This window comes from Agelaius phoeniceus, chromosome 1, assembly GCF_051311805.1.
Source record: "Agelaius phoeniceus isolate bAgePho1 chromosome 1, bAgePho1.hap1, whole genome shotgun sequence".
NCBI classification, from domain to species: Eukaryota; Metazoa; Chordata; class Aves; order Passeriformes; family Icteridae; genus Agelaius; species Agelaius phoeniceus.
Genome location: NC_135265.1, coordinates 45,127,187 through 45,270,536, shown reverse-complemented (window position 1 = coordinate 45,270,536; position 143,350 = coordinate 45,127,187). Strand labels below are relative to the sequence as shown.

The 143,350-nt window shown below is 43.7% G+C and overlaps 4 protein-coding genes and 2 non-coding genes across 11 annotated transcripts; 2 read left to right on the top strand and 4 right to left on the bottom strand.

The window, feature by feature from the left end:
• The first annotated feature begins 69,726 nt into the window (after window positions 1–69,726).
• On the top strand, window positions 69,727–100,668 carry TMC2 (transmembrane channel like 2). Its single transcript, XM_054645025.2, has 20 exons — window positions 69,727–69,772; window positions 70,086–70,133; window positions 72,087–72,438; window positions 73,174–73,326; window positions 75,548–75,638; window positions 76,562–76,643; window positions 76,933–77,039; window positions 78,851–78,949; window positions 82,198–82,340; window positions 83,802–83,949; window positions 84,385–84,573; window positions 86,053–86,232; window positions 87,016–87,168; window positions 88,536–88,664; window positions 90,832–90,899; window positions 91,353–91,592; window positions 93,167–93,292; window positions 97,676–97,754; window positions 98,882–99,002; window positions 100,111–100,668. The coding sequence occupies exons 1-20, from the start codon at window positions 69,727–69,729 to the stop codon at window positions 100,362–100,364; spliced, it is 2,808 nt and encodes a 935-aa protein (XP_054501000.2). The 3' UTR covers window positions 100,365–100,668.
• Window positions 100,669–113,509: 12,841 nt separating this feature from the next.
• RPSA (ribosomal protein SA) lies at window positions 113,510–118,201 on the bottom strand. The gene is made up of 7 exons (XM_054636204.2): window positions 118,086–118,201; window positions 117,677–117,844; window positions 116,620–116,738; window positions 115,123–115,368; window positions 114,151–114,279; window positions 113,743–113,911; window positions 113,510–113,649 (listed from the first exon to the last, which is right to left on the bottom strand). The coding sequence occupies exons 1-7, from the start codon at window positions 118,153–118,155 to the stop codon at window positions 113,555–113,557; spliced, it is 996 nt and encodes a 331-aa protein (XP_054492179.2). The 5' UTR covers window positions 118,156–118,201; the 3' UTR covers window positions 113,510–113,554.
• On the bottom strand, window positions 114,803–114,961 carry LOC129131520 (small nucleolar RNA SNORA62/SNORA6 family). The gene has a single exon (XR_008535672.1). It is a non-coding gene; the product is annotated as a small nucleolar RNA SNORA62/SNORA6 family (small nucleolar RNA).
• LOC129131611 (small nucleolar RNA SNORA62/SNORA6 family) lies at window positions 115,864–116,021 on the bottom strand. Its single transcript, XR_008535706.2, has one exon. It is a non-coding gene; the product is annotated as a small nucleolar RNA SNORA62/SNORA6 family (small nucleolar RNA).
• A 4,286-nt stretch (window positions 118,202–122,487) lies between the features above and the next one.
• Window positions 122,488–132,004, bottom strand: SLC25A38 (solute carrier family 25 member 38). Of its 4 annotated transcripts, none has more exons than XM_054636280.2 (7): window positions 131,855–132,004; window positions 129,774–129,895; window positions 129,082–129,166; window positions 128,397–128,576; window positions 127,889–128,057; window positions 127,093–127,259; window positions 122,488–126,217 (listed from the first exon to the last, which is right to left on the bottom strand). In XM_054636280.2, the coding sequence occupies exons 1-7, from the start codon at window positions 131,927–131,929 to the stop codon at window positions 126,095–126,097; spliced, it is 921 nt and encodes a 306-aa protein (XP_054492255.2). In that variant the 5' UTR covers window positions 131,930–132,004; the 3' UTR covers window positions 122,488–126,094. The 4 variants fall into 4 exon arrangements, with proteins under 4 accessions (XP_054492255.2, XP_077034100.1, XP_054492263.2 ...); XM_077177985.1 differs by lacking the exon at window positions 131,855–132,004 and adding an exon at window positions 130,899–131,296; XM_054636288.2 differs by lacking the exon at window positions 131,855–132,004 and adding an exon at window positions 130,396–130,853.
• LOC129122369 (C-C chemokine receptor type 8-like) lies at window positions 130,966–138,973 on the top strand. Of its 3 annotated transcripts, none has more exons than XM_054636164.2 (5): window positions 130,966–132,365; window positions 132,624–133,291; window positions 135,479–135,626; window positions 135,712–135,780; window positions 136,670–138,973. In XM_054636164.2, the coding sequence occupies exons 4-5, from the start codon at window positions 135,727–135,729 to the stop codon at window positions 137,747–137,749; spliced, it is 1,134 nt and encodes a 377-aa protein (XP_054492139.2). In that variant the 5' UTR covers window positions 130,966–132,365; window positions 132,624–133,291; window positions 135,479–135,626; window positions 135,712–135,726; the 3' UTR covers window positions 137,750–138,973. The 3 variants fall into 3 exon arrangements, with proteins under 3 accessions (XP_054492139.2, XP_054492120.2, XP_054492148.2); XM_054636145.2 differs by having other exon boundaries at window positions 132,494–133,291; XM_054636173.2 differs by lacking the exon at window positions 132,624–133,291.
• Window positions 138,974–143,350: the final 4,377 nt, after the last annotated feature.

Below are 143,350 nucleotides of genomic sequence, written 5' to 3'. Positions count from 1 at the left end.
TCAGTGAGATTCTCACCCGTCGTTTCGTCCTTTAATTGTATGGAATCAAAATAATTCCATTCAATGCTCACAAAAGCTTCTCCACTGATGACAAGAGAAAATGATGAAGTAGTCTCTTCTGTAAGCTGTGCTTGCTCATGCTAATTCAGCAATCCTCTGTGAGGATGTTCCTCATGGTGTAAGGAAAGGGAGAGCAGGTATTCCAAACAATGGCCTGTCTGCTTCATCTGCCAACAAATCAGGAATAATTGTTGGCCTTGTTTGTTAGCACAGATTTCTTGTGCATCTACCTCTGCCACTGAACTGCTCACATGCCAGCACATCAGAGGAGCAGAGCCAAAGAGCCCTGAAGACAGCCCAGCACAGTTCTGTTAACATCACTGGGGCATGGTTGCTCACAGGTAAACAGGCCCAACTGAAAACTCATCAAGGGGCTGTTCCCACTCTGTCACCACAATCTGGTGAGGAGAATTTCCATTTTAATGTTAATGTTTAATGTTTGACAGACAAGTCACCAGTAGCCCATCATCAGAAAAATATAGAGATTTCCCTCTTGTCTTCTTAAAAACTTTCCACCCTGCATTGACTGCTGAAGAATTGTTACCAAGATGTCATTCTTCCAAGACACCTCACTGAAACACCAAGATGAGCAATTCTGGAACTTTCAAACTAGTTTTCTGCCTGTTCATTTTAGTTCAGTTTTGTTTAATGACTTCTAACAAGTGACAAAAAAGAAAATAACAACAACAACAACAATAGTAAAAAATCCCACTTAAATATAATTTTGTCCCTCAATTCTAATTACATTCCTCGGTGAGGGAGACAGGGTGCATAGCCTCAGTTTTGCTCTCTGGGTGAACTGAAGGAGCACAGGGACTTGCACAATTTGTTCTCAGACTAGTTTTCCCCAAAGTGAAACAGTTTGAAATATACATATTCACATATTGAAATATACATACAGTTCCTGGCTTTAGGCAGGCTACAGTGAGTGGACATTACAGCTCCTGTAGGAGAAGAGTTTTTCAGTTTCCTCAAAGCACGGTTGTGTCAGAGGGAGTGCACTGGTGCCAGTGTAAGAAAAACCCACATAAAAGAAAACAAAAGAAGTAGTTCTTCTATATGCTGGCTTTTTAAATATATTCTTTGCCTATATATCAGCAGACCATGGATTAAATCTTTAATATAGACTTGGTATGGCAATGGTTAATGGCAATGGGTTTTTGGCAATCACTTGAGATGCAAAACTCTTGGCTAAACTTGATGTTTCTAAAAAACCTTTTCTAGAGTATTTTGCTCTGCAGAGAATCTAGTGTCTCCTTGCACCTCTCCTCACATTTGCTAGTTTTAGATATTCTTTGAACAAAGCACAAGCTGAAAATATACATTCAATAAGAGGATTATTAATTTTATGCCCAGTTTCAGGACATAGATAAGTCATTAATGGCACAGGGAATAAATAAAGTTACAGTGGCAGTAGTACAACCAACATGGAAGTGTTTCAATGACTGATTCATATAGTATAGATGTCTTAAAATACATGCAACTCTCTTTGTAGCAACTCATTTGTTAAGACTTCAGCAATGTAAAAACATGCTTTTGTGCAGACTGTCGTAAAAAATACTGGTGAATTGTAGAATTCAGGGAACTGCTTTTAATGCAATCAGAAGCTGATGAGATAGGGTTACACTGGGGCGCAAAAAAAGCTGCCAGATGAAGTTTATGACACAGGCCAAAACAACATTAAACTCTGGTTTTAGATCTAGTGCTAGCAGGCATTTCTGGATTTAGAACAAAATTCCAGTTGCAGCTGGGGGATAAAGGTGAGGTGAGGATTACTAACATTACTTCTATCCCTGTAATCTCCATCCTATGAATGTGTAGGTGCTTACTAGAGAGAGCTCTTAACCCAGGCAGTGCTGTATTATGGACATTTGCCCCTTCTACTCCAAACCTCACACCAGCTATTATTTTAATCTGCCATTTTCACATTAAAGTTAGAAAGACAGCTGCTAACATACCGAGTCCAATTATACATAACTCCTCTCCCATCCTCCTGGCACTGATTCCAGCATGAAACCCTGGACTTGACCAAGCCAAACTTTAGGGAGAAAGACTTTACAGGCACCAGTAGCAACTCTAGTTCCCCTCTGCCCCTGGTCCAATGACTAATCTCAAACTTTCCTGTTACTAGCCCTTAAAACCAGTTTACAAACCTAGATTTGATGCCAACACTGTTTTTAAAGGTCCTGTCTTCAGAGGAGCTAAGGATTAGTTTGAGGTCAGGAGGCACTCCTGGGCTAAATCTCAGGATTGGAATCACCAAAGCTGTGTCAGTGGTGAGCTGGTCTGAAGGAAAGTGAGGATTAAGCCTGTGGCTCGATAAAGAATTGGGCCATAAGGTTTAAGTGTTTTCATGCAGTGCTGCTGGACAGGCACTTTGGGAGGCAGCATCAGCATTTTCCTGCATCTCCTTGGCATGCTGCCCCTGCTGTGCCCAGCAGAATCTGACCAGTGCTCACCCTGAACATGCTTCACCTGCCCTCTGCCTTTCACTAATGCCCACACTCCTGAGCTACAGCAAGTGCACAGGGGTGCTTTCCCCCTCTGAGTCTCTAAGCCAGGGACATCAGCTAATAAATATTCATTTCAGGGAACAATGAGAAAGCCTCTGACTCACCGGTGGGCTGACAAACCTTGGGAAGGTTTTCTCTCAAGAAATGAAATTCCTAGTTTAGTTTCTTGCCATCAATAATTGCCCATGAGTCACTGATCCAGCTCTGTGTTGTGGTCACTCAAGTGTATTATGCCTGTTTGAGCCACTGCAGTTTTCTTTTGATAAGTATCAAATGGCTTTTATATCATCTAGCAATTCACTGCATATCACTGAAAACAGCTCTGGAACCCAGTGTCAGTAAGTGCCTGCAATCATGCCCGGTTTTTTTCCTCTCCTGTTTTTTTTATTTAAAATCTGAGCTATTTTTGAGCTGAACAGAGTGCTGAATGCTATAATGTCTTCCTTCCTGTGAATACACCACTTGTCTGATTACTAAATATTGCCATAAATTGTGCCCCCTACAATAATTTTACATAACCTGCAGTGTGGAAGAGGGACTGTGATTGCAATTGAAAGATTACAACCAAAGAAGTTCACTTACAAGATGTTTTATATAGGGGTGGAACATTGTCATCCTTATCTTAGTTTCATTACTCACTTTTCAGAGATGAAATGTACATACTAGGCCCAAGTCTGTGCAGATGGCTATGTCTTGTACCTCATGCTATGGCTGAAATTAGGCAAGGCAGAAAGCAAAATAAACTCAATCTGATCAGACCTCAGCTAAAATTTGATCTAAGGTTGAGAAAAACTTAGGGTAGCTCATCTGAACATCTCTTACGCTTCCTAGCTTTGATCTCAGATGATAATGAAATATACCTTTCCCTCTTGCTGCCTCCTAAGGGTGGGATTAATATTACACAGGGTGGGATCAAACAATGTGCTTTGTAAACATATGTTGCAATACAAAATCCTTGATGCAAAAATATCTCTAATATCTGGGTCAGGCACCTACCTTTTCTTTGAGGAAACCCATCTAGCAAGTAGTTCTTTCTCCTCCTCTCTGCTCCTCCTACACTCCTGCAACCCCCATCAGGGCTGCTCTGATTTAGAGAAGTGTAATTTTAGTGTTACTGTGGTTTTGGAATTGTGAAGAAAAGGAATTACAAGCTGACTGTGGGGTCCCTTGTAATCTGGGGAGACAAAACTGTAAATCCAACTGGTTTGCCTCTGTTGGCTTACAGTTGTATCTGCTTTCTTTAACACACAATACCTGTTTATGATAGATTGCAAATACCTACAATACAGGATTTATGTGATAGGCACAAGCTCCTGACACACAGCTGTCAGCTCAAAGTTATCCACTTTAAACATGGTTCAGAAGTCACGATTAAGAAAAAATAATCACTTCAAGCCTTCAAATAGAGAAAAGGTCAACTTCAGTGGATAAATGATTCCTAGAAACATTTCATCCATTATCACTGTGGGAATGCTGTCTTAGACTTTTTAGAGGTACTTGTAAACTTTGCCATGGTGTGATGTGAAAATACTTTATGTGTCTCTCTAATTACTGAACATCTGAGACAGCAGAAAAGACCAACCAAGAAAACAAAATCCCAGGTGCTTGGAAAGTCAAACACTGAAGAGCAATAAAGAAAGTAATTATTATGAGATAATTTGGTTACATCCCGATAAATGGGAATTGCTTTGCCTTATTCTAGGAAGACATAAGCCCATCCTTTGCAAGGACTTACACCAGTCTATGGAGAAAACAGGGTATGCGAATTCAGCACTTGGTTTAAAGGAACTGGAAAATATCATCATAAACCTGATTCTCACAACTGTGTATTTCAAGGGGAATCTGAACATTTCCACCCCTTCCACAAAGTCCTGTGCCCATAACAAGATTTAGGAGCTGTGCTGCCTTGTTACAGGATGAGAAGCAGCCAAGAGAATTATGTCAAACAAATTCGTGCCCATATAAATTACAAAGTAAAGCCCAGAGCAGTATCTATTTCATAATAGTGTGATGATCCTGTCTGCCAGAGACCAACGTCATCAGTAATGCTTATCTCTCAAAGCAGTTATATGTATCAATTTATATTTCAGGCGCTATCTTGCAATTAAATTTCTGGGCTTAAAAAGCCTGTTTCCCACTCCCTCCCCCTTTTCAATTCTAGGTCCTCCAAGATTAACAAAACATCCTCTGTGGCAGCAAATTAATCACATTACAAAACTAAACTGTTCATTAGAGATGCAGCACACCAAAACCGCTATTAAAAACTCAATACTGCTATTTTTTGTCTTTAATTTTGTGGTGCTGTTTGCAGCATATTCTCCTCTAAGTATACACACTGCCAAAACAAATACAGGGATAAGCCCTGAACCCTGATGGGTGTTGATGTGCCATGAGCTTGCAGTGAGCTACAACACCAGAGCCCTTGTCTAGGAGCTTTTTGATGTCTACAATGTGCAAATTCCCACACACATCAACTCCCATGGGATTTGCCAAGACAGCCCCAAAGCATTGCCTTAGCCCACATTCACTGATGCTTTGCTGCAGAGCAGAGATGCAGCTGCACTCCCATCTTTAGCAGTGACCTTGCCAGTGCCCTCTCCCTTTCCTGGTCTTTCCTTTCCCCCCTGAAAAAGCTTTAGTCTTTTTTCCTTCTTGATCCTTCACCTCTTTGGAAAGAACTCACTGATCTAGTGAGCAGGATCTCCTTCTCAGGATGTCCTCTGTTCCCTGCTCCAGGGTTTTGTAAGCTGTCTGACTACAGGCTCCTGCATGGGTCATCTGTCTTTCCTACCCTATCAGCCTGGGGGAATGTCCTCTGGATATTCATAACCCCAGCTCCTCATGAGATTTCCTTTTTTATTTAAAAATTCTGCTTTTGTTTGGTTGCTTGTTTTGTTGTTAGGAATACATGGAATTTTAAGCTCCTTCTTCAAAGCTAATGCTGTAGAGCAAGGGACAGCTGTGCATTTTGGATAAAAGCAAGTTGTTTCATCAAAAGCTGAGCTCCTTTGCCCTAGTGTGCAGGCTGAGGTATATACCACAGTGCCTTGCTCTTAGACATCTCATTTCATATTTTGCAAAGAAATAAAACAAGAAAGCAAAACTTGAAGAAAGCAGCCCTTAAAGAAAACATGGATGTGAGCTCTCTCAAGGACTGGCTAGATCCACTGGGAGTCTACAGTAAAATGCAGCAGCCCCATCAACAAATTTCCTCATGCCCTGCAGTTTCCCTGAGTCAGCTATTGCATTGAGCACTGGAAGAAGCCTTCAGGCTTAGGCACCTCTAACTTGCAGGTAAATTATGCATGATGTTAAACATGCAAAATGAGTCCTGCCCTCCAAGCCTTCTACTGAAGAAAGAACCCCTTTAAAGAGCTTAAGCAAGAAGGTCTTCACCTGAGGAGAGCAGAACTTTGAACTCTCTAAAAGACACCTGGGTGTAGGCTGTGGTCTGACTTGATGAGGACAAGGAAACTATAGCATTGCTGCAGGACTCTCCACCACATCCTGCTCTCACCCTGAGGCACAGAAAGCAGATCAAAGGCACAGCAGGAGATACAGCCCTGGAGAGTAATCTCTCTCCTTAGAAGCTGTGAGAAGTCACCAGAACTCAGGCAAACTCACCTCTCCTCTGGCAAACATCTGCCATGTCATTTAAAAACACCCTCTTGCCTTCTACCACTCTTCACCTCAATGTGCAAAGGGGAAGACAATGAAATTTCCTTTTCTATAACACACAGATCCCTATCTCTTGCTTACAAAATAATTGTGTTAATCTTGCAGCTTTCTTGCCAAAGCAGTACAGAATAGCAAATTAGTCTAAGCTTTTAGATGTGAAATACAGTGTCCAGCACTCAACTGCTCTGATTAAATATGCATCAACAGTACTCACGCATTGCTAGTAACCTCAACTGCTAAACAAAACTCTTCCTTACATTGCTGTCATCTCTATTTTGTTTGTTGTAATTATATATGACATTTGAAGTTGTGTAATATCATAGCTCTGTGAACTATAGTCACCCACTTGGCTTGCTTGCAATATTCCCTATTAAAATCTATCCCAAATCACAGGGGCATTTCTTGTTACGTCTGTACAAATAGCAGCATATCTGATTTACTTTGCTCTCTTGGAGACATCAGCTTTTTCAGCTTTACCAAACAGGTCCTGAACAAGGACTCCAGGACTCATCAAAGAGATTTCCCTGCATTAGCAGCAGGACTGAAACAAGCTTTCTCTGAAAACCAGAAGCACAGGTCTGCAGCCCTGTGCTCCTCCAGATTTTGCCTCTGCTCCCCTCTGCCCATGTATGTCCTGACAGACTGCCGGGGACCCAGCATGAGACTTTGTCAAGCAATTTGCTTCTCCCCTGCAGGTGTGCTGCAGGACCTGCTGAGATGCTGGAATGGTGTTTAACTCCCCACTGGGAGATCCAGGGTCCTGCTCCATTGCCTGTGCAAGCAGCTGGAGCTGGAAAGCAGAGCAGAAGAGGGAGGATGATGGAAAGGGAGAAGTGCAGATGACAAAACACTAAGGTGAAAGCTAAACTGATTCTGCATGAGAGCTTGCAAATGCCTTTCTGATGGGAGAAACTTTCCAAAGGGAAAAGAGTGCTCCTTATGCTGGAGCTGGCGTGTGAGAAGGTGCCAAGGAGCTTCCTGCAATCCTGTGGCTCCATCCCTGGATGGAAAACCCAAAGAATGCATCATGAGTATGGTAGTGGGATGGCTGGAGGCACCTCTACTTGTCTATCCACCTGCAGCTTTCCCATCCTCTGTATTTCATTCTTTCATCAGCAAACAGCTGTTTCCTCTGCTGATACTCATGATACTGTGGCTATTACTTTTTTGAAGTGTTTATCAAAGAGATCATCAAAGCAACAGTTTTTTCTTACTTTCCCTACTTACTTGTGTGTTTCTGCAGTAAAGAAATCAGAGGTTAATTAGTTGACTATTACCTTCATTCCTGGTGCACATGCATATACCTTACAAATTTATGTAAATTCTTTATTCAGATACTGGTGTCACACAGAAACAAGATCTTGACCCAAAATATCCTGCTGTTGGTGCTGGCAGAGCAATGATGTAGAGAAGGTAGCAGCCCCTTTTGTTATTCAAATTTTTGTTGTATAATACTCTATAGTTCTACAAAATGTATAGGTGGTTATTGAACCAACCCTGTCATTGTGTGTGTGCCTAGAAGTTTAGGACTTTGCTTATTTGTTTTGATAGCTTCAAACTTTGCAGATTCATTTTCATCCTTCCTTGGGGAGCCACATTTTACACCTGACTAAAGGTGTGATGTAGCAGTGGAATAATTTTTTAGCAATGCAATAACTTCTTTCTTGGCCATGCTCTTCCTTCCTTCTCCCCACCACACAGCCCTGTCTCCCATTCCTTGTTGACACAAGGAACTTCAGAGTTTGTGCCCACACAAAGAACTTCATGCTCTTGCTCTAGATCAGGGGAAACAGGCTCAGGCACCTCAGCTTGAAATCTGAACCCATTTGGTGATCATGGCAGTGTTGGCAAATATTTTGGTTTCTCTAGAGCTTAGCTCTTCAACCATTGCAGGTACTCCTTGAACCATGCCCTCTGACCTCCCACACACCCAACATTCCCACTTCCTTGTGATTTTGAGGAGCCCAGCTACATTGGTGGAACAAGGAACACACCTCTCCCTCTCCTCTGTAGCCCTGACAAGGTGGCATAGGGTCAAGGCATAACCTTATCTCTTAATTCTTCTTTAAATAAAATTCAGTTCAAAGCTTTAAACCCCAAATGTGGCCAAGGGGAAATATCTCTATTTTTGTCCTTATAAAATTCAAAGAATATTTTTTTAAAATTGCTGGTCAAACATTTTCTTGTCTGGCTTCTGGCTTTGGGCACTTGATTCAGGGCCATTTTAAAGGGCCTGATTTTCAGAATGAGCTTAGTACCAGCTTTCCTCTGAAAACCCTACTCTAACAGGTGTCTCTCAGGAGGGAAGGCATACAAACAGCCAACCTGACCCCTGCACTTAGATTCCCTGTCTTGGTACCTGCGCTGTCTCCAGCCAAGATGCTCAGAGACACAAACAACTTTGAGCCAAGAAAAGTCCTCAGTGATAGAATGTGATACTGCAGAAAACACTGGATTCAGAGCCCTGAAGATTAGAAGCCATTACTTAGTGACAGCAGGCTTTGCAGCAGAAGCATTAAGAAAGTGCCTCACAAAATAGGTATATCATAAACACATTTCCTTCATTTCAAAATCAATCTCTAAGGGGATGAGGAGATCTTCAGACACAGCTCCACTGATCAGTTGTGCTCCAGTGCTTTGTTCCTGATCCCTTAGCCGATATGTAGTTTTCAGACATGAAAAATTCCTGGTCAGCAGGCATTTTTCCATTAACAGTATGATTTATTTCATACTTGGATCATATTTGCTTGCTTGAAAACTTTCTTCTATGCATCTCCCAGTCAGAATACCAATCAAGTGGAAATTGCTTGAGATGACACCACCAAATCACAAAATAAGCTGAGCTGGAAGAGACCCACAAGGATGATCAAGTCCAGCTCCCAGCCCTGAACAGAATAGCCCAAGAATCACACCTTGTGCCTGAGAGCATTGTCCAAAAGCTTCCTGAACTCTGTCAGGTTTGGTGCTGTGACCACTTCCCTGGGGACCCTGTTCAGTGCCCAAACACCCTCTGGGCGAAAAAGCTTTTTCTAACACCCAACCTAAACCTCCCCTGACATAACTTCAGGCCATTCCTTTGTGTCCTGTCACTGGCCACCACAGATAAGAAACAAGTGTCTGCCCCGTCTCTCCCCCTCTCAAGGAAGTTGTAACTGCAATGAGGTCTGTCCTCAGTGCCCCCTTTTCCAGCTAAACAGACCAAGTGACATCAGCTGCTCCTCACATAGCTTCCCCTCACAGCACTTCACCATCTTCATAGCCCTCCTTTGGACTCTCTCCAATACCTTAATGTCTTTCTTATATTGTGGCTCCCAAAACTGCCCCCAGCACTTGAGGTGAGGCTGCCCCAGTGCAGAGCAGAGCAGAGCAGAGCAGAGCAGAGCAGAGCAGAGCAGGACAATCCCCTCCCTTGCCTGGATGGTGATGCTGTCCCCAGGACACACTTGGCCCTCCTAGCTGCCAGGGCACTGCTGACTCATGTTCAACTTGTCATTGACCAGGTCAGCAAATTCCCATTTGTGGTTGCACACTCTTTGCTGGCTTCTAGTCTGTGTTGGAACCAAGCCTTTGACTATGGTGAACAGGACATTTTATCATTGTTATCTGGAGTTTGCTCTTTCTGTGCCCCAATGGAATTGCACCTGAGCTTTCAATATCTTTTAAAGTTCAGCTGAGCTTAAAGTGGTTAAAATCAACATTAAGGCTTTAGGGAAATTACTGAAAGCCTTGCTGTGGCTGCAAGTAATATTAAAAGCTGTTATCCTTGTTTAAACTCAGATGATGAACATTACTCAGCCCTTTCCCTGAGGCCAGTTCAGAGTTTTGCATCTTGTCAGTGCTGAGTGACATACTGCTTATCTGGTCTTCTTTGTTTGCGAACAGGCTGTTTGGGTTGACGTTGAAAAGAATAGATCTGCATGAATAACTGTGCAGAAAAACAAGAGCCTGTGCTCTCTTCAAGCTCAGTGACAGCCAGAAATACCAGCCAAACTAGTGCCAAAATACAGACTGTGTGGCTGTATCAGTATAGCACCAAGCTCTAGTGGTCTGTTCATGAGGGTTTGGCTTCCACAGCCTGTGATTAAGCAACTGGATATTGCAAGTTTTGAACCTAGCAAGTCCTTGGGCATTCTCTCCTGCACCGTCTTCGTAACCAAACTGATGTGGTGTCAACTGGATAACTGGAACATAAAGTGGCTGGAAATGTGGCTGGTCAAAGGGTTTTGACCAGCAGAACAGAATCCAGCTAGCAGCCCACTGGTACTTGAGCCAATGTTGTTTAGCCCTTTTGCTAACACCAGAAAAGGAGAATGGAGTGAGAACTCAGCAAGTTCACAAGACCAGCCTGAGGGAGCAATGGGCATGCTGCAGGATCAAGCTGCTATTCAGAGAGCTGGGCTGGGCAGGCAGGAGTGAGGGTGTTTGGGAGCTTCATTAACTCAGCAAAGGCAAATGCAAAGTCCTGTGGCTGGGATGTGATAAACCCTGAAGCAGCACAGCCAAGGGGGGGCTGGCTGGCAAGCAGAGATCAGTCTGGATCTGGCCTCTTATCCCACATGGCTCAAACTTCACAGCTGGAGCTGCAGCCAGGTCCCATCACAGTCATCAGGGCACCAGCACTGCAAGCTGATGTCTGCAGCACAGCTCATGAAGACATAAAGCACCGTGCAAGAAACTGGGCAAAACTGATGAGGCAAGTGCTGCTCCAGATAAGCCAAGTGGTGCAAAGAGGCATCTGGCTTCCTGCACTCCTTCATGAGAGGAACAAAGATACATGGGAGAGGAGGAATGGAGGTGCTATGACACTGGAGTCCATGCCCCTTGCTCAGCCTGTGGCAGCTTCCCTGGATCAAGAGGCAGTTCCCTTCCTTGCTGGGGTAAGCCCACTACCCTGGAAACAGCCAAGGAGCCCCTCCTGGGGGATCAGCCTGCTCCAGCAGCAGGAAGAGGTTTCTGTGCCTTTGACTCTGTGGAGTTTCATGTCTTCTATTATTTGTCACCCAGCCTGAGGGCCCTGTGTCCTGCATCCTGTTACTGCACAGGGAAAGGTGCAAGCCTTCTGCTGAAATTCTGAGATGACCAAAGTTCAGCCTCACAGGGTGTGAGCTCAACAGGTAGCCCACTACCAGAGCCTTTCATTGGAGGATATGCAAGGGGAAGAACAGACATGGATGTGTTAGCTCATGGCACATCCTGTTCTCTCAGGGTAAAAAACTGAGTGCTGACAGCACACTCAAGTCCACCACTAATCTAACATCCCATTTCTCATCCAAAAGATTTTGAGGTCACTGAAAGTGTTCAGTCTTTACATTTCATGATTATATGATTTTCTTTCCTCTACTCTTTTAACCCAAGGATAAAACACTTACTGATAACCTCAGAATAGCTCTGGCTTTGTGGCTCCTCTCAAACGAGGCAAGTCCAGCAATGGTAAATATCTCTGTGTTGTTTTCTGCTATAAATTGAAAATGCTTTTGTGATATTTCAGAGAACTCCTATTTTAAAACCTCTTCCTCTAGCTGTATAGCAATTTGTTTGGCTTATTACCTAGGACAACACTTGCCTTACAAAATATACTACTTCAAAGCAGGGTTAAAATGTACCCAAATTACATTGCTCTGTTATTACAAACACTAACGTGTATTGAGAGAAAATTACATTACTCTGTTATTACTAACACTAAGGTATATTGAGAGCTTTACTTACATAAGCAGTTGGATAAGGCTTAACTACACTTTTGTGCAGAATTCAAATTCTGGTATGGAAAAATACTCTATTTTGCATTCAGAAGGACTGAGCATTTGGCTGTAGATGAAATGTAGTTTTGTTTTGTAAGCAGCAGTTAGTAATTATCAGACTTGCCTATGGCTGTTTCATGGGAGGTGGGAATATGAATATATTCATATTTACTGGTGCTTTATAAGGAATTATAGGTCACGTTAACACATCTAAATTATGTTTCTTTTTGAATTAATTGCTATAATTGCAGACAATCTTATAAAAAACCTGTAGTTAAATTGTCCAACATAGAAACTTACGAAAACCTTCTCTTCTAAAAGAACATTTTACAACAGACCTATTTTAGTTTTCTCTTGTCACGCATCTGCTTTGCCTTCCATCCTCCTCCTCCACTTGTGCCTTCCCTCCCTCTGCTCCACTTTACCTTTCAGAGCAGCAGCAGCAGCAGCATCTGCAGCACTACCCACAGCTGAGCTTCTCCATCACCGGCTCTAGGGGAGCTGCTGGCAGCTCACCTTTAAATCCCGAGCATGCGGCAGCTGCGTTCGTGCTGCCGTTTTCCAGCAGGAAGCTTATGGAAAGGTTCAGGAGAGATAAAACGCGAATGAAATGCCACGGTAAAAATAACTCCCGCAGGCACAAACCATCCTTGGCATACCAGGAGCACTGAGAACAGCTGTGCCCAGGGATCTTTACCTACAGAAGTGAGGAGGTGCCTGTTATTATAATTGATAATTATAAAAAAATTATAAATCTCTGCCTGTTATTTATAATTGGTGCCTGTGCTCCTTAAGGAGTCTCGTGACCAGCAAAGCCTCCCTGTCCCAAGCAGAAAGCCCATCCCTGCCCCATGGAGCTTGCTGTGGTGTGGCTTTGAGAGGGGACATGTCCCCAGGGCAGGCCAGGGGATGAATGTGGGGAAGGGGAGGCAGTGCCACCTCACAGAGTGACCACCCGCATCCCATCCCCAGCCTGGGGTTATCCAGATCTGCGCAAGGGTCAGAGCGATGTCTGCTGGAGGAGTTTTTGAAAATCTAGCTTTATGGTCATTGTTAGTGTTTTTCTTTTTTCTTCTCTGCTAGAAAGAACAGCATAGGAAAAAACAGAAAATAATTTGATTAAAAATTTGGCAAACGAGTGATAGTGGATTATGCTCAGGCAAGAGGAAGCAGGATGATACAGCTTCCAAGTGTAGAGGGATGGGAAAGGTCCTCGTTATCCCAAATCTGGGCCTACAGATGGGGAGAGCATCCCCCCTATCTGCAGCCAGCACCTGTGGTGGGGACACAGGACATGTCTCTGCTTTGGGAGGAGACATTTCTGCCTGCACAAATGGTGGGACACTTCCTCTCTTGGGAGACTGCCTGCCTGTTCCCAAAAGAGATGCATTTCTTTCCTCTGGCCAAGTAAATAAGGACTGCAAGATTCACACATAATTGCTGCAGTTCTGGATGCCCAGTGAAAGCTTTAGGGACTTCATTTGAGCATTATCATACATCCTGTTATCACACTAAATCTCAACAACCCCAAAGAAGTCAATATTTATTACAGTTAATATTTATTACATCTGCATCTTTGCTAAGGAAATGCAGATGAGGTTTTCTCTGCAGATCTAGCTACTAGCTAGAGATTCACTGAGATCTCTATGTGAGAATATACAGAAGTTATATCCAGAGAGGTTTTTATTTTAATTTTTTTTTCTGCCTGTATTTCATTCTTTCTGCTGATTTTCAACTGTTCCCCTCGGGTCAGGACCTCAGTTAAAGCACAGAGGTAGAGTGCCCTATAATTCCTTTCGCCAGCTCCAAAGTGAAGAAAGCTTCAGAAAGTCAAAATGAAAAACAAGAAAGAGAAAAGTGAAGGCAGGGGGAAGGAGCCTCCAAACCTACTTATATTCTTTTTATTTCATATTTAATGGCAGAAAGGGAAAGAAAAGGGGCACACAGGAGCTCCTCTTTTGATTAAAAAATTATAGATAAAATAATAAATTGCTAATTTATAAGCATTTCCAAAGGGAAATTGTTGACCACTGCCTCAGAAACATGCCTGCACTCTTGTGCCTTGCTGGTGTGCTGCCTCCAGCTGCAAGTGACTGGGTCTGCTGGGGACCGCTGGAGTCCCCTGCTCTGTGAAGTGGCAGTGCCACAAAACTGCTTCTGTTCTTCCAAAGAATAAACTCAGAAACCCTGGAAGAGCAAGCCTATGGGATATGGGCCAGGTGTATGGCAATTCCACAGGCACACGAGCAGGAATTTTTGCACTAAAGGGGGGCACTAAATCTGCAGCTTTTCCTTGGCAGTTGGGCAGGGGTTGGGGGCTGAGCTGGTGAAATACAAGGTGTTTGGTGCTTTCATGCTGACTGTGCCACCCAGGCTCTGCATTCTCATGTTCCTCCCACTCCAGAGACCTCCACAATGCCCTTACTCACCTGGGCCCCTCTGCAGCATCATGAGACCAGCAGTGCAGCCTTGGGGAGGGGAACAAACAGGGGCCTTGTTAAAAGAAGAGCAACCTGACAGCAGAACAGCCTTGCCTTATTCAAGGAAACCCCAAATGATGATCATCTCCCAGCTACCCTGAGCTCAAGCTTGAGGGGAAGGTGTCTGGCTGGAGGTGGTCTTAGTAAATCTGTGCTCATATTTACATTCAGAGGTTCCTGATGGTAAAAGGCAAGGAAACCACATCTTGTCTTCCAGCACAGAAGGGCTGGAAAGTGTCTTTAAAGCCAAAAGTAAACATGGAGTAGAGAACTGCTGCTGCAGATGAGAACAATGAGAACAAGTGTCTGCAGACAATCAATAAATTCCCTGATATTAAATAAAGGAGAAAAAGGGAGGAAATAGCTCTAGGCAGATCCAATACAGGGAAAATTGGGTGTTTCTCACTGCAGAGCAGACCACAGCTCGCTAAATAAGCACACATGACTCTGTTTGGAGAGCTGGCAGCAACTCTGAACATATGGCTTTTGCCATTGGGCAGGCAATTGATTTTATGAACATGAATCTCTCCTGGCCAAGAGGATGACTTTTGGCAATCAAAAGGCATAACAAGTAGACCCAAAAATGAAGCAAAAGTTATAAATGGAAAATAGTTATGTAGAAAAAACATTTCTGGAACAATGTGGGAGGCTGAATCCCTCACAAGTACCAAAGCCACCACTCAGCTATACAGGATCACTGCAATATCAGTAAATTACACAGGACAATTATTCCCTTGCAGGGCATCACAGACCCAGCACAAGTGGGAAGGGGCCCCTATGGGTCTCCAGTCCAACCCTGCTCCAGTGTTTGACTGCTCTTCTACCCCAGGGAAAAGGGGGTTCCTTAAAGCTAATCAAAGTCTTCCTTTTTCCTGCTTGTGCCTGCTGAAGAATATTAGGTCTAAAGGTCCAGATTCTCTAAGATGCCAGCTGTTCACTCAATGAGGTGGCTGTACCATGCCCATTTTTAATTTCTGGTGTGATCACTTGAGAGGACAGAATGGGAAATAAAATAATTTAGATACACAGAGTAAGAAGGAGTAGAAAATAAAAGGAAATCAAATATAGGGTAACAAAAGACAATATAGGCTAACAAAAGACAAATAATCAATCTCCTGAGGACAATTGCTGTTCTTTAAAGCCTCAGTGCAGGACAGGATAAAAAAGACTGGTTTTGGAACATAAGACAAAGGTCTGGAGGTTACAAAAGAAACTAAATTAATAAAATGGTAAGCTTTGATTCAGAGTATGACTATCTTAAGGAACCTGCAATAATGTCACTGAGAAAAGTTATTCAGGAATGCTAACTAGCCTGGAGAGCCTGGTCTTCCTCACAGCCCCCTTAAGCCAGACAATGAGCCATTAAAGATATTTTACACATTGAAATAAATCACCTCTCTGCATTATTCCATAACTGTCTTCACATCACCGGGGAAACATAATGTGGTAGAGAAAAACAAGCTAAAAACTTTTAAATGTATCAGCTCAAAAAATGGACTGCTATCATAAATATTAAAGGAAAACCTGCAGTTGAGTGAACATCATTCATCATTTCTCATGACAATCACTTTTCCTTAACCAGAGTAGGTATTTCATAGTAATAAAAATAACTTCTTGTTCTAAACAATTGTGTTCTTAAAAATCTATCGCCAAAGTCAGAATAAGCATGCTGCTCTTCCATTCACAAGTTCAACTATGCAATAAAAAAAGGATTAATAAAAGATAAATGCTTTTACAGTGAACCTTCACAGGGTCCCAGCTGCTGCTGTTGTTGCTACCACTGCAAGAAGTTAATTTGAATCTCTTCTGGTGCTATAGCCCAAAAACTACACCTTGTTTATCAACATGCACAACAGCAGCTCAGCTGCTTCAGATGAGGGTAGGATTAGAAAAAAGGCACAGTTAAGTGATAAAAAAAGGTTTCCAGACAAAATCATTACCAGATTTTGACAAGAGTGCTGCAACTAATGTCTGGGCATTTGTTAAATGATAAAGATTTACCAACTGTAGAAAGAAGAAGGTTTTCAGGTTTTATTTCATTTCTTTCAGAAGAATATACTGCTACATACTGGTAGAGATAAAAGTGTGCCACCAGCTCGTGATCAACATCTGTCTGATATGGCCCTCTGGATTTGCTGGGTAGAGGAAGAGCACAGACTGGAATCTGTGACTGCCAAGGAAGAGATCATCCCATTTGTGTACCAACACTGCTTTCTTCCCTTGCTTATCCCTAAAACCAACTCTGAATATTAAACAGGGTCTGTTTCATAGGGTATCTGTGAGACCAGAGCCCAGGCTCTGATTGCTGTCCCCATGACTCAATGGCATAATATGCAGCCAGCTCCCTACCAGAACCTGGTGGTTTATTTCCTGCAAACAGGCATCAAATGATCAGAAACAGAAACCTGAGAGAAGGACCCACACATTCATCCTTGGAGGAAAACTTCTGAAAAGTGGCAGTCTTTACCCTAGCAAAAGAGCATCTGACTGGTGATGTGGAATAACTACTATAAATATGTATTGACATGTCAGGAAGAATATGGGAATCAATGACATCAAATATTCAGAGAATATTTGAGGAAAGAAATTAATAGTGAGCTCTATTATGAAATAGGAGAAAATAATGAAATAGGAGAAAAAGCCCCAATTCCAAATTGAAAATAGGAGATAGTTAAGAAATCAGTCAATCAATAGCAAACTAAGAAAAACCCATATAATACCTGCTTTTATCCCATATACCCCTCATCCCAAATGCTTCTTCCTATGTTGACCCTCATTAAAATTATTTATATGCAAGCAATAACTCTGAAAGGTGGAATATAGTGGTTATCCTGTAATGAGACAATGCTCCCAAGCTCATTTCCTAGCTAGATGGGCACATTAGGATGTAACTTGTTCCTTTATAGTAATGATGTCCAAAAGGTTTTAGTTCAGCTTCATTGGAAAGTCCCTGTGAATTAGAATCTGGCTGCAAGTAATCCTTAGAAATTCAGGACTGCCTGCAGGTAATTATTTCTGATTCTTATTTAAGGATGGTTTCCACATGCATTTTCATACAGTTTGGGGATACTTGGTTAAAGACCACACAAAAAATAGAATTCTGCAATTTTGGTAATCTGTGTGTGAGAAAATAACAATCTGCCCTTCTGCAGCATCCAAAGGGACTGTACATTTTATGCATGTAGTGAAACTGCAGCACTGGAAACATTTTGCTATTTCTTAGGGACCCCCTCTGTAGGTATCTCCAACTCTGCACGTATCTGACTGGGAAATCCACGAGGTGTTTCACACCTTGTAGCTACCAAATGACCCAGTTTCTGATCTACCATCAAAGATCCAGTCCTTCATGCCACCCCTAGTTTGTTTTTTTCCCCTTTAAGCTGTATGCCCCTTATACTACCACAGCCACTTCAGATACAACTGTAATTATCTTTGCTGCTCATCAGTTTTTCAATATGTCACCTTCAGCATAGGCAGGTCATGAATGCTCATGAATTTTACTGAATTTTACTCATTATTCAGCCAAGTCTGTCTGTATCTCCCTAAAATAAAATGCATGATGGCCTCTTGTCATCTGCTGCAGCACAAACTACTTTTAAGAGACAATCTCCCCCTTTTAATAGGAAGAAATCACAACTTAATCATTAGCAAGGCTAATAATAACAATTACTGACCTGTGACCCGAAATGTGCCGTTTCTCAGAGAAAGGAAAGAAAGAATTGCTGTTTCTCAGCAATTAAATACTGATGTGACCAAATATCAGAGGTAAACTAGAAGGATATGTAAATTGAAGCAAGTGAGGGAGTCTTTTGAAAGAGCACCAGTTTAGCACCAGGGGAAAAGACAACAAAACAAAAATTCTGTACATTATGATGAATTTTGTGAATAGGTTTCATAGCTCCACCTAGTCACACTAATTCCATTTAATATACAGAATCATAGAGCAGAATCATAGAATAGTTTGGGTTGGAATGGATCTTAAAGAGCATCTAGTTCCAACCTCTGTGCCATGAGCAGGAACACCACCCATTAAACCAGGTTGCTCAAAGCCCCATCCAGCCTGGCCTTGATCACTGCCAGGGATGGGGAATCCAACTTCTCTGGGCAACATATTCAAGTGCTTCATCAGCCTCAGAGTAAAGCACTTTCTTCTGCATATCTAATTTAAATTTCCCCTCTTTCAGTTTGAAGCCATTACCCTGTGTCCACCCACTGGATTTCCTGACAAAGAGTTCCTCTCGAGCTTCCTTGTAGGCCTACCCTTCAGCAGGTATTATCCTGCACTTATTAACATATAAATGCACAGGTTTTAAAAAGTAGTAGAAAGACATTTGAGGAGAAAAAATATATTTGAAGCCAAGACTGCCTTGCTTTTAAGATGTTTTGATGACAGCACATGGCACTGTGCAATTCTTTGCTCTCTGGACAGCATCAGACTCTGCTTCTGGGTTTTGATGTTCCCACCCTTTCCAAGAGCAAAGCCATCTCAAGGCAGGTATCTAAGCAGCATTCAGTGCAACATTTGAGGAGAACACTGTGGTTTTTTTCATGAAAATATCTCATCTTCGCTCTTTAATTTCAATTGAAGTCAATTTTCCCATCCTGTGGCACAGCCTAAATCCAAGTGCCTGCAAGTAAAGCCCCAGTCACTGAAACCTAGCAGCCAGTCCCTCTCCTCCAAAAACTCACCTTCCTCTCCAACCCAATCAGACTAAAACAAATGGAAAAAGGAGACAGCTATGATCCCAGGCTCCATAAATGATTCAGGATCCTGAGAGTTTTGTCAAGAGCAGTCAGCTCACTGTGCTGGCACAGCCAGGGATGCTCTTGGTCATAGCTGTTCCTTTGGTAACAGTCAGCTATTGTTGCTTAAAAACACCATCACTCCTGGTCTTACTGCTGTGCCATGTAGCACTGCATTACCATCCAAAAGGGACAAACAGAAATTTTAAAAATATCATTCTCATGAACAACAGAATAGCCCCACATTGGTCTCTCCCACCAGCAGGCTTTATTGACCAGATAACTTGTTACCACCACACCAAGTGCTGAGGGACCCTGCCAGGTTCTGCTCTGTGGGCACTGAGCCTGTAGCCCCTGTACAAAGCCTTGCATGACCTCCTCCAGCTCCCCTGTCCAAACAGAAGATTTGAGAGGCACCAGGTGGGCATGGACACCACACAAGGCAAGAGGGGGCATGAGCTGTCACAGGCTGCTCCTCTGGGTGCAGGTCCTGTTGCAGGTCTCGTCCTGGCAGGTCTAAAAACAGTAACCAAGTACATCCCATGGGCTACTCACCTCTGGGAATCTGCCCCACGTCCTCATCTTCAGCTTGCATGGAGTCAACATCCAAGTATGTGAGTCAGAAACTGCCTCTCTCTACTGCTGCCCCATCCTCTCCAGAGCTCCCCTATCACTGCTTTTTCCTATTAACCTCTCCTTTATGTTAATCAGACAGCACTGGGTGCTTACCTAGCCAGCCACTGTCTCAGGATTCATTCAGATTTTAGATATCCCATGCAGCATCTCTGGCTGATTGCTGGATGGCTGACTTGCCAGATACACAAAGTCTGGGGGCTGGGGAAAATAAGCATACAACACAGCTCCGGTGTGAGAAACCACTGCCTCTGAAAGGCAGTCCTGCTTGATTTCATCCCTTTGTTACCTCTAGATCTAAGGAGAAAGTTGGCAGACATTTTAGATTCTAATCTCTAGCATTAAAAAAGTAATAAAAAAATAATAGTAGCACAATAAGCATTCTCAGGCAGAAGAAAGGGAATAGCAACATTTCCTAAACTGTGTTAGGTAAGAGTGAAGCGAGTAGATTTTATGATCTTCAAATGCCACTGCAGTGGGCTGAGTATTAATGATAAAATGGCTTCATGCATCTTATGGCAAAATTGAAGCTAGAAACATGTATAAACAAAATTATTCCCAGTTTCCTAATAAAAGACAAACCTGTTTTATATAAATAAGTTAAATGGTGACAATCTAAATGGATTTCAGAAAGTTCCCTGTCTTCCTTTGAACTATTAAATAAATGCAGCTTTGTCCCTTTAGAGCTCTAATGAAAATCCCGTCAAAATCCAATTTACAGAATGCTGAGACATAGTGCAAGTTAGGAGTGTAAAATTAATTTGCCTTAAAGAGTTATCAAGACTGGATTTGTCAGTCATATTTGGACGTGGAAGTCAGTTGTGTTTTAGCAAGAAGATGCTCCCTTTCTCACAGCACTTCAGGGTAGCAGTACTAATTTCTTTGGTACTCTCCCCATGTGCCCCTGGATGAGCTGAAGACACACTCACACATCTCTGCAGGAAGGCTGTGGGACACCCACCCTGCACTGAACCTCCCCCTGACTGCCACTGGCTCTGGCACTTGCTGCTGGGACTGCTGGGATGGACATTTCTTCCAGCTCTCCTCAGCTCCTAGCCTGGAGAAGGAAGCACCCAAGCAGGATTTATAGTGTGTGTAACACCAGCAATGGTGTGTGGGATCCCAAGACAGGGTACAGGTGGAGTCAAGCCCACAAGTCAAGCCCACCTGACTCCCCTCCTCTCCCCTGCTAACAAAATTATGGGCTGTGGAATTCTTCCCCCTCCTGCTTTCCACCTGGGATCCAAGATACCAGTTTCCCTAGTCACACCCAAATTACAAGATTAAATCAAACTCAAGATTTTGCCAAAAAAAGTGAAATAAAATTCTGCAAGTAATGTATTGGTCTAAGTAAAAAAATAAAATCAAGAATTAAAAATTACCCATTGTTTGTGTCAACTTCAGCAGTGGGTTTAAAATAAGAATTGTTAGGTGAACTACAGCCAAAAAATGGAGGGGAAAGGGTCACTACCAGCTTGCTGTACCTTTAAGACTAAAGGCCTAAAGTGGATGAGAAGAGCTGGCTCAGTTTCCTGTCACCCTTGAAGGGGTAAGATAGGACAGCCAGAGCTCCCTGTATTCTGGGAATGTGCTCTAAACACCGTGCTGTACAACACTCCCAAGTGAGCTGGCCTTCTCTCCTGGTAGTCCTACTTGAAATTTTACAGAAGAGGAATGGGGCAACAGAAGTTGACTATCAGTGAAGGACACCCAGGATTCAAATCAGTCCTTAAACTTGGTCTCCATTTCCACCATCATGGTTTGCCTGATGATGACAAACTAGAAATGAAAACTGAAATGTTGTCTGAGCCTCAAAGCCTCATTCAAATAAAAAAACCATATGTTACTAATATTATTACTTATTTAGTTCCAATACATCTGGAGTCAAGACAGACCCACCTAAAATGGGTTTGAGCTGAGAGCAAAAGGGTGCATTCAATGGAACACACCTGAAGATGAACACAATTCTGTAGTCATTACCCTTCAACAGATATGGGTTCAAACCTTTTCTGCTTCCTCAGCTTTCCCTGAGATTTCATATAATTCATTTATGGTTTGCACAGACTCTCCTTCTGTTGAACCCTCCATTTCCTACACCTCTGCTACTCTTGTCACTCTAGACTGCAAATTGTTTTCTTAAAACTGGAGAGACCTCTCATGGCATCGCAGGGATGTTTTCAAGATAAACAGCACCAAGAACTACCACTGTTGGGCTTTATAGGAAAGCCTGGAGAAGAAAAAAAGAAGTATTAAATGCATCTTTGATGAACATAAGCCCTTGCCCCCAGGAACAGCACTGGGTTTTCCAGAGGATGCTGGGAGCACAGTAGAAAGTCCCAGCTGGCTGGGAGATGCATTGCTCATTTATGGGCTTCCCTCAGTTTTCCTCCAATGCTTGCCTTTCCCCTTTATGCCAATCTTTGGACCACAGGATGGGAGCTGCAGAAAAGCTCCTTTTCCTCTGTCCCTGACCATGCTTTAATATTGTCTGTGCAGTTCTTCTTCAGACAGCAATGTTATTCCTTCTCTTGTTCATAACAAGGTTAAAACAGAAACTAATAGTGGCTTGAGGAGGTGCATAAATGCTTGGAAGATTGTGTGGCTTTGCTGGCACTGGGAGTGGACACCAAAATATGCATGTGCATAAGCTGAGATGCCAGCAGCTCCAAACAGGAAAGCTGAAGTGACCATTTGTTTCTGGTGTGACAGCTTTTTTCTGCCAAGGAAGACTCACACCGAACTGATGCTTCACAGAGGAAATTCATCGACTGTAAGCATTTCACAATATTCCTTGGACACCCTATTTTTGGCAACTTTTAAATACCTCTTCCCATAGCTTCTGGATAAGAATCTAAATACATTTTTCAATCCATTGGGAGGGAGAAGGGGCCTAATTATTTTTCAGTTTTATTAAGAAATAGAATTACAACGAGCAGCATGAAACCTAAACTTATTAGCTGTGGTAGAAAATAGGATTTAATACAGAAGTAAAAATAGCCCAGCTCTACTTACACTAGTGCAAAAAGCAGTAAGAGATGCAAACTCCTAAAACAGGCAGAGTCCTTTTTAATTTTGCTTTATTTAGGCCTGTCTTCTAAACATCTGTGCACTGATGTGAGATGAATATCTAAAACAGTAATAACTGCAGATAGGTATTACATAAAATGATTCATACCTATCATTACGTAGTGCTTTTTGCCCCAAAAGGATTGCACAGAATTTACAACCTGTGGCTGAGATATAGTACATTAAAATGAAGTGCTCCATCCATCACTGATAGGAACAGGTAAGAAAGATGATAGGAGTCTAATGTCAGAAAAAATATCAGAATTAAAGACAAGAAGATATTAAATCCTGTTTTGAGTATTTGAATGTCATCAAAAGGAAGATTTCCTATATTCTGTTCTCAAATGGTAAATAAACAACTGAGAGAAAGAGTGATGTAAATGATCAGGAGATGAATTAAAATTTTAACCAGAGAATTTAAACTTTTAAAAATTAAGTAGCATCATGCTGAGAGCTGTAGCACATTGTATCTGTGATGCTTAAAATCTAACAACTTCTGAGCATTTTCCATTTTCCTTATGGAAGGTGCTACTCAAGTGTGGGCACATGGGAGGAGGCCAAAAATTCCCTTCAATTTCCAAAATTCTTACAAAGACAACAAATGTTTTCCAAGCTGGAAATATTTAGAAGCTGAAATTGAGGGGCTATCACATAATACAGTTATGTCCTATGAGCTGAATATATGGGTTCTAGCAAAAATGGGGCCAAGGATCCACAAAAGGGAAATATGAAAACTGGTGAGCTTTTAACTTATTTTCCTGACATGAAAGCATTCTTCTGGATCTCTTGTTACCTGCATGACACAGCTTTTTATATCATGGAGATCACCAACAGTGTACACATTGTGAGTACATTGAATGTGTACTGAGCCTTCAGCATGGAGTAGAGGCCCTGGTTTCTATCCACTCTAACTTATTTACATTAAATTGCCTCTAAATCAACTTTTACTTGGCTTAAGCTTTATTAGCAGAGGCTGTTCCAGGCAAGCTGAATTCAGCTGCTCTTTTCAAACTAGGTGGGATTTTATAGAGTGCAAAGGTGGTGGGTTTGGCTAGTCCCAACCTCAGCCTCTCCAAATCAAGATTGAAGTAACAAACATACATGCAGACCTGTCCCAGTCCCACACTGGAATCATGTAATGTTTCACCTACAGGAAACTCTTCTTACAGAATGCTAACCAGACACAGCCCAGGTCTTAACTCCAGCACACTTTTAACTGAAAAAGAGTTGTTTGAGGGACAACACCTAAAAAGGTAATCTCAGACTGCTTTCCCTGTGCTTTTAGGCACAGACCAGACCATTTTCCCAGGATGTCTCCTGGGTCTGATCTGACATAGGTTCCTGCATCTAGTTTGAGCTCAGCAATGGTAAATGACAGCATGGCCATGAATAATCTGATAGAGAGGCAGTGGTTGTGAATTCTGCACCAGCTGACACTGGCCTGAGAGAAGAGAATACCATCCACATCCCAGTCTCTTCAGTCTTCCCTTCTCCTTCCATAGCATAAATGCTGGCATAATAATTATCTTTGGTTCTTCTGCCAAGCTCATACACATAGGCACATCCTATAAAATCACTGCCTGCCAGCCAAGCTGCCATAATGCACCTGTGAATGTTTCCAGCCATTATAAGGAGTGTAACACATGATAATACATGGACTTTCATTTTTCCATGAGGGTAAGAGAGGCCCTGAGGCTGGTGCCTGCAGCACAGCTCTAACTCCTCCTGTAAGGCTGTGGGGCCACTTGGGACCTTCAGGACATGTCTGTGAGCTGGGTGTGGGCAGAGTCCAGTTGAATCAAAACTCTTCTGGTTTAGCTCAGCCAACAACACAGGGCATGCAGCAGGTCTGGTGCCTGAGACCTGGTTTGTGTGTAACAATTCATTTTGATGCAAGTGGAAACTGATATGATTTTAAATTGATGATCTGATCCTGTACACACACACTTTCATAAATCTCTTTGAATGTAGAGCATGATTTTGACTGGCAGTTTAGTGCACTCCATCCTGAGGACCTGTAGAATTAATCACACATTTTAAACTAACTACACAGATAGCAGTCATAGGAATCCCAAATTTCTTTGAGATATGGGAACAGATTGCTAAGAAATAGAGGTTTCAGACATGACTGACATGCCAGTCAATCACCTTCCTGACCAGAAGAGGAAAAATATCAGTTCTCATTGAAGTTTGCTTCCTTTATCATTACAGACACTTTCAGATTTGGGATCATGAATGTATCTACAATACAGAAGATCTGCCTCTAGCAATTATCTTACATTGTGCTGCAATGTCACATGCAATTAGGACTATTCCTCCAACACATCAGACAGGTATACTTCTTGCCCTGAATTATTTTTCATCTGACAGCACTGTGAAGAAAAATGGAAAAGACAAGTAGAGAAAGCAGCTAAAGCAAATGGGGGCATTCACAGTGCCTGGGAAAGTGGAGAACCTAAAGGAAAAGCATGTAAGGTGCAGGATGAGAAAGATCTCCAGTCCAAACCTCAAAAAACTCAGACTGGCTTCTCCCAAATGCCATTGAGGGCAAGTATAGGCTGTGTTGCTCCAGCATAGGTATGTGTTTAGAGATGTCACTATGGGATGCCCAGCATTTCCCCCAGTGGGAGAGAGGCAGAGGAAGCCAGGTTGTGGTGGGAACAACTTCCTGCACACAGCCTTGAAGTTACATTCAGCTCAGTCCCCCCTGCACTTCAGGCTCCCTGGGTTTCTGCTACCTCTGCACTCTTCTTCTTGCAAACCTGATCTCCTTGCTGGGCTGTTTGTGCTTTTGGGAATCCACATCAGCAATATTTGGTGCTTGTGTGGCATTTTTCAGAGGCAAGTCTTGGAAAATAATCCTGTGCCCTGTCAGTCTCAGCAGTGCTCCTGTGGAAGCTGCCAAGGCAAAAGGGGCCATGGAGGGTTAGGGGAAAAAAACTCTGTCCCCAGAGATCAGAGGAATGGGATTGAGTATGCTAAGGAGAAAAAAATTGATGTCACCATATAGCTATCAGTATTTTGCAGACTTCTGTTGGTAGCAGCAAACTTTTGATCAGGTTTACAAAGCTTCTTTTTCCAAATGGAAAAAGCACAGATCAAAAGTAAAACCTCTCTGAATTTGGATTGCATGGGCCATTCTGCAGCCAGATCCCTTGACTGCTCTATGTGCTGTTCCCTTCTCTGCTTTGATACAGCCAGGAGGTTGTGAATCTTTCCCATCTCACTCACATAACTGGGAATCAGACCCTGAGTGTGCAAAGATGTTTGATTTAAAAGACCAATTCAAGTGACCTTTGACCTGGCCATGGTTTGCCATTTTCAGAGAAGAAATAAGAGAAACGTTCAGCTGCCTAGGAGATGCCTTTCTTCCTCCCTTCAAATGTCTTAAATACCAGCTTAAATGCAAGATGTGTACAATGTGAAAATAAACATCTCATCTGTGATTTTAATTGTTAAAATAATCATCTCTTCCCTTTGCATGAAGATGTGTGAATTCATACATTTAAATGCCATGTATTTGACAAAAGGCCTAAAGAGCAAGCCATCTGGAATAGAAAAAATATTGTGACAAATCTGACAGTGTTTTCATATTTTTATGAATCGCTTCCCACAACACAAGCAAACAGATTAAAGGTCACTGAAAAGAGAAAATGTGTATTTGTGAGTGGTTTGCTTCCCTATGCTTTATGTTTGCCTGTGAATGTGAGATATTTTACCTTTGCTTTTAGGGAAGGAAGGCAAAGAGGAGGCTGTGGGAAGACAGAGGGGCCTTTGCCTTAGAAACCAAAGGCAAATTGTTCAGCCTTCCCTGGAGACCTTGACTAATCAGGGAGTCAGCATAAGCCATGAGTATGGAGAACACCTGTTTTTATTCAGGCTATTATATTTTTTTGCTAGTATCTTTTAAACTTCAATTTTTAATTTTTTTTTTTAAGTGTCAGCAGTTTCCCTTCCCCACGGAGACCTCAGTGCCATCCTGAAGAGAATCAACATTGATACTAGCATAAGGACTATTTTAAAGTTAGAGGCTGGAATTTGTATAAATACAGGAGAAGACGCCTTTCCTCCGTATTTCAAGGAGATAAAAGTAAGGTTCAAACATTTCTAGGCATCTTAAGTGCCTTTTCCTGTGCAAGCCACTTCCTTTACAGGAGAGCTTTACAGAGGGTTGAGGTTGATCACTGCTGTCTGGAAATGAGGGTGTGTCCCTGATGAAGCCTACAACTCCCAAAGTTTCCTCAGACACTCCTAGTCACAGCAATGTTTGTCAAAGAGATAATCCAAAATCTCTTGTACATCATTGTACCTTTCCAGAGGTTAATGACTGCACTGAGCAGACTTTAATGGTTGAATACAGGCCCTTGAGATCAAGCACCATCAGCTGAATTTTACAGCCTATCTCATGTCAAACCAGTCTCTGCAATAAGCCTTATTACAACAGGTAATTGACTCATTTTATCAATAGGAACTTTCACAGAAACTTTGTTATCAGTTTAGTTGTTTTGCATATATTTTCACCAGCTGCATGTAATGAAAAGAATGAAAGGGATTTCCAAGACTCTTAAAGAGTAAAACCCATACACCCCAGGCTCAAGTCCTGGCTTTTTTAAGTTTTTGACTGAGTTCTCCTGGGTGATGATACAAGTAATTTTTCATGCATGGTCGGTACACACAATTATCTATATTGATGTAGGTTACATCACCATGTTTGTGAACTCATTTTTACTCAGAAATACAAGCACTGAAGTGCTCAAAAATAGCAGCTGCTAGTTTACAAATTTCTCTTGCAAAGAAATTTTTCTTATTTTCCCACCAGGAAATAAAATTGTCCTAGAGTGTACTTTGCTGTAACAGAACAAAAATTTTTAAAGGACCTTTGCAAATAGATAAATTAAGTAGAGTATAATTGCTTGAGGCATTTCCTATCTTTACTTGTCAGAGGACAGATAAGAAATTGGGCACCAGTGTGTTTTAATTAATGTTTCCTGGTGCCCATTTGCAAGATTGTCGATCTATTTAGGCTTTTCAAGTAGCTAGATTTTCCATTTAAAAAAAATCAACTTCCAAATGCTGAGGGAAATAACTAAGTAGTACTTAATTGGCAAGCACAGGAGCAACTACTCCCATCTGAGTTAACTCTGCAGAAATGGCATTTAGTGACTGAGGTGTGTGCACTCTGTCAGCAAGGACACAGTACTCCTGGGGACAAAGCCATTCAGGAATACGAATACTTGCACTCTCTCCTGTGTTTAGGAAAAACCTAAATTTCCATGGCCTGCTCCATGCTGCATTATGTAAGAAAAACTAAAATAAACCAAACCAAAACCATATTCCTTCAATCTTGTGACCTCTCTCCCTTTTAAATATGAGCAAGTGAATTGGTTATTTGGCCCAAGAGAGTTGGGAAAATGTTGCTTACTGCAGACCAAAGGAAAGCCTTTAGGTTAATGCTCTATTTAAACTCCTTAAATGCAAACAACAAAAGCATCTTTGGAAGCTACAGGCCACATTAGGAGGGAGGCAGTCTGTCAGGATTGGATCTTACTTACATCCTGTCCAACAGAGTGTTTTGTTCTGTTCTGCCTCCCTCTGATGATCCAGGATCCTGTCACTTTTATACTCAGAGTATATTTTATAGCATGTTATTCCAATGACACACTTTAAAGAATGAATTTGAGAACTGGTGCCTTGAGCTAATCATTTTTCCATTTAAAGCAGCAAGTGAGGAGACTGGCATGGTGAGGGGTTACTGTGAAAAAGTAGAGAGTGATGTGATTGCATGCACAAGGGGCAAATCCCCTTCTCTCTTAAGGAGGGATTTTAAGTATGACCAAAACACAGCCATTTTAAACACTTGCATTTGAGCAGGGGTCCGGGCAGCCTGCCCATTACCAGAGGGAACAAAAGGAATAAAGAGTGATTGTCTGCTTCAAAACTGGGGGGCAGCCTCCAGATACCCCAGTATTGGTCCTCTGTGAGCTTTTTGCTTGAACATAGCCTCTGTTCTTGCTGCAGCTGCAGGTACTTATTTTTGGAAGCCTTCCCTATCATCTCATTTTTTCAATAAGGCAAGGAACACAGATATACCTCAAAGAATGGTGAATATCTCAGGAATTTCTCTGCTGAGCAAATGACTCATTGAGTTTTTAGCCCTCAATACTGAACTAAAATCTAATAAGAAAATCTCAGAGTGGGAAAAAAGTTAATTTCACTGCAGAGAAGGACTTATGGTTGCAAAAAAGATGAATGCAATGGTCTGTGTAGTTTGAACTATCTGTGGAGATGTTATTCATCAGTAGATAATGCAATTTATTCCTCAGACATTTGCCAGTGTCTCAAACGCATTGATAACAAGATCTGTACTGCAAGGATCTAATTGAATTTAAAGTTTGCCTGCTTAGTAGAAATCTTTAGAACAAGAAGAGTTTGGCTCATATTTCTCATTTCAGAAAACTTTGTTAAACACTACCAATAAAATAGTGAAATTAGTGATGATAGACCTAGAAGGGTGGAATGGTCACAAAGAGAATTTGCTTCTCATTTCTTACATTTTTATATCCCCAAAGAGCTGTATCAATAAATTTCTATGAGGATTTCATCTTCTGTATGCACCCCTGAAAAAAAACTTCTTGGCTTTTTACTTGTACGTGTGCTCTCTCTAGATCAACCAACAGAAGTGACCACGTGGGAGCCAGTCTGCCCATCCATATGAGGGACAGCGAAGTGAAATACAAAGGAAAAAACTAAATGAGAGCTCTCATTTTGGAGGGAAATATAATTTACTGTGCAATAAAGGAATGAGAAAGACAAGGATTTGATATTGCTTGCTAGATTTCATCAAATCCACAAGAAAGTTAAGACAACATTCAAGAACTCCACATTTACATCTCAGCTTCAAAATTTAAGAGCGAAACAGCACAGCTGAATTTTACAAAGAGTCAATCAAAAGTACCTCAAATCACAGATTTTTCAGACTAAGAACAGCATTTTTTTCTGACTCATACAGAAATTAGGATAGGAATGCTGAACTGGTGAAGCCACACACAAACTAAGAAATAGAAATCCCAAAGTGCTGGCCAGTGTTACATCCCCTTGGGTATACTTAGATGTCCAAGTACTTGGATCTGACATGCCATGCTGAGTTCTACTTTGTTACTCAAGTCCATGTCTGGAAGTTGATCTGGTATGATTTTTTGATGTGCAAAGTACTAGGGAAACTAAAATAATGAGCTGAGGAAAAACTCTTATTGCTATGATAGCTTTGTAGGCTAACTACTGCCACTTTCTTTTCTATTAAATATAAATTTCTGTAAGATAATCACACACATGATTTGTGAGACTGGGCCTTGAGAGCTTTTTCATTCCCTTTCCATTGTTTTACAAGAGCATGGCTAACAGAAGTGTTTGGTAGAGTGCAGGATTGTTTTGGGAGGCAGCCGAGTCAGTGATCTAATGAAATGTAATTTCATTTGTGGTGGCTACAGAACATGCAGTCTTGGCCCAGTATAAGGATTTTCAAACTCAGAAAAATTCAACAGAGTTTTCAAAAAGTATTTTTGAAAAATGCTCAGTAGTGGAGGGGAAGAAGATGGAACAGCCACTGCCCCATTGTGCTGGAGAGTTCCTGAAACAGTCATGCAGCAACATAGTTCTGCTTCAGGCCAAATAGAAATGCTTCCAAGTATACACAAGGCGTGTAGCACAACTTGGCTGGTGCTTCAGCACAGATGATCACAAGAATAAGAGAATTGAAATGAGATCTCTGTAAAGACCATGTTTGAAAAAGTATTTTGGAGCTATTTGAATTGGGAGGCCCTGGATTGTGATACAAGAAGAGCCCTTGTCTGACATGTCATCTTGACCCATTCAGAGACAGACTCCAGAAAAACATTTCCACACAGTGTGTTGTTGATGTGAAGCTCTCCCTCTGTAGTTATTGCACTGTATGGTGTCACTTGATAAGCAGAGAAAAGACATTTGAAATATCTCAAGAGCAAACTGGATTTTAGAGGAAAGGAAAGAAATAAAAGATGTAGAGTCTTGCTGTTAAAATGAGATTTCTTCTGGCAACATTTATTAAAGTACAGTCCTGTACTTTGGAAATGTCTTCATTTTATTGTAAAGAATATTTTGATCCATTGCATTAGAGACAGTGAATTGCATGATTATTATACTTCAGGGAGTCAAACCCAGAGCAAATGAATCCTGTTTCGTAATTTATCACTCAGAGGACAGCAGTTCCTGTGGCATTTTACAACCAGTCCTTTCATTAATTATTTGCATTGCAGTGATGAGAGATCAAGAGAGAATAAACTGGGGCACACTGACCCAGCCACTGTATATTTCAAATCTTAAAGAAGAAATAATTCTTGCCCCAAATATCTCAAAGCTCTGCAAACCTATGCAGAGGGACTCCTGGGAAATTGTGTTAAATGGAAGAAAATATGGCTCCTGCAGAAGAATAGTCATGCAACCCAGATCAATTGGTCCATGCAAAACAAGCGAGGAAGCAGCTCAGTATCTGGCAGGGCTTTTAACCCATGCCCCAGGGGAAGTTTTCCAGCTCAACTGCCCTCTCAGTGCTGCAACTCTGCATTGCACCTGAGAATGCAGAAACCTGTGGTAAATCTGATCCTGTAGGAGAGAATTCTGATTGTCCACCCACACTGGTTTTTTGGCCAAGAGTGGTGTCATCCATTTAGTCCACCACTTGCATCCAGCAGTGCAGTGAATTTCTTTAATCTATTCTAAACGATAAAACCACTCTTAAAAGGAGCCAATTCAGCTGAGATAATGATTCCTACATGACACAGTTTAGTATTTAATAGACATAACACCATCTGTTCTAGCTTTAAACAATAAAATCTGAGACAACGGAACCAGAAGCTGCAATCATTAAAAAAAAAGAAAACAGCCAAAGGCAGAGGAAGGAGGTGAGTGAATACATGCAGTACATGCATAGAAAGTTATTGCAGGGGAAATTTTCTCAAGGTACTCTGCAAGAAAGAGCTTATTGCTTCCTTCTGTATTCTGCACAGCATGTATCTGTGGTTTTTCTTCTGTTTTAGAAGCAAACTAGTGGGGGAGAGAGGGGAATAGAGCACTACCCTGAAACAGTGAATCCCCATCAGTGCCGATTTCTTCACAGCAAACAGTGATTTACAGACAGGCCTTTTTCTTACACTGGAGAGATGATTAGATTAAATGCAGTGAGGAAGATAACACTTTTCTCTCTGGGCTGCAGACTGGTCTGAGTTGGACCTAGGGTTTATTTCCTGCTAAGTCAGGGTCTGCATTTTCCACAAGGTATGCCTTTGCCAGCACTGCAGCACCGAGGGGCAGCAATGTTTCTAGAACCAAGAACAATACATCAAACACGTACAAGACTGTGTTCCTTCCCTGCATCTTTTCTAGACACCTCTGTCAGTGAGCTAAAGCAACAATTGGAATGTTTTCACCAACCCTCACTCAGAGTGTCTCTTGTCAAATAGTTATAGCCTGAAGTATATATTTAGTTGTGTTCAAAAAGGTGAAATTACATTTCACACTATTTTTTCTAAGGAAAGTTTTAAAGCTGAATAAAAATAAAGCTGAATAAAAATCTAACCAAATAGATGATCAATCTTTATGAGTGTGTATAAGAACATGATTGCAGAAAAGTCTGTAAGGATAGGCAACAGAAGAACTAAGATTTTGGATCTGATTTTAAACCTATGTCATCTTTTTACCTTATTCCAGTGACATGTGTCAAAATCAAGAAGATAGCTACTGTCAGGAGAGTTGAACCCATGCTATAAAACCACAGATGGAATCAGGCTCAGTCTTATGTCTCACATATTCAGTGCACTCGTATATAAAAACAAACAAACAAACAAAAAAAACCTACAATGGACAGAAAGCTTTGCCAAGCATTTCAGAGGAATACCATGAAAGTAACACTAGAAAAGGGATATCAAAATCCACTTGTGTCTTTAAGAGGAGCTGTGGACAATATTTGGTAAAATATCTGGGAAAGAAAACCAATGAGCCATCTGAGCAGCTGCCCCTTGTATGCACTACACCAAGAAATACACTGCAACTAAAAAGCTACTATACAGCCCTCAATACAATATGGAGCCTTTGAAATAGAGCCTTGTTCTCCAGTTAAATCAGTCTAATAACACTGAAAGCCCTGCAGCCAAGCCTCCTTGTACTACTTCAAGAACAGCTGAGTGTCAACCTTGTTTTTATTAATAAATCAATCTTAAGCACTACTGAAATTTCAGTTGAAGATTTGCTCAACTTGGCTCTCAAACATTCGCCTTAAGGATTTTTGTCTTTTCTAAATCCCTCTGCACTTTCTCCTGGCAGTCCTCCCTGCCTCCTTGCTTCAAACCTTTTTTGGTGAAGAGTGTCTTGGGTCATCCCACCTGCCTAGAAGAAGTGATCATAAATCATATCCTATGACTACATCACACAGAAATGTGAAGACCAGAAGAGATGAGTGAATACTTGCCCTGTGCTGTCATTATAAGGTATCTAGTGCAAAGACAGGTGCCCAAATCAGATTCTGACAAGATGGTCCAGTCATATATTTTACTTGCATGCCAATCACTTTCTCCAAGGAGGCTGTAATTTTTTTTTCACTATGTCTCTTGTCTTGAAGCTTTTTCTAAATTTTCTTTGTTCGCTGTTCTTTGGAAACCTGAAGGGGAAGCCTCCAGCTGGAGTCAGCTTCAGTAAGACATGCTGTGGGACTCTGTAGCTGACAGGATCATGTGGAAACAGCTGAGCAACAAAATCAATTAGACTATGAGGAATATAATGTAAAACACTATGCAAGATGAGCTAATGTGCCAAAACCTACATTTAAGAATGACAAATTTTGGAAGAATTAGTATAAAGTTAGAGCAGTGGCTTCTAAGATGGCAAAAGCTGAACTGGACAGATTTATTTCACTGCTTTAACATAGTTTTTGTAGATAGGATAACCTTTCTCTGTGAAGAGCTTGTTTAAGATGGGTGCTAAGCTGAAACTTGGATAGCACAGTACTGGTTTTGTTTGGACATCTGCTGCTACTGCTCCTATTTACATGTTTTGGTGAACATTTGACTTCCTTGCAATAAACATGATTGTTACTGAAGGTCTGGAGCATATGCGCCATGTCTGTGGAACTAAGTGGTGAAGAACTTGGAGCTTGTTGGGTGTACTTTCAAGCAAACAATGAAATCAGCTATTTCAATTCTGGATATTGCCAAAACCATTATTTTAGTCAAATAATATGTAGTCTTTTCAGGTCTGAGGCGTGAAAGAATAATCAGTGTATATAAACTATTTTAATTTGCTTGTTTCCTTTACGTGGTTGTAACAGGACAGATGGAAGACTTGCACTGATGAGCCAAGATAAAGCCATTGATATGCTCCTGAAGGGACTTGTTATTCTGTCATGTGGAAAAGAAAATATGCCACTGAAGCATGTTTTCTTGCCATGTGTTGTGAAATCATTAATAAATTCTAGTCGTTAATACTGACTAGATCAAGACAATGTGGTATTTAAATAATCTTAAAATGCCACACTAGGTAAATCTTATTCTGGCATTTAAATAATAACATAAATTTTTAAAAAACTCTCTCCTCTGAGTTGCACCTTGGCTTGGGACAGTATTGGCAGACATGTGAGGACCATGATTGGTAGAGGAAAGATGTCCCACCCTAGTCTGCAGAACCCTAGGCACTGAAGAGCTGCCAGCCCATGCCACAGAGAATGAGCGGAGTACATCCAGCATCCCAGTTCAACAACAGGTACCAGCAGGTACCAGTATCAGCTCTTCTGTGCCACAGAAAACACCTACCTGGACACAGGGAATAATCACTGCTGACAATGAAAGGAGCACTGTCTCCCTCGGGACTGTCCCCCCTACCCAAGCTGCCAAGCCTGACACACACAATGAGCAGACAAATCTGCTGCCTAGCTACTTTTGTTTTAGGCTAAATTGTGAGCAAACATGTGAGGAGTTATCCCATCTGCCTGGGGATATCCACAAAAATTGGCAAGGGTAATAATAACCTTTATTATTTCAAGGAGAGGGAGCCTTTGTGGCTCCCTCTCTGCTCCAGTCAGTGAAGGAGGAGAAGCTCCTTTCCAAAATGGGATCAGTTCCTTCTCTTGACCTTCCTGTACAATTTCAAGAAATTTTCAAAGAATGCCCCTCCCATGAGGAGAAAACCACCTTTCACAATCTTTAAAAGAAGAAAAGGAAAACAACCTGTATACTTGATGAAAAACCTTAACTACTCTTCATAAGGGCTCAAGAAACAAAAATGCAATGTATGTAATGCACACTGAGTGAAGACAAATTATATCAAATTATATGCTGAATAAGAAATTAAATGCAATGAACACAGAAGCTTCACTTAGCTCTCTGTGGAGAGCTGGTGTTGTGCACAGGAGAGAACCTGCATGTGCACCGATGAAAAAAATATATAAGCTTCACCCAGTAGTGGGGCTGTTCTTTATTATCTGTGCTCCTGTGCTGGTTTTGCCTGGGGTAGGCTTAATTTTCTCCGCAGTGGCTGGAATGAGGCTGTGTTTTGGATTTGTGCTGAACACAGGGTTGATAATGTAGAGATCTGTTTCTTATTGCTGGGCAGGGCTTGCACACAGCCAAGGCTTCTCCTGCCTTCCATACTGCCACACTGGCTGGGAAGCTGGGGCTGTGTGGGAGGCTGGGAGGAGACACAGCCAGGACAGGAGACCAAAGTGACCAAAGGGACATTCAGACCATGTGACATCATGCTCAGTGTATAATAAAGTGGGGAGAAAAGGAGGAAGAGGGGATGTTTGGAGTGATGGTGCTTGTCTTCCCAAGTCAGTGTTGTGTGTGATGGGGCCCTGCTCTCCTGGAGATGGCTGAACACCTGCCTGCCCATGGGAAACACTGAGTAAATCCCTTGGTTTGCTTTGCATGGACAGCTTTTGCTTTCTCTATTAAACTGCCTTGATTTCAGCCCATGAGTTTTCTGGGTTTTGCTCTTCTGATTCTTTCCCCAGTCCTGCTGGTGGAGGAGTGAGCAAGTGGCTGTGTGGGGCCTGGCTGCCTGGCTGGGGTTTAACCATGACACCTACTAAAATAAAGCTACTCTATCACATATAAAGCAAGGACATCTGTTTGGTTATTTGTGATCAGGCTCATTCAGTTGTTCATGCTTCTAGGAAATCTCTGACTCAGTCTGTTGGTTCTGTGTTGTCCTTATTGTATTTTGCTGTGACCTCAGTTTGGCTCTCTAATGTCAAGGTAAGACCAATGTGGTCTGTACGTTCGTCACGAAGACTGATAAATACTTTTCTCAAAAAAGTGTAACTGTATTTGAACTCTACTGCTGCATAAAAGGGCTAGAGGCTGGCTGTAATACACTGACTTGCCCTCTGAAGAACCCTCTTTTACTGCCATGACTCTATCAAAGCCCAGAAAAGGAAACAAAGACAGATATATCAGAGCTGTAGGTAGATAAACTCAGAGGATACAAACTCTGTCCATAATGTCCTGCAACTGCCTTACAGTACCTGTCACATGCTGAGGTAAACTGAGTCATCTGCTCATGACTCATTCAGTCATTGGAGGGGTGGGTTAACTAATTCCTGATATGCAGAGATTATTTTTGACTAGTACATAAAATACCTAATACTTTGGTGTCATACTAAAAATGTATGCATCATCAACTAGAAAAGTTTGTCATTAAGAATGCAGTTACTTTTTCTAAGCTATTCCTCAGTTAAGGTTAAATAGCTAAAAATCCCCCACAGATACAGAAGCCTTCAAGAAGCAGTGCTAGATTCTGCCAAATAAAGTGGTGTCAGTAGCTGGAATTTCAGAGCATAAATATGACAAGTGGGAATAAAACTGAGAACTCAGGACTCAGAGATTCAATAAAGCATTGTATCTGCAGGCAAAAATAAGAAGTGGAGAACTCTGTTCATAACAGTGAGAGGACCTGGAAAGCAGGAGGGAAGATAATTTAAAACTAATAACTTCATGATGAATAGCCTGATCAGAAAATGCAAAGCAGATAAAGACTGGCTCTCCAAGACTGGCTTGGAGATACGTCAAAAAATAATGTTTGAACAACTTCCAAAATGCTTCTATGGTCTCAAAAGGCATGATATCAGGAGAAACAAACAAACCAAAATTAAATCTGCAAACTTGGAAAAATACTCCAGGAACTGGGTGGAAATATTTGGCAATCTTTGAGGAAAAGAAAGAAATGCAAAGCAAGCACAACCGAAAGCAAAGCACAGCTGAAAGCTGGTAAGAAGTTTCCTCAATCACAGAATCACAGAACCATTAAGGCTGGAAAAGACCTTCAAGATCACTGAGTACAACCTTAGATCACCATCTTGTCAACTGGACCACAGCTTTAAGTGCCATATCCAGCTGTTTCTTGAACACATTCAGGGACAGTAGTGGTGTTCCACCACCTCCTTGGACAGTCTGTTCCAATGCCTGACCAGTCTTCCAGTGAAGAAATTCCTCATTATATCAATCTGAACCTCCTCCAGCACAGCCTGAGGCTAAGTCCTCTTGTCCTGTCTCTGGCTGCCTGGGAGAAGAGGCTGACCTCCATCTGGCTATGATCTCCTTTCAGGGAGCTGTAGAGAGTGATAAGGTCACCCCCGAGCCTCCTTTTCTCCAGGCTAAGCAACACCAGCCCCCTCAGTTGCTCCTTATATGATTTATTCTCCAGAGCTTTCACCAGCTCCATTGCCCTCTCTGGACACGCTCCAGCACCTTGATGTCTTTTTTTTGCTGTGAGGGGCTCAGAACTGGACACAGCACTTGAGGTGTGGCCTCACCAGTCCAGGGGGACAATCCCTGCCCTGGTCCTGCTGGCCACACTATTGCTGGCATAGGCCAGGATGGCATTGGCCTTCTTGGCCACCTGGGCACACCCTGGGGCTTGTGTTCAGCAGCTGTCATCCAGCTGGTCCTTTTCCACCTTTCAGCTTTCCAGCCACTCTTCCCCCAGCCTGTAGTGCTGCCTTGGGTTGTTGTGAGCCAAGGGCAGGACCTGGCACTTGCCCTTCATGAGCCTCATGCAATTTGCCTCAGCCCATTGATCCAGATAATGGAAGGTAATATATGTCTGCACTTGTGTTAAGGAGAGACTGAAACACTTCCTCCCTCAGTAAATGACTTTGTAAGACAGACAACACAAACATCCAATGTTTTGCTGCCTCTTAGTGACTCTACTGGAAGGAGAGAAAAAGCAATAAAATTTGACACCAGACAATAGCTTGCCATGAACCTTTCAGAGGACAGAAAAGCCTGGAAAGACATGGGAAAGCATCTTTTGTACAAGAAATCCCTGCTAAGAGAGCATGGACAAGGATTTGCCATGCAGGGGTACAGACATAGGAGGGAAGCTGCTGGGGAAGAGTGATTTGAAACAGTTTTTTACTTCTCCAATAGTCCCCATATACAATGGGGGCATTGCAGTAAGTTGAGAGCAAATACTGCTGGGAACAGCTCTGCCAGAAGAGAGGAGTGGATGGTCTCAAGTCAAATACAACAATATTCTCCCATTCCTGGGGAAGGGGACTGAGGGAACATCAGAACAGTGGAGGAGATGAGGCTGCCTGTTGGCACCCTACAAGTGCTCACAGAGTTTCACCTCAGAGGAGTCTGTGCCCATTCTCTCACAGTGCTGGATTCCCATCACTGCTGCCTCACAGCACTGCAGACAGGAGCTGCTCTCCAGGAGGCAGAATAACAGCTGCTTAAATTGACAGCACTTTGCTGAACTTGTAGCACAGCAGGCAGGAGTGCAAGGGGAGATGGCATTTCAGTCAGGATTTACTGGTTGCTGGGACACAGCTTGGCAGGGAGCACACACACACCTTGATGGGGAGGTGGCAGAGGTGGGAAGGACACATGTGCAGGCACCAGGCTCTCCTTTCCCAGGGCTGTGCAGCAAAATCATTGTGGGTGCTACAATGGGGCACAAATATCAAACACAGAGCTGAAATGCTATGAAACTAGGATTTAAGGTTATTTGATCATCTTTTCCAGTAGAAACTTTTGCTTTTGTGTGAGTATAAAAATATTCCTAAGAGAAATTGCAACCCAGAGGCACCAATTTTGATCTGAGTTGCTCAGTGTCTAAGTGAGCTCAGATTTTGTGTTCATTATAAAATTCTTCAATTTATTTTTTTTCCCACATGAGTTCTGTGCAGCAAATTTTATCCTATGAAGAAAGGCAAATAGGAAACAGAGTAGAATACCAGGAGCAATTAGAGGTTTTGCATGCTTCCAATTTTCAGGTACCAAAGTCTGAAATACTGTAAAAGGTAAAAGGAATGATTTTAAGAAACAGTTTTTGCTGTGTCCTTTCTAGAAATCAGATTTCTTTACAAATTTTGAAAGTAAGAACCAAAAAATCATTCAAAATTATTTAAATTCTTATTTCTAATGTCATCTCTGTGAAGAATAGAATCAGTTAGCAAGTCTCTGAAACTGCAGCTTCAGTCAAAGCAAACCCCAGAGCAAAAGTTAAATTTTTGTTCACACTTCTGGATATTCAGTTGCACTGATGTCACAACAACTCTGTCCTGCAGACAAAAGGGCTAGATCCAGGGCTGTAACTCTGGTTACATCATGCAGGCTCCCACAGACATGTGGATGGCTTTTCTGTGACTGAACTGATGACAAACTCTACCTACAGAAGTGGAACTGAGGATACCTGAGCCAAACCCACAGATTTTAGGTGCCAAAATGATGAAGTTTTTGTCTGAAGGCTGCATGCAGCTCTGAGCAACCACTGTCACTACTTTGAAAACAAAGATTGAACCTGCAGTAGTGGAATAGCAGACCTAAAGCAATTACAAGAGGTTGCTGATCAAGAGTAGCTCTAAAAAGCATTCAAGCAGGGATGTAATTCAAGCTGCCTTTGTGCAGAATGTTATTTCAAGGGAACACAATGCTTTTGCTTTATAGCATCCTGCAGTCATAGACCCTTTCAAGCCAAGGGGCATTGGCTTTGTTTTCAGGAGACTCCAGAGGGGGAAAAAATGGGGGAAAAAGGCTTTTAAGCCCTCAATTTCACATTTTCCAGCCTCCTTTATGCACTGAATTTCACTTGGACACAGCATCGCTGATGACAAGGGACTGGCTCTCACTCTTGCTGCATGCCCAGTTCTCTGCACACTGTGATGTCTATGATGACAGAAAATACTCTGGGCTATCCCTCCCTTCCTCCAGCAGCCCAAAGCTCTGAGATCAAGAGGGAATCTGTTTCCTGAAAGGCAGTGAGACATGCTCTTCAGTAAGGATGGTTTCCCTGAAGCAGATCCATCTCTGACAACATCATAAGGCATTTCACACACAAGGGGTACCAAAGTTGCTGTCCAGAGTGACCCAAAAATGGTTCTGCCTGAACCAAAATGAGAATGAGAAAAGGTGCAGGATCCAGTCTCTAGACATGGTCAACACACCCCATCCAAATCCCAAGTGACCTGGGCTCAACAGCCCTAGATGGCCAGAGTGAAACTGGCGGCTTATCAGTCAATTTAGGAGCTCAGGGGCAGTTTAATTTGACTTTAGCAGTTCACACATGGGCACATTCCCATGACCAGAGGGCCAGGCTTTCGACAAGTGTTAATGTCACTGAAGGGAGCACAGAGGATTTTTTGTGAGTTGTCAGCAATCCCCCACCCTCCAAAAAATCCTGTGAGTCTTTTTATCCCTGATCATAGAAACACTTTGAAAATGCAGCCAACATATCAAAATTTTCAAATCAGGTGTGAAAATAACAGCCTCTTTTCTCTAAAGGCCTGGGAATCTAGGCTAGGTATATGCAAGATAAGAGATTCAATTGCAAAACAGGATTAAATAAATACATGAAGTTAAATGTTCCAAGACAAAACTACAGTGAATGAAAATAGAATCATATCAGCAAATTGCCCTAATCTGACAAATTCAACAAGTCATCTAGGCTTCAGTTAATGCTATTGCCTCTCCAAAATGAGCATGATGATATTTCACAGCTCCAGAAACCTCAAGTTAATTTAACCACTGTTGTTCCTGAGCTCCAGGAGCCTTGCCAAAAAACTATGACCTTTTGTTTGCTCATCACTATTGACGTGATTGATGTCATCACAGAATTGGTCTCATCTCCTGTCCTCAACACGGGATGTTTGGCTCTGTACTGTACCTTCTGACACCTGGCCTGGAAAACCACCAGCTACATCCAGCGCTTCACGATAATTTTGGCTGACATAATTGCCAGGTAGCTAGAGTGACACCTCCTGCCTAGGAACTGGAGTGTGTGAGAAGATCAAGCCCTGCTCTTAGGCTGGGCATGACAGTGAAGGCTCAGCTTTGTGCACGATTCCCCTCGGAGGTGGGTGTCTGAGTGTGAGAGCTGACAGACAGCAGAAGATGCAGGCACTGAGCCAGCAAGAGCTGATGCTCTTTTAAAGTTGGGTTTGGCACCTAATGAAGGGATTCTGAAAGAGCCACTTGAAGGAAGTAGTCTGGGATGGAGAAATCCTGAGCTGTTTATCTTTAAAGAATCAAAGAGAGAGATGGGAGTCTTACAAAGGCACATGTGGACAAATAAGGAGATCTTCTGGAAATGTAAGTCTGCTGGACTGAAATGCTTGGAGCCTTTGGAATGCTAGAGGCTTGATATTTCCATATATCCAAGGGAAAAAGTGCTCTTTGAAGTTTCCACATGAAGCCGGGGAAGAAGCCTGAGGGAAAGCATTCCCAGAGGGAAGGAGGACAGATCATTTGGCCTGCTAAAACCAAGGATGGGATAGGAGGCAGAAAACATTAAGGGATATCTAGAATTCATCCAAAATCTAAGTTGAGATTGCTTTGCCCTTTTCCAGACAATCATGTTAAAGAGGCAAAGGCAGCACAGTGACCTCCATCACTGGGATTTGTGCAGCAGTACGTGGAAGAAGAGCAAACACTGTTTGGTTTTTTTTTAGAAAGAGATGAACAGAACTTTGAGAGCATCCTTGAGATATAACAGTCTGGTCTCACCAGCAAGTGTTCAGAAGAAAGCAGAGAAGAAAAGAGTCATTAAAGATAAAAAAGGGGATAACATTTAGCATATATTTAGCAATTCCAGTTATGTTGGACTAGATTCTTGTCTTTCTTTGATAGAAAAAACTTATTATCTAGATGAAGGAAAATGTGGTAAATTGCATTCATTGGAACTTTGTTAAACCACTGTGGAGTATTATGACATGAACTGAGAATTAATACAGGAAATTTCAAGTGATTGAAGTGACTGCAACCAGCTGGGCTGAAGAAAGGTTTCATCAGGCCAGAGGAAGATTATAAGCAGAATTCATTACTGATCAATCTTTTCAATTTTTTTTTCTATTCATATTCATTAGTGTTTTCGTTGCTTACATTGTGCAATCAGCACATTTCTTACCAAGATTTCAAAGTGAGAACTCACAGTTAGTAAAGATGACAATTTGAAAATTGTCTAAGAAAAACTAGAGAACCCTGGAGGGAGGAAACAGTGGAAATTTAATTATAAAAAGTAGTAGATTGTGCACTTAAATGCCATAGTGAATCAGATACTTCTCAGTTGGATGCCAAGGAGAGTGGGGAAGAGGGAACTGGTTTACAATTGCCATCTAAGGTTTGGTTTGTTCCATTCTAGCCATGAGACAGGACGGAGTGGACACACAGCTGCCCTCAGTGAAGAAGGGCTGGAAGCACAGAACTTAGTGAAACAACACATGAGAATAAACTGGCCAGGAATAAATCTAACTTGGGGTCTAGAGAACTCTGGTGTTAAAGCAGCATCCAAAATTAATAAAATAAGCCAAATTATTTGGACTAGCGTATTTTCAAGTTTACAGCCTTCATATGATCTATAAATATTCTATAAATCAGCAACTGTGGGGGCTGCAATCATGCACAGCTCATTGGAGAAGAGCATGGCAACCCTCTGATTTCCCCTCTGAGTTGGGGTTTTCCTCTGGAATTACTGTATCTTTGCACATGTAATCCAAACTGCCTGAAAAACACTGCTCCTTTAAAGTGGATCTGGATTCATTGGTAGTGGGAATTATTCAATGTGGTAGCTTGCAACAGTAAAGCCTCAGGCCTGTGGCTGTTTTACAGGGACCTGTTTTACATGCTAACTCAGCCTGCAAGTGGTTGTCCCCACGTCTCTAGGTCAGGAAATGAAAGGAAAGACATAGGAATGGCTGTACAGTGTGGGACCAAAGGTGACCCAGCTCCTCCCAGAGGGTTTTTGCTATAAGAAGTGCCCAAAGCAGAGTGCAGAAATAGGGCAAGTCCATGGAAGTGCTTCACTGCACACTCTCCTGGGAAGCAGGGACTGAGGCAGTCTATAAAGGTGATAAGACATGAAAGATTATCACTTTATAGAAGGTGATAATATCCTGCCCTCACTGGAATCAGTGCCTTGTCTATCAACTAAGCTGAAAAAATGCCATGGAGCACAGTCTGTGTGTTAGAAAAGAGCAAATACATTTGTGACTTATAGCTGCTGCACTGTGACTTCCCACATAATTTATTTCTGCTGTCCCCAAGGATTTTTCTCACAGATGCTGTTAGTAGAAATTAGGGAAACTCCTACCCTAAAACTGTACTACTGCATGGTATATAGTCACTTGAATTTCTCTATATTATTTCTGTAAGAAAAATATGAATAAGTGAAAAACTGTTTACCTCCTTGATAGTATACTATTAGCTTTGCCTGACCCCTGATTTTGTTAAAAATGCAAAATCATTTTAGATTTCAGACAGTCCCAAAATATGTAATTGTACTGGGTTTGAGTAGCAAGACTTTGGTAGTGGGAGGCTTCTGAATGACTTCTGTGAGAAGCCACTGGAAGTTTCTCCATGTCCAATAGAGCCAGTGCCAGATGTCTGGAAGATGGCCATGCCACTGCCCTTACCTCAACCCACAAGACTTTTGTTTTCTCTTCCCTGACCAGTTGAGGAGGGGAGCAAAAGAGCAGATGTGATGTGCACCTGGCATCCAGCCAGAGCCAACCCACCACAGAAACAAATTCACCTAGTTCTTTCTGCACTAAGATCCCATGCAGATATGAAGTAATGAGCCCTCAGCAACCTGAGCATATTTCTTTTTCCCTCTGTAAGACTGCAGTGGAGCAAACTACTGCAGACCATTCTGAAAACACATAATTCCATTTCCCTAATGATAAATGCTGCACTATGCAAATCTGAAGCATATATATCCAATGCCATTATTCTACCAAGTGTGTTGGTGCTGTTCTGTAATAAAGGGGATTATTTGAACTGCTGGCTTCCCAGGCCAACACACCCCCAATTTCCTTGACTGTCCTGCCTGATTCTCTTGTTTTCTTTGCTCCATTCCCTGAAGAAATTTAGATGGCAATTTCTCTAATTCACAGCAATGTACTGGCAAGCTCGGTAGCAGCTCCTGTCAGTAGCAGGGATAGAAATCATATTGATTTAGACACAGATTTTAGATTTATAACACAGCTTTCCAGTGTGCAGGCAGCAGGATTGCAGCGTGTAAGAGAAAAATCAAAGCTGATAGCCCCCAGGAATGATGGCTGCTCCAGCAACTGGTTCTTTGCCAGCCATCAAGACAAAGGAGAGGGGAGATCTTCAGTAAAATAAAGTATAAGGGAAACTGCAAAAATGTATTAGAGCAAGCCAGGCCCATATTCATCATGTACACAGTAAACAGGCTCAATAACAGGAATTTCTATGAATTTCAAGTACATGCAAAGGTTCATCAGTGAATGACTGGAGAAACAGAGTTCATCCATCAAAGCCTCAATTACTCCCAGTTATCTGGGAGGGGGTATGGTTTAAATAAAGACCAATGCTGGCTTCACGTCAGCTTTATGCCTTCTGTGTCAGAGGGTTTGTTTTTCTGGCAAGCTTGACAGCTCTGTAATAGCAAAAAAGATGCTCTCCAAAAGGTTTGGATGGGGGGACATGTCAGTGAGGCTCTTCTGTGGCCTGAGCTGAGGTCAGCACATCAGGAAGACCTGGGGAGGCTCAGAGGAAGCTGTGGATAAATAAATCTCAAAAGGAATATTCCTAGATCTGCTCTCAAAATCAGGGGAGAGAGGAATTTTTAAATCTCTCTATCTTGTCCCTTCTTGTTTTGGCACACAGGGAGACATCTCTGCCCGTGGTGTTGAGGGATCCCTGTACTCTGGAGGGGAATAAGTACAAGAAAACAGCTTGGAACACAATGACACCACAGCTTGGTACACAGACACTTGTGAGACGGGATCAGACTGAGTCTTCTATAATCTCTTCAGTGTCATATTTATCCTTTCCTGTTCCTCAGAAAGAGAGCCCCAAGATCTCCAGGAGATACTCAGTCCAGGTAGACATAGGGAACTGGAAGAAGATGGAGATCTGCATTTTTAGAGCTCCATCTTCTTCCAGACTGGTGGTGGTGTCTTTTCTAAAATAACAACAATTATTGTGACTCATGATTTTCAGGGCTGGTGCGTCGTAATTACAGATGCCTGTTCATTTTGTATGCTCATTACACTGAATTACATCTTAGATGGAAACTTACCATTTTATTCTCAAAAAACAAAAATCAAAACAAAACAAAACAAATTTAAAAAACAATTAGTCTCCCACATATTTGAAACTCCTCAACAGTCTCTTTCTGGAAATTTAAGAAGTTGGTGAAAAACAGTCTAAATCACTAAGAGCAACAAGAGATATTTCAGCTAGATACCCTGCTAGACAAAGGTAAATAATGAATGTGAATTCCTGACTATGAAACCAGATGTTGGGGGGGGGGGGACACACCAGAGTTCTGCCCCTACCAGAAAGAAAATGGAGACAGAATACAACATTTCCCTTCAGTGAGACTGGAAAGATGAATCAATGGGAATATTCATATTCCTTATGAAATTATCTCACTAATAAACATAGTTAACTAAAAAAACCCCAAAAATATGATTCCTCATGAAAGGGCTTCTGCTTCTAGTCACTCATCTGGAAAAAACAGATTTCTAGAGTTGTTTTGCCAGCCCAAAATAAGGCATAAAATGTAAAGCCATTGCTGAATTTATAAGGCTTCTAAAGATTCTCCTGACACAGGTTTGCACCAGCTCAGGTGTTGTTGGCTCATGCCATGCCATGCTATGCTTATCCCACAGAGTTCCATCAGCCCTCAGCAGGCTGCGCAGCAGATGAGGACCCAGCTGTCTGAGTCACATGAATTACTTAAAACTATGACTAAAAAAGCCAACTTGAAGTTGAACTCTAATTTGCAGGCTTTGCCAGTTTGTCAACCTAGTGAATTTCCCCAACCCTGTAAAATAAATGGAGAGCAGTGTATGTGATGCTATACTCAATATTTCCATTACCTGCATAGTCCGAGACCATTTTTATGGCATTAATGTTTTGAAGGTGACAAACAAACAATTTGTCAAATTTACAAAACTGACTGAGCTTAACAAATTTCACAAGTTGGAAACTAACTCCTGATAGATTCACTGCCAGCATCCTACAATTGTAGACACCACATAAACAGTCAGACCAATCTGCAATAAATTTGTAGAGTAAGACTGGGACTAAGACACTAAGCAACAGCTCACATCAGGTGTGTATGCATGCCCAGGCAAAGCCTTGGGAAAACAACCAATTGGAAAATGTGTGAGGATCCCATATGCTGCCATTTCCATCCAGTGGTCTCCTTATCATAGCACCTACATCTGCACCAGTGCAATGATCAGATCCTGTCTGCTGGCTCTAGTGGGACTCCAGGCCTTGACAGCTGCCTTCCTCAAACTCCTTGTGGATAAAATAATATAAATAATATATAAACAATAAAATCTAGTCTCTCTTTTAAATAAAAAATATATATGTTGAGAGTGTAATTTCCCCCAGTGTGTGATATTGCAATCTGACAAATTAAAATAACCTACCAGTATAAACTAGTTGATTATGATAAGAAGGGTATAAAATCACTTTTTCTTCTGAGTATTTGGGTGTTTGTTCTCAGGTTGTTGATATATTTTGTAAACTGCAGAGATTAAATAGATCCCTGGGGTTCCCAGGTGTGAAAGATCAGCACTACTGAAAGTAGCTGAGGGAGGGAATGTTCACGAACTGTATCCTGTCATCATTAAATCATTTTGCTGAATACATCAAGATGCTAAACACAAATATTTACATATAAATCAATTCCTCTATCTATTCACGTTGCTAGCACAAACACACAAAACATATGCAGAAATGTAACAGGTCCCTCCAAGGCTTTTCCCCCCAAAAAAATAATCAGAAAGGAAATTCACTATAAGAAAAAACTAAGTGATAACCTGGGATGTTACTGAGCTGTCACAGCAGCAGCTTGAGTTTGTAAACAAGCAAACCCAGCAGTTCAGACAGCATGAATCACCTCTGCTCATCTCAGGGGGGCATTAGCAGCGTTCCCAATAAAGAGCCTCCAACGCAGAAACACCGGGAATTATTTCACTGCTGACCAAAGTGGGAGTGAAAGAGAAACCTGTGTGACGCACTTGGAGCAGCACCTTATTTTGGCACCATGCTGATGGAGGAGTGCCAGCTCCCAGGTGGTCTCTGGAACATCAGGGAGCCATGCCCCCAGCTCTGGGGAGTTGTGCCAGGGAAGAGCCTGACTCACCTATTCCCAAAGAGAATTTCCTTTCTCCATAGGGGGGGATTCAGAACTTCAGAACTATAGGTAATTACTGTGATCATCTGGCTCAAACCCAGCAACCCCTACAATCCTTATGTTGTAGTCTGTCTGCACAGTCTTCACTGCTGCCAGCTATCTAGACCAGTACTGGTAACCTTGCTGGTATTTTGGTTACCATTTCCAGCAGCACAGGCTTTGCTCCCCTCAAATAAAGGCAAGGGTTAGAGAATCAGGCCTTCAGCATGGCAGGATAAAGCCTCCATCTGTTTAAATTAAGGCATGGCATTAATTTATCTCCACACAGGGACCAAGATGGGCAGGAAACAGCACAGAGCACTCACAGAGATTTTGGTTTCTTGCAGAACCCATCATGTCCCCTCTCATAAAACCTACATGAAAAAAGGGGACCAAACTCCAAACACACACTGGAGATTTTCAGCAATTATTGATTTTGTTATTCAAGTAGAAAAGAGCAGTTCCCATGGCAACGAGCCCATCACTCCCTACCTATGGCATCACTTGCTCTCACAACACAAAATCTTTATTTAAAGAAATACGTATGTTCCCAGAGCTGCCCCTTGGAGACTGATTTCTTTTCATTTCCCCCTGGCATAAGCAATGAACCACTCTGTGTCTGGCTGCTTGAAACCACACTGCAAGCTTTTCCCACATTCCACAGTTTCCATAGGAGGGGCAATGGTGGCAGCTTGGGGGTGGCCACCTGCCTGCCCCAAGGGGTGACCACCCAGCAGTGCTGGGGCTGATGCTGCTCCAAAGCACTTCCAGGTGAGCTTCCAAGGGAGCACCCCTTTGTGCTGCTGTTTGGGGGCTTAGTGAAACCCTGCTCCTTTTGCATCAGCACTACACAGTGCTGGACAGAGGTGCTCCCCCATATTTTATTAGTTGTGTCACAGTGAATCTGGTGTTGGTGGGAAGAAAATTTACCTTCACAGTATTTCTTCAACAAAATAGAACAAGTAAATAAGTTAATTAATTAAATTAATTAATTAAAAGTGATATCACATCACCACAGAAAATTATGGCGGTTCTGATTAGGAAAAGTCAAGGACTTTTGATGCTTTCATCATTTAAAATAATGGACCAGCAGGACAGGCTGGCTCCTTGGGAGGTGCAAATCAGCACAGCTACCTGCAGTTTTAATGGCAGTCAGGTTGCACAGGCTGATGAGCAGGCTCCTCATCACAGAAAGAGAAACACAGCTCAGAAAGAGGGGAGACAGCAGGTCTTCTTGGGGTGGTTGGCAGGGCAGCACTTGGGGAAATCAGGTCACACCACAACCCCTGGCTCACAGCAGGGCTTTATGTTCATCATGTGGCCTTCTCCATGCTGGGAAAGGGGAGGAAAAGATCCCACATGCACCTGTGAGCAGCACCATGGCTGGGCAGCAGCCCCATGCAGCCACCAGGGGAAGCATTTGGGCTCGAACTAGAAATGTGAGAAGCAGCAGTGGCACTGGCTCACCTGGAAAGTTAAAAGCAAAGTCTAGTCCAGATGCAAGATCTGCTTTCTAAAACTTACCCAGTGAAAGAGAGGAAGTGGAAATTGGTGTGACAAAGCTGGGAAAACCTGTGGCTGGGATGAAAAGACAGCTCACTTTGTTTCTGATTATACATGGGAGGAAAATACATGTACAGACCCAGAAATCAGTCACTTGTGAGCAGGGTCTTTCAGGTGAAGTTCAGTCTCCTGGCAAAATTTTATGAAACATAAGCTATTCCCAAACTCTTTTCTCACACAGCTCCAGGCCCCTTAACCATAACCTTGTGCACCCTGGCTGGGGCTACCAGTGCCTGTGTGAGCAGGATGCTAGCTAGCCCTGGCTGCATTTCCAGGTTGTGGTACCTAAGGGATTTGCAGCAAGATGCCTTGGTGTCTTTGCAGATCAAAAAGAAGCATGGTGTGCACAAGCCCAGCCACTCATCTGAGCTACAGAGAGTGGGGTGGCACTGCCAGAGGTGCCAGGAACCTGGACAGGGAGACCTCAAACCAGGCACAGAAGAAGAAGGTGAAGATACCTGTTTTGGAAGATGATAGAGGAAATAGTGGAGAGAATTACAGTGAGGGAGATCAGACAAGCCTTGTCTTGGAAGAAGCAAAGGTGTTAGAGCTGGAAAAACAGTGGCTAGACTGAGGAGAAGAATAAATATTAAAAGCAACAGCTGAAGGAAACAGATCAGTTGGAATAGCTGGAAGTGAAAAGATACAAGATCATCAGACATATTATAGTGCAGAGCCTCTAGAGATGCAACAAAGATTGATGAGACATTAATGGATTTCAAAAAAATGTTTTAAAAGAGTCTCCAAAAGATGCTGGATATGAGAAAAGATGATGTGAAGAATCTTTTTTGTTTTCCTATGCTTGTGTCCAGATCTGTAAAATTCCACTCAATACAAGGGAACCTCTGTTTCACAGATACAACTGGTTTGAGAGCATTAGCAAGCATGAAGTAAACCAAGGGTTGATAGAGGGTAGGACTCGTACTTCATCAGCCCAATAATTCAGCAAAGACAAAACTGTATTTCCACTACTAATTTGCATTTAGTCAGTTAATATAGCTGAACATGTAGTCCTAAGACATGATAGAGAAATTAAAAATAAGACTGGAAAGAAAGTCACTGATGTCTTGTATCACACACTGCTTATCTAATGCCACTGATTACAGCAAAACTGCTTGTTTACCCTCAAGGCACAGAAGCTTGAGGTTCTTGCTATTTTGCCTCCTTTCCTCTTTCCAATTTTCCACTGATCTTCACGGTGTTGAAGGCACTGTATCACATCTAAGGATCAGCCTATAGAGAGGCATTAAAGAGGGATGAGAGAATTATTCCTTTTTATACAGCAGGATGCTTTTATAGGAATTATCAAATCTTTTTCAGTGTTCCTTTTTGCACCTGCACAGAATGGCTAATAAGGAATCTGAAAGAAATTCTCTGGGAGTAACAGTGGGCATCAAGGTATTCCATGCAGAGCCCCATTGCAACAGAGCCAGCTGTTGCCTACTGTAATGGAAAGGGAGCTGTGCAAGACAGATATCCATCTACAAGAGAATTGCTGTCAATTTGATGCAGCCAATGTAGGAATAACAGAAGGCTTCTCCCTGCAAATATGATTGCTGCACTATTCAAGCAGAAAAAGCTGTGGCATGAGGGGTTTTTTTTACTTCATTGCTGAACAAGCCTGGGATACAATAGGAAAAATGACCTTGACATCTCTTACAAAGACACATAAACAACAATAAGCCTCTTCTTGATGTCCATTGCATTAGTCATGCCTTTATAGTGCAGAATTGAGAAAGACTCCTTTATGTATAAAAAGGAGTAAATACATCTGTTTCATGATCACATCCATTAGGATAGAAAGAAAGGGATTAAAAAGTAGTTCCTGATATTTAATCTTAGGAGAATGGATGGCTCTTTTTCTGTCAACATAGAATTATTCCATGAATTAGTCATGATGGTTCAATTATGTTCAAATATGTAAAGCACAGCCTTCTAAGTAGACTAATTTGTGAGCTTGCTTCATGGTCCTCTGCTTCAATTTACCACTTAGTCCTAGATTAAAGGACAATTTGCCTTGGGGAGGTGGCATGGAGGATGTGACAGCAGTGTTTGTCTTTCCTGATGTGAGAGCAGGGTGCTTCTTTTGTGTGTCATGGGATCAGAAAACTTGACTGCTTTTTCCATAGGACAAGCTCAAAAAGAACACAATTGTCTCCTGTATTGTCAGAGAATGAGAGAGAAAGAAAGATCAGAGAGGATGTGAACATGGCAGGGGGTTAAAATTTGCAAGTTTTGATCTTCTCCAAAGCTGCTCTGAGTTTAATCCATTGTTGAACAGCAGCCCCAAGCATCAGTGTCCTGTGGGGATGTTACAGTTCACATGGTGGGCAGTTTGGTCACCTAGAGGTACCCACTTCATCCAGTTCATGATTAGCAAAAGCACCACAGGGTTTATGTTCAAAGGTAAACCCAAGGCTAAGTGCACAGGAGCTTGCAAGGACCAGGCAACTGTGCAGCCATAAAGTGCCCTTGTGCTGCTGTACCTTCTCCAAACTGTTCCACTGCCCCAGAGCCCAGCTCAGGCTGCCACTGCCACAGAACCTTCCCTGCACTGCACTTCCTACAGGGGGGGATTCCCAGGCTCCTTGCCATCACAAAGCACCCAACATGAAGGGGCCAGCAAAGTTGTGAAGAAGGTGGGAAATGATGCACTTATGAAGACAGCAAAGACATGTCTGGGACAGGAGAAAAGGAACACCTCAAGCTGAAATAAGCTGTGAACATTTCTATGCATACCAATGAAGGAGGCTGTGAAACAGGATGTTTCTGGATATATATAACAGGATACTGCTTCTGCATGCATTTCAACGATTTTTTATTAATTGGCAAAAGCTCAGAAAATAATAATTTTTGATCTAGCAATTTGTACCTTAAATCTTTCAATGAATGCAATTCAATCTAGAAACTGTATCCAGAACTTTATCTGCACCTGGTTTGGTAAGAATCCTCTAGGATTTACAAAGAAAAACACACATACATTTACAGATGAACCTGAACTATCAGGTAAAATTGAAAAGAATATATTCATGACAATAAGATTCATCCCAAGTAAAGACTAAAAAGAAGGAGAAAGTTTTATTTCTACAATGATTGTTGGAATAAGGTGGCTTGAAACATGCTGGATCTTAGCTGTGCAAAGTCTTTAGCTTTCCAGGAAAGAGATACTTGAATCCAGCCAAAAATCTAGGCATTCACTAATAAGTAAAATGAAGTTACTTGACCCATGTGACAGGGAAAGCCAAATTCAAGATTCATAATTATTTGCCCAGCATTTAACTGGACTGATACCTCTCACTGGTAGTCAGGATTAGGACATCTTCCGGAAGAAATTCTTCAGGGATGGGAGGTCCTCAGGCTCTAGCTGCTGTGGGAAACCCCCTGAATAGGGCTACAATAGGATTATTTTTTTTAGCACCTCCCCATTCAGAAATATTAATTTACAGCATCACAATTGTGAAAACCTGTTCTCCCTAATGATCTGGGAACTACCCGAAACCAGAATTTCTACCATTCGCACAAAGACTATTTCTAAAAGTCATCCAATGCTAGGTTTATGCAGGTTTGTATAGAAGTACTAATATTTTTTTCAGTCCATACATAAGTCTTCTTTTTGGCATAGGAAACCAGATACAAACTGATTAATAGATATTGACTGTTTCAAAGACAAGCAATGAAACCAGGTGTCTTTACTAGTGAATGCCCCAAGAAATGAACTTGTGACCACTGATCAGAAAATAAGACACCTTCTGATACTTTCCCTAAGGCAGAGGTCAGACTACAAGGTGCAACACAGAAATTCCAAGACTGAAGAGCGGTTTCTGACAGGAACTGCAAAAGCAAGAGGGTGATGGAGGTGGACCCACCTCTCTGGGCTCTTTGATTCTTGTGCTGGGTGTGGGGATACTTGATACTGCACTTCAGAACTAAGAAACAGATTGCCACAAAGGTGGTGCAGGAATACAGCCCAAGACAAATTAACAGATGCTCTCTCCTTTTTCTGAGTCCCTTGGGGCAGGCAACTTTGGATGTAACTGCTGAAAATGCAGTTAACCACAATCTGTTGCCAGATGTTTAAGAATTGAGTGGGATTCTCAGGAAGGGGTTCCCATGGAGGAAGATAAGCACACAGCTTTGTGAGTGATGTGCCAGTCAGCAGGGTAGCAGCCTCCTCCTGAGACACACAAATTGAAGGTGGTGGGCAGAAAGGTGGAGGCTTCTGCTAACTTCAGTCAAGAATGCTGATTTAAAAAAAGAAAAAAAAACCACATTAAGTAAAAGCATTGCTTCCTTTACATTGCAAAACACAGGAAGACAGCACAGAGGGCCAGTAGGAGGGACAAAAAAAATCCTCTGTGCCTGGAAGCCAGGAGATCAGCCAAAAACGTGGTTTTTGTTTGCAGAGCTTCTTTAAATCCATGAGTCTTGCCATATCTTAAATCCACGGGGATTTTCCCTTCCCAGGGAGCTAATTAAACTACACAGCTTGTTTTGTTAGCTAACAAGAAGCTTATATCCTTTATGGGACTATGAAAAACTCCAAGAAAGCCAAGCCATCACGAGCAAGCACTGCACACAGAGCACTGGTGTTGGCAGTGCTGTGTAATGCCAAGCACACCAGCACTTTTCAAATACTTTTCCAGGCTTTCAGAGGTTTTTTTTACCCCTAATTCCCAGTTTCCATCTATTTCCACCTGATGCTGATTTTTTTAATTTTCCACCCAGCTGACCAGTTGAGGGCACAGCCAATATTGCTCCACACATGAGGGATGCTGCCACTCCAGGAGTATTTATGCAATAACCAAGAGAATAATTATGGATCTCATCTGCTTAAATGCAGGTAGAACCAGAGGAGGTGGGTCTGTCACCACCTAAGTTTGGGAGGATAAAAAACTCAGAGGGACTTCTGTGCTGCCTCCTTCCCTCTGGGAAAATGACCCTGACCTGTGCCAGCAGCACCATGTGCTCAGCCCCTTGAGCTGGGCGAGCTCCCTGCAGACCATCACTCTCCAACATCAGGAGCTAACACTTAATTCACACTATTGTTTTCCTTGGAAATTTTGTTTCTCTGCATGGTCAATGTTGCAGTTCCAAATCTGCACTGCTTGCTCTGCTGTGCATGACCTTGGACATTTCATCACAAGCAGCCCATCCATACCTTAGCCCTGAGCTCAGCATCCAGAAAAAGACTGAAAGAAGTTTTGACTTAGGTTAGTTTTGTTTCTAGGAAATCTTGCCTCTCATTTTGACTATTCTCTCTAATTAGGGATCAGAGGGCCTGGCCATTAACAGTGATAGTAATTTTTCAAACATTGGGGGACGGAAAGAAAGAAAACCAGGATGCAGCAGGAGTCTTTCCAATAATTTCCTCTTTTCTTTCTCTAACCCTCCAGTTCCACATAGAGAAAGACGTGCCTACATTAAATGCACTGAACTACAATCAGAGGTTTGCTTTTTCTCTACTGAGAATAAGGAAATGCCTCACAGGCCATGCTAGACAGCCATGTATTTTGAAATACTGGATACTGTAATTATTTCTATTCCATTTTAAGAATAACACATCAATAGTCAAGCAGCAAACACTCCCTCCACAGCAAACTGATGGAAGAGCCAGAGAGCTTGTTTAAAATTCAACACATCAGCCAGAAAAAGTGCAGCCAGAGAGAAAAGCCTGTGTGCATTTCTGCTAACTGTCTTGAAAGAAGACAGAAGTCAGACACAGGCCACATCAGAAGTGACAGCAATGACCCAGAGTGGATTCTGCCCAGCCAGCTTGCAGAATCCCATGTCCTCACTGCCATGGCCCAGCCAGCCTGTACCTGTCCTGTACAGTGCAGTAAAGGCAGCAAACAAACAGATCATCAGCTTTCCTTTCTTCTGGGGAATGAAGGGACTTCCCTGCTTCATATGGTGCTGGAAAGATAATTTATTGATATTTGAAAGTGTACAAATACTGCAGTAGTATTACAGTGCTTAACAAGAGAATTAACACCTCCACTTTTCCAGACTGCATCCAAAGCTGATTCTTTTTGTGCTATCCCATATTTAAATTCCATCTGGGAAGCTTGACCATAGCTTTCCCTAATGCTAACAAAATGGCCTAGCTGAACTATGGACTTGAACATTTGACAGTGATTTATTAATGACATCTCCTAAAAACACTGACTGCACTCAAACCAACACTAACTCTGCTTTGGCCAGCATTTCTAAACTAGACTTGTCTGGGGAAATGCACAGCTAACAAAAGGAGGCAGTGTGGGTGTCTTTGGATACAGATCTGGCCAGGTTTCCAACACTGAATAGGAATGGTAATACTCTTCAGTACAGAAAGATGATTTATACTTTCTGAACCTCTAGGCATCATTGAGGTCCTCATCCTTACATATGAATCACAACCTTATTTCCACATGAATGAAATAGAGATATATATACACACAGAGACACACATATATATGTATATATTCACAGAGCAAGGAATCTGCAAGAACTCAGAAGAATAACCTTTCTGTTTTGCAGTTCTGTGATTCTTGATAAGAATTTGCAAAGCATTTCATGTCACAGCAAGTTGGTTGAACATGTACAGAACTTGTGATAAGAAGCTCAGAAGAAATAAATTCAGATAAAAGAACAATGTGTCCCACCACTATGAAACCCAAAATTTAAAATGCCCAGAATGTTTCTGGCCGCCCCACAGGACATTCTTCCATCCCTACTAGTGTAGGGATCATCCCTGCCAGAGTTCATGCTTCACACTGCAGATTTCCGAGTGCTTTGTGGTCACTGTTCACTGCAGCACTCCCTGTGATGGTTTACTTTCCTGCGACTGCTTTCACTCTAACATAACATTTTAATTGAGAGCAAATTAACAAAACAATACTCCATAATATCCTTATTTCCTCCAAGTAGTACTGAGAAGCCAGTAGGTGCCCTAGCATCATTCTTACCTGTAGTCCAGTACAGTGATATGATGCATGGGCTTTTGTGGCATGGGGATTGTAAATTGTAATTGGTTATTGATGTATTTGCTTGTGATCAAAAAGTGCCATTGACTGCCAAGGGGTGGTTCTTCCATTCATCTTCTTTGACCTAGCATATACTGGCCTTTTTCTACTTCAGTCTCATATACATTACAATTCTGGCTTGTGTTAGTCAGTATAAGAACATACACATATGCCATTTGCCTTCTATTAAAATGTGATGGCTTGCAGATTCCTAAAGTCAAGTATCCTATTTCCTCAAAGCAATCTTCTCTTCATCCTGCCCTGCATCTTTCAAAAAACTGACATTTAGAAACAGATTCTTTTCAAAATTTCCTTTTGAAATCATCCACAAGAGCTTGTTCTGATTTCACACAGGATTTCTATTGTGCTTTCAACCTCTCCTACCAATTTGCACGCTTGCAATTTTTGTTTGTGGAGTCACTCTGCTAAAACAATGCACAAACAATGCTTGCATGCCTCAAAACTGAGAGAAGTATAAAAAAAAGATCCAGCAAGTCAAGCTTGTAAGAAACTCCAGGGAGTAAAGAAGAGCAGCCTGAATTCCATCCTGACAGCTGCTGCTGGTGATAAACACAGCAAGGAAGTTTGCTATGTGAAGAAAAGGTTGGATTTTATCTGTAGGGACCCAGGAGGGCCCTTCTGACAGACAGACTGAGATGCTTTCTAAGGTGTGAATCTATCTATTCAAGCAACTTTGGAGGGGCCTGAAGATTTGAAAACAAATATCTTCCTTTTATCTGGCAAATATCACAGTTTATCTTCCTTTTATCTTGTCTGAAAACTTACTCGTCCGTTAATGATATCCTAATTTTCCTTTAAAAATGCCTTGGCTGTTTGACTTTTATAAATTGATCACTACACAAATCTACTGCTGCAATCTCTGCAATTCTCTCTCCTCTGCATTTATAGCCTTGCATCCATTAGATTTGCATATATATATATTCAAATAGGCACTTGAATCTCTGAGTTTCTTGACAGAGCAATCTAATTTTTATAATTTATATATTTTATTATAATAGCAACATTTAATTCCCAGTAAATTACCAAGTTGTTTTCAGTGAGTGCAGTAACACAATTCAACACTATTTCTCTGAGAAAGCAGAAAGAATCCTCCCTCTACCTCCCAATGTAACAAAACCCACTTGAGACAGCACCAGTTTGCAGCACCTAGGGGAGGAAGGGTCAAAAGTGAAACCCCACTGAAGTGGCACACTGCCATCAATGATGAGTATTTCTCAGATCCATATATCATAGTCAATATCATCATAACTATAGCAGAATAATTGGCTCAAATAAGCACATAGAATTAGTTTTTATTTCATCTAGGTCTGTCTTGGTTGAAAAGGCAGTAGCTTGCCCTCCTGGGGCTACTGGATCACTGTTTGAGCTGTGGAAATCATCAAATACCTCATGTACCCAAGGACAACGAGGGATCCATTGGCTGTTACTCATCTGTCCCTGCACTCAGCCCACCCAGGATACAGTCAGGAGTGACAACACGCCTGAGGCATTTGCATTTTTAGTTCACTCTACCATAACATCTCCTTTTGGTCAGCACTGTTCTCACAGAAGATGCTGCCCCTCCAAAAGGTGCTGGGAGCCAGTGGAGCTCCTGGCCCCAAGATGGTGCTTCCACATTCACTTCTCCAGATACCTCTCTGGCCATGGTCAGATACTGATAATATAGGTGCTTCCAAACTAAATTTTTGCTCTACATAGTTTGCATTCTCACCCTGGCCTATTCAGCAGGGCAATGTCTTAATAATAGTTTTAGGAATTGCAATTCAATAAAATGGGAATTTGGTCCTGCTCAGAAATCTCTAGCAGGAGAAACACATGTTCATGAAACCAAAGGTGAGATGCAAAACCTGCAAGTAAATGTGGGTAAAAGACAAATCTGGGAATTAGAAGACCAGATCTGAAGACTTCATTAACCTTATGGAACTCCCAGTTTAACACCCTGCAGGCTTCACTTTCCCTGTGGCAAAACAGGAATAAAGCTGGATTTCTCCTGTGAAAAATTTTACTGATATTTCTCTATAGAAATGCAATATATATGAGCAGCAGTATTGTGGTAACTTAAATTGCCACACACTGAAAATTCTTTTAGCATAACTTAACAGGATAAAAATTTGAGTCTTAGGCAAACCCCAGAAGGATTCTGAGGTTTGTGGGTCAAAATGAAGGCCGTGCACATCTTTTTCACATTCATAAAGGCATGAGGTTTAGAGAAAACTCTTCAAATCCCTATAAACCCGAAGAAAACAAACAGTCTGCTGCTCTGGGGAAACAGGAAAAGGTTTCAGGCTGGAAGCAGCAGGTGTAATCAGCATTTCTCTCTGTCACACAGACAGAACCCTAGCATCCTTTTTTTCAGAGAAAAGGAGGGATTAAGAACTCTAGCCCAAAGTAAAGGTTTAGGTTATATAGTTTAGATTAGCAGCTCTTCCTTCGTGCCCTACAGAACAGTTCCCATTAGCTCACAAGTGCATGATATTTTAAAGTAAGATCATTTAGGCTGAAAGGACACCTCAGGATGTCTCAAGTTCAACCCCTTGCTCAAAACAGGGTCCAAGAGGAGTTCAGACTAGGTTTCCTAGGACTTTGTCCACTTGGTCTTGATAGATACAGATTGAGCTCTCTCTTCAATGGCTAGAGCAAGTTAATGTTGATTTTGACAAGAGTCCTGCAGTCATATCAAGCAACTACAAACCAGAAGGCAGGTTATTAAAGCAAAAGCATGACTGTGCAGTGACACTGTAAATGAGCACTTGCTAACAAATTGCCTCAGGAGCAGGCCAATGCAGTTAAAGCAAAAATAAAAACCAAAATCCATTCTGCACGCTACACACAAGATTAATAGTTTAATCAACAGGGTTTTGTCTTGTTTAAATAACCTATCTTTCAAACCCTCTCATTTGGATCTTCATGACAGTGTAGTTCACCTGATCTCAATCTCACTCAAGGGTGACTTGACAAATTCTCTGATAAAAGTCTCTGATCAGAGAAACACCCAAAAAACTGAGCCAGTGACTACGTACTTGAGAAAATTTAAAGCATCAGGCTAAATTTCCCCTTGTTACACTACCACATGAGCCAAGTTTACCAGCAGTGGCTCAGCAATAACACTCAGGCTGATCTGCCCAGTGAACAACAAAACATTTCTTAGGAGTTTGCCTAAGAAACTGTTTTTCCAGCCTAAAACCAGCCAGTTTCAGTTTCCAGAAGATCATGAATTGCCCCAAATGGTAAAACAGACAAGATGATGGAAAAAGTTGTTTACAAATACCTGCATTCAATATTTATTTTGAAGCTTTGCAAAAAAACCAGTTTCATTGTGAGACTGGAAACCTCATCCACAGCAGCTCAGTTTTAGTTTTAACACTTGATTTACCCAACTCAAAACCTGATTCCTCCAGTAAGCTCAAAAGAATATGAACATGAAGCCATGGCCACACAGCAGGAGAGGCATGCAGACATGTTTTACATGACACATTATATTAATTACTGTATACACTCTATTGATGATAGCCATGAAGTTTCAGCACATAAACACACACAAAACACACGATCACAAATATATAGGCACACACACCTATTATTAATAATAGTAACAAATCACCCTCATCTTACTTCTCTAAACAAAGGGAGCCTCATCACAAACCATCAAAAGGGAATAAGTGCACCAGCAGATACTCAGTGACTTTAAATAAACCCCAGATGAAAACAATAGCTTCTCATAAGCCAATTATATCTGCCACATACTCCAGGCTAGAAAAGGACAGACCTTTATAATTATATTTTTCTAGTTACTATTTAATAATACACAATCATTTTATATAATAAGCATGGAAATAATTAACATTTTAAAAGCATGTAACTTGGCAATTTTCTTCCTTTGCCACTTATTGGAAATTTAATTTGTTCATGAGACCAAACAACAAATGTTTCCACTGAATTTAAGGAATTTTTTTCCATGAATGAGAATCAAGATGTTTCTGCAGACACTCTGGCCTCATTTAAGATTTGATACTTAAGTGTGTCAGTTGTATATTGAAAAATGAGACATCATAAAAGCAAATTGGGATCATTTAGAGAGACAGCCCAGAACTTTTCTTCAAAAAGGCTTTAGATATTTCTGTAACAGATCTTTCCAGTATCACTAGACTTACACCTAGTAAGTAGGTGTAAGTCTAGGTGTAAGTCTAGCCCCCTGCCCAGGGGGCTCAGAGCCCAAGACCCCTGTGCCTTTACACCTAAAATCAAAAGGGTATAATTTCTGGCCTTGTGTGCCATCAGAGACTCAGACCAACCAAGTTCCTGAAACCATGCCTAACACAAAGTATTTCCATGGCAGGGCTGCAGTCAGGTGAGTTACTTAGCTGCTCACACACTTGCACAGCCTTACTCCCATATCTAAACAATTTTCTCTCATTGTGCTGAATTACTGACCTCAGATCCCAGGCTCAGCCCTCCTGTGCAGACTGGCTGACTTGCTGAGCTCAGCTGTGATGGATGCCTCATCAAACCATCCTGCTGGGAAATAACAAATTTATTTTCTTCCAGCCCCTCCCCCACTAGTTTGGAGCTCTTCCTAAAAATATTTGTGATAAATGAAAATTTTTAAAACTCTTCAGGTTAATAGTCCTAAGAGATTTTCCTCATCTGCTTTTGTTAACAAAGTGGGAATTCCAACCCCATCTCTGTTTTGTTAAGAACATAAATTTATTGAAAATAGAAAAAAAAAAAAAAAGAAATCAGATCCTTCAATAGCAAGGTATCTCACAGAATCACAGAATAATGAGTTTGGAAGAGACCTCTAAGATCATAGAGTCCAACCTATGCCCTAACACCTCAATTAGACTATAGCACCAAGTGCCATGTCCAGTCTCTTTTTAAACACATCCAGAGATGGTGATTCTACCACCTCCCTGGGAAGAACATTCCAGTACTTTCTTATTCTTTTGGTGAAAATTTTAATTTCATTTCATTCAATAGTAGTACTTCAAAGAAAAAAGAATAGAAGAGATAGAATATAAAAAGTCTTCTATTAATGACTTACACGATATGAAATTAATATTGCAAATGGCCTGGCATGTCAGCCATTTGGGATAAGTGGAAGTTTAAGCCCTCAAATCCCTCTCTTTTTCTTTTCTTCTTTTCTGCTTTTGGGAGCTGTAGCTCCAATTCTGCCCAAGAGAGCAGAAGGTGCTAATTTCAGACGTTAATACAGATGAGGCTGATATAGGAAGTCTTCGGGCTTGTTAGCGTGCTAGGAAAAAGAAGAAAAACCAGTTTCTCACAGGGCGAGCCCCATTCGTTTATCCAGCGTGCTGCCTCTGTCGGCGGAGGCGGTAAAGCAGCCGAGACAGAGAATTTGCTGTGCCAAGCAAGGGGCTGCCGCAAGAGGGAGGTCCCACTGCAGGCGGCTGGGCTCGCTCACCTGTGCTGCAGTGAGATCGCCCAGCCAGAGCCCGGGGCCGCCCGCTCCCGCTCCTCCCGCCCGTCTCCCGAGCCCATCCCGCACAGGACGGACGCCATGCCCCTGAAATGGGCTCCCTTCCCTTGGGACCTCATCTCACCTCTCCCTGCCTTGTGCAGAAACTCTCCGTGGCCTGAAACTCATTGGTGGCACGTCACTGTCAAAACCCAGGAAATTCCTCTGGCTGCCCTGGAGGACTCGAGCCCCTGCCCAGGGGGCTCAGAGACCTTGGCACAGAGCCCAAGACCCCTGTGCCTTTGATTTAGCCCTTGGAAAAAACAACTACCAACCTTATATGAAGAATTACAAGACACAAAAGTTTAAGTAGAATGATAGTGAATGTATCACAGGGTGAAAAATAGATTTTTGGGGTTTTTAGAATGGGGGTTCAGGGAGCAAGATGGAGGAATCTGGGCGTGTCCTGTCTTTCTCCTTCTTCTTCTTGGCCTCCATCTTCTGCTGTGATGTTGGCACTTTTAGATTGGTTTAGAGTAGAAGCTCACTGTCTAACATAGGTGATGGGTATTGGAAAGTAATTGTAAATATTTTACATGTGGTTTTTAGTATAAAAAGATAACACAGCCCAGGGGCCAGGCAGAGTGCCTCTGACTGTCTTGCTGAGCAGACCTCAGCAGGTCAGGAGAAAGAATTTTATAGATAAGATACAATAAACAACCTTGAGACTGAGAACTGAAGAGCTCTGACTCCTTCTTCAACCGCTGGGCTGGGAAAAGAGACTCTCTAACACATTTTGGGGTCACTCTGACCAGCGAGAGTCCCGAGATGTCACTGCTGAGCTAGCTGGGAATACACGGGGAGCACGGCACAGGCAATCCGGCTTTTGCAGGGGCAGAGAGGGATACAGTCCTTGTGGGTACTGTCTGCTCATCACAACTGTTCATCACACTGACCCCGAGGAAAAGGAGGAAGCAGGTATTTAGCATGATATAAATGTACTAAAAGAATCCCTTTGGATGCCAAATCATTGCAGTCCTCTTCCTCAAACACATTCGTCCTCTTTTGTCTCTCATGTTATGTGACTTCTGTCCTCCACCATGATGCTGTGATTTACTCTTTTTAAAAACTTACCTGGAAAACCTAATAAAAAAAGTAATCCAACATGTCTTTATCTTTCTAATAATGGCACAAAACCTTGTGGGTTTGGACTTTTTCATCCAGTATAAACCAACGATGTACAGGGCTTTGATATCATTTAAACAGAAATACTAATTCTGACTTCCAGCCACCTCTACTACACAAGCAGTAACATTCACAGGGACTATCCAACTCTGAAACAGCATTATGTGGAGACCCCTCAAAATCCTAGGCATCTCTGACACTATGATCCAGCCCTAGGGTGCTATTTGGCACAAACCTGCAGCTGGTGTAACTTGGCAAATCCTCATGGAAGCCACTAAAGCTTTAAGAGTTTGTAGCAGCAGAGGGTCTGACTGATGCAAATGAAAGCAGAGCTTCTCTGGGAAGAGAGGGGTTAAAGCATGCAAGATCCTCCTGCCATGACTGGATGGTCAGGCAGCTTTCTCTCTAATTTCTAAAAAAAAGGAAAAGAAATTAGCTGCTTTTCAGGCAAAGAGATTCTAGAAAAAATGTGGGTGTCGTCCCCCCCCCCTCAGAAATCCTCTCAAACCCAGAAGAAAAGAAGGGGAAATCCAGCAGCAGCAGCTCCTCTGTGTCTGGAGGGGCTGGACAGGAGTCAACACAAAAGGCTCAACTCCTGTGAAAGGTGTTCTGATCTTCTCACACTGTGACCTTCATTTATGCCCTTTCAGGGATCTCCTACAAAGCTGACGGGACCTGGCTGAAATTTTCCTCCAGAAGAGCAGGAGTAAAAGGCGGAAAAGGAACCCAGCAAAAATGTTCTTCCAAAAAAACCCCTCCTACCTCAGAATCTGTGCAAAAAAAATGCCATCTTCTGGTTTTGCACACATGTTCTCTAAACCACAAGTCTTCTCATATAAATCCTATATGACAAAATCATTCTCCATTTAAGTCCTGCATGCAAGTGTTGACTCATTTCTTGCTTTAGACTAGTCCAGAAGCCTGTTGTTTTAATACTTTTCTCTTCTTGTCCTTGGAAACTTCACAAGAACTTCATTTTTGGATTTCATTCACTCTGCATAAATGGAGTAATGCGTTGGCAAATATCTTGTGTTGCCTCCATTCCCTAAAAGGAGTCTGGGACATGGGTAGGGGGTGTCTATATCTGGTTAGAAATCAGAACAGTTTTTCCAATGCCACTTAGTTACTCGTGCCAGCAGTGCCAGGTTCAAATGACTGTGTTGCATTCCATTTTTTGGATGAACAAGAGCCTGTTCTCCTCAAAGCCTGTCCCCAAAAATGGCAGCAACAAGGAGGGATGATGTAGCAGCAACACACATTGTCTGACCAGAACCACTGCTAAACACCTTCATGTTGTGTCTGGAGAACTCTGACAAGCTCACCTGGATCCAGGATGACTTCCAGCATGTGCTTAGTTTGAGACATGGAGTAGGTGAAGATGGCAGAGAGCTGGCAGACATTGGCTTGTATTTTGCATTAATCTGGGGTCTTAATAACTGCAGTGTTTCCCACAAGGCTGCTGCAAATGGGGGACTCTAATCTTATACAGCTGGGTGATATGAGCACATTTGGGGGAAAAAAAAAATCTTTACTTGTTCCTACATGACAAGAATCAGTGGAAGACTGTGGAAGACTGAGGGGCTCTGTCCTATGATTGATCTGACATTCCAAGATATCTCTCTGAGCCAGCACACCTCCAGGACCTGCCAGTGCGCATCCTCCCCCTGTTTTGGTTTATGTCTTCCTAAACTGAAGAACCTGGCACCTGAATCCACTGTTATGTGGCAGTTCTTCAGCTAAGAGACCTAATGGCTAACAGACCTTGCTGTGCTCCTTCACAGCACACTCCTGGCTGTGCCTTGAGGTTATGAAGTAACAACAGGAAAGTTATAAAAAAGCAATAGTTATGTCTCTGAGGACCTTGTGCCCCCACCCTGGGTTGGGATTACACAGATAAAGTTCATTTCCATGGGCCAAGATAACAAGGCACTGACTTGAGCATCCCCAACACCACAAGATTAATGTTGCACAACTTCTTCCACTGGGACTTTGTCATCTTTACAAGTAACTAATGCCCACCCTGAACACAGAGCATAGGGCATATATTTGTCATCATTTTACTGCCTTCAGCTACAGTCCAGACTTACCATTCCCTATGGCAGCCAGAGGGTTATTTTCAAAGTCTGCAAAGAGCTGAGAAATTTCTTTCCCAAATTATTTTAAGATAATGAGACTCTCTTTCCACATGTTTGCAATCAATGCTGCAGGTGGGTCCTTCCTTTCTGAGCGTTTCCATGCTGCTCTGTCAGAGTGCACTCCAGATCCCGGTACCAAAATACAGAATAAAACTGCAGCATTGCAGAGATTATGTGAGGGCAAGGGTGACCTCTGCATAGATAGATGCTCAGGTTAGCATATAACCCCTGGTGGATTTTCATGGCTTTGTTTTTGCAAAGTTGAACTCAGACATGGTCAAAAGTCAGGTTGGAGCTGAATCCAGTTTTATGAAACATGCCTGAGAGACCCTGGAAAACATGGGTTGGTCTGGGTTTTTAAAAATAAAATAATTTGGTTTTCTTTAACAGTTCAACAGAAGCAAGGATGTGTTTGGAAGTGGTCTCTCACTTTTAAATGTCTCTCTCAGATACATTGTTAAAGTTGGCTGCAGCAATTCACAAGTTTTAGGTCCTCATCAAAATACGCACACACAGGTCAGGTATTATTGTTATTATTATTGCTTGAAAACCCTTTCAATTAAAGATTACTTATAGATGAGATGAATATTGAATAAATGTAATCCATGGATTAATTAGCTAAAGCCCTATGTTAATCAGAAAGCAAGAAAGGGAGAAACACTAGCTCATTAAGCATTTACAAGTATGTTGTATGTGCTTCCAGGATTCAGTTACCCTCTCTCCATAACACAACTGTTTTTTATTTAACACTTGGATGAGAGACACCCAATGTCCTCCTATGCTAAAACTCAAAACTGCCAAATTATATAGTGTTAGTCATCACCAGTGTGAGGAGAAAAATACTAAATAACACAGTAAAAAACATTTGTGGTACATCTCCATCAATTGCATACACATGATATTTACATAAGTAATAGCTGAATTTGTGGCTGTGCATTACTTATTCACACCTTGTGTGGAATAACTCAAGAGGTAAAAGACTCGTCCATTAATCTCCTCCCCCCAGTCTATAATCCTAAGAAATCCTAAGCCCTGCAAGACACTTGATCCTCTTAGGAAAATCAGGCCTGTGAGCTGAGGATGATGGTGTGCTTGGTGCTGAAGCACTGCTGATGAACTCCCCATTCATTGTATGGCTATGCAAGTCCTGGTGAGCCCTGCATGGGTCTGTCACCTGTTTGATGGACACACACAGACATGGAAAGTCCTCCATGTGTTCCACCTCCCTCACAGCCCATAAGGTGTCTTGCTGCTCTCCCAGGCCTGCTGTGCTGAAGTCTCATTGTAAAATTTTTGTGTACATTTTTTCTTTAATGGAGCACCTTCTACCATCAAAGATGGATGTCAAAAGGATGTGAAGTGCACTTTTTTTACTTCATACACAGCATTTTGTGAAATATCCCACCATAAGGTTTTTTTTCACCATGAATAATTCCATGTTGCAATATCTTTTTTCCTCTAAACTATTTTTTTTTGACCAATGCTATTCAGTGTCCGCAAACTACAAGCAGACTATCACACAGGCAAAACCAGCCCAGAGGTACGGCAAGATCTCCACCAGCCTAATCCTGGGGGGAAACTACAGATCTCTCTGCACTTACCAAAAAACAAGGCAAACAAGGCTGGCAAGGCAACCTAAGGTTCTTGGTCTCATCTTATGTGACACCACTTTGTTGCACCGAATCCCACTCCTCTCCTCCCCAGCCTTCCTCTGCATCACAGCCTCTAACACTGCCTGGCCCACCCCAAAAGTGACGGTGGCTATGCAAGTCTGCCACATGTTCCCCCAAGGACATGTACCACAAGGAATCAAGATTCCAAGGTTTCTCACCATGCTTGTGTGGCTGCACATCAGCCTCAGGGGGACCATCACTTCCAGAGGAGTCAGACAGCATCAGATGGAGGGAGGTTATTTATTTCTCTTGAGGCTCTAAGGCAAAGGGAGCAGTCTGTCATATGCAAAGGATCTGTTGCACCACAGGCTGAGTTGGAAAGGTAATGTAGGGATTTCTCCTTAGGGGTAAGTTCTTGGGCAGACACTTTAATAACACTCTTCATTAGGAAATAATTGCCAGGCGCTATGCAACTCCCTCCTCTCCATGGGAGGGAGTGCTACAGAGTCAGAAGTGTGAAAGGTCCCTACCTACACAGGAGTGAAATGCTGCCACCCAGCCTGTAACAGCACAGTTTTATCATGGCCAGTCCTACAGCCTTTGGCAGTGCAGGTACAGGGCAGCAAGGCAACAGCCAAGCAGAGTTTATCGCAAATATGCTTATCCACACGGATGAGTGTTGCTTCATGGGAACAATGTGAAACAGCACCGAATCCTGCTCTGTCCCATATGCTGGCACCCCTCAGCTGCCACCTCCTCTGTGAGAGGAGTACAGGGCACTCTTCTCCCCCCATGTGGCCAGAGGTACCCAGGGCCTCTGTGGCTGCTGTGGAAACACCACACCTTGCTCCCACTGCTGTGAGCAGACAGTAAAATCAAAGAGCAGGTGTTTCATCTCAGGGCAGGAGACAGAGATATTACCTGGCCACACATTTTGGTAGTAAAATGAACTTACAGTCTCCATCACTTTTCAAAATCACATACTTGGTACCTTTGGGCATGCCAAGTGGCACAGGCAGCTTTGGAGCCTGCAGCTGTCCCAGCTCCAGTGCAGATCATGGGTGAATCACCGACTCTGTGGTGGAGTGGAAACCAGGACGCTCAACTCTGCCAATGAAATGCCCACATGAACAGGCCTTGAGCATGCAAAATCCTTGGTGGGAAAGAAGGGGTAGGGTCCATTAAAGGACAAGGGGTAATAGTTTTAAACTAAAAGAGGGTCAATTTAGATTAGGTACAAAAAGAATTTTTTTGACAATGAGGGTGGTAAAACAGTGGCACAGGTTGCCAAGAGAGGTGGTGGAAGTCTTATCCCTGGAAACATTCAAGGTCAGTTTGGACAGGGCTATGAGCAATCTGGTCTACGTGAAGGTGTCCCTGCTCACTGCAGAGGAGTTGGAAGAGATGGCCTTTAAATGGCCTTCTTGCCCAAACCATTCTGTGATTCCATGAGGCAGAAGCAGTGCTATCACTGAGTACAGTGCCAGGGGGTGGAGTGTGGCGTGTGATGAGCATCCACAGCCTTTTGCATCCTGCCACAAAATTCTTCAGAAACTTGGTCTTCGTTTAACTAGAAGACCCCTAGATCTTCTGATTGGGATAGAGATGCTTGGGACTGAGGCAACTGAAGCATCTTGCAAAAGATCTGTTCCAGTAGCCTCCAGCAGCTGGGAATTTCTCCTTTTTTTCCTGGAGCAGTATTAATTCAATGACCTAGCGATCACATTGGAAACAAACCACATCAACATATAGAGTTACAGGTGAAACTCATTCACTGGGAAGACCTTCAAAAGGCACTATCACTGTCTTCAGATCCAGTCAAGCCCACTGCTGTGGGGAACACACAGTGAAAATGCCCTGTGCAATGAACTTGTAGGGTTAGAGCTGTTAATAATGTATGGGCATATACCATCCATTATGTATTAAGCTCAGGAGAGCTGAAGTCAAACATAGATCAAACAATCCATGGGATTGGATTTAAAGTACTTGAAAGGTACCCCTGAACCAAATTCAATGAGAAAAAGCAGCAATTGAGAGGTTCAGACTGACATCCCCTCAGACACTACACCTGCTCCAAAGCAGGAGTCTTCAGCACATGCCAGTGGTGGCAGCAGCCTCAAGCTGATCTCTGCAACAGTCCTCTCTTTTGGGAGGGAAGGAAGGGATTAACACTCTCCCTGATAATCCTTGGGAAAAATTCATTATGCCAGGTCCCCGAAGGACACCTGTGCAAGCCAGGGGTCTGCAGTATGTTTCAGAGATGGTGTGTGGGTAAGCTCTCCTTTTGGGAGACCAAGAGAAACCCCACACTGGGAATGCACCCTTGGGTGCTCTCTGCAGAAGCTACAGCTGAGGCAGATGGAGCAGGTTTTACTCTGGATGTCACTCAGATAAAACTATTCTTGGCCCACTGAAAAACTGCAAGCTGCAGAATGCAATACAATACTTTGTGGTTCTAAAGGACCTTCCAAATGAGGGTCTCACATTAATTAATTAAGCCTCAGAGCACCTAGAAGGAAAATCTATCCTATTTTACCAGCAAGTGGAATGAGTATGCAAAGGTCACACAGAATAGAGGAGCAAAGGAAAGAGAGATCCTGGTATCCTGACTCCTGACTCTTTGCTGCATCTATTAGCTCATGAGTCCCCTCCAAGTGACACACATGGAGGACAAAAGGTGACCCACAGCTGTGTCCCAAGGGCCACTGGCTGGGAGATTTAATAAGATGCAGGAGAATGACTAACGGGGTTACACAGATTGTCGCAGGTCAGTAAAGAATATGGCATTAAGAAAATTGATCCTTTGAAAGCCTCCAGCCACATGCTTATGTCAGAACCAGACGTGACTTGTGTCTGTGCTTCATACGACACCACCAAGTACCCACCAAAGGGCTTTCCTTCATGTATAAATAATGAAATGCAATGCAATGCCAACAGGTGCTTTTTTCACAGGGAGAAGGGAGAAGAAGGGAAAGTGTTTGGGTAGGCTGAGGCAGAGCCCAGGTTCTCCCTGCCTCTCCCACCCCTCCCTGTCCTCATGGCTCATGAGCAAGAGGTCACTGACGGCTGGACGTGCCCACCTGTCTGCAATGCCAAGGAGACAAGCACATGGGCACTGGAAGAGGGAGTAAGCTGTGTATGACTGGGGTGTGTTTGCAGCGCAGCAGCTACCGTGTCTGGGCAATAGACGGGACGCTGCCATGGGGAAGAAAAAGAAAAGCACTCTACAGGTCATCCTGGAAGATGGTTGGTATCACTGTGAGATCATTTCAGTTTGCATGCTGCCAAATACTTGACTAAACCGCCTGGGGCTTCCCGAGCACGCCATTTTGTATCTCTCAAAGACCATACAATTTCAGGTTGCTTGGGCAGGGGACTTTTGTCAGTCTGCCAGACTAAAGTAAATATTAAGAGCATTGCTGTAGGGAAGGAATATAATGTATAATCAATGAGGGATATTCTGCCAAGCTCAGCTGGAACTTAAGGGTCAGCTGTGTCAAGCATCACGTGTGTAAATTCCAGCAACAAATGCAATTACTCTTCATTCTTTGTTTTGCAGCCGGAATAGAGTTTGATGGAGAAGTGGAAACTGACACAGAGAGTGAAGGTAATGTAGAGATTAACAAATGTGGTCCTGTTTGAAATACAAGAGGTGATACCTTTTCTTTTTCTCTCTGACTTATGACTTGCTCTACAACACAAACTCTTTCATGAGCTACTTGCAAGCAAGCAGATTTTTCCCTTGAGGTTTGACTTATAACAGTGATACGTAAAGTGCCATTCTTAAGCAGTCTGTCCTGTTTTATCCATGTTCCCGGAGTTGGAGGCTGTCAGAGCCCACATCCCCTGGGAGTCAGCCCCTAGTAAATCAGGCACTGCAGTAAAGCACCACCCTGTGCAGGGCTGGGGCTGCTTTGCACTATCCTGAGGTCCTGCTTGCCCTCCCTGTAATGCTTGCTCAGACCATAACACACTGGGATCTTCATCAGTCATGGCCACAAGAAGATAATGATGAAAATGGATTGAAGGGAGATTTATGGCTGTGAGGGAAATCAGGAAAAGCCCATGACAGGACTAAAAACACCTTTAACTCTGCAGGTATAGTATATCTGAAGTGAGAGAGCTAAGAGGTAAGACCATAACAGCAGTGGATAGGTGATGCAAATGTAGCTGTTACTGCAAAAACAGTTCACAACTGTGTCAGTATTAGTCAGAGAATATGAGAAAGTAAACAGCAAACTACTGGAAGTTTTTGGTTTTGTTTTTTTTTTAAATCATATCCATCTTTTCCATATAGGCAAAAGAGGCAGTAAGATAAAGGTTACAAATTAATGCTTCATAATTAGCCTAATACTTGAGAGGTTGCAAATAAAAAAACCCCTAAAACATTGGCTGTCCAAAATGAACATTTTACCAAAGAGAGCAGGTGGTCCTTTGATCTAGATGATTGTTCAAAATTCAGTTTAGATGGACCATTACATAGTAACTGAAACCTGCATAATGCCTCCTGAGAAATTAATTGGAAGCTCCTTCTCATTCCCAGTGTCAAATGTGACAACCACTTCCTACTAATTTTTTACCACTAAAAACCAGAAACTATTTGCTTATAATTAATTTCTAGCTTTTCACCAAACCAAAAATGCAAATACTCAAATTCTTTTTATTATTTGCTTCTATTTTTCTCACCTTTTAGGCTCCTCATTTTACACTCTGGATCCCATTCCATCACAATTTCCTTCTTCTATTACAATATCTCCAACTCTTTACTTTCATCAGACAGAAATTTTGGAAAATGAGAAGCCAGAATACTCTGGAAAACTTACTATTAATTTTAATAGGCTTGGTAGTGTAAGAGATAGAGACACCTAGGGGCTTTTGAAAAATTTTTCCCACTTTCCATAAAATTCTGCAATTAAATCATGCTCTACTTCAATCCTTTAAGCTGGAAGCAGTTCTGACTTCTGGAAAGAGGAGGTTTTTAGCTTGCAATGCCAGTAAGAATGAAATGTGCCTCAGAGACTGTCTGGTCTTTTTCTTCTCTGAATAGAGACCATCCAATATAAAAGGAAACTGAGAGAGAGAAAGAAAACCAGATACTGCCTGTGCTGTGCCTTTTCTCTCTATAAATAGAAGAACTCCATTCCCAGCCTTGAAAAGTAAACATCTTTCAAGGACATCACATCAACAAGCAAACTACACATTGTGTAACAGACTGCAATTTCTGTTTCCTTTGTTCTGGTGTGTTTACAGGTCAGGGAGATATCTGTCTGTGCTGCCTGATGGATGGGCTTTTGCATTTGTAACTAATTTCCAATCTTCTTATGGTCACATATAAGTCACTGATGTGCTAAATTGTGGTGTCCTAAATGGGAGTTGCACAACCAGAGTTCCACCTGGTTCTTGGACAGGGCATAACACAAAGCCCATTGAGATCAACAGGCACCTGCTCTTTGAATTTGCCAGGGTTTGCATCAGGTGTCCTGCCTGCCCATGCTCTTCTGATGAATCTTTATTCTGCCAGCATGGATTTCCCAATGTAATTGTTTTTTATCACTTGCAGAAGATGAAGCAAAGGACAAGAAAACTAACAAACAATGCCTTAGGGAAACTGGCAGAGCAAGCACACTTCAAAGCAAAAAGCAAGAGAAAGACAAAGAAGAAAAAGAAGACAAAGAAGAAGATGAGAGCAAAGAGGAAGACAATGGCAGCCAACAAAACAGAGCTTCTAGGAGAAAAAATTACCAAAGGAAAAACAGAAATGGAAAAAAGGCAAGAGAGGAAGGAAGCCAGAAGCAAGACAGAGGCAAAATGGCTCCTAACAAAGATCAAAAGGAATCAGAAAACAAAGAAAAGAAAACAACCAAGAGAGGGAAGGAGGGGGAGAATAAACACATGAAAGGCAGGAAAAGCAGGTAATTAAACAATCCCTGACTATGGTGCCTTGTTCAGACTGGCAGCGATATTGACATGCCAGTGGCATATGGATCAGAATGGCAAAACCAATAGACTGCAAAAAAGTTCCTGCTCTCCTTAAAGAGACACAGTGGAAAACATTTTAAAATGCCACAAAACCAAACTGTTTCCAAGTTATTATAATTTCTCAACCAGGATCAGGTCTATGCATGTTGTGGAGTCTTAGTACCTACAGCCAGGGGTAGAAAAGCACCCCTAAAGAAGGTACCTGGAGAAATTTGGGCATGGAGACCTTTTTTTGGTTGGTCTATGGAAATGTTCCAGATAAAATGTATCCCTTGTGTTTTCAAGTCTCTTCCAAATCTTGCTTGTCCCAACCTTTGACTTCTATCCATATCTCTCCCATTTTGTTATGAAGGCATGAAAACCATTTTTCTGGAGCCAGCTGTAGCCCTGGAAGCTGTAGGCAATGTTCTTTAGCTGATATGTGGCCCAAAGCACAACACTGAGTAAATTGTAGTGGGGCACAAATGGCTCCTCATTATCCTGGCTGGAAACAGCCCTGCTCAGAGTGCGATGGGCACTGGCATCACACTGAGCCAGGGGAGGTTGAGGCACTGTGCCCACATTGGCATGGAATCCCCAAGGCCAGAGCTGCAGTCTGACTACCCCAAGCAAGGCCTTCCCTCTGACCCCTGTGAGGTTTTCTGTGTCCTTTATTTTGTGTCTTCCAGTACTTCTTCTGCTTCCTCTAACTCGTCTGATGAGGAGTCACTGTCAGAGGAAGAGCTCGCAATGCTGAAGGAGCAGGTGGAGCAAAAGAAAAAACTGATTTCCACCATGAGGAACAAGCCCTGGAGGATGGTGAAGAAGCTCTCGGTGCTCAGGTACCCATTAAAATGGGAACCCCTCTTCATTGGGTCTCTGCTGACTGTTATGAGATGCACTTTGTCTTTCCTTGAAATTACATATTTGCTGCTGCTGTGACACCATAGTATCAGAAAAAGTGTCTGGCAGAACCTGGCCAGACTGTCTGGGTAAAAATGATCAGAGTTAAAATGTGCAATCTGATTTTCAGCCTCTGTAACCAAAGAACAGACAAAGTGCAAATCTGTTCAACTGATACCCATGGCCAGGACATTCTACCCTCGTGTTTAAAACCAAATGACTCACTACAGTCAGGCTACTTGTTAAAGCAAACTCCGTACCCTGGCTTGCTTATTCATGTCTTTTGTCAGACAGAAATCAGAGCAGCACAGTGCCCTGTTAGTGCACAGTCCTGAGACAGGGCTTCTTGGAAAAAATGCTGTATTCTTTTCAGAGGTTTATGGAGCAAAGAGAAATCTGCCACACAGACCCTGATGAAGGTGGGAACAACTCAGGCAGCAGCAGAGACCCCTCAGTGCTGGGCAATGGGGAACCGTGGGGCAGAGCAGACCAGAGAAATCAAAACCCACGGGTTGATAGGGAATGGCTCATAACAAACCATTCCCCTGTCAGGGCAATGATTCAGCTCCCAGCTCTACTGCTTAAGGAACTTCTGAAACCCCTTTCTACCAGGAGAGATTTAAAAATAGCATTGCAAAGCACATATACATTTTCTTTTTAACTAAAAACCAAGCTATGTTAAACCATGACACAGCCCCAGAGGGAGTGGTGATGCCCCAGCTCTGTGTTTGCTGAGAGGTTGCTCAGAGCTGCAGGGACTGTGCTATCAAAGCTGACAGTCACCATGTGTCTTTGCTTCTCTCTTTTATGCCCTGAAGGCCAAGACCTGTTCCATCTTCCAATAAAATCAGAAATTGTGAACTCTGACAATTACTTTTGAAAATCTGGGTAAAGATCTATATCAGGGAAACTGTGTTAAAGTAACTTTTCCACCTCACAGCTGTGCTATGAGCCTGAGCTCATAAGAAATAAATTCTTATGGCCCTAAAATTACAAATTTCTGTAAGGAAAAAAAAAAGGGCAAAGCAGAGTTATTTCTGATGCTTTTTTTCCCCTGTGGTGGAGGATACTGACTAAAATTCTACTTAGGATCATGTTTGACAATGTCCTTCCATACTTTCCTCTTATTTCTGAGCTATAGCAGTCATCACTACCCACTAATGAAACAAAACTGTTGCACTGCTTGTCCAGGGGTCTCCAGAAAGGCTCTCAGCACACTGTATATTCATTAGATATTTTTGGTTGCATGGACTCAACCCTTAGAGAAGAAATTATGAGCCCCATTGCACAGATGAGGGGTGTAAAACATAAAGAGAGTGAAAGAATATGTTCAGGACTTAGAAATCTCACTTTAGTTTTGCAAATGAAGTCACAGGTGATTTTTCCAAGGTTATAGGCTGACCTAGCCAACTCTTTATACCAAGTGGAAGTCTATCTTTCCCACAGGCTTAGGATGGCATAAAACCTCCCAGCTCCTGAAATTTAATCTCTTTTCATTGGCAATGCCAATATACAATATAATTGTATTCACAAGCTCAGCATACTCAGCATAACAGCAGCTACCTAGACTATTTTTTCTGTATTTCCCTTAGATATCCTCGTGTAAAACTAGTTTCATTTTGCAGCTTGATTTTACTCCTGACTAGCATACACTCATTCCTCTGGCACTGAGATTATCCCCTTGGGCTGTTTGCACATCTCTGGTGTTTATCCTGGGAGGTGTTCATAAAAGGAAGCTCTGCATCTTCTTGGAGTTTATTTCACTAGGCAATGTCATTTTCTCCTTGACCAATGCATCAGGAGAGAAAAATTATAACAGGCATGCAGGCTGAGAGAGCTCTGCAGCGAGAGAAATGGGCAGGCTTTTAGTTTGCACCCAGGGAGAAGGGTGGAGCAAGATTTGGGGCACTAACAATACTTAAAGCTAATATAAAACATTTCTATATGAATGTGAGTGCTTTGGGGACCTGACAGCTAATCCTGGGTGGGTGTCTGAGCTCTACATGGCACAGCAGCTGATCAGCAGAGAGCAGGTGGGGAGAGAGACCAAGTCCCCACCTTCCTACGAACACGGTTGCTTTTCCCACTGGTGCAGGCAGAGGTGAAAAGCTAAAGACCCCTCTGCTGTTTTAATAACCTCCTTGTTTTTATTCCAATTAGGGAGGCACAAGATTTTGTAGAGAAGTTTGAAGGAGCACTGGGAAAAGGAAAGGGCAAAAAGTTGTATGCATATAAGATGATGATGGCAAAGGTAAGTGCTACAGCAATGTCAGTGAAGGGCTTGGATTCTCAGTTATGTATTCAGAACATTTTTAGGTTTATTGACCTCTATTTGGTGAAAGAGGCACAAGGAAGTCAGAATAAAACTTACTGCCCACCTTCAGAAAAATACTAGCTGGCTTCAAATCTACAACTATTGCAGAAAGAACAGGGGGAAATTCACACCTACCTGAACCTGATTGTGACCTTTTCCTGAAGCAAGGGAGGGTTTACAGGAGCAGGGAAAGCCATGGCTTTCTGGCTGCAATCTCCAAAACCTTGATATGTAAGAAAAGATATCCCTAAAGGGGAAAGAGGCCCTGCCAAACTCTTGCCCTGCCCCTCATCCTGTAAAATTTCATCTTCTCCAGTGATGAGGAGATAACAGGGAGAATGATGGCTGTGCTTTGAAGTTGGTAGCCAAGTTGCATGTTGTCATGGAGATTATATTGAGAAGTGCAACACAGAGCCAGACCTGAGATTATGAAATCAATGGGAGCTTAGCTGCTGGCCTTGTGAGGAAAGATTCAAGCTCAGTGTTTTATCAAACTAAATGTTGTTTTAAGTAGAGTTTGTTCTGAACCAATTATTTCAATCCAGAGGCAGGTCTGAATTTCCCACCCCTATAGAATCTGATCAAGCCGTAGCACAACTGCAGGTTTCCAAAAGCTTGGAAAGGTTAAAACTCTTAAAACTCAAATCATAAATGTGAACACTTGGGAATGGGAGGGGGGGATTTTTGGTTGAAGGGAGTTTCTGAAATAGTCCAAAAGATAAGACCCAGACCACAGCTCCTACTTTGGAATTTACACTCACACCTAATCATGCTATTAAACTCTGATGTTAAAAAGCCCTGCTTAAGAGCAGACCCCCTCTTCACACCTCTCTGCTCACTGCAATGTTGTCTTCTTTCAGAAATGGGTGAAATTTAAGAGAGACTTTGAAAATTTTAAAACTCAGTGCATACCCTGGGAGATGAAGATAAAGGAAGTGGAGAGTAAGTTGAAGTTGCTGTGTGGTGGCAGTGGGACATTTTCTAAGATTGCCTTGTCTTCATACAAGCAATGTTCCAGCTTCCTGGTCCACAGTCTCCACTTGCCCTGGGCATCAGTGCCAGACAAGGAGCACACACCCCTGGCAGCTCCAGGTGTTGCTCTCTCCAGCAGCTGTGGGGACTCCTGGGAGGCTCATGGGGAATCTCTCATGGGGAGACCTGAGGGCAAAGGGTTGCTGAGGACAGTTTAACCCTCCTAAACTCCTAACCACAAAATGTCTTCTGCTTTAAGGTCACTTTGGCTCCTCTGTTGCTTCCTACTTCATATTTCTGCGATGGATGTATGGAGTAAATCTTGTCCTTTTTGGGTTAATATTTGGACTGGTAATAATTCCAGAGGTAAGTGCTTAATTCTTCTTTCAGTAATATCTTGCCCTTTGCTTGACACAAACACGGCATTGACAGGACAAATGCCTTATAACAGGCATCACTTTAGATAAATGAAATGCCTGAGGACAATTATTTACAAAGAGTTACTGACACAGGAGCAGAAGTCGGATTGATATCAGGAGACATAAAATGCTATCAGAGATCCTGCTCATCCAGCAGCTGAAACAGGGGCTCAACAATCAATCTAATTCAAGGCTAGTTTTACATTTTGAATAAAGTGAAGAACATGACATTCCAATCCTAGGCACAAGATCTGGTCTGCACGAGCCACAGGAAATGGATTGTGCTCTGAAAATAATTAAGTGCCATCAGTTTTGGGCACTCTGGGGGGCATGGCCATGGGGCAGCAGCCATGGCACAGCCCCTCAGGGAACAGACAACTTGCCAGCACTCTGCCAACTAACACTTGCTTGGGAAATAACCCTTTTTTGTAGTTCCAATTCATAAGATTCACAAGCAATAATTTTATTTTTAGTTTTTCTATTTCTCACTCTTCTTGGAGAATGAAAAGGATCTCATAGCCAAATTTATATGATCGTTTATTGAAGAATTTTTTAATGTAGCCATTACAGCTCTGGCTAAATTACTCAGTGCAGTATTTAAAGGCTGTGCAATCCACAGACAGTGGCATCTGTTCTGTTCAATGCAGAATTTTATGGAGCAAATATGCACTGCAGAATGTCTCCTGAGGACCGTGCTTTTGTTCTCCTTAATGTGCTGGCTCACACTATGGAAAGGGAAAGCTCAGTTTCCCCCCAGGACGAGGAGACATAACCATTAGCACTGAACAATACAAATGTGTTTGGTTAGGAACTACACATATGGCAGGAGCTCTCCTCTCTGAAGTGTGCACACTGTTACTCACTGCCTACTGAGCTGTTACGATACGGGAGAGTAGCTGGGCAATAAACATTTAATCATAAATTATTTTGAGTGTAATTAGATAGCCCTAAAAAATAAGTGATAGATGATATGCCTTTCTAGGCTATGAATGCTAATGAGATATTTTGGTATTGGCACCAGTCAGCTTGTAAATATAATAATTCTCCATAGCCCTTGGCATTCTCTGTCTGGACTTCTACTGCTGCTCCAGCTGCAAGACCTGCTTTGCATGGTGCCATCAGGACAGGCTGGGCCATGAAAACTATTCTTTGTATCTTTTTGTCATACTTTTATTTTCCCCCAAACCTAATTGCCCTTTACCTCACCTTGAGAACATCTTTCAATTCAGGACTGAAAAATACAAATTATATTGCAAGCTTGACCCAGTGCTCTTGACTTCTCTCAGAGGAGTAGCTCTGCATAAATAGATGGAGCTAATCCCTTTACTGCATTAGACCCATGAAGTTCAAGCAAAGAACTCCTTGCCAAACTAAGGACATTTCAACTGCAGATGTTCATTGAGGATATAGTTTCTTCAAAAAATATTTCCTGTGCAATGGATATGTCCAGCGAAAAGGAAGTCCTCCAGTTATTTGAGTGAAATTAATACTAAGTATAAACAATAATTAATAGATATACTTAGTACTAAATATTAATAAGTATAATTAATAATAAATAATTATAAATTAAATTAATGCTAAGCAGTTTTTAAAAACTGCTGTTCTAGCATTAAGAAATAAAATATATATCAAAATCAACAGGAAAGGAAAGCCAACAAAAGCAAACCAAGACAGACTCATTAAGAAAAAAAAAAAAACGTTAAAAACTCTTTGGTTTTTTTATAGTATACATGCATCATTGTTATGAATGTTCTCCAGGTCCTGATGGGAATGCCATATGGGAGTTTGCCAAGGAAAACTGTACCCCGGGCTGAACAAGCAACAGCCATGGATTTTTCAGTACTTTGGGATTTTGAGGTAAGCATGTAAGTGTTAATCATAAAAGATAATTTGAATACCTCCTAAACCCCTCTGAAGTTAGTGGTGCTACAAGGATGATTTTGTTCCAAGCTAAACCAGTGGAACACCTATTTCTTCCAGAAGAAGTCTGGAAATGGAAAGCCTTTAGTTGCAACAAAATCTTTGTGGATGCTGAGATTTCTGCCCAAAGCAGCATGTCCACGTGCAGACACCTGCATATGGATTTGAACCACTTCCATGTACAAATGTGCTGCCTGGTGTACACTGTGTGTGCAGACACAAAAGACATTTTGCTTCCAACTGGAAAGGCAGCAAGCATCCAGGTGAGAGGCTGGAGCTGCTCCAAACCAGGCAGCCAGACAGAGACTTCAAGCTGCAGACCCCTTTCACAAGCAGGAACCACCATGCCAGACCACTGAAAGTGCTTGGAAAGGGGGTTGCTCCCCATGTGCCTGCCCTCCCTGTTCCCCTGAAATATTTACATGAGCCTGAAGTGCAAACAAATGTTTAGGACTTGCACCCAAAGGAAATATCCAAGTTTCCAGCCATCTTTGGGTGCTTGTCTGCAATACCAATCCACCTCCCACCTCAGTTACTTTGAAAATTTAAGCCAAAGGGATTAAGTGTTTTTAGGTGACAGCCCAAGAAAAGGTATGTGCAAGGGTTAAGGACTTTTGGATGTAACTGGTGCCTTGGGATCTGACTTTCAAAGTAATTAATTCTGGAAATGTTTTTTTAAATTTTATCAGCACTGGCCCACATGCTACAAGCATGGGACGACATGCTACAGTCCTTCTGTAATAAACCCCTTTGCAATTTCTTTAGCTAAAAAAAAAAAAAAAAAGAAAAGAAAAAAAAGAAAAAACCAAAGCAACCAAACAAAAAACAACCAAACAAAAAGAAAAGCTACTTTCTTGTAAACCAGATTATGTAAACTAATCTATTAATAAGGCTTCGAATACTGGTGTCCAGGAACCTGCCAGGGCCAGGCCTTCATTTTTACCTCCCATAATCTGCTGAGGATCCTTTCAACTCTTCCTCTCCCTGCACTTTCCCTCACTGTCAGAATCCAGAATTCAGAGGTGAGTTAGGGAGATTTTTAATAGAAGTGTAAGGAATGAAAAACTCATTTGAGTAGTGCACTGTAAAAATACAAGAGGTAGCATTTGAACTTATTAATCCAGAAAAATAAAAAGCAAAATAAAGCCCCCAAACAAACAAACAAAAAATCTGAAGGAGTGTTGATTAAATGCAGAGGCTGATTTTCTCTGGGAGACCATAAGTAATAGACCCATCAGTAAGGAAACTTGTCTCTGGATGAGGCTGTATGCTTCCAGGAAACGTTTACTCCCATGACCTGCCAGTCTCCTGCCTCTGGCTTGGTACACACATCTACATTGCCCTGCTGTCACTGAGGGGTTGGTGCTCTGAACCCCTCTGCTGTACAGGTCCCCATCCAGCACCCATTCCCTTCCTATCTGACATCAGGGAGCGATCATCCAAGCTCAAGAAGCATCTCCAACCATGGGGCAGCACAGTACACCAACACCCTCTGCAGCCAGGAGATGTCAAATGAAGCCCTGTGCAGAGGTTTGCCCTTTGAAAATGAATAGAGGCTTATTCCAGCATGCTCCACAGGAGAGGTGCAGGGGGGAAATATAAATCAGAGTAGGCATAAATGAAGAGTCAATGCTGTTACCCTGAAAAATACCTTTCAGGAGAGAAGAGCTGGGGAAATGTATGCTTTGGCAGGAAGGAGGTCACATCACAGATTTCTAGAGGAATAGAAAGGAATAAATCTCACTTGGACACCAGACACCATGTCTCACAAATGGAGTTTAAAGAGCATACTGGATGATGTGAGCAGAGAAACTCATTTTTCAATCCCTGGCATCTGATGAATCAGGAAGACAAAGGTTTGGAATTACAGCTTGAGAAGCAAACTTCACTAGCATCTTCCAGGGACATTATATCTTACCAGGCTTTCTTCCACCACTCCTCCCCAGCAGATACTGTGTGTAGCAAGCTCCAAGCAACCATGCAGGGCTGTGCCAGCCACAGGCTTGCTGCACTGGTAGAAACACACACAGAGTGGTCCTGGACTTGTGACACAGCACTTTGTGCAGGGCAAAAATGCAGCTTCTGTGGCACCTGAGGGTACCAAAGCTTTTAATTAGGTTAGGGATAAAAAGTCCCAGGTTTTTGGGGGAGCTTAGTTTGATTGATCAAGGAAAGGTGGTCAAATGTTGGAAGAGGCCCAGAAAGGTCGTGGGAGCTCCTTTTCAAAGCTCAGGTGGACATTGCCCCAAGCCACAACACTTCCTTTTCCAATTGGCTCTGTTTTGAGCAGGGGGCTTGGTTAGACAGCCCCCAGAAGCCCCTTTCCATGTGAACCCTTCAATGTCTCCAGACAAGATCCATTACTTGGATGTAATGGATCCAAGCTGTGTCTTTCCAAAGGCTTGATCAGAGGGGAGCTTGCTCAACTATCATGGCCAGACTGATTAAGTACACTTAACTTAGGAGCTGAAAGACAAGGGGCAAAAAACCAGAGAAGTACAATGTGCAGTGATGCACATCAACTTGGATGAGACATGACAGAAAACCAGGGAGAGATTGCTAATGCGGATTAGGTGATCTGCACGCTTGTTGAATGCCTAACAGATTGCACAGCAAAAAAAAGATTACTTGAGACAACATGGTTGATACTGTGTCTGAGCTCTGCTTTCCACAGGAAAGTAATGCTTTGATTTCACTCTTTAGTTATATTTGCTCTGCAGGTGGCAACCAGTAAAAGGAACTAAATCTGCAAGGCACTGAGCATCAGCTGCCTCCTACCTGAAAGGAAAAGTTTCATATCATGGTAGGAAGGCCCTTTGCTACTGCTTTTATACAAGATCTGAGTGTTTGATTATTGCCTTAGAGAAGCAGGTGGCCTGCAGCCACAAAGAGCAATAAGAATGTTTTTCTGGGAGGCATGAAACAGTGATGAATCAAAACCACATTTTAGTTTTAAGCCACTATCCTCTGATATGGTCTCCCTCATCTTACCTCTCTTAGGAAGATGAACTCTTAAAAATATGGCTCTCAAAGGTGCCAGAGCAGCAAACAGACAAGAATGAGACCCTAAAAACTTTTCCAGGCTGATTTTCCTTGTTTTAAATCTTCAGTTTTCTCTAGAAACCCCTTTCCTGCAGAGAAGAAGCTGCACAGCTGACACAGGATTTCTTTTGCTTTACCTCCAGGGCTACATCAAATACTCAGCGCTCTTTTATGGCTACTACAACAACCAGAGGACAATTGGCTGGTTGAAATACAGGCTGCCAATGGCATATTTCATGGTTGGGATCAGCGTATTTGGCTACAGCCTGATGGTTGTTATAAGATCGTAAGTGCAGCTGACACTGACCCCTCTGCAAAATCCACCCAGATGTGTCTCACACCTGGGTTCCCCCTCCCTGGGCACCCAGACTTGGTCTAGCCTTGGCTGGATGGCTGGGGGAATGTGGGGAAAGGGGGGTATATGCCTGCTGTTTCCATGCACTCGGCCTCCCCATCCACCACCCTGGCTCTGGTGGGCAGAGGGGACCTGGGCACTCCCCTGCCTCATCCGTGTGCTCATGTGCACTATTCTGAACCCTCTCTACTCCAGCCATCTTCTTCCTTCTCCTCCCCTCCAGATCTCTTTAACCCTTCCTCCAACATTACTACAGGGCCACCAAACAGGTAGATTTTGTAAATGAAGGAGGATTTTACTTGCAATAAATTTCAAAGGTTCCTTTTGCATGCTTTCATTGCAAAATAAACATTCCTGAAAGACAACATGGGTCCCACAGACAGTGCAAGGGTTGCAGAAAAGAGCCAAGTGCTACTAGATTGTGTTTGTTGAGTCCCTAAATTAATCAGTGGAGTTTAAAAGTGGCCACAATTTCTGTGTCTCTTGTGCACTGTTCCCAGCCTCAGTGAGGCTCCCACAGCATCCTCAGGGCACTGAGGATACAGCCAAAGCACTTGTCAGTGCTGTAATGGTCTCTGCAAAGTTAAAAATAAAAAAATAAGCCCCTCTATCTCTGCCTGAAGGACATGCCATGAAAAGTTCTTCCTTTCTTTGGAAGAAAGGATAAGCCCATGGATTTGTATAGCTTCCTGAAACAGGCCATATTGCTGTGCAGCAGGAAGAGCTACTTGAGCCTTTGGCTGGAGTGGGACATGGGGATTTGCTGTACATTTGCCATGAAATTGCAGCATCTGTTGTCTTGCCTTCCTTGAGGGACTAGTGCTAGGAACTCTAGGGGGACTTACAGAAGGATTTCAGGGATCAAATAATAGAGAGGAAACAGCAGAAGCCATATCTGCTCCTATGCTGATTAACAAGAATAATCCTTTCTCCCTCCCTGCATGACTTCCTGCAAGCTCTTTGGCTCCAGCATTGTGCAGCAAGTGAAGTCTCACTAAACCTTTGTGCTGCAGTGTATTGGATGGGACATGGAGGTTTTGACTAAATTTAACTAACTAAAGGTAGCCATAGACATATACTGCAGCCTAGGACCCAGAAGCACCATAAACAGACTTTCTTCAGGCACCAGCTAGACAAAGCAATACTCAACCTCCTCAATCACCTGTGCTAGTTTTTCTCTGTACAACTATTTTTAAGAGAAGGCCTGCATGGCCCTGCCAATTGACAGTTCGGTCCTCCTTAGACCTAAAGTCCAGTGGCACATTTTAGTCATTCCCAAGCCACAAGAATGGTTGTCCCACTCCATCTTACCCAAGCTGTTCAAAGCTGAAGGGTGTGTGGTGGCTCTGTGGAGCACTGTCTGACCTTGTCACTGCTCATATCCTCATATAGGATGGCTCGTAATGCCAACGAAAGCACAGCAGATGGGGATGATGACAACTTCATTTTCAGCTGGAAAATGTTCACCAGCTGGGACTACCTCATTGGCAACCCAGAGACAGCAGACAACAAGTTTGCATCCATCACCACCAGCTTCAAGGTAAACCTAAACTGTCCCCTGCCTGTTCCTGGAGACACTGCCAGCACCTACCAATGGCAGAGATTTAAGGGGAAATCTGGATACCTACTCTGCATCTCTCCAAAGGAATAGGGCATGGTGCTGATCCATGGCAGCTCCAGCTTCTGTGACCCACTTCCCCTAACTCCCTTTTTTTGGCCTTTAAAAGAATTTGTATTAATTTAGAATGCAGTTCCCCTGGGATATCTCAGACTCTTTGCCATTTGATATCTTTCAGTCAAACCAGGATGCCTCTATGGAGGTTAGTTTGAATTTAACCAAAACTGCCAAGCTGCATCTAGCCAGAATAGCAGAAGATTGAATTTCATAGGGTGAAAAACCTTGTGGTGTCGCCTCATGCTTAGTAGTGCAAGATATGCTTCCCAATTTCTTAAGCACCCCTCCTGATTTTTTCAGGAGTCTATTGTAGATGAGCAAGAAAGCAACAAGGATGAGAATATCCACCTGAGGAGGTTCCTGCGTGTTTTGGCCAATGTCCTCATCATATGCTGCTTGTGTGGGAGTGGCTACCTCATTTATTTTGTGGTGAAACGCTCCCAGACATTTTCCAAAATGCAAAACGTTGGATGGTATGAAAGAAATGAGGTAAGGAAACTTTGCTTCCAGTTTTCTGCTGGGATAATTTCCTTTGGACATCAGCAAATTAATTGTCACAGGTTGAGGACAGCATCCAGGGCAGGGGGATTCCCTACCAGGGCCCAGGAGTGCCCTTCAGTACCTTTGCACTGGTTGTAGCTGCAATGCACATTGATCTCCCTGCAAGTTCCTAGGGCAAATTAACAACTCCTGCAGAGAAGGGAAAATACTCTTATAATAAATCACTAGAAAAGTCAATGGCTTTTCAGCACTTCCAATACCAATCACCATCTTAAGAATCAAGTTGCATCATAACACTTACAAACTCTGTTGTACTAGAAAGCTCTCTGGGTGTTAGAAATGTTTGTAATCAGACTTAACTCTAAAATCAAATCTTTGTCATTCACCTTGAATAATGCAAATAAAATTCTAGAACCTGCAAAAAAATGTCCACTGTGAAAGTTTCCTTTGTCTGATTTTGGAATGAGAAGTTCAAATCTTTAAGCTCTTCACATACAGCAAAAAATATTTCAACCTATGCAAAGGTTTAATTTCAATGTCTACTACATTAACATGTATTTATATATCAAAGCCAAATTAAATCCAAAGCCATGCATTTTTAAAATTCATTCAGAAAACTTTAGAAAGACAGCACTTGCTTACCAAATGCTTTATCACTATAGATTTTTCCCAAAGAAAAAAATCTTATTAAAAAAACTTCATTGTCTGACCCTTTCCTGGTGATAATGTGAGATCTGAACAAATATAGTGCTGGGTACTGTTACTTATTCTGGAAAGAAAAGCACAAAGAGGAGTCAGAGACTGCCTGTGCCTGTACAGATGCAGGCTATGGGCCTGAAGGGCTATAAAAAGATTTAAAGCCTTTAAGTCATGCCTGAGCTAACCTTGACTGGCCAATGACCCTGTTTACTACAGTACAGCTTAGTATCTGGCATGATAAAGAGGAACAAAGATACCACTGGGGCACATTTTCTTGAGCTGCAAAACTGAGATCTTGATGTGCTTCTGTTCAAGTAGGTAAATGCCTTCTGCAAAAGCAAAGGTGCTGAACGTGGAAAATAAACATTAGCATTGACTAATTATCTTTATGCACACAAGCCAAGTCTTGCGCTTCCTCTGAAACTAAAATAAGAACCTTGGAGCTGATGCAAGCAATACTGCAAGGTACTTGAGGAACCTAAATATTCATGAGTCTGGACTGACAGGGAGCAAATTCTTTGGAGCTCATCCCTTTGAGATAAGAGCAAAAATGCTCCTGCAAGAGCAAGTCATGCAACCCGGCCCTGAAGTCTGACGCTGTGCTGCCTGCACGCTGAGCAAAGCCAGAAGCTGGGTTTGCTTTGACTCCCTCCCCTTTATAAATCCTTCAGAAATCTCCAACCAGTTGCCGGCAGCCCCCGCTCTGCTCAAAGTAAGATAGTCACTGTTGTTACTATGAGCAGTTATCTTGTTTTCCTCATGTGGCAGGTTGAAATTGTGATGTCCTTGCTGGGCATGTTTTGCCCTCCGCTGTTTGAAACCATCGCTGCCCTAGAAAATTACCATCCCCGCATTGGGCTGAAGTGGCAGCTGGGGCGGATCTTCGCGCTCTTCCTCGGGAACCTCTACACATTTTTGTTGGCCCTGATGGATGATGTCAACGAAAAAGTAAGAGCTGAGCCAAAAAGCCACGGTCAAATAGCATTTCCCAGAGTTGAGGGTGAACATAGTCTGTCCTCACAGCCAGCAGGGACAATCACCCCTTCTGCAGCAGGTGCTTGCTCTGTTCCCAATCCTCTTGAGCAGCGCCCCAGGGAGACTCACCAAGCAGAGTCCCTGGCTTCTCTTTACAGACCTGACAAGAGCATACTTGTTGTCTTCCTATAATCACAGCATATTAGGGCAATTCTATTTTTTTTCTCCATCTGACATTGTTTGCAATTTCTATTACTGCAGACCCTGAGGATACAGTTTATAATCCTCTTCCTCTGCCTCCCCTCTTTAACATTATCCTGGTAGCGTGTTGTGGGCAGATAACTGCAGGAAAGGATAAACGTCTAACTTATCCACAGAAAAAATTACTCTGTTTTAAACTGAGAAGAATTAGAAAAACCAGGGCAGTTTACTCTGCCCTGAAAAATTAAGGAGGAGGACTGGGTGAAGGCTACATCTGCATACAGGAGTCTTGAAGGAAGTCTGACTCCTCCACGTGCAGGGAGCATGCTGCTTGTTCCCCAAAAACTCATGGAGCCTTGACCCACTCTCAGCTGTTCCCCTGCTCCAGGCAAAAGAGGAGTTTCTGTGCTATTGCCAGCACTGTGACTCCATTGAGAACAGATGTTTATACAAGAGGTGGTAACCGTTAAGGAGCAGGGAGGTACTCAATGCCTTGGATTTCTTCAAGCACCTCCATGTTTTCTATTTTCTGATGGTTTTGTCTGTTCATTGCAGCTGGCAGAAGAGGATGTGGTAAAAAACATCACTCACTGGACACTGCTTGGTCACCACAACTCGTCTGCAGGGAATGACAGCACTGTCACCCCAGCTCCCCTTGACCCTGCAGACGTGCCCAGGGGACCCTGCTGGGAGACAACTGTCGGCATCGTAAGAAATCCATTATGTACCAAGTCTCTGTGTTGGTTTGGGATAGTCCATTTACATTTTTGCAACTGATACCTTTAAAATTTCCAGGCTTGAAGTGTTCCTCTCAAAGAGCAGGTCTTTCCCCCACTCTCATACAGCAGCACCAAGGCAATACCAGCCCTTGGCCATGGCTCTCAAGCCATGGTGGTGAAATCCTCAGCTGGAAGCAGCCAGGGCATGCACAGCTCTGAGGCACTGGCTGTGAAGAGCACAAAAGACCAGGCAGTCTGCACCCACACCTGCACCATGTTCTTGTTCAGATCATGACTGTGCCTTTGAAGCAAACCTCTCTTCTCCATTTATTGTGGCACTTGTCCCAGAGAGGCTTTGGTGCAGGTGTAAAACCCAACCAGAGGACATGCCTCAGGAGAGCTCCTGACATGTCCCAATCAGTAATGCAGCATGGGGCCATGGGATGAAAGCAGAATTAGGCAAAAGTAACCCCCTTGAAAGGCAGACAGGGTGGCCTTCAAGTCCTCAGAGTTTCACCAGACAAATCCACCCTGCATTATTTACCTTGCACCAAGAAGATCTGCAGCCAGACTATGCACACCTTAAAAGGTAAAAGTAGCTGTTTACTGGCTGACAGAGATAGTTAGGGCTTGCCAAACTACAAGGCTATGCATTCCTGTGCACACTCAAGGCATCTTCAAAAGCCAGGTGGTTCTCAGTCATGTGGGAAAAGACCAGCCACTGTCACCCATCAGAAGGAGCTGATCCTTGGTGCAGCTGAGCTGACATTCAGCAGATCTTTGTTTTTCCCCCCCTCATACTTTAAAAACTCTTCTTATAAGTCTATTTTCTTTTGAATCCTTGGGCCACCAGCTATTTCCACCCTATGAGTCTTCCTTCTGCCTGCAATTTTATCTTCTTTCTCTTGCACATCTCCTTTCTCTACACTTACACACAGCTCTTGTTTACAACTGAACAATTTCTTTCTTAGGAGTCCACATGAAAGTTATGGGGCTGAGCCATACCAGAGCAATGCACAATCAAACCAACTGAGGGCATATGTATATTTTACAGCAGCACTCCTGCAGCATTAGCATTCTGCTCCCACTTTCTGTGCTGCCACAGCATGCAGTGCAGTCAATAATGCCAGCAGCAGCTATCAGGTCTAACAGCTATAACAGAGCTCGTGGCTCCCAAGCACAGAGGTGAAGCTTAGGCACTGCACAGTTTGAAAGCAGGCATGGAGTTTGCTCATGGCATGCTTTCCTGAAGATTATTGTCATATAAAGACAAACAGCTTAATAAAAAATACAGTCCTGAATGTGTTACTGAAATTATAGGAGTTAAATGGGTTTTTTCCTTCTTTTAAATTGCAGGAGTTCGTGAGGCTCACTGTGTCTGATATCCTGGTGACCTACATAACCATCCTGGTGGGAGATTTCATCCGAGCTTGCTTTGTCAGATTTGTGAATTACTGTTGGTGCTGGGACCTAGAGGCTGGATTTGTAAGTATCTTATAGCCCAGTCAGTATCTTATAGCCAAGAAGATAAAAGTAATTTAGGGCCATTTGGTGAAACACTACAAATGAATTTGTTTTGAATGCTGCCAGTGGCCATCTGATCTTGCTGGATAATTGGTATCCATATCACTATGGTATCCATAGTCTGCATCACTTTTCTGGGTCAATCAGCTCCATCCCAGTAAGAATTCTACAAAAATGCAGTTCTTCTCCCCATCTCAGAACTTTAAGACATAAAGCTGACTTAAGAAAGAAATAATCTGGTGTTCATTCAGTTGCTATAACCCCAAAACCTTGGGCCCTTCTATATCCCCTTTCAAAGCCCCAGACCTTCCTGTTCATTGGCCACCACTGCTTTTCTCACAGCAGTGTCTCCTGATTGCTCCTGGAAGCTTCTGCTCCAGAAGCTCTAGAAGCTCCAGATTGCTCCTGGTGTTTCTTCTGCTGCAGTGGAACAAGGAGCATTTCCTTCCCCTCTCACGTGTGTCTAACACACAACAGCACTGGACTCTGGTACTCATAAAGGCTGCATTACAAAGCACTCAGTACTGGAGCTGCACAAAACACCAAATAAAATAATGGAGGGATGGAGGGGAGTCCATTGCTTCACAGGAGAGGAAACAAAAGCAGATGGATTCAGAGATGAATATACCTTGCAAGATTACAAGCAGATCAGTGCACCCACTGCCTAGCTGTCATAGTGACAGGGCTCCCAGGAGTGGTTTGGAGAAGAGCAAAAAGGAGGGCTTTGGTCAAGGAAGAGCAGACAGGGCACAACAGGCATTTTGCTGCTTGTGCAGCTCTGTGTTTCTTCTGAGGGAGGCAGAGGGCATTCCCCAGGGTGGCCTAGGAGGGTCCCCCCAGCAGCCAAGCAGCATGAAATTACTTCCATTGCTTGTGCAAAGATGGTTTGCTGATGGCCAACTAACCCAACCTAGCCAGGGACACCAGCACAATTTTCTATGTGTTTTTCTAATGATAATGAATAAGCTTCTTGTTTAACCCAGCCTTCTCACCTAGGAATACTCAACGCAGAGGACAACAGACACTGAAAGTTGTCTTTATTTTCATGCAAAAAAGAAGCTAATATTAACTTCTAGCTGAAGATTTAAAGTAGAAATGGACCAGAATCAAAAGAACAAAGAAAACTGTTTACAGCCATCCCTTCCCAAAGCTGTGAGCAGTCAGCAAAGAAAGACTCTGACTAGATTCTCCTTGAGTTTTCATCATAAAGCACAAACATCTTCAACTTTATGAATTGCTGACAGTATTAAGTAAATGCAAATGGCATAAAAGACAGACATACTACATAGGATATTCCAAAGATATAAGAGCATCACTTACCATTTCTTAGAATTCTGTTTTCTGCACTGCAGTTTAAAAAAAAATAGGTTTTTTTCAAAAAAACATAACATGAAAATCTTTACACAAAGTTTCATCTGCCAAAAGTCACCTAAGTTTTGTGCACACAAAAGTAGATATATATAGAAGAAATAGCTTCATCATAGGCAAATCTAACAAAATAATAATTTATAAAGCAACAAATACTGCCAGTAGATCAGACCAGCCTGTTCTGGACCTGCCACCATTAGCACCAACATCAGATAGTTAAAATACTGCTTTATATGGAGCAATAGATCAGCCAGCACAGAGTAAAATGTTACCTAATACCCATCAGGTCATATATTCCCTTGTATTTCTCTCCCTTTTCCCTGTGTTTCTATTCTTCAGCAGCTTGGACCCTGGGACACGGACATAATCCAGCATAGCATTTGCCTTCCAGCTCATAATTATCACTGCCTCAAGATTCAATATTTTACCAGGGTGGAACTGTAAGTCCATAGCCAGGCACCAGCTGGAGTTTAAACGTGGTCCCGTGCCATGCTCACAGCTGGTGTCATATTAGAGAGAGAAACACAGAGCAGATCCAAGCACCCCCATCTATCTTAGCAGTTTTCAGGAAGCCAAGAGAGAAGGAGCAGTAGCTCCAGTTCTGCTTTCCCCACCCTGCTGCTGCTCATTCAAGCAGTGTGCATGCAGCAGGAGCCCTCCCATGAAGCTCTGCTTGCCAGCTTTAAATAAGCATCATGCACCCAGCAGAAACCCAGCAGGTACCTCCAGCAACAGCACTTTCCTTTCTTTCCCCACACAGCCATCCTATGCAGAGTTTGACATTAGCGGCAACGTTTTGGGTTTGGTTTTCAACCAGGGAATGATTTGGTAAGATAATTTCCTTTTATTTTATTTTTCATGTTATTGAGAAAACCTGTTAGTGGAGTTAGAGAGTTTCCAAGCCAACTAGATAAACCTCTGAGTTCTGTTTTTTCTGATCAGCTTTCTGTGCTTAACTATAAAAGCGTGTCTCTCTCCTCTGGTTACATTCACCTAATATTTTCCAAGCCATCTCCAAGAAATTTTTGTCACAAACTGAAAAACTTTGCAACCCCTGAGCAGTCTGAGGCCTTGCTGCTCTCAGTGAGGGGGACCATACCTGCACCTGTGGGTGGAGGTGACTTCTGCTGTGGGGACATGTGGGTAGCACCTATCAGCCCGCTCAGCCTTTGTTTGTGAGCAAACTTGTCACCACACAAACACCTCCTTTTCTGTTCTTGAAAAGGGTAAACCTTCCAGTCTGTCAAAAAACAGCTCCTGTCCTTCTCTTTTCCTTTTCAGGATGGGATCCTTTTACGCCCCAGGGCTCGTGGGTATAAACGTGCTGCGCTTATTAACCTCCATGTATTTTCAGTGCTGGGCTGTTATGAGCAGCAATGTCCCTCATGCAAGAGTCTTCAAAGCATCCAAGTCTAACAATTTTTACATGGGATTGCTGCTGCTGATCCTCTTCCTCAGCCTCCTGCCTGTGGCTTACACCATCATGTCCCTGCCTCCCTCCTTTGACTGTGGACCTTTCAGGTACTACCAAAACACCAAAAAGGATGTTTGTGTCCTCTGGTACATGGGAACAAAATTTTCATTTTTGCTTTCATGTTTTGAAAGCAAAATTCTCATATTTTCATGAAGCTAGAAGGACTGGACTCCAGCAGAGATGGAGTCTCAGTCCCAGAAAAAAACCGCAAAAAAACCCAACTGGAGTATCCTAAAGGCTCTTTGGAACATTGAGGAAAAAAAATGAGTCCAAAGGATGTATTTTATATGTTGACTTTAGTTGGCAAATAGCAGGAAATGGATAGGGGTGAGCTGTAAAATTACTGCCTTTTTTTCCCCTTCTTCTTTGGTGTTTAGGGTTTTTTTTTTAATGTTATGGGGTGCTTTTTTTCTTTTAATTAGGACAGAATCAGCACTGCACAAAGCATTCAGTGGACTGGATTAACGTGCCAATAAAATCTAATTTGATTGAATAACGCCATTTCCTGGGCTTGCTGAATCTGACTCAGCAAGGAGCCAGCTTGGAACAAATTGTTCTTGTAGATGTTTTGGGTTATCTGCTTGCTGACGGAGAGTGACATCAGAAAGCTCAAAGACTCGGGGGAAAGGCAAGAGACCAAAATACCCTCAGTTCTCTAACAAGGACAGGTGTCAACGAGTCATGTCAGAAGATCTGACAAGTAACTTGTTGCACGCACACTATCATTGGGATATGACTAATCTGCAATGTGAAAGAGCTATTTCAATTCCCAATCAACCCTTCAAAAGCCACTCAGCCTGATTCAGGCCCTTGGCAGCTCAACTGAAAGCTCAGCTCTCCTGAGCTCCTGGCAGTAGATGAGGCTGGATGCTGTTTATCCAAGTTTTCTTTATTGACTCTCAACATTGAGACAGAGAGTCCAACACCCTCCTGAGGGGAATCCTGCAAGCTCCCAGGAGGCACCAAGTCTAAATGGGAGGGAGAGCCCTGATGGTGTTGAATTCCCAGACCCAAAGATTCTGGGGAGAGAAGAAGGTCAATTATATAATCCAGCCCTTTACAGATTTGTTCTTCTTTCATACAGAATACTCTCATCTGCTTCATCAATCCCGTTTGAAATTACTCTTTCACTGAGTCTCCTATTAAGCAATAATCACAGCTTGCTATTTTTGTCATTACTTAGCAGCTCTTCAAGTTGGCTCATTATTTCAGAAAGCTGGAATTTGCATATGGAAAGTCATCTCTACCATGAAAAGGCCAAACTTAACAAGATATTCATCAGAAATATGTGGTTACTGCAGTCTGTAGGGTTTTATCTATTTCAGAGGGGTAAATAGTCAGGACTCATAAAGGAGTCAAGCGTGGAAATAAATGTATTGACTCCAGGAGCAAGTTGGCCTAGCAAAGATTAATTGTATAGTCAATGAGGGGAGAGAATGAGGGAATGAATGAACCAATAGATAATTTCAAATAAAGGCATTTTAAACTCCTTTGAAGCCTTCAGCAAGCTGATGTTCATTGAAAGAGAGGTGAAGCATGCTGCTTAGCACTATGAGACTATGGGGCATTTTGTCCCTCCAGAGGATACCTACACTCCTTAACTGGCTGTTTGTCTTCCCAGTGGAAAGAAAAGGATGTATGATGTCATTCAAGAGACCATCGAGCTTGATTTCCCACTTTTTGTTGCCAAGATCTTCAGCTATTTGGCAAATCCAGGACTGATCATACCTGCAATTCTGCTCATGGTGTAAGTTTTCATTGCAATATTACATGCCTGGCTTGGGGGAGAAGGTTGGAAAAAAAATTCTGGTATATTAGTCAGGTCTAAATACAGGTTCTGCTGAGATAACAGCATGGATTAGAGCAGACATATGCTCCCTACACCCCTTACCTTTGCCTAACCCAATTTCCCAAAATTTAATTACCTGACCCAATTAAACACAACTTTGTGGATGAAATACATTGCTGACAGAGGCCTTGTAGATACCTAAGCTGTCACAGCTTCCATATGAAAAATTTTCTGTAGTCAGCAGGAAATAAATGGTCAGTCTCAGCCTGGTGCCTCTTGGAGAAGCAATTTCTGTCACAGCTGGTGGTATTTAGAGCACAGCCAAGACAGGGCATTCAAAAATTACATGTTCCAAAAATATGAAGAGTTGTGAGCTTTGTTTGGGTTTGGGGGGTTTTACTTCTTCATTTTCCAAGTAATACATCTGGTATTTGTTTTAGTGCCGTTTGATCATTTCAGCTTTGAAATCAAACTTAAATCCCCAGCACCTTCAGCAGTATTAGGATTAGTTCTCCTTTTATTTGAAAATATATTTTTGGCACCGTTCTTGAGGCTTTACAAAGCTATCAAAATGAGTAGGAGGGCTGTGGCCAAATTCTGTAGGCAGTCCTGAGCACTTCAGACTAATCAATGGGAGATGGGGACAGAGCTGGGGAGCCTGATGCATACAGAGATTCCTGTTCTGACTCTTTCTGGGGTGTCCACACATTGGAGATGAGCCTCTGGGCTGATCCTTGGGCACTGTGATGCTTCATCCTGCATAGCTACACTGAAGGTAATGCCATTAAATTATATCGAATACTAGTTCCATACAAAGTTTCTTATACAAACAACCTGAGAAAAATCCTAAATAAACTGAAAATGACATGTCATCCCTCTACCTGCCTCAAACTACTTGCTCTTTTTAACCACAAAAGGATGATCAGGTACTGTAAATTCTGCAGGCAGACCCTACACCTGTACAGACCACAGCAGGTCTGTGCAGAAGACAAGAAGTCTCACACCACACCCCAGCATGGCCAAGTATATATTGAATTAAAAACTCTGGCCCTGTGGGCTTCACAGCAGCACTGGCAGATACTACTGCAAACACAAAATGAAGACTGCAGAACACCCCAAATGAGCCACCTTAACAAAAGGGCTGCAGGCCAGGTTTCTGAGGCTTTGATGCAACCCTGGAAAAAGCTGATGGGAGAGAGCAATACCTTTGAAAATAATGGGGTTTTTTTCCAGTCACAATCTCCTGCCCTTTCCTCCACTGACAGCTGGGAAAAGTAACAGCACAAATTCCATTTGTTGAAGAGACACCTTTTCTCACACCTTCCCAGTGCTGGCAATTCCCACACCACAGCTTTACCATCAGTCCAAACTCTCCTCAAGACACAGTTTTGTTTCTGCCCTGACTCCCCTCTGAGAACTGAGAGATACCTTATGCCCATTTTACCCAAAACATCTCACTTTCTAGCCAGATGCACTGCCTGTATGGCCTGTATGTATTACACACTTGTGATTTCCAGCTCTTCAGCTCCCAAGAGAGTCACAGCCCTAAAGAAATGGCTTTCCCCATGGTGCCTGGACCAGTCAGACCTATGGCCCCTTGGCAGCAGCTCTCACATGCCCTGAGAGCACTGGGTGCCTTGCAGAGGCACTGATTGTTATCTACATGCTCACCTTGCCTGTGATAATCCCAGACAAAATCACAGTGAACAAACAAGGTTGTTTCTTAAGGCTTTGGCCCTTTTCTCTCTTCCTTTTCAGTCAAGTGCCCAATTTCCTGCCTTGTCTCTGAAAATCTTCAACTTGTGCTGTGGTGCTGACAGGCAGACAGGGTTAAGCTGGAACTAGTCTGTGTGATGAAACCCATCCAGTTTTCCGAGAGGCTGAAACCAGGGAAATGCAAAAGCTTCATTTAGTCCTGATGAGCATGGAGCCACAAGCTCTCAAAGCAGCAGGCAAGGCAACCTGTAATCCAGCCTAACTAAAAATAGCCTCTACAAAGAGCAACAGGTGGATCATAAATGGACAGTCTGTTGATTTTGATTGCAATCTCTCAAAAAATGTGTTTTCCACTCACTATGGACTGAATTTAAGTAATTTTCTCTAGCCATGACAACCCCTTCTCTTTTATCCAGGTGCAATCAAAAATGTATCTTCTATTTATTTTGGTTCTTAGCTCCTGGTTCCAAACAATGATGGGGTCCAGTGAGTGACATGGGTCAAGCTTACTGTCCTGCTTTTAACTGCCCAAGGACAAGAGAAATAGGAAATACAGAGAAAGAAGTATGAAAGATATTGTGTCCATGGGCACATAACCTAATCCCAGTCAGGCTGAGAGTAGGATTTAAAGCTGTGGCCTGTAGAGCTTCCTGGCAGAAGATAGAAGCATTTTACTGTATCAAGAAGGGGGAAAAATTAAAATTCCTCTGCTAGAAAAGGACAGCGACCCACACTCTCCCCAGAACTGGGGAAGCAATACATCAGAGAAGAGGGGTGCCAGGGTGTCATGGTTTAAACCCACTTGGAAATTAGGCACTACCCAGCTACTTGCTCAACCTCTTCTCTCTCTCTCTCCAATCCTGGTGGAATGAGGAAGAGAATTAAAGAAAAACTTGCAGATTGAGATAAGACCAATTCAATAATCAAAATCAAAGTAAAATATAATAATAATGGTAAATTATAATAATAATAAAAAGGGAAAAATAAGTGTCACACAATACAGTTGCTCACCACCCACTGACTGATGCCAGACCCCCCTTGCCAACACCAGACTGGCCCCTGTTAAAGGTAACCCCCCCTATTTACACATCAGACATGACATTGTATGGTGTGGAATATCCCTTTGGTCAGTTCAGGTCACCTGTCCCACCTATGCTCCCTCCCAGTTTCTTTTGTGCACCTCCTCACTGGCAGAGCTGGAGACAAAAACAAAGGTCCATGCTCAGCTTAGGATAAACAAGAATTAGCAAAACGAAAATATCAGTGTGTTATCAACATCATTCTTATTCACAGCCCTGATTACAAAGTAGTATTTTCTAGACAATGAGCTTGATAACATAAAAGAAATAAAACTATCACACCTTTACAGAAGAACAAAAAGAAAAAACAATTTCCAAGAGGATTTGCAGGACAGAGAGCCTAGATCACCAAGACTGAGTTTTGGGTTAATGTTAGACAAAAGGAAGCAAATGTGTTTCCTCTAAACAGACCCCTGTAAAAAGCCTCAAGAAAGGCAATCCTAAGCACCACTTCCTGATCTTCCACCTGGAAACCCACATGCCACTACAAGGTGCCTTGCTGGGCTTAGGGTCAGGCACTCAATTGATGAAATCATTGAGTCTGGTTTGAGTTGGATGAACCTGGGCTGGAGCAACACACACAGGTTATGAACTGTCAGGAAACCATTTTTCTTTCCCTGCCTTTGTTTTCCTTCTATAAGAGAGTTTTCTACTTTATTAAAAAAAAACCAAAAAAACAAACAAACCAAAACAACTATAGCAGTGAACTGAATGGCTGGTACTTTTCCTGGAAATGGCTTGGAGTCACTGAGCAGATGATGGTTATAACTCCACAAAAGCAGGAGGGAACATTTTTTTTACTACCAAGATATTACTGCCTGGTGAGTGTCAGAGGTGGCAAGACAGACCCGACATCTGGGCATGTTTTAAAGCACAGCCTCCCTGTGTGCCAGAGGCTGGCAGCCAGCATGCCCTGGCCCATCCCCACTTGCCTCTCAGTTCCCTCCAGCTTGGCTCAGCTTTCCCCTAGCTTTGGCATGCCCTTTTTGGAGAAGAGAGGATCAAAACAAAAGCCCATGGCTCTGCTCCAACCTGGCTTCTGCTTGCCCTCAAGGGCCCTGTCCAGGGATAGAGGATGCAGCTGGTCCTGGAAAAGGGGGAAGGAGGACTGTTCCTTGAACACTGCTTTTCAGGAGACTTGTCAAGGCCCTATTCTACCACTATTTCCCTGGTTTTCCAGTTTTTCCTAAGGTCCCTGTGTTATGCGGTGGCAGTTCCATTTCAAGGCTGGTGCTTGGTTTCCCCAAGGTTGGTGCAAAGGAAGCAGAGAGAGCCCATGGCCAGCCAAGGTGGAGGCACAAGTGCAGGCTGATCATTTTTCTTCTGTTTGATAGAACTGAGCTTTGGATGGGCTCAGCCTGTCTTGGCTAACCATGCCACAGTCAGCCCAAATTTTTACTAAACCTTGAGCTTCTAAAAGAAGTTTGGAGACAGCTGGTGGGAAAATTAAGAATTAGAGGGTAGGCAAAAAATTACATGTTCCTTCCTTGTGAAACTTTCTCTTTTCCCTAATCATATCACTACAGCAACATGTTTTCTTTCCTAGCCTCACCATCTATTACCTGAATGCTGTGTCTAAAGCATATCAGCGCGCCAACACAGAGCTGAAGAAGAAAATGCAAATGGTAAGTACTGATCTGGCAAAACCACCTGTGAAATACCATGCACTTAAATCTTGATGCATAACATATGCTTTAAATCACTCTTCACTTTGGTGACACAAGAAGATGACATATTTTATGCTTGTTCAATCCCCTCTGATGGCATTTAATGTCAAGCTGTGCAGAGTGGTCACATCCCATAATAGTCTGCTATTTCATACATCAAAACTACAGTTGGCTTTGCCATAAACTGTGGTTTTTATCTACAAGAATAAGTTACCTCAAAGTTCAGACAATGCTTTGGTGTCTGAGATTTCCCAGGAACAATGACAAGCCCATGAAAACCACAGCCATTTTACTGGCACGAGACAGGATCCAGGCCAAGGAAGCAGTGCCACATAAAGCAAAACATCACATAAAGCAGAGACTGGTGCAATATTAAAAGTGAGGATGTGAGCACTGAGAAATGGTACTCCACAAATTACATTCAAATGCTCAAACTCAGAATCAATCACTCGGCTTAAAGGAAGTGTCCTGGTGCAAAGGGCACCCTTGAGTACTGCAGGAGGTGAACCTGTGCTACAGCACTCTCAGATTTTGGGGCATTCTATTTCACACTGCATAACCTAGCTGGGATCAGGGCTAAAGGGGTCACAAAGCTGGACTCAGCCCTATACAAAAGTATAGATTCCCTCCACTATCCAGAAGAGAATCTTTTGTAGCCCTAAATGTATGCAAGTAATGTCAAAGCCAGCCCTACAGCCCATCCCTGTGCTGCCATACCCTCTTCCTCTGGCATTTATCCCTGACACCCTCTCTCACAAGAGGCTCACATTTAAAACTAACCAATACACCAGAGAGGGCAGATTGGTAGCTGTAAGAACACACAGACAGCCTGATGGACCTAAACCATGTTATCTGCAAGTGCTTTAGCCTAACAGGAGCAGACCCACTGTTTTCCAGTCCTGTCTGGGATGTGCCTTCTTTCCTGAAAACACCTGATCACTGGACTGGGATTCAGCACCTTGAACTTGGCAAAGAGATTCATTCATAACAACAAACACTTAGCCAGCCAAACACAACATCAGGCCCCCATTTCCCAGATTACACCTGCAGTTTTCAGCCAAACCAAATGTTTTTTATTGATGCAGCAACGAGAAGAGGAGAAAAACAAGAGAAACAACAAAGCCAGTACAAACCCTATGCTGCAAGATCTGGAGGATTTACTTACACCAAGTACGAAGACTGAAAGCCCCTCCAAACAAGCAGAAGGTAAAAATTAAAACAATCTCCCCATAACACTTCCAAAAGGGCTCATTTAGCCACCAAAGTGACTGGTAGGATTGAGAAACTGGAGGGATACACCTTAGCAAGGGATTGGATGAGTATCACTAGCACATGTTTTGTCCTGTTGCAGAAGTCTACCTGCCAATGGACACTCAGGAAGGGCATATTTTTAGACTGGATTATATCTCACACAGGCTTGTCACAGTGGGAATTGTAATCTAAAATTATGATTCACATCCCAGCTATTAACCATGCTGTTCATGAAACCAGCAATTTATTCTGGGAATAGTGTTTAAACACAGTGTTGTTTCAGGGCTGGTGAGTTGAGTCAGACTTTTTCTTCCTGAGTTGAGCTTTTCATTGGAAAATTCACCATGAATGAGGCAGAAACTTTTCACAGGATTGGGTTAAGTCTTAGGGTAAATAAATGCATGCTCTAAGATCTGCTGTGGAGGTGCATGGGCAGAAAGAATCAGGAGGAGGCATTAGCACCAGGATTGGGTCATTTTCAAAGAAAATGGATTCTCTAGGCTCAATCTCAACCAGCCACTTCCTGACTGTCAGAGCCTCTGGCTCTCACTTGTGAAAATCACCTGAAAGATTTTGATTTTATCCTGGTACATGTGAGAAAAGCAGACTAATGCCACCATAACCCCCTTGAATTTGATGGGCTGAGACAAAACTGGAAGGCTCAGAGCAACCCAGGTCAGATCCTCTCCAAAGCAGACTCAAGGCATTCATTTAAATGGATATAGTGCTGGCAGTGTTTTGAATGCACTGAAAATAAAGACTAAAATAAGGAATTACCCACCACACCCCATGCCTAGGTGTGTGCCAGCATGGTTGGTAGGATTATTGTGTCTTATCAATGCTTCTTTAGGAAGCTGAAAAGAAGGGTTGGGCAGCAGAGACACGTAATGGCTGTTGAGTTGTGGGGGAGAACATTCTTATTCCTGGTTCCTTCACTCAGATGCTCAAACACAAATCCCCAGACACTCTGGTTATTGCACAGAGAAGAAACAGCAGCCACTGGGGAGAGGACAAAAGGCAGTCCTTGCTACAAAGAAAATAACATTCATAATCTTTGCTCTAGACAAGAAAATAGAGTCTCCAAATGGATCCAGCCCTGCCAGGAAACCAGGCAGAGGAGAAGCCCTGGCTGGCAGCCCCATGGTCGGTGGGAGGGGAGCAGCATTCACCCCACCATCGCCAGTGTTTGTGACACAGCCATGGACACTGGGCGTTCGGGCACCCTACCCTGGCCAGCCCAGGCCATGGGGACACCCCCTGGGACCAGTCCCTGGAAGGGGGAGAGGGCAGCCATGCTACCCACGAGCTGCTCGATAACCTCAGCAAAGTTTCTCCTGTCTGACACTGAAATAGATGTGCTGCATGAACTGCTGTAGCTTTGGTAGGAAATGATTCCCGCATGCTGGACATCCCCTCGTGGTGCTCTGTATCTACCCAACACTCCCTAATACAGATTTGTTTAGACACTTAGGAGTACTTCTGAGTTGTTACCCCCAAAGGCTGTGCTGATTTTGATCCCAAGGGAAATGGGAGGCGGTCAGAACAAAGATCAGCCGTGACATTGCTGAAATGCTTCACACAGGATACAGCCCTGTGGCCACTAACTTGCTCTGTGGAGCAAGTGCTTGCCAGTACTTTCAAAGGCTTCTTTAATTAATAAAAGTGGTGTGACTTTACCTGTCATTTAAACAGGTTTATTGTGGGTTTTTTCAGTTGTTCCTCTGCCTGAAGAATTTAGTATTCTTATTAAAAATGGAATGTCCCAGCTAAGCCACAACGAAGCTACTACAAGGAGTAGAAGATTCCTATCAGTATAAGATTCCTATCAGAGGAATTTGTCAGCTGCATTTTGTCCCTTGTGATAGCTTTCCTATGGTCTACCTTCTCTAAACTTTCATCTTTCAGTCTCACCACCACTTTCTCTAGGTTCCCACTCCACTCCTCTTTTCACAGTCAGTTGACAGCAGCTTGGACCATTGTTTCAATCCCTGGATATGATTCCTAGTCTGGCAACACCACCCAGCACAACTGAGAGACTAACAGTGCCTTGGCCTAGTTTCTGATTATAACCATTTAGAAATTCCTGTTGCTATTTAAGAACAGTAGAGAAGTACTTCCAGGAGATGGAAGCAAGACATAAATAAAAAGAGACTTCAGAATTTCTTCAAAAATGAAATCATTGCATTTTGCTTTCAAATACAGCAAAGTCAATGGGTTGTTTCTAGAAACAGCTGTTCCTGGTGTACAGCTCAAAGTCAGTTTGGCTGTTCCCAGGACACTGCTGTGGTCAGGGTTGGTCATTCTCCCATGGAGCCTCCACCTGAGAAGCTGCTCATTGGATTTATTTCCTGGGCTTGGAAGGACATTTCTCTGATCTGGGTCCCACAGAAAATGTCTTGGCTTGCCTCTTTACTGTTAGAGTTGCTGATGCAACATAGGTGTGGTGAGCTCTCTCCATTCACTGAACTGGACAAAAGTCAGACAAGAGAAGGCCTTTTCCAGGAGACATCCTTCCTTGGAGGTATCCATATTGGTCAGCAAGTGCTGGGGGAAGGTGTTCCCAGCCTGCCAACTCAGAAGGATGCCACAGAAACAACACAGTGCCCTGATTTTGGCACAGCCTGTCTGCCCTGCAGACTCTGGTATCTTAGGGACTGGTTGCATATCAAGGAAGAGCACTCTCCTCCTCTTCACTCCTCAGCTCTCACTGAAACACAATTTGGAAAGGGGAGAATGTGGCTTCAGATCTCACTCAGCTCTGCTAGCAAACTGAAAGAGGCTGGAAGCATGTGTGTGCATACATGCCTGCACATATATAAAGGCAACAAGAAGCATTATGAAGAAGACATAAAGAACTCCAGACAGGTTTTGAAAACCAGAGAAGCAGAGGCAGACTTAGACCAGATTAGTAACCATTACAAGACTTGGATACTCTCTGAATCAGGCCCCTGAATCAGACCAGCAATAATATGGAGCATTCCAAAGCACTGTGTCATCTCTGGAGCACACAACTGCCCATTAGCTAATTACTCCTTCAAGGCTTGTTTATCTCTAATTATAATACATTAGGCTCACCCATTGATCAGTGTCTGTTGCAGGCTCAGAGACTCCAGGATACAAGGGTGATATTATCAGCCAATTCCTGCAGGCCAGTGGCAACTCTCTGCCCTGAATCCAATCCAATCCAATCCACTGTGGGGTCCTCTGTCAGAGCACAAGAGTCATGAAAGGTGTAAAAATGCCAACCCTCAGTCCTCATATTAACTGAAATGATTATTTATCTCTTGGAGCTTTGAGTCCATTTACCAGTTATTCACATGCAACTGAAGGTTAAACTCCACAAATCACTGGAATATTCAGTAGTGTTTGGTTTCATTCCTATTTTTCTATTGCTAGGAACAGCAAAAAGCCCTTGTCTGAACATTGATTTCCAACCCCCTAAAATTTGTTGAAAGACTGTATCCATCCCAATCTTCCTCCAGGGCTCAGTCTAACTTCAAGGGGAAAGAGGAAAAAAAAAAAAAAAAAAAGAGAAAAGCTCAGTGGTGAGTACTGGGAACCTCCTAGTAACATCTCTCACAGCTCTCAGCTTGCATTCATAGATCACTGGAAGAGCCCTCTGCATTGCAAATTTTTCTCATCTTGTACTGCCACTAGCTCAAATGCTGCAGCCAAGAGGTTTTGGTAAAAAAAAAAAACACAAGGAAATATCTAAGCGTAATAATTTTATTATTCTTCTCATCAGAGATTTGTTTTTAAACAGGCAGCTCTCATGGGCATCAGTTTTTAGTTCGCATGGCCAGGCAGAACATCTGCTCAGTGTTACTAATAATCCAGAACCTCAGCAAAATAAAAAAATTTAAAGGGCAATTTTGCAAAACACGTGGCTAAACATGAACTGTGAAGGGGATAACAATGTGCACGCCTCTCTTTTAGGGTTGAAAATATAATTCAGATATTTCTATCATAAAGTGTCCAGCTGTATATAAGATAAGGTGCTTTCTGTACTCTCAATGAACAAAAAACAGTAGAAACCATTAAGCAGGTTTGCTCATAAACCCAGAAAAGAATGCAAAGAATACATTGATTTTGTATTTGATACCAAGGCACCTTAGGTTCTCCAAAGCAGAAAAATCAGCTTTTTGCTGCAGAAGGACAGTAAGTTCTTTTCAAAAGGGAACCTTGAAACACCTGAACTTGTATTTTCAGGTGGCCTTTATGAAGCTCTCTAAGGAGAGAAAGGGAAACAAGCAGTGAATGTCACCACTACTGACAGCACTCCTTTTCGTGATGACCTCACGTATCCTAAACAAGCAGTCAAGATTGTCTTGAGCTTTTATCCTCTTCTCCTATAGCTAACCCTGCACTATGACAAAGCCATTTATCACACATTCTGAACCTCCACAGAAATAGAATTGTCACCTTGCTTGAAAACGTGAGCTGCAGAAGTCTTGTGTGTCACCCATGTCTGTTCTTCTTTGGAATCTTTCTCTGCTCATGGATAGGGGAGAGGGTTTTCTCATACCAGTTAACAAGCCAGAGCTCTGGGGATAGATTTGTAGTTTCTTTCAGGGTGCTGAGGAGGGTTTTCAGCTGCACATCCAGGCTAAAGAAACCTCTCACCTACAAAGAGGCTCTAGACACCACAAGAGCCATCGTGGGGACAAAGAACACAAGCTGCACTGGCACCAACACCAATTTCTCAGATCTACCCTAAAATGATTCCTCTGACAAATCTAGGTAAGAAAGACAGCCAAAAACCACTTCCCAGAGAAAATTTCTGATGATGGAGACTGGGATTTTATCAGTTTATCCTGCCCCACAAGCTTGAGGAGCCCCACGAGCTCCTGTCTGGCTGGGCAGGAGCTCCACCAGTGCCAGTCTGGGAATATCCACCTTCAGGGAACTGAGCAAAGGACACTGGTTAGGTCAGACATGAGGCAAATTCTAAAAAGATTCTGCTTTAAAGGTCTAACCCCAAAAAACCACTTAAGTATCTGTTTCCTCACAGGAATTAAGAGCTTAAATACGGCTTTGTGCTCATTTGTAGAGACCTAGCTCTTTTCTTTATATCTTTGGCTTATAAAAGGCACCAGAACCTTAAAAAAAAAAAAAAAACCAGGAAATACAAGCAAGAGACAGATAAAAAAGAAACTTCAGAATTTCTCTAAAATTCAGGTGGTTGAGTTTTGCTTTCAAATACAGAAAAGCCAAGAGGTTATTTCTAGAAATAGCTGCCCCACTCAAAGGAGGACATTCACAGACTGGCACTGGCAGAAGCCCAGTGAGGCAAGGTCCCTGCCAGTGTCAGGAGCACCAGAGCAGCTTCTATGCTGGTGAAGATGCCCTAAGAATTAATGGAATGTCCTGTGGACCCTTGCCTTGACCCCAGCAGGCCATGGGTACAACAGCAGGTCTCCCACCTTCCTGCTCCCCAGCATGTTCAGACCCCTACCTGCACTCTCTGCAACCACAAATCAGTGCTTTTGCTGGCACCAAAGCAGGTCAGACAGGGACCTTTGATCCTCACCCCACCACCTCTCTAAATCACATCCCTTCAAAGTAAAAATGTCCTGGATAAAGAAAAAAAAAACCTGAGTGCTTGCCAAAAGACTTTAAATTAGTGTTCCCCCCCATTTTTGATTCATGTTGCATGCAATGTTATCAGCTCTCCAGCCTGACAGCCGTGGGGATTTTTTTGCTCTCTGTCATGGTTTTGCCCGAGCCCCGAGGCAGCAGCTTGTCCTTTGGCAGGTGGCAGCCTGGCTTCATCTGCAGCCAAGGCTTTATCACTCCCAAATGCTCAGATTCAGTTTTCCCCTGGGGAAAAAGTGACTTTGAAACCCCAGGATTTTAGGTCCTGGCCCATTTCTCACACAATGTAGTCATCAGTGCTAAATCAGAGCTCAGCCTTGTGTTTTAAATGGACTGTACCAACACAATGCTGGGCTGTGTTGAGCTAATGCAGGCAGGCTTGGCTCTGCTGCAATCACAGGACACAACTCCCAGGGGTCCTCTTCCATTCCAACATCTATAAACATCCAAACCCAGTTGTGAGCATTGTCTCTAAATCTTAAATTGGTACCACATGGTGCTACTCAGAGAATACCCAGGTTCTCCATGACCTCAGCAAATAAAGGCCACCAACCTCCCACGTATCAGGAGACAGTCTGGGTATGCCTGTATCCACACAAGCACTGAGATCAAGATGAATGGATTTTTAAAATGTTTCAGAATCTATATTATTTTCTGCACCACTCCTCTATGATTGACAGCAGAACGAGAAAGCACTGAAGCACAGAGATTTCACTCTGCAGCTGCTGCTCCAAGCACACAGGTGGAGGAAAGAGAGCTGACAGGCACCCAGGGATGGGTGGATAGACAGATGCCATTTCCCAGCAGGCAAAGGCTTTATGTGCATCAGCATCAAACCTCCATGCAAAGACCCAACTGGCAAAAGTCACTTGAAGGTGGCAGAGAAGCCAAGGGGAGGAGAGGGACAACCACTGAGTCTTCCTCACCTCCTGGGGACCAGACCAGGCAGGAGAACAACAGTGGGACACAAGAATCCCCAGTGCTGATCTCAGCTGTGCTCCCTGGAGGCTCATGCCTGAGGAACAAGAGTGGGATTTAGCATCCTTTAACGAAGCTCACAGAGCTGGGAAATCTGGAGGGTATGAAATTCAATAGCCCTGCACCTGCCTTAGGGCACACTGCACCCACCACAGCTACACAAGGCAGTGAAAAAGCTGTGCAAGGAAACAGCTGCAGGATATAAAAGCAGCAGAGCTTCTCCATTCAGAACCGAGCAGTGCTTGCAGAAGCTGCCAGTGCCATCCCTCTCCTGGCAATGTGGGAGGGAGAAAAAATAACTTCAGCTCAGTTGAAAATAAAATGAAAACAACCATAGCAGCACTGTTACCTGGACTGCTAGAGGATAGACAAATCACCACAGTGATCAAGTGTACAGATCAGGTTAGTAGGAGGAGGAACATTATTTTAATGGTGTTACTAACTCATTTTTCCAGGGAAGAGCAGCTGCAGAAACATCCCAAGCAGCTGAGTTCTCCCTCTTTCTCCATTCTCCCTCCCTCAAAGCAAAGTTGTTTGGGGGAGCCAAGGCTTGCCTCCTACAAAAGCCTGCAGATCCAAACCTTCCTCTAATTAAGAAACATTTCACACATATGGGACTTCTGGGTTTTTTTGGATAGCAGCAGCAGCAGTAAATAATTCAGTGCCTTGGCAGATATGTAGGATCTTCAAAATATGAAGGCTATTATCAGATTTATTTTAATAAGGTGCCTGAAGGGCTCAAGGCCAGGAAGACAGGAAAAAAAACCCAAAACACTATAATAAAAGCCATGTCTTTTTCATTAGCCAGAGCACTTTGCTACAGCAGCTTGGACAGAGCAGCACAAACACTGCCTAAACACCAGTGGAGCTTCACTGCCACCATAGCAGCACCACTGCAGCTTGCAGGTCCCCCAGCTCCATCTGCAGCTGCTGCAGTGGCCAGGGCTGCAGGGCTTTTGCAAAGGGCCCTGGCAAACTCAGCTTCTGCTCCCCAGGAAGCCCTGCAATTTCTGGAGGAAGAGGCTGCAAAAGCATTTTGATACTGCATATGCAAACATAACAAATGAGCCACTGGCAAGGTTTTCTTCACAAGCAGCTGCAGCTCTGCCTGTGGAACTCTCCACAGTTTCTGCCCAACTTTCCCCACCTCTGCCATCATGCCCACATAGGATGGGGTTGTGCCACAGCCACAGAGAGCCAACAGTGGGGAAACATCTGCCTTAGCACCACCCTGAGCATTGATCCATGGACAAAAGCAATTCCTTTGTGCAGAAGTGGTGGAAATCTCTTGTAATCCATCTCCAGGGAAAGCCCAGTGTCACAAAGATGCCCTTTCAGTGCTTTATGTCCTCCTCAGCACCTATGCCAGTAACATGGAGGGTAAGTAGCTTTTAAAGACCTTTAGCTGGCTCTGAGGAGCTGAACTAGTCCTGCTGGAATAGGACAAGTCACCACCTGGGTATGCCACACTACCATGGTGCCACTGTATTTGAAGTACAAGCCAAGTACTGTATTTGAACTGGTTATCCACCAAACAGCCAAAATCATCACATTTGCTCACAGTACTCCTCCAACCCAATGTCCAGAAGGAAAAACAAATCTCCACCTAAAAGAAAGGGTTTCCTCTTTCCTGCCACCACCAGACCTCGATTTCAGAGGACAGAATATAGAAGGCAAGGCAGAGCCTCTGGAAGTAAGGTCTGGTTTAAACTATTTGTGAAACTGCTGTTCCACCTGGCCCTTCCAGGTGAGCAGGGAGCCTCTGGGCAGTTTTGGGGGCTCCACAACACCCAGGTGCATCCTAGACAGCATCCCTTAAATCTCATCTAACCAGGAAGATGTGCCAAGCACACATTTGCCACAGGGGTCCCTGTGGTACCAGCAACTACTGCCTGAACAGCTACCACAGCTGCTGAGCTGGCCCAGCCTAGGAGAGCAAGGAGGCAGCTGCTCTGTGCCTGATGCCCACCCTGCTCCACTCTGGCTCACACTGCACCGTGGGAGGCACTCATTGCTCACCTCTGTATTTTGTGTTGCAATTATCTGAACAGCAGAAAAACAGTACCTACCAAATGGACACTAGAAGACAAGGTCAATCCACTATTCTTGTAATCACAGAAGATTTAAGATAAAATTTAAAGACAGCTTGACACTTACCTTAAGAGAGCAAGCTCCATCCTTGAGATCCCAGGGGAGACAACACAGGCCACAAAAGAATGGCTTCACAGAGCACTCATCCCACCTGGGGACCATGCAGAGTTGATAACTTGGCTCATTTTAAATCACAAGTTGCAGATTTGACATTTTAATGAAGTTCCTTCTTCTATATTCAAGGTATGGTTTGAGAAATCCCAGTTCCCATTTTGAAACAATAAACACAAACATGCAGCTTTCACAGAACAAAAATAAAATATAAAATGAGCACAGGCAGCATAGGAATCGAGCAGAAATCCAAGACAGGCTTAGGGAAAAGAATTATGACTTAAAATTTGCCTCAAAACTTTTCAAAGGACTTGAGCCCTTGAAGTCAGAAAAACAAGTTGCTAGACTTCTCAGCCCTACTGAAAGAGGTGATGAAGAACCCCTACCTGCTTACAGCACACAGACAAGGTGGGTTTGCCTCACAAAGCCAAGAAGAAAAGCCAACAAACAGCACACTCACTCCTTCCCCACACCAGTCCTTGAGAGAAAATGGTAGGAGACACTTCAGCCCGTGGCACCTGGGGCTCGTAAAACCTTACCCAGCTGGGACCAGGAACGAGGCTTAAAGGAGCCTTCTGAAAACGTGCTGCAGAGAGGAAGTGGTAGTGTCTTTTTTTTTTTAATCTTTCCTCTCAAATTAGAGCCTTTAACAGCAAAATAACAAGTGAGAGAAAATGGTTCACACCTGATTCCCTCTCTGCATGTGCTGCTTAATTTTTTCATATATAAACAAGGCCAACAGGTGCAGTGAATTGTATACCTGGGAGCTTTGGGAGTACTAGGGAGAAGACGAACCATTCTAGAAAACGCTGGAAGCAATAAACCAAACAGGAAAGATGAGTTAGAAACATGGCTTTCCAACATGGAGTTTCTTCAACTTGGAGCACTCACAGCCAGTGGCATTCCACACTTGCTCCCCTAGGGAAATTACAGTCAAGATCAAGGTTTGCAGCTCAGCATGGAGGCAAAAAGTTTAACACTCAGACACTCAGAGAAAAATAGTAGGGTTTAGGTCGCTTGGGGTTTTTTAGGTATCTTATGGTCCCAATGAGACAGCACCATTCTGCTACAGGGAGGCCAAAAAGCCAGGTGAGGGGCAGCTTTGTACCTTCCTTCTGCCCAGCCCTCCCGCCACGCGGGGAAAGCAGGATCCACAGCCCCATCTACTGGGCACTGGGAAGGATCCCCGCACTCGTATTTTGCACTTGTGCAAGGCACCACTGCCATCCTCCTGTCACCTGCCAGGTGGGAGCGATGCTGGGGTGTCAGCCTGCTCCCAGAAAGCCACTTGTGTCACCATGCCAGTGTCTGATGGAAAATGCTGGTAGCGTCATCCTGACCCGGTTCAGACACAAAAGGCAAACCATTGAGACCACCTCCTTCACTCTGAGCAGCCCCTGGGCTCTCAAGAAGTAAGGTGGCAAACACTTTGGAACCAGTTCCTTGGTCAATGCTAACTAATTCAGCACTCCAGGTAAGAACCTCAGCTTCCCAGCAGCTTTCCTGTCTGTGTGGCTGCACCCTAACACTCCCAGCTGCAGCACAGGGAGGAGCAGTGCCAGCACGCCCTCGTATGGCAAAAGCTTGCCATTCTTTGGCACAACTGTGCCCCGTGGCAGAGCAGCTCGGGTGCACAGTCCCACTGAGCAGCCACAATGTTGTTTCAGTCCTCAGCATCCAGCTCTGGCCCATGCAATAGACCCTGTTCCCCCCTTCTGAGCTGCTAAAACCCAAGCCCCACACCAAGGGTAGTGGGCACAGGCTGTCCCTGTGCACTGTGGTGTTGTCACCTTATTGCAAAAGTTCCGTACCTTCTCGGTGATTTCTCAGGGGCAGCTCCTTGCAGCACTGACTCCTTGTCTCTCACAGCACAGCCAATGAACTCCAACTCTCTCCTCAACCAGCTAATCCACTCTTTTGTAGCACTCTTCTTGTTGGACACAGCTGTGGCCTATTAAGGGCAGGCCTGTTCCTAATCTTTGGTGATTAGTACAGCTGCAACTCCTCAGGTGTGAGACTCCCTTCTGCACTACCTTTATTTTCTTACATTCTATCCCTCCACAGTGTGGTACCCTTTGTCCTGCCCAAATGTCACCAGCAAGACAGTACCAAAACCAAGAGTGAGCTGTGTGACTCAAACCCAGGAACCCTTCTGCATGTGGTGTATTGGCATTTACCATGAAGAGAAAGATTTTCTACCAAAGCAGGTTTCTCTGGCCTTCAATGCAGAGTTAGGGAGCCATAATTTTAAAGTATGCAACCTGCATCCCTTCAGAATTTATTTTATTCATGCTTGAACAGAACTAATAAAAGCAATCTTGTAGCCAGTGAAACAAACACTGACAGATATTTAGGACTCCATCACATGAGAAGACATACCAGGTAAACTCAAGTCTTTATTAAACACTTGATGAACTGAGGGTTTAAGCAGCAGCCCAGAAAAGACATGTTTTTTCAGCTATTGAGATATCAAAAATGTATCTTCATTATGTAGTTCTTTTCAACAGTGACTACTGAGTGTATAAATGAACAATGTATATCTGAAAATGACATGCTTCCAAAGTTGGACAGCAGAAAAATGGCATTGAGTATTCTTAAAATCACAAGTATTAAAAAAACTAAACAAAAACAGGTTCAGAAATCAGTGCCCCATAAAGCAAGAAATCGAGAAAATTGGTGTTGTGACATAATAAGATTGTACCCATCATGCCCAAGGTGTTTATCACAGTCTGCCTCTTTGCAGAGCTGATGATCAGTGATGTTCTTCATTCCCAGTGCTACACACAACTGTAACACTGTTCTACCTTCACCTGTCATACAGACTCAATGCAGATCAGGTTTTCACCAACTCTGAGGCTTTGTGGTTTTCACAAGCTTTAGGCTGCAAGGGCTGGGAGCTGGTAGTGCCAAGCACTAGCTACAGAGAAAAAACTGCCTGAAATGCCAGCTGATGTCTCTTTGGAAGCTGCAGGGCAGTGGGGACAAGCTCCAGCAACACCTTGGTCCTACAGCAATAAATCCAGAATGCTTTTCTTTTTTCTCCCTCTGCCAGAGAGAAAATATATTCAAGATGCCAGGATTCCTCTGTCCTAAGAAGGTACAAGATACACAGATTGGGAGAGTGCTGCATTCAATTTGCAGATTTACCATGTGCTTTACTCCATGTAGAGTCTATCTGCATCAAGATGCTAGTAATCCAAGAAAAAAAAAATTGTTACAAGATCCACTCCAACTGCATGCAGCATGTTCACAGTCCTGGGTAGGGAAGAAGCCTCCTAAGAGAAGTAGTGAGGTTAATTCATCACACACATCTTAGTTTCCTTTACATACTTACACAGTGCACAGATTTGAATAAACAGGCTCACAATATGAGTATACTATACTCCTAAGTCAGCATCAAATATCCTATAGACAGATGCAAAGAGTGAAACATTTCTGCAGCCTGGATTTAAGCAGAGAGATGAATCTCTTCAGCTGTGCATAAAACCTTTTGCTTCCTGCAAAAGAAAAACCTTGGTGTAATCTGACAATACGTGGATACTAAAAATATGGTGATTATTTAGGCAAAGGAGTGACTGGAGAGGAAAAGGAACATCTGTGAATAGTGGCATATAAATTAGGGAGGGAACTGGAAAGCCTGTATGTATGAGACACTCATGGATCACACAGTACCATATTGGCAAGGACTGCAACAGCTCATTTGTCGAGAGGGGTTCTACGATGCTCAGAAACCCCAGCCAGCTCCTGTTGAGACCAACTTTGGAAGAAGGCTATCCTAAGTAGTTCACCCAGCCCCATTCAACCCAGTTCCATAAACCCAAATCAAATCCAAAGAGAAGGCCACAGAGAAAGGAAACACTATCATGACCCTCAATGGAAATTGCCACTAAAGAGAGACCTCTGTCTAAGCCATTTTGGGTCAAATCAGATCAGTCCAGAGCAACAGTTACAATTTTTTGGTGTTCTTATTCAACACCAACACTGAACCTACCAAAAAAAAAAAAAAAAAGCAATAATGAACAAGCCAGTGTCTCAAGGATTTGCTCCTACCTCCTCATTCCTCTACACTGTCTCTGTGGATTACACCTGCCAGGTATTCACCACAAGGGAAGCTCTGGCAGACACAGGATCTTTTGCTACATCTCTGCTGCTGTCTCCACTCCTGTGCCACCCTGTTCTTCTCGCATACTGAGAATCATAGCCTTCCTGCACTGAGTCCTCTGCTGTCACAGCCAAGGCTGCCTCCTTTCCTAAAAACTGCTATTCACCCCCTCTGCAGTACTGCAGGCAAACGAGCCCTCCCACTCTACCCACTGCCCCAACAAGGTGATTCTGAACCCACATGCAGAGATCTGTCTCCTGACCAGGCTGTGCAGATCCACCTGCCACTGCCAGCCCCTTGGTTCCAAGAATGAGATTCATGAAAGTCAAAGTGATACTTTAGGAAATACTTAAATGAAAACAACCACATTGCAGTAACATGGCAGGAATATTTTAGCAGCAATTACCCAGAACCAATTGATTTAAAACAGCACCATCACCCACACAGGAGCTGTCTGATGACTTCTACATACTCATTAACAGGAACGCATTTGCAGGAAAGAAGTTACACAACAGATAAAAGGGGCAACGGTGAAACAGCAACAGTAACTGCAGAGATTCAATGTACCAAGGGGTAAGACTGTGCTCCAAGTTCGGAAATTTTTAATGTGGCAGAGAAAAAAAACTCCAGGCCAACAGATCTTTTGGGGCAATCTCAGATCTGGGGAGTCAAACAGCAGGTACACAGTCCCCAAAGACCAGGCTCTTGACACCCCCGGACACACAAGTGACAGACCTCAGGTGGCAGGAAGGAGTCTCCCCCTGCTGGATTCTGGGAAGTAGCAGAGGATGTGCCACAAGCACTTCTGAGGAATGCAGTGAACAATCAGAGCTTCTCTTTCTCTTACAGGAACAAATGGTGAAGTGCTCACCTGTTCATCATTAACAAAACTTTTAGTCACCTTGCATGTAATAGGTAAAGACAAGAGGAAGAAAGATCAGTCTCACACCAAAACAGGGCCAAATCTGAACAATCTTCCCCTCCAACAAGCAAAACCCCATTTTCTTGGTCTACCTCCCATTATTGCTAATAATCACAGCAATATAATCCTCAAGAACTAAAGCAGATGAATTAATATGGTGGTTTTTTTCCCTGAAGATTACTGCAGTATTTTTGAGGAAGAAACTGGCAATACTGATGCAAAAGCTGTGACTCCATCAGAGGAGCAGCTCCCAACTTAAGGGCTCTGTTCACCACACTGTTCAGTCAGGCCACCACCCACACCTGGTCACCAGAACCATCCTCACCCTGAAAACTTGTGAAATCCCAGGCAGAGAACAAAAGCAGCCCATTTGGGTGGACCCAGATGGGCTCCTATAAAAAAAGAAAAACCGAAAGCAAACTGCTCTGCTCCCTTCTCACTGGGGCAGAGCCAGGGAAGGCAGGACTGTGAGACCAGCCTCACACACAGAGAAAGACAGGAGGGACAGCCCAGCAAGCTGCTGCAGGCAGGGACAAAGCCCACAGCCCCCAGCTCCATTTAACTGGGTGTAACAGGCACACCCACTCCTGCCTGAGGACCCTGCCCTATGCTACCCACGTGTACCAGCCAGCAACTTTACAAACGCAGCACCAGCACAGCGCATACTAAACCAGCCTTTATTTCTCTCACAGTACAGCAGGGCTGAAGTTAAGACCATTCCGTGGCAGTGCCAACCCACTCAGTAGCCTGGGCAGTGGGAGCTGCTGACCAGTCCTCAGTGGCAGGCTGGGCACTCCAGTCCTCTGCAATCACAAACACAATACTTAGTGGTCCCCAGCTCCTTCCACCCACCACAACACCCTCCACTCCTCCCCACAGACATCCCCCAAACTGACCTGTGGGGAACTGCTGGATGGGCACAGATGGGACCTGCACTCCCTCAGACCAATCTGCAACCTCAGGCTGAGGAGGAGCAGTGAATTCAGGTGCTGGGGCCGTCCATTCAGTCTGGAATTCCTCCTTCGTGACTGCTTTCTCAGCAGCTGCCTGCTCCTCCTTCTCAATCTGCAATGGAAGAGCCCAGCCTGAGTCTCCCAGCAACACATCCCAGAACACAACCCTTGCTATCAAGTATCAGGCAACAGGCACCAACTGGGTGGGATACAATTAACCACCATGGCAGAGTGTGAAGTGCCATCATTACATTAGCAAAACCTGTCCTCGACAGCAGACACACGGGACCATGGGATATGAGCACAGGCAGAACATTCCAGAGACACACTCCCTGCCATGAGGATTCCTACCTCCTCGGGATCCCTGTAGAAGTACAAGTCAGGCATGACTTCCCACGGGTGCTCACGGGAGATGGTGCCACGCATGCGCAGGACCTCCCGAGCCAGCATCCACCACATCAGGCCCACCGAGTGGGCTCCCTGGAACAGCAGAAAGTAGGTATGAGCTGGCTGTAAAGCAAAACCTTTGCAGAAAGAGCAAAAGACTTATCTGTACCCCATCCAAGGCTCATGCTTGGTGAAACAGATTTGACAATGCCAGACTCAAGTACTTGAACATGAAAAAAGGACAACTTTTCAAGTTCCCAGTGACATTTTCAGGACTCTGCAGAAATTATGATGCCATTACAACACGGCCTGAAGTAACTCTCCTGTTATGGAGTTTCACATTGTTCACCACCCTCATGTGAGTCTCATCCAAAAGACAGGGATGATATTCATATATCCACATATTCAGGAATGAAGAAATTGAAAACTTGACAAAATAAACAAAGCTTACACACATACTCACACATGGCTTAGACTAGTTTTGGTGACTGACACCTTGATAGAGATCTAAGATAGCTTCTATCTTCCTAGACTTTACCTTTCAGGAGATTTCTGGCAAGGTAATGTCTCAGAGCAGTTTCTCCATCAGTTCACTTATCTTTCATTCATATTCATGATCTGTGGCAAGAATGACTACCAAACTCCACTCATTGGGTCACAAAGACCCTCATGGCGTCAGCGAAAAATCCTGCCAGGTTACTATAGCACACGTCCTACACTTGAGAGTTCCTTGGCCAGAAACCAGCCTCAGCTCCAAGCTCCAACTGTGTGCAGTTTGTTTTCTCCTCCCCACCCACCTGCAAGAGACACTAATTAGCTCATCCCCCAAGATACACGTGAGACGCAAGCCAACCCTCCCTTGCAGAAAGCATCCATCTTGGAAGCACGCAGCACGCTCTGGAAGGAGCTGCCCAGAACGCCACAGGGCAGGGTTACCTTGTTATTGCAGGGAATCGCGATATCCACGTAGCGCAGCGGGGAGTCGGTGTTGCACAGGGCGATGGTGGGGATGTTGACGTAGGATGCCTCAGTCAGCGGCTGGTGATCAGCCCGCGGGTCCGTAACCACCAGGAGCCGCGGCTCACGGAAAGCTGCTTGGATCTGGTTTGTGAAGGTGCCAGGGGTGAAACGCCCAGCAATGGGAGTAGCCCCAGTGGCAGCAGCGAACTTCAGGACCGCACGCTGCAAAAGGGACACAGCAAAGGTGAAGCAGGAAAACTGCATTTCAACCAAGCCAGAAAAGTGCATTTCAGCCACGTCATACAGGCACTGCCAGTGAATTTGCATGAAATTTAACTGAACTATTTGTTTCCATTCCTGTGAAATCAGGGCTCACCACCTCAGAAAGAGACAAATAAAAATGTTATTGAAAAGAGCTACACCATGAGTTTAAAAGCTTGAAGTAAGAAAATTAAAAAAAGCCTTCTCTTCCCCTCAAGTTATTGGCAAGCTCTACTCCAAACTCTCAAAATCCAATCATGGAAGGGTGAATTAAACAAAAAGCTTACAAAAAAAGCAAAGCAGATTTTCTTTCATTATTTCTACATCTTTTTATTATCCAGGAACTTCAAGGAACTACACAAAAACTCAATAATAAATGCACACAAATTGTAGCTTTGTCCTTTGAGATTACAGTTGATAGTTCTCATTCAATTTCAACAGCTTCCAACTTGACAGGAATGTGGCAGGGCCTACTATCAAACTCCAGTCCTAGAGGGAGCCCCTCTCCTGGCGTTAGCGAAAACCCTGCCATCCTTTGCTGTCGCACACTTCCGACACTTGAGAGCTCATTGGCCAGAAACTGACCTCAGCATCAAGCTTTAATAGTGTGCACATCAAACCCACGGGATACCAAGCTTTTCCTTCAGAAATCCACCCCTGAATCTCCCTAAACATCTGTGGCCCCACCTGCAGTTACCTGAACAAACTAACCTCACAAACTCCAGTGACTTAATTAAAGGTTATCGCTTTCTACAACAGAATGTTTTCGTGCTAAAAATTTAGAGTCAAAATTAAAAAATATACTAGTTACTATACCTTGCTCGATAGCAGAAAATTTGACAACTTCCATATCATGTGCTTACTGTCCCCAGAAAAATCAGTGCCAATTACACACAGTAGTGTGTAATTGGCACACTCCCCTTCTGGGAGGAAGGGGTCACCAGGGGACTGACCACTAATATGACAGAAATCCAGCAAGAAAATGGATATGGAAGAAAAACAAGTTATCAAACGCCCTGAAATGGGGAGTGGGTTTCAACTCATCTATTTTAAGCTGCCAAGTGCAACACAAAAACCATGTTTACAGAAAGCCTTCCTACAGTTAAAATTGGTGTTATTGCCTATTATCACCAAGCTGTCACTGGCAGGCAGTGATACATGTGAGGTAAGGGAGTCCTGCTCCTAAGACTGCAGGTTTCCTGATGTCCATACCTGTCCAGTGTTCCTGGAAGAAATGACGCTCACATCAGCTGGGTTCTCAATGGCAACAATGGCACGAGCTGCCAGGAGCAGCTTTTCCCAGGTCCTCTTCAGATTGATGATGTAAATACCTGTTGGCAGCAAAAGGCTTTAGAACAACCAGCAAATACAAGATCCTAAAACAGGATAGCACTCCTCTGCCATTAAACCTGCCACATGGCTGTGGTTACTCCAAAATTCATAGAATCAGCATCGTATTCAGGTCCCTCTTAAACACAACTGGGCAACCTATTCCACTGTCTGACCATCCAAGCAGTGATTTTTTTTATATTATCTAATCTGAATCTCCTTTATCTCAAGCCCATTTTCTTGGGTCCTCTGGCTGCTATCAAGCAGAAAAGGGTGACCCTTTCTTTCAGGTAGCTGTAGAGAACAGTGAGATCCCCCCTGAGCTGCTTTTTCTCAAGACTAAACAAACACAGCTCCTAGAGTCATTCCTCATTACATTTTCTGAACCTTTCAAAAGCTTTGCTTGCCCTTCTCTGTACATTGAGTCCAAGCCATGACAGTGCTCCAGCACCTCAATATCCTTTATGAAATGGCAACACTCTAGTCTCATTCTAGCTAATGGAAAGCTATCCTCAAGAATATTCTCCCTTTATGGTTTTACTGTCACATGTTTTGATAGTAGGTAGCATCTACTATCAAAAAGCTAGTCTTCATATGAATTTTTATCTTGCAAACAGGGCAGTTTATATTGAAGACCAATATAAACAAGGAGAAATCGTTACTGAGATACTAAAACCATATAATTAATATAGTCAAGAACTAGCAAAATTACTGAAACTAGGTGTGATTGATTTACCAGATTTAAGATCAAGATAGTCAAAAACTAGTACAATTGTTCCAAAATCAGCATTTTATTCTACTTCTTTGAGTTAACACTGGTATGCAAAGGTCACGGAGAAACCATGCTAAAGAGATCACGCACTAGGACTTTTCTGCTTCTACCAATAGTACCCACAAGATCCCAGCTGCCCAACCCGGGCCACCCATCCCGCCTGTTTACCATCGCTCTTCCTTTTGTAGATGTATTGCTCCATCTGGAAGTCCAGGTTGGTACCTCCCAGGTGGGTCCCGGCAGCGAGGAATTTGAGGACATCCTCCTCCTTCATCTGCAGGACATCGAGGCCTCCGGACATTGTGGGGTTTCCCTTTAGAAGCAACGACAGGGAACCTGCGGGCACAGGGACGCGGTTCAGCCCGGCGGGGACGCGCCACGAGGTCCAGCCGCCCCGGCCGCCATCTTGGGCCGCCTCCCGCGCTACAAGCAGCAGGCCTCGGCCTTCCCCGCGGCCCGGCCCGGCCCGGCCCGGCCGGCCGCCGGCGGTGCGGCGGGATGCACAGTGCCCACCCGGTGTTATCGCAGGGCGGGGAACGCGTCCCCGCCGCCCCCGCGCCCGGCGGCCCCAACTCACGCTGACAACGCCGTGTGGAGGCCCGGACGGCGCGGAGCCGAAAGAGAGCCCGCCTTCGCCTGACGGCCATATATAGCCTCGGCAGCCAATGGGGCGCCTCGGGGGCGAGGCTCCGCGGCGGCGGGGGCAGGGCCGCGCTCCGGCGGCGCCTCCCCGGCATCCCCGGGCCGCGCCCACTGCTCCTGCCCCTTCCAGACGCTGGCTCTGAACGAAGCTCGTAGGATTTGTGGGCTTGCGAATCCAGAGAAGGGGAAAAAAGCTGGTGAAGGGTCTGCAGTGTGAGTTCTGTGGGGAGCGGCTGGAGGAGCTGGGGGTGTTTAGCCCAGAGAAAAGGAGGCTCAGGGGTGACCCCTTACCGCTCCCTATGGCTGCCTGGATGGAGGGTGTAGCCAGGTGGGGGTCGGCATCTTGACCCTGGCAACCAGCGACGGGACGAGAGGACTCAAGTTTCACCGGGGGAGGTTTAGATTGGACATTAGGAGGAATTTCTTCACAGGAATGATTGGACTTTTGAATGGGCCGCCCAGGGAGGTGGTGGAGTCACCGTCCCCTCCCGGGAGGTGTGTAAGGGAAGACTGGACAAAACACTCAGTGCCAGGGTCTGGTTGACAGGGTGGTGTTTGGATATGGCTTGACTCCGTGATCTCAGAGGTCTTTTCCAACTGAACTGATTCTGTGGTTCTGTCAGTCTGAAGCTGCTTCACAGCATCCCGAGGCTTGTGCTCCAAGCAACATCCAGGCTGTTTTTGAGGTCCTGAAGGGAACAGAAAGCAAAGATTTATTTTAAACATTTTACAATTCCATTTTCCTGCTGAAAGTGAAATATATGCTCTTAGGGCTGGTGATTGTTTGATGAATTATATCTAGGCTCTATATTGCCTGCTGTGGGGGGAAGCTTCTGAGGAGCTGCAGCATCTTCTGTGCACCCAATTTCCCCTCCCTGCAGGGGCAGTGCTCTGGCACCACGCAAGAGAGCTTGAGCAGCCAAGGCTGTTCCTGTCCTTTGCAGAAATGACAGTAAAAAGATGTGAAATTGACACTGAACTTACACATCCTTGTTCTGCAGTAGACATTCTTGTGGTACTTGCCCCTTTTTTTTTTGTGAGTGTTGTTGGGTTTAGGATTTTCTTGTTGTTGTTTGCTTTTAAGAAACCACAGAAAGTGATGAGATTTAAGAATCTTCATGGTCTTTCTCATTTTCCTTGTCCTATTCTCAGACACAGGCCTGAGAAAGGAATCTCTAAAAAAAAAAGAAAAGTAGTGATACTTACTTTGCTATGCTTGCTATCATCAACATCTGGATACATTTCTGGACAGATTTCTGGACTGTGCAAATACTATTGCCAGTGCCTTCTGCAAGTGATAATTCATCTTCACATCTTTCTAACAACAGTGCTCCTTTAGTTTTCTCCCTTCTATTTTAACCTCGTATAACCACATCAGTGTGACTGGGCCTGGACTCTCCTTTTCCATGCCTGAGCCCTGAGTTACTCTGGGGAAGAGTTGCTCAAGTAGCAGGTTACAACATCATCTCATGTATGTTCTTTTTCTGCTGGAAAATGGCTTTCTATCCTTCTTTTCTTCATACTTAGGTGGCGTTAATTAGAGAGATTACAAAATCAGCTTTAGAATATGCTGTAAGAGAGTAATTCAAACATTTGCCACATGGTGGTGACAAAGTAGGTAAAATGAAACTCAGCAACAGGTTAGTGAGCCCTCAGCCAGAGCATGATCTATTACTGCCTGAGAGATTACAGACATCTGTGGCGCCTGGGTAAGTGCACTGGGGATGGTGAGAGCTGACCTGATGGGGCTGTGTACAAGCTGTGTTTCTCCTGAGGAGACAGGAGCAGGGTGAATATTAGCTTGGGAAGTTAGAGAAGAGATGGTGGTGATGTCACCATGCTGTGGATTTCGCCTGGAGAGCTCTTCTGCACTATTGAAACCCATCTGTATTAAAAATGTATTTGAGCATAATGATTGTAAATTAAGTATTGAATATTGCAGAAAGTCTGATGTTATCAAAAGAGTGACACTGGTCAGTGTTATGGACTCCTCTGGCATCACTAATACTTCATTTATTTTTTATTATTATGCTTATGGGCCCTTTCTGGTATACCATGAGGCCCGCAGCCCATGAGAGGGCTTGGAAAAGTGGTGATGAAGCTGGACAATAAAGTATTTCTAAATATTTTCTTAAATAACCTGAAAGCTTGCCTTTATTTTTCATCTGCGTGCTGAGACAGTTTAAAATAATCTGTTACTAATGGACATGTCCCTCAAGTGAAAGTGTATCTATCTTATCACATGTTTTAGACAAGGTTTCCTTTGTCCAAAGTTCACACTGAACTCTGTTACACAATTACATGCAGAGCTTCTGGCAGCCCCTGGGAACAGCCTTCCTCGGCAGCAAGCAAAGCCAAGAAAGGTGGATTTGAGGCACCAGTCCTCCTGAAGAGCCAGGGAGACTTGGGGCCCACAGGTGCAGAGATGTGTCACTGAGCTACCACCAGCCTTTGGGTGCTACACTGAGGACTTCAAGTAGGTGCCTGGGGTGGTCACAAAGCACCAGAAAGAGCATCTCCCAGAGAGCCAGCCCAGGCTACAGCAGAGCAGCAGCCCTGGCCAGAAGCCTCTGAGCAGGGGGCTGTAGCAGGACCCCAGTGCTGGGAGAGAGGGCTCCTCACAGGGCTGCACAAGAGGTGTTCTGTGCTGCCAGGACAGCTCCTGCAATGAAGGGGTTGGGTTGTGTGTCTGGGGAGGAAGCTCAGGCAGTATCTATCCCACCAAACATGACAGTGGGTGTCACCCAAGAGATCCTGTAGCACCCCTGGAGAAGGCAAAGAAGAGCTATGAAGATCAACTCACTTTCAGTGAAACGGCACTAATGTTATTGTGCCTCCCTTTAAATTCCATTTTGGCTTGTGTTTCAAAGGTTTGTTATTACTTACACATTTTGGGAAAACATATTTTGGCAAATTTATTTCTAGTTCTACAAAGTTAGAATTGCTTAATGCCTGTTACAAAAACTTGCAGAAGTCACATTTTAACCTCTCACCGGGATTTTGTCATTTTTACTAAAACTCCTTAATGCATTATGATAAAGACTCCTAAAACATTTTACAGTGCTAAAATCACAAATTAAGAAACTGCAATGTGGAAAATCATCTTGCTATTTTGAAATAAGCACCACAGCCAGAAGGGATAAGCATATTCTTATGCTTATAAGCATAAGAAACCCACATGGAGTTCACAAAAGTACACATATATATGTGCCTGTATCGGATGAAGAATCTTTTCTGTTCAATTCTGGTGTCAGTGCTTATGTGTGGCACAAAACTCATTAAAATTTAAAAAAGCAAGCAAAATGTTTACCCATTTTTAATGAGGAAGGGAGATCTGTAACTCAATGTTTTGTTACAACCATACTGCCTTTAAACTTTCAATCTTCCCCACCTTCTACCACCCAGAAGGGTTAGGGATCTTGTCTGCTATCTCTTCTCACAGCTGGGGCAGCTGTCAGCAGCATGGATGGCAACACCCACTACACAGGAGGTGGTTCTTTAAGGCAGCAGGAGAGCTCTGGGGAGCTCTGTGTACAGGAGCAGGCACTATCCCAGGCCTAACTTGCTACCAGAACCTGCACAAGCAATTTAGGCTCAGCTGGCACAAGGCTGCATCTCAGCACTGTCTGGTAGGTCTGTTACACACAGATAACCCTCCATGAAAATTGCTCCATGTGAGAATGTATTATCTAAGCAAGTAAAGAGGCTTGGGATCCTCACATCTGGAAGATGCACATCTCAGTATCAACAAAGTTTTGCTTAGCACAACCTGCCTGCTACTGAATCCCAGGACCATACTGTGACAGCAAGAGGTGATCCCAGAATCCAGCATTCCCTTGCATTATGTCTTGCAGGACACAATTGTGTCCCAGGCACAATTTCTGGTCCCCTGCTGAGATCAGACTGTCTGAGTAGCAAAAACGTGATCAGCAGGATACTGATAAAAACAGTTTTTCCCTAGAGAGCTTAAAACCCCACTGTCCTGAAGGCAGGTATTTCACCAGCTAGTAGTACAGGGATTCAACAGCCATCTGTCTTTACACACAGCAAGCAGGCAGAGGAAGCTGTGTAAAATGCAACATTCCCCAGTGCTGTGTTTTTCTATTTAAGCAAAGTTGATTTAGGTTGTACTAGCACAACCCATGCAGATTATACATCACAGAAAGAGAGAATATTCCTTGCCTTTTATGGGCTCTGAACGCATGCAACAGTCCTGTCCTCTTGGGAAACTCCTTTTGCATTCTTAAGTCTCTACTCCCTCCAATCCCTTGTGCATTTAATCAGTTGAGGCTTGTCTGTTTGGGTTTTTTAAAAGAAACACTGAAGAGATTATATCCTTAATTTTAGCAACCAGTTTTTAATAGAAACATATAATACATCTTTTCACATAAATATTTTATATAGACACAAACTATATAGACTCACAATACTCAAAGCTACGCAATGTTTCAAAGCTCCAGTTCTGTTTAAGAGACTGAGAGAAAAAACCCAAATAAATCATCACATAGGAGAAGTGGAAACATGAAGTTTCTAAAGCATGAATAATCAGACTATTTCTCTTGTGTCCTTACAACTCACCTAAACACTGCCTGCCTCAACATGCCAGCCAGCTATGTCCTTAGCCACAGCTGCAGGGGCAAGCAGAGACAATGCACGATCACTAACAGTGCACTGCCAGCAACAGAGGTCATTCCAAGAGGGATCCCACTGCCATCCTGAAGTACACAGAGGGAGCACACCCCTGTCTCCGGAATCCAAGCCAAGATGGCTTTGGAAATGATTATCTGACAAGATTGTTAGTGCTGAATTGCTGGCATGATGGAGGTAGGTGATTAACCACCTCTGTCCAGATCTTTTATTTGATTTACTTTACCTTTAGGCTGTACAGTGACAATTTGTTGTTAAGTAGAAGCATTAAACCTCAAGGGGAATACATCTAAACTTCAAGTCGATGCACTTGATTGTCTTGACTTGCTATAGCTATCAAGGAGAAACTTCAATAAATCACTTCAGAAACAGAATGTTTTTGAAGAGGAGAAAGGGTGAAGGACAGTAAGGATCAGAGCTGAGAAATAGTCCTATGCCTGACCATGTGATAAAGCTTTCAGAACAGAGTGAAGCAGAACTTCAGGCTTTCCCTTCCCCCATATATGACACCCAACAAAAGAAATAACAAAGAGAAACAAACAAGCTTGCATCACAGAATTCATTCTCCCCAACTCACAGGTAGATAAGCTTTTGGATTTGCAGCACCCATGGTAGATGAAACACAGTGCAGTTTAGATTCTCTACTTCTTAAACCCAGAGGAGCCCAGGTTAATCCACAAGCCAAAAACCATACAGTTTTTCACTCTACTCCAATAACAAAGCACCAGAGCAGAATGGAGAAACTTTCCCAAAGTAAAAGCTAACACTACTTTAGGCCTGATTCCAGATTTAAAACAAACAAACAAACAACCCCACAGTAGACCTTAAAACATTAGCGCATGGAAATAAACTCTCTACTTCTTCTTTTGTTACTTGACCAGGCAGGAGTACAGAGACATAAAAGCCACCAAAGTGTTCCTGAAATTCAGGTTTCTGAAGAGGACTTAATTTAATTCCAGTTTACCTCGCATTCTTTGCTTGCCTGCCTCATTTTTAAGAGCTTAAGTTTCTGTCTGCACAGGTTGCACATTGCTTTGCCATTGCTAAACCAGGAACAAAATATGTGTGAAGCACCTTGCAGGTGACCCCACACACAGCCCTTGGCTACCACAGCCCAGGATGTTCAACAGATCCAACTCACACGCCAGATTTATAAAGCACCAAATAAATTCAGGCTCCCAGCACAATGCTGGTTTGATCCCATACACAGGGGAATAAAGGACAAATGAGGTAACTCATCTAATTGCCACCTTATTCTGCCAGGTCAGCAATCCCAGACTTGGTTCTCCAGCTGTGTGTCAGTAGTGCTCAGGACAGCAAACAAGCAGGATGTGCAGTTACCATGGTTTCATGCACTCTCACAAGTTCTGGTCACTAAGGGCAGAAGGAACAGCAAAAGAAAGGAACAGGGGTTCACATTTAGGACTTAGCAAATAACGTGCTACGTGCCTGATTTGATGCAGTGCTCTGTTGCTAACACATAGATGTGCACACAGAACCCTCCACCACCATTCTTGGGGACTCCTGCACTGCAGAGCACCAGCCTCCCTTCACAGATGGGCTGAGTCTGAAAACAGGCAGCACTTTCCAAGCCTCCATTCTGTCCTCTTACACTTCCCTCAACTTTTACATCAGTCATCAAGAATTCTTGGAGTTGAAATCTGGTAAAGAACATCTTTAACAACCCACATCCCCTCTGTTCTTGCACTCGGGAAGTTGCCTGGACAGGCAGGGACTGTCCAAAACACACTCTAAAATTTATGAATAACAGGTAGGTAGCACTGGTTGTTCATACAGCTACAGTGTTGTATCCTCATGTTTAGAGACAGGTGCTCTGGTTCTAAAGCAAATTGCAATATCCCTAGATCTTTAAGAAAATAAAAGCCAAAGCTAAGTCTTCTGCAAGGCACACTACAGAACAGGATGCACACTTCCACACCAGCTTCATGGCTATGCTAACAGAGCTGCGAGGGACCCAACCCATCACAGAGGCACAAGTGAAGGGGGGATCAGGCTGCACCTGGCACACACTGTGAGGTCTGAGTAACACAGCACAAAAGAGTAAGAAGGCACAGAGGATGAAAAATGTATTTAAACTCGGGCATACTTGAACGTGGACTACCTGATAAGAGAAAAGGATCAGCCAGGAAAATGGGAAGGGTCTGTGTGGAGCCCTAAGGGAATTAAAGGTCACTACCAAGCACCCACAGGACTCAAACCTTGGAGAAAGCTTACAGAAATAGCAACCTTTTCTTTCCAAATGAAAGCATACTCCACATGCAATCAGCAATGTTTTAAGGGAAATCTGAAGTGCTAGTATCTACAACTGTTTCCATTATACATTTATGCATTATGAGCCATGGCCCTAAAAGCTATATCTAAGGACCAGTTCACTATAATAACTGAGGGTGTTGATCAGGGATTAACAAATAAAGAATAAGAAGCAAACAAGTCTCTATGAAAACTGCATTAAAAATCCAACAAAACCCACTTGAGTGTTCCTGCTGCAGTTAGACCAGCAGCTTTTTTTTTTGTTTTTTCAGAGAACAAGTAGAACTTTGGTAGCAATCAATTCTAAAGTGCCTTATGCTTCTTAATTACTGTGCAAACTCTGCTGTAGAGACAGGACATTTCAAGAATGTTAAGGTGCTCAATAACATAATAACACATAACACAGCAAGGTGGGTCCAATTACTCTCTCTGTGATCAATCACAGTACAAAAGTGATGGCAGAGACCATGTTTGTAGTTTTTCCTCTGCACTTCATTTCTCTTCCACCCATGCCCACAATGTAAGCATCACAACACACATCCAGTTTCCCACCAGGGCCTAGCGCTCCCCTGTGAGAATAAAGCATTATGAGGAAGGAGGATCTCTATCAGACGGTGGTCACTGTGGCCTTTCTGGCCATGCCTGCAAGGAACACGCTGGCAGGTTCTGCCATCACTGTTTTCTCCTCAAACACTTCTGCTCTAATACTGTCTCATTGCATAAAGGTGGTGAGCACAGAGTTATTTTTAAAAGGGGCTTCTCAGCATAGTTACCAGGCTGTGAAAACCCTACCATTTCCCATGGCAGTCTGCAAGTGCAGTCCTTCTGGAATGCATTGATCAAACAACACAAAGATCCAATCCTTCCTTTCCTCTACTTGCCAAAAGGCCAAATCCCCTCTCTCAGAAGGGCTTCCTTCCTGGCTGAGGAAGGCTTATTCCTCTGTGGAACTGGGAACTTCTCAGTGCCAGTTGATCACAACAAGCGGGAGAAGGAGTGAAGCTGGTCCTTTCTCATGCAGCTCAGTCAGGATTTCAAGCCCATTTTTTCCATCATCTGTTCATACACCGTCCATGCCATTGCTGCCATCAGAGTGCGCCTGAGAACTCGGGGCACACCGCCTCGGAAAAAGCCAACCAGCCCAAAGTCCTGCAACAGGAGATAAACAGCAATTCATCCCAATCTGCCTAGAGGGTTTTAATTTCTCATCATTTATTACATGGAAGAGCACAGGATGTATTTCAGCTCAGACCCAGATCAGTCTCTGAAAAACCCAGGCTTAAATAGCTTTCAGTGTTTAGGAAGAATCTGTAGCACTGCACTATTGCAGGGCTACCCAGCAAAGCAGGAAGAGCAGTGAGTGGGAAAAAGGAAGGCCAGGATGGAGACAACAAATGAAGAAAGCCACACTCAAGTCCAATAAAGAGAAGGCAAGAGTGTAATCATTTGTAATCATTTCGAGACACTACAGGAAAATGAATAGTCTTAGTTTTAGAGCTTGTATTTACAAAAGTCTCTCAGCTATTCTGAGATTTCTAAGTATTGAAGTAAAAAACATTATGATTTGAAAAAAAAAGGTACACAAAAATGCATACACAAATAAACAGATTACTGCTTAGGAATAGAGTTCAATATGGAAACAGAGTCAATCTGCCAAGATCTGCCCTTCTGACAGCAGGAAGAGAAAGGTGGGCTTTGACTACTTCTCCACCCCATTCCTGCAATAAAGACCTGGGCATTTATTTCTTTTCTGATGCCTAAAGAGCAAATAATTATTTTGTAGCTGGTTTGTATCTGAAACCAGCATTTCACACTGCACACTATAGTCTTGATCTACCACAGCATGACCTCCTTCATCATCTTGAAAATGCCGACACTGAATAGTCCAACTGCAAGAGCAGATGAAGCACTGACGCTTGTTCACCTCCTTTAAAAGGCAATGACTTCCCCATCAAAGCAGTGCTTTGAGCAAGGGGATCACAACTGAGGATGTGGTTGCACATGTCAGAAGGGATTCACCTCACCTTGTAGATAAAGGCAATGGCCTGGCTTGTCCTGTGGTACTTTTGGGGTGACAGCTGCATGTGTGTTTTGATGACATCAGCAGGCTGCGTTGCCAAAGAGGCCAAGATCCCCGCAAAGATCCCACAGCCAAAATTCAGCAAGGGCATGAGCACTGGATCCTGCTGGTCTGCAACAGAGCAAAGGGAACGCACTCAGACACCATTCAGGCCAGGAACACTCATGCTGTGTGACAAAGTGAAAAGCATGGAATGGTTAGATCAACAGCAGAACCAAAGAGAAGTTAAAATCCATGCAGCTAGAGAAACCTTTCAAGAGGAAAAGTGGCTACTAGTCAGAAGTTAGCACTATTAAGAAGCCTCACTTGCTGGGAAACAGAATTTGACAGAAAATCAGAAAAGAAAAACTTGTACAAAAGTTGCCCCAGAGAGTTCCAATACCAGAGAAGCCTCAGTTTAGTGGAAACTGAGCGGTAAGCAAGACAAGCAGAAGCAGCAAGCAGTGTTTAAGACACCCTGTTTTTCAACTGTTCACTAACTGAGTTATGCATCAGCCTTCAGGAAGACAATCAATCAATTTTAAGGCCAGTCTCCATTTCTGCACTAACCTCAGCTACAGGTCTAGAGGTCTACATTCTCCACAGGCAAATATGAGTGAGTGAGTGACCCAAAGCCCTAAAGGAGACTAATTTAACTTCCAAAGTGGAAGGCAACAAGCAGAGCATGCAGGCTGCCAGCTGCAGGGCAAGATCTGAGAAGAGGAACATTTTCCACTCCAGCATCCAACATTCAGCCTCACCCTGAGGTGTGAGGTTTTTGGTCTGCGTGTAGAACATCAGGTAGATGCCAGAGAAGGGCGCATCCCTCAGCAGCGTTGCTGTGAGCCCACTGAACATGCCACGAGCCCCTTCAGTCTGATAGATACTCTTCAGGGCTCCATACACACTCCCATAGCCAAATCTTCCACTCTGCAAGAGCAGACAAAGGTCAGTCATCCACGTGCCAGGCACAGGTTGAGGAGCCCTACACGCACCCTGAGGATATAATATCCAAACAAATTGCGAACTTAATGTGATGCCCAAGAAGGCAACACAGAGGACAACCCAAGGCAAAAACCGGTTTTCACCTAACTCAGCCTTTAAAAGAATCCTTCAGGGAGGTAACATATGGAAGATGCTACACAAACATTGTATACAACTGAAACTTATAAATCTTAGGGCAAATTCTATTTCATCTTCTTGCTCAAATTTCATTTCCTGTGCAATGTGTGAACTGAGGTGAAATCGGGACTAATTGGAAAGTCATACCTCATATCGGGTCTTCACGACAGTCACTGGCAACATGCAAATCCCAGAAACTGCACGAGCAGCGGCACCCAGGAAAACAGACTCCAGGGCTGTGGGTGAACGGTCCACAAGAAACTTTTGCTTCATCATGTACAAAGTGCTGAAGTAAATCCCAACCCCAGGAATACATCTTGCAAAGGACTTCAGGAGAAACAGAAGCAGATGAAGAAAGGAAAAGCTTACATAAGACAAAATATACTACAAAACATTTCTGACACTGTTCAACTTGACAGGAAACTTTGTAGAAGACAAAAATATCACTAAAGCTAACATGCTGAGGAAAGAAAATAAGGTAGAAATCATTTATGGCACTGACAGACAAATTATTCAAATGATGCCAGGATTTATTGCATTCCTCAATGTCAGTTTTCTAGGAACAAGATATTCCAAACCAAAATTAAGTTATTGCAGTTGCCACACCACATTTGCAAAAGTATTCAAATGTTCAGCTGCTCAGGACTGCTATAACCAAATCAGTGAAATTCACAACATTAACTTCTTAAAATAGGATGTAATCTAAATCATGTAATTTCACTCATAATTGTACAAGAGTTGGCTATTAAATTCAGGCAGACATAATTAGCAATAAACAGTAAGCTTATCTATTTACTTATTTTTACAAGTCAGAGTTAAACCAGCCACTTACTGGAGAGACACCTTTCCAGAGCCCCAGAATACTCTCAGTACGAACAACCCTAAAGAGCAGTGTTACCATCCCAGCACGACCAGACCTGAAAGAAAGACAAGAGAGGAACTGAAGAAATGACCTTGGCAGATGTATTCCACAGCCACCTCTTTCACTCGTATCTCTGTGCATTAACTCAGCACTTCCAAGGTGCTCTTCCTCAGCTCCATCTGCTCTTCTTGGTCGCTCTTTCCAGGGCTTCTCCATCACCTTCTGTATCTCACAACTTTTAACACCCATTAGTGGTTTTAGTTGCTCATTCCCTTTGCTAGCAGCAACAGATTGTAGGTTGACTACAACAAGCTGCATGCATGAAAAATTACCTGACAACCACACAGGATTTTTTTCAGGCAGAGGACTGAAAAAATGAAACTGCACGGTAGCTACTCCAGCAAACACCAGTCTCTCAGATGAGAACAAATGTTGAGGTTACAACTTATTCCAGTGGCACTCATAACCACTCACAGACATTTTTGTTCTTCTGGAACAAAATAACAATCCTTCTCCGTAATATAAAAATATACCTCCTCTTTTACAAAGCCTGATTTCCCAGATTACAGCTCTGAACTCCAAGCCCCAGCCAGCAAATAAGGCAGAAGCCTATGGCAGAGCACCTCCAGGCCCCCCACGCAGACACATCCCCCTCCTCTCACCCATTCACAGCAGGCTGCAGAGTTTGCAGGCGGGTTTTCAGCAGGTCAAGGGGCTGGAAGAGGAGCGTGGAACAAGTGCCACTGATGGAGCCACACACAAAGGCCTTTAGGACTGGATGCATCTGGAAGAGGAAGACTAGAACTTTAAACAGCCATTTAATTAAAAATGGCACAAGAGGAAATATTTCAGCTAATACATCACAGGCTATAGAAAGGAAGGCGTAATGACCCCAGATGTTAAGGACAGCTGCTTAGGGTACAGGAATACAGGAAGGTTTTCCAGGCCTTTTCTAAGGCTGATCAAGTTTTGTGTTTTTTGGGTTCTCTGCCTTTTCTGAGATTGTTCCAGAATCTCCCTGAAATTCGGTGGTTTGTTAAGAGTTTTCTGAACATCAAATGTACTAGGAGCCATTTGGTTACCCTTTGCCACAGCAAAGGAAATAGGTGTCCCCTTCCCACCACCTACCTGTACCTTTGCCACAATCCAATCCACCTCTGCTGGAGGCATCTCCAACCCTTCCCTCCCACGCTCACACCACGGTCCCCCGCTGCCAGGGGCACTGGCGGGGAACCCTGCCCAGACCCAGACCCAGTCCCAGACCCAAACCCGGCCCAAACGCACTCAAAAGCCCCGCACGGCCTGCTCAGCTGAGGTTGCCTTTGCTACTACCCACAGCACCTGCCGCCGCCCGGCACTTCTCGGGAAATAATACCGCAGGAGACACAGAGCCCACGGCAGGGTGAAGATTTTTAGGTGTTTAGAGAGGGTTTATACTATTATAAACATATAACGGTGTTTGCTAATGAAGAACGAGTTTCTGCGCGAATCACGACAGACTAGAAAGCACGGACAGATCAGAAGCAGAGTGGGGCACGCTCCGAGCCAGCAATGGCCCCGAGGTCCGTCCAGACCCAGACCGTCACGGGGCAGGACCCGTCCCCCCGTCCCCCCGCTACCCCGAGGCCGCGGAACACGGCGCAGCAGCGCAGGGGGTGCAGCGAGCCCCCCTCGCCTCCCATCGGGGCGCTGCCCCCGGCCTCTCCCCGGCAGAGCGAGCGAGGAGGGCCCGGCGCAGCGACCCGACCCGACCCGACCCAGCTGGGCCCGGCCTGGCGCAGCCGTACCTCCGCCTCCCGGCCCGGCATCCCAGCGCCGCCCGCACCCCCAGAGCGCGGCGGGCAGCGGCGAGGCCCAACCCCGAGCCAGCCCGCCCGGAGCACCGCCCCGCCCGGCGCATGCGGCTCCCGTAACCCTTCGGCCGCCGCGGCCCGGAGCCGGCTCCCCTCCCTCCTCTTTTGGCCCCGCATCGCGTGTTTGTCACGGCTTTTGGACGTTCTACACAGAATCGTAAAACGGAAAGGGGCTGAAATCGATCTCTGAAGTTCATCTTGGTCCAGCCCCTGTGCTACGGGAAGGGACGCCTCCCGCTAGACCACGCTGCTCAAGGCTCCAACCAGTGTGGCTTTGAATACTGCCAGGTGTGGGGCATCGACAGCTTCTCTGGACAACCTGTTCCAGTGTCTCGCCACCCTCACAAAAAAAAAAAAAAAAAAAAAAAAAAAAAAAAAAAAAAAAAAAAAAAAATCTTCCTAATAGCTAACCTAAATTTCCTCTCTTTCAATTTATACCTGCTACTCTCTGTCCTATCATTGCAGTTCCCGATGAAGAGTCCCTCTCTGGCTTCCCTGTAGGCCCCCTCCAGATACTGGAAGGCTTCTATGAGATCCCCACACAACCTTTTCTTTAAGCTGAACAGCCCCAATGTTCTCGGCCTGTCTTCATAGAACAGGTGCTCCAACTTTGTGGCCTCACCTCCAACAGTTTCACGGCCTGAAGTTGGGGTCACCAGAATTTACTCAGTTCCAGCAGCTGTACTCTATATTCCAGTGCTCTGTGCTGTATCCAGCAACTGAGCCCCAGCATGCTCTGTCAGACATGGGCAGTGGGAAGGGTCAGTTCATAACTGACAGCTTTCATGTCTTCCTTCAGTTCACACCTCCCACATCCCCACAAAACCGGCTTCCTATAGATACCTGTAGTGTTGTTCAGAAACCTGAGATGCACACTGATGCATCCTTACCCCTGTTGCTAGTGTTTCCACTTGCTCATCCACATCCTGGGCCCAGAGCAGAGGAAGGCTGGCTTTCCAGAGCATTGAGGAAGTGAGGACCAAAATAAAGAGTTTCAGTATTAGACCTGTGCCAGCCCTGAGACTGTGGCTTCACTGTGCCTGCAGAGCCAGACACTGCTTATCAGCAACAAAACTGGAGGAGCTGGGAGGAGCAAGTTAAGGCTTTGGAAGCTGCTTTTCTAAGAATTGCCTGTTTGCTGAGCCTTGGCCAAGTAAAGAATGACACGTCCAGAACGTCATGCTCCAGGTGTTCCAAGAAAGAAAACCCTGTGTGCAGCAGTAGCCATTATGCACAAACGACTTCCTCTCCTGTGCTCACTTTGCCTTGTGGCAGCCCCTGAAGAAAGAGAGGACATACTTCTCTGAGAAAATGTAACAGACAGGCTAGCAAAAGCACTTCCTTATGGACTCCCTATTCCCTTTGGCAAGCTCCTCTCTTGTTAAGCAGTTCCCTCCTTGGGTGAGTGAATGCCTTTCATTTCATTAACTAACTTTGTCTGCTGACTCATGGAAAAGATCAGCTTGTCCCCTTCCCTCCTAGTGCTTCTTTCCCCACCTCACATCCTGCTCCACTGTGCACCAACGCAGGGAGAGCATGCATCATCACAGGCTGCATTGGAATCTCTGCTCCACTGCCTGGAGCTCCTCCTTCCTCTCCATCTTCACCAACTGTGGGTTCTGCAGGGCATTACTCTCACATATTCTCACTCTCTCACAGCTGCTGCTGCACAGTGCTTCTGAATCACAGAGGCACTACCAATGTCACCAATGGGCTCAGCTTTGACCAGCAGCAGGGCCGTCTTGGAGTCAGCTGGAACTGGCTACTGTTGAGAGTTTTTTGCAGGACAATGCACATATGCAACATATGCACAATCCAGCCTTCATAGAAACTGAGTAAGGTCAATGCCCTTGAAGGACACGAAAGAAGAACATGCTCAGAAGCAGATGATTCAGGATGCAAAGGCAGGCAAGAAAACCGCAGCGAGACGCATGAAGAAGAAAAACTAACTAAAATGAACTGAAATATTAAAATTTGTGCGTAGAAGGATTTAACCAATCATTTATTATCTTGAGGCGTGAACAATAGAGAACAGTATAAATACAGCTTGCTTTTGCAATAAATCAGCTTCACTTGATCGTGTTGATCATGGTGTGATGTCCCATTACTGATCTTCCACAGGCTACTACCACCACGGGGGCAGATTCTGGCATCTTCTCACATAAGGCAGCCCTGTAACCCCCTTGCTACCAAAATTTTTCCTTGTAAACTCCATCTGTTATACAATTGATTATATAAGGAAGCTGTCTGGAATATATGTATCATTTTGAAAAAGCCCCTTTGGCTATTTCTTTTGGCGTGTTTCTGGCTGTTCTGGATGGGATTGGGTAAGTAGATTGTTTAGAGGAGTAAGCTTAACTGTAGTAAGGTTGACAAACTCAAGAGATGCATTTGAAGTGTTTCTATATGGAACTGGGGATGGTGTGGCTAGATCCTCTCCCTCCGTATCTTTGGGTGGAGCAACAATTGACATTTTTGTAATTTTCTGAAGCAAGATGGCCTGCAACAACATTGGTCAAATGGCTTGCATCCCAAGAAAGAGCTCGTCCAGCATGAAACCCTGGCAGCAACAGCAGTCTCCAGGTTCTTATCTTGCTGTGGAAGCATTTTCTTACTTAAAATAAGCCTCATGATGAACGGGGAGGTGAAACAGCACTCCTGATCTCACACATCTCTGCAGGGATGTGCCTCAATTCTGCAGGGATGCCCAGCAGAGGGAGCCGCGTCCCTTCATGTCGCTGTCCTTGTGCTCTGATAGTCTCTCATCTCTATTTAGGAGATGAAAGATGAGAGGCAAGGAACTGCCAAATCCTCGTTGGGTGGACACATCTTTTCCACATTGAATAATTCCTGGTTGCTTTCTTTTCCACTTTAGCACCAAGAGAGTTGTGAGTGCCGTTTTCATCCTGCATTAGGGCAGTGGAGATCAAGCTTCTACACTGCCAGCAACTGCTAGTAATACTGCCTGTAACAGAACAATTTGTTTCTGGTTTAGTTCCTAGTTTCAGGTTTTGTAAGAATTAATACCCAGGAGAGCTTGGCTTTTATGGCTTGACTCACACATTAAACTTTGACCTAAGGTCACACTGCCCACCATGGCTGAGGAAAGCTATCCACTGCTACACATGCAATAGTTGCAGATTTTCTTGGTTCACAGAAACTTATCCCTCTGCCTTTGGAGTGATGGTGAGTGAAGGTGGACATCCAAAGTGTTTGAGAAATACAACAGACCATTTCACATGGAAATTCTAGCATCCATCCATCAGCACCTCCATGGACTGATGCCCAGTGAAATGCTGTTTGTTTAAAAACGAACAAAAAGATGATGTGACTTGTTGCAGACAGGTAGAAATATTATTTTAAAAAGGTCTTATTAAATATGGTTTAGGCCTTTCTACTCTAGTTAAGCTAGCAGTAGCTTGTAAGTTCCCATAAGGAAAAGTCATAAGACTGAAGACAGTTAACACAACAACCTATTCTAGTAAGAAAAATAAGTTTGCACCTGCATAAACAATAGATCTGTCCCATGAGAATCAGTGAAGAAAATATGTCAACAATCCAAGAATAGAGAGATTTGATGGAAAGGTAAAATGCCAGTTATTAACCAACTGATTGAGCGGCAAGAAAACTAGAAGCGAATTGAAGTTGAACACAAGGTCTGTGAAAACGGTATAAAAATGAATTATGTGAATAAAGAATTGGCTTTTTCTGCTTGAGGAAACTGAGTCCCTTCTATTTCTTAATGCAACACTACTTGCCTGAATTTCAGTAGTGCACCAAGCTCTAGTGAGGAGCAGCAGTATTTAAGGAGATAACACACACTTCAAATGTTCCCTGTTGCTCAGTAGGGCTGCTCTTTCCCCTGTATCTTGTGTTGTGGGGAAGATCGGGGACAGTTGTGGGATGGAAGCTGTGTTGGGTCTGGATGAGGTCACAGTGAGTATGTGATAGGGTTGGAGGGAATTCAGGGCTGTTCAGGGCTTTATTTCAGGGCTGTTCAGCTTTATTTCAGTTAGTCTGTGAGAGCATCCTGCAGCATGCGTGTTCTGGGAAGAAAGGTTCAAATGTACTTGGCAGTGTTAGGATTACAGTTGGACTCAAGGATCTTAAGTGCCTTTTCCAACCTAAATAGCTATGATTCTATGATCATTTCCCTTAGGTATTCCCATCTGTGCTTGGGTGGGTACGGGTGGAATGTGCCTTCCAAGGAAAAATGAAATGTTAAAGCAAACATGGGGCCCTTTGCCATTGCTGGCTATTGGTAGCATTGGGCCATCCCCCTCAGCCATCTTCACCAAAAGTCCTAGGAGCAGGGCAGAGACATCACTACTTACTCTCTCCTAGACACTGGAACTGCAGAGCAGGGACAGCAGGTGCAGGACATGCAGGTGGGAGACAGGAGCACTTCAAAGACGTGAAGGAAATTGCAGATTTCTTCCACTGAAGAATGTAAATGCTCAAAACGAAAACTTTGTGATCATACAGAAGATAAAGCTGACATTTCCGTTCTGTAGGTGTTAAATGCAGAGGCTGGACTCACTGGCTTGGGGTTTCATGCATCTTTAATATAACAGAGGTCACACAGAGGAAAAGCGACTTTAGGACTGTGCACTGCCACAGCAAGGACCTTACTTGTGACTTGGCATTGCAGCATAAGCTAAGGTAAATATTGCCAGCCTATATACACAAAGGTATGCCTGCTTCTTAAAAATCCATGATAAAAAGACATTTTTTTGCACTCTTTCAGACACAGTGTTGGATTATGGAGCAGAATTTGACAGACCTGCTGGGCAGCATTGGCTCTGAGAACATATTGGTGAGTCACTCCCTGCTGGGTTGCTCTCCTGCAAGCCAGGGCCAGTAGCACATTTTAGAGGTTCAGTTTTTCCTATGGGACACAGTGGAGATAGCGGACATTCAGAAGAAATCAGTGTGATAGTTATTCTCTGGAAAGAAACAAAATGCAGGGTGAAAATATCTTTAGCTGATGACACTGTGCTTGTGGAAGAAGACTGTCCTTGAGGGCAGAGATAGTGCTAGGAGTGTCCTATGGAGGACATCCTGACAGGGATGCTGCTGTCCATCTTTAATTGTTTGCTGTCACAATTACTGCTCAGGGATGTGGTGGCTGCCTATAGGGAGTGGGCAAGCTGCAAGGGGCTGGTGAGCAGGAAGAGGACATGCCACTGCTGCTGGTGCATCCCATTTCTGGCACTCAGCTAACTGGAAACAAAGCTTTTAGGAGATGAGTGTTACTATGTCAGTTTCTCCCTGGGCCATGCTCCCTTTCTCCATTCAGAAGGAAACATAAAATAGGACCCCAAAACCCCTATCAGGGGCTCTTAGCCTCCTGGCCATGCCCATGTCATTTCTGGTTTGGGATGCTCCCTGTCTCTGGCCTCAGTACCCTACATGGACTCAGGCATGGGCCATGGCCCCACATGATGCCAGCAGGAGGATGCTGGTAATCTCTACCACCACAGCTGTGTTTTCCTTGATCTCCTCTGCCCCTGTGATGCCCCAGGATTCATCCTCGGTCTTACAGGGGGATGGCCAGTCACTCGTGTTCATTCCTCATTTACATCTTATACTGCAGCTGTGGCACATCTATTTTGTCCTCATGCAGCTTGGTGTGAGCTGACTCGTGCCTGGTATATCTGCTAATGTGGGATTTAGCTCATATGAATTTCATTGTCCTTGAACAGATGAGTTACATCTCAGCAACACCTAACTCCTCTGCAGCCTATGAATATGCCTTCTACTACTCAGAACTACACATCATCTGTCATCCTGAAGGTATTCCAGCATTTGCATCTACCTTATTTCCAGTGCTGTACTCCATACTGTTTGTGGCAGGCCTCGTGGGAAATGCTTTGGTTGTTTGGATTCTGACAGTCTCCATGAAAATCAAGACCATGACTGATGTCTATCTGCTGAATCTGACTGTCTCTGACCTCCTCTTGGTATTCTCCCTGCCCTTCTTGATTCAGTACTCCATTGTGAGCCAGTGGACTTTTGGAAATGCACTGTGTAAAATCATCAGCTCAGTTTACTTCATTGGTTTCTACAGCAATGTCTTCTTCATAACCATCATGAGCGTCGACAGGTACTTGGCCATAGTCCACTCCCTCCATGTCCAAGGGATTCGGACAGCTGCCGTTGGGTTTATCACCAGTCTGGTCATTTGGGCAGTTGCCATTTTAGCATCAATGCCAGACTTACTTTTTTTCCAGGAAGTGAATGACAATAACCAGATTAAGTGCCTCCCTCACTATCCTGATGGCAACAATGGCTGGAAGACTTTCAGTAATTTTTTAGTCAACATCCTGGGGTGGCTAATCCCTGTTGTTGTCCTCATTTTCTCCTATCTCAGCATCTTGAAAAACCTTCAGAAGTGCCATACCAAGAACAAGTACAAAGCAATTAAACTGGTTTTTATTGTTGTCATTGTGTTCTTTCTCTCCTGGACCCCTGTCAACATTGTGCTGTTTTTGGACTCTCTGAGGAACATGTCCATCATTGATGACTGCCAGACAAGCCAAAGGCTAGACCTAGCCGTGGAGCTGACTGAGGCACTCTCCTTTGTCCACTGCTGCCTCAACCCAGTCATCTATGCTTTTGTGGGTGAGAAGTTCAAGAAGCATCTCTGTAACATTTTGAAAAAATCTGCATGTTTTCTGTCGAACTGCAAAGGCTGCGGGGCTTTCAGTGGGCGCAGCCTGGACAAGCACTCCTCTCTGCACACAAAGTCCTCACAGTTGTCTTATGTTGGCACTGTCTTATAGAACAAGTCCAAAACTATCATCCTGGACAGGTGACCTAAAATTGAGAAATCCTCAGCTGCGCATCCACAGCCATGGACTGTTTGAGCAACCTTTTAGGACACAAAAAGTAGAAGCAGCTGCTTGATTTTGCTTTTATTGTGGTTGATTTTGGTGTTCTCACTTTTTAGATTTTTTTTTTGCATCATCCTCCCTTTCCCTTGGCACCTCATGCCTTGCTTGCTTCATGAAATTACCAGCAGACTCCCACACTGCCAGAGCAACATGGAGAGGTACCTTAGAAACACACCATCCCCCCTTCAGATTGAGTACTGAAAAGAACTGTTTATGTTTCCAAACCCTGGACACTTGGCCATTCCTTCCCTCGTCTCAGCAGAGTGTGCTGGCTTTGTGAGCAGGGATGGAACTTGCTCCAGGAGTGGGAACCTGCTCTTTGGAGGGAAATGGGGCCCAAGCTTAAGGTGTCGTGCCAGGGTCTGGCTCCCAGTTGACAGATCTGAACAGTGCTTCCAGCCCCAGAAGAGCTTAGTGAGTGAGTAATTGGATAAGCAACCAAGAAATAAATGCTGTCCATGTTTTGGTAAAATCAATATCAATTAATATCTAGGTATCATCCTGACTCCCCATCTGCTACCAGGGCCTGCAGCTTCTTGGCTGGAAGGGTTTGAAGCTGTAGTTCAGAAATGATGCTGTGAATGTCAAGCAACAGCTCCTATGGGAATGAATGAGTGCTGTAGGAATGGATGGAGAAATTGTTACCAGGAAAAAGACTGAAGAATGGAAAAAATAGTGGGTGTGAGCTGTCACATGTCCCTGTCAGGGGACTTTCTGAGCATTTCTGAACTTTTTGAACTGGTAACTGGTGTGCCAGTGTGGTCACTGCTCTTGAGCAGGCAGCTGGGATTGACATTCCAGTTACTGTTCCACCTTGGAATGACTGATTTTATATATGTGAATGGCTACCCATTCGTATAGATATATCTATATGTATCTGTATATATAGAGCTATGTACATATGCATGCATATCTATACTTGCCCATGTGTGTATATATACACAAATACACACCCATATACCCATATATATACTTTTATATGTGCAAATACTGTTTGATAAATGCAATGGCTTTCTAAAGCTTTTTGTTCTCTTCTATTTGTCCTACAAGATAGCACCATACTTTAAGTTTCATAATAAAGATACTGTGTGCAATATAATTGCACTATCTTTACATCTGAGGAACCTGTCTCATCATTATTTGTGTCAGCATCTGCATTTCATTCTGTCCTGGACAGTCTACACAACTGATAGTCCTTCCAGCTGCCTCTTCTCTGCCCCCGCTTCAGGTCAGCTGCTGCCTGGTCCCAGCTGCAGGATCACTGCCTGGCACAGCAGTACAGTCTCTACCTTTCAGGTGCCTTATTGCCAGCCAGGCTTTTTTTGGATATGCAAACCCTCAGGTTCTCTAAAAAGGGTTTCACAAAAACTCAGGGCAAAGCCAAAGGGTGGTGGGCAAGAGGGTGGCACCAACTCTCTCCCCTGCAGGTTCACAGTATGAGCCCTCTAGAGCACAGTTCACTCAGCTGAAGCACAAGAGGTGGGAATGATTTCTGCAGCCTCAGCAGTCTCACCCTGCACCCCTTGTGTGAGTGCTTTGGGACATGTGCTGGAACCCATTTGCCCAAGCTGACAAGATGATGATGGCCTTTCTCTGGTTGTGAGCAAGTCTGCTGGGGGATATCTTCTTCTGCTCAGAGGTTTCATTGATTGCTGTTATATAGCTGTTGGAGGGAGGCTGTGATCCAGGGCTTCCCCACAAGGGCTGTAACCCAGTGGCATGAGGGTAGCCTAAACATGCAGAGCCTTCTTTGAAAAGTCTTTCACTTTTTGAGCTCTCACTGGAGGATATCCTGCCCTGTTGTTGCCACAACACCTTCTAGCAAGGAAGCAGGAGATGCTTTCTGCAGCTTAAAGGGTTTTTCTGCCAGAGGCATCTGGCTTCGGTTTTATCAGCAATACCAGGAGCTCTGAGTTGGACCTGACCTCAACTTCTCCTCTCTGCCCAACTGCTTTATTCTGGTACTGCTGCCTTCCTGTGCAAAGGGAGAAGGTGATACCCACATCCGGAGAGTGCTTTGCTGGCAGGAGCTGCCCTGTGTTGCTCTGGGTGGCCAGAAGCACTCCTGTGGGTCACAGAGCTCCTCTGCTTTCTGAAGGGAAGAGCCTGGCACAGTCTGCTGCCCTTCCAGTGCCTGTGAGAGCATTGAGAGCAGAAGACATCTTCCTGTATCTGTGTGCAAGCTGACAGCTTGAGGAAAATGCCAAATTTTAGGGTTTTCCCAAGAGCAGGGATCACAAGAAGCTGAAGCTAAACCATCCTGCACAGCCCTGGTGCCTGTTCACCTACTTGCATAAAAAGTACCCAGCACAGCTGCTCCACCACAGCTGTTCCACCACAGCTGTTGTATGGCTCCTGCTCATATCTGCTGCTTAGCTTCATATCCTGATCTTGCTTTTTCTTTCTGCTGAGATAATGCAGGTTAAAGAGGATTTAGAATGATGTTGGCACATGAAACAGTCAGATGTATTCATGTTTTGGCCTCAGCACATCATCTTAAAACAGAGACCAGAGTAACTGTTACCCACATTCAAGCTTAAACCTAAAGTACATACTTGTTTTCTTTTGATTTACTGGTGTTACTTGCACCAGAAGGTCCCTTCTACAGAGGGTCTCTTAGAAAGATGGAGACTTTGTCTGATGCCACTCATGATGCTCTCTGAACATCTGGATGGAAAGGCCTTGACAGGCTGGAGCACTGCAGTGGCATCAGGGGTGCTCATCACTTCCCACACTGCAAACATGCGCAGCAGTTGTTTGGGCATGTTTAAGGACCATGCTGTTCAACTACAGCAGCAAAAAGTGGGATGTATGAGGGAGGACATGCCAGCTTATGATGTTGCTAGATCCCTCAGAAAATAGTGTCAAGTGGGACCTAGCAGATTGTTCCTCATCTCAGCTCTGAGCTGCAGGACTGCCACTTTAGCACAGATAATCATAGTCTGTTGTCCCAAAACAGTAAAATGTCCTGGAGTAAGAAACTAGTCCATATCCAGCTTTTTCTGGCATTATGCTGAAGCCTCCTTCCCAAGGCAATATGGAGACAAACATTAAATCCTTGGCAGAATCTCTGGCCTTCAGGTCACTTCTTCAGGCCAGTGGACACAGTCTGGGGATGAGGATGAGACTGACTTGGTGCCGTCTGGAGGAGCCCTGCCAGCCAGCAGCACAACTCTGCCTCTTTCTGCTGTGGTAACATCTAGCTACAGCTGGAGGTCAGAACCAGGCAAAACTGTATGGAGGGGAAAAAGAAAGGTTAATGAAGGGTGTTTGTGTACCACTCTTCTCTTAGCTGAAGAATGCTCCTGTGCAGGGATGGGTCTCTACATTAGCATACATGAAACTGCCCAAGCCTGACTCCCCAAGTTAATTGTATCATATCCAGGAGAATTCTGTTTTATTTTCAGCCTCTTGAAAACACTTTTTATATATACAACTATATGTGTACCAATTATGAAGCAGCATGGAAATTGCTGACTGTGCCAAAAGAGGGTCCAGAAAGGTGCCTCATGACAGAAGAAGAAAAAAACCCATGACTTTAGCTATTCTGTCCAGATATAAAAATAGTTTGGGAAGTTGAAAGGTAATTATAACTTCAGTCTGAATATATCAGGTTTAACTGTAATGTGTGGGCTGATATTTATATTTGGTTAACATACCTTAAATGTTAATGTCCCTTAAAAGGCAGCAAGTAATACTGGGCAAAGCAAAGCTGCCCCTGTAGTGCGTCAGTTTTGACGCACGACTTGTGAGCAGTGTGCTTCTGCTCTAGGTAAATCTGTGTTTCTGCTGACTTGGCTGAAATGCCAAAATGTACGGAAACAGGTCACAGAATCCCCACCTCAGAATAGCACTGATTTAGGTTCCTACAGCCTCTGCTGACGTGTGTGTCTGCTGGGGCCTCATTCTGACCCCACATAGCTCTCCGGGCCTCTGGGTGTCCCTGCAGCCCTGCTGTGCTTTCCAGCAGCCAGTGCAGCCAGTGTAATGCTGGCGTCAGCAGCTGGGTCAGACTTACCACACTGAATGAGATCTATGCAAGAGAAAAGTACCACCAAGCAAACAGCAGTGCCAGCTGTGTCACCCCAGCAAACAGTTTTTCCTCCCCATGCTCCGATATCCAGGCAGATTTCCCACTAACATTAATGAATGTGCATGCAGGTCTGCATTGCCAAGACATTCATCCCTTTCTTCACCTGGCACCCTTGGAGGATGTGCAGTCTCTGTGATCCTCCACATGCCTGAGTTCAGAGAAGGGTGAATGTGCGTGCAGAATGTGAGGATGGACAGAAGGAAGGAAGGAAGGACAGAGCTCTGGCCTAACAAAGACTGTCAGGACATTGCAAAAGTATTGATTGCCCTTGGTGTTTGAGTCAGCACCAACCTTGACTGCAGCCCGCAGCAAGGTAAAGAGATCAGTGTAGCAAGAAATGTTTGCAAACCAGCTGCCTTTCCTATACAACAAGGGGTAGAGGAAACAGGTTTGGTTCCCCAATGCTCAGGTATTCAACTGGGCTGAGAGCAAAGAGCAATGCTGCGTGATTTTCTTGGGTCTTTGTCCATGCTCACTGCAAGGCAGACAGCATTTCCAATCTCCTCTCTTCCTATGTCTGCATCTGTCTCTGTACCCATGCACATCTTGCACCACCATCTCTGCACATCTCGGTGTCCCCAGCACCACCCTTCCCTGAGGTGTGCTCAGCTGCAGCCCTGCAGAGAGAGGGTGGTGCTGGTGCAAGTGTACCCAACAGCTTCAGCCCTCATAAGCAGCACAAGGGAGAGAGAGGGGAGGGGGGGGAGGGAAGGAGGGAGGAAAGGCATTTCTTTATTCAGCATCTTGAACAGCAGCTTGCTGTTGGAGTGTGGCTCTGCAGCCATTCCTCCTCCCTGGATGAGCCTGGGAGGGAAGGGATGTGGTTGCCCAGCCAAAGGCTTCTTCTCATCTTTCTTGGGCCTTGCTGTTACTGTTGGAGCTGACCTCACAAGCAGGGCAGCCTCACAACGCACTGTGAGTGATCAGTGTAACTCAGGTACACCCTGAAACAGGTGGTTCTGAGCAACTCACAGGCACATCACCTATCCCAGGGGAGGAGGACACCTGCAGGAGACCTGGCTGAGCCTCTGCCACCTCTCCAGGGCAGGACAGCACCATATCTGTGTGATAGCTGGAGCTCAGGATCACAATGGGGTCACCAAGGCATGAGTGAGCCTAAGCACTAAACTGTTTCAATGCCACTATCCCTTCTGTGACATTTCTAATGTGGGAACAAATGTTTCTCTTAATTTTTGATATCTGTTTGAGCCACACTCCTTCTGCTTGTAGAAACTGTGCAAACATTCAGCTTTCTGTCACTCTTTCCTTCAGCAGCCCTCAGGATGAACATTTTCATCCCTAGACATGACTTCTCTCTTCCTCACTCTGGGTAATTTCTGCATCCCCACCTTTTTAATGTAGAATAAATGCAGCTCCCACCCGTTGCTCCCACCAGA

Coding starts and splice junctions, on each gene's coding strand:
- RPSA (XM_054636204.2), bottom strand. CDS start 118,155: ATGGCCGTCAGGCGAAGGCGGGCTCTCTTTCGGCTCCGCGCCGTCCGG. Junction 117,845..118,085: donor CTCCACACGGCGTTGTCAGC/GTGAGTTGGGGC, acceptor CTGTGCCCGCAG/GTTCCCTGTCGTTGCTTCTA. Junction 116,739..117,676: donor CTACAAAAGGAAGAGCGATG/GTAAACAGGCGG, acceptor TGCTGCCAACAG/GTATTTACATCATCAATCTG.
- TMC2 (XM_054645025.2), top strand. CDS start 69,727: ATGGGGAAGAAAAAGAAAAGCACTCTACAGGTCATCCTGGAAGATG. Junction 72,439..73,173: donor ATGAAAGGCAGGAAAAGCAG/GTAATTAAACAA, acceptor TGTGTCTTCCAG/TACTTCTTCTGCTTCCTCTA. Junction 77,040..78,850: donor GACTGGTAATAATTCCAGAG/GTAAGTGCTTAA, acceptor AATGTTCTCCAG/GTCCTGATGGGAATGCCATA.
- LOC129122369 (XM_054636173.2), top strand. CDS start 135,727: ATGGAGCAGAATTTGACAGACCTGCTGGGCAGCATTGGCTCTGAGAAC. Junction 135,781..136,669: donor TTGGCTCTGAGAACATATTG/GTGAGTCACTCC, acceptor GTCCTTGAACAG/ATGAGTTACATCTCAGCAAC.
- SLC25A38 (XM_077177985.1), bottom strand. CDS start 131,081: ATGCGGGGCCAAAAGAGGAGGGAGGGGAGCCGGCTCCGGGCCGCGGCG. Junction 129,167..129,773: donor CTGCAGCCTGCTGTGAATGG/GTGAGAGGAGGG, acceptor TCTTTCTTTCAG/GTCTGGTCGTGCTGGGATGG. Junction 127,260..127,888: donor CAAAAACCTCACACCTCAGG/GTGAGGCTGAAT, acceptor GCTCTGTTGCAG/ACCAGCAGGATCCAGTGCTC.